Genomic DNA, 125864 nt, shown 5'->3' on the forward strand with positions numbered 1-125864 from the left:
GTTACATTCCGATCTATTCGAGGCCATGGTGAAGCAGTTTCAATATGTACAAAACACCAACGATGTCCAGTGGCAGAGTGGGGTGGGGGGGGTAGTGCCACTGGCGAATATGTACGACTATCCAACCGAGACCGACCAGTGAAAGTTTACTTTGCGACAACACGGGTGCAATAAGAACTCCCTAATTATAACCGTGAGTTTTTTTTTGTTTGTTGCGAGAGATGAAACGTAACCTACTTACTGTACTACGTAGTTTTTTTTTAGGCTTAGTTAACATGAAATACACAAATTCTACATAGACCGCCCCCCCCTCCCCTCCCACCAGCCCAACCGCCCCCCCCCGCGCGCCCTCCCCCCCCCCCCCCCCCCGCGTCCCCCCCCCCCCAAAAAAAAAGGTGCTAGCCTCGGCAAGAGCCTGCGATGTGCTTCCTTTTTTTAAAATCCTTTATTTGTTTAAAAGCGTCGCGGCGAGGGGAATCACAACCAGCTCGCGGTCGTGAAGACACCGGCCGCGTCACCGCATCGCCTCAGCTGCCCCCCCCCCTCCGCCCGCTCCTAACCCCCCCTAACCCCCCCTAACCCACCCCGCACAAAAAATACCACGACCGCCCCCCCCCCCCGACTTCGTCACCCCCCCCCCTCCGCCCCTTCCCAAAGTCGTCGTCGTCTTCTCAAATCGGCAATGATTCACATTATAACGCGGCAAAGCCTAAAACGACGTCTCTGCGAGTCTCGGTTTCAGTCTCACGATGCCCGTAACCCCTAAAAACCTGCCGCGGGAGCAAACCGATGTGCAAACGCCATGACCCACGAACGCCTCCCCCCACCCCCGCCCCCGCCCCCGCCCCCATCATCCTCATCGTCATTCCTCCTCCTTTCCCCTCCTCATCCGAGCTCCCACCAGATCTCTTCCGTCCATACCAACCCACCCACCTCGGAACAAAACGCGATCACACAACCACCTCGAGTATGATACACCGGTGTGTGTGTGTGGTGGTGGGGGGGGTCTCGTAAATGTTACGTCGCGCACACGACACACACGTCTTATCAAAAGGGGGTTCAAAATGTTACGCGAGGCGGTCATCTTCCAGCACCCCCCACCACCACCTCTCTCACGGCTCCTCTCTCGCTCTGCACCCCCCCCCCCCCGCTCGCTCTAAAAAAGCCCCCCCCCGCTTTTTTTCAAAGCGGCCCCCCACACCTCCACCACCCCCACACCACGTGACGTGTTCTCTACCCCTCCCCCCTCCTACCGTAAACAGTCTCGACACGATGCCCCCCCCCCACCACTAACACGGGACCAGAGGAACTTGGGGGGGGGGGCACTGAGGCCCGCGACGCGCGCACACAGAGAGATAGACAGACAGAAGAATACCCGACAGCTGTGGGGGGACCATAGTGTGAGTGTGTGTGGCGTGGTTTGTCGTTACATTTTCTTGTTTTTCCTCTGACGCACGCAAGAAAATGAACCCCCCTCCCTTTCCGCCTAATACCCCCCCCCCATACGTACACGCAACATTCTGTATATAAAAGTATGCAAATCGTATGCAAAAATCGGTAATACTGACAACGCGATGATCAAGGTATACCCATTGCAGACTGCGGGGGTGGTGGGACGAGGTGGGGGGGGGGGGAGTGACAGGTGGGCCTGGCTACCTTTTTCTTTTAATCACTTTTTTTTGGGGAGGGGGGCGGAGGAGGAGGAGGACACGAGAAGAGGAACAAAAAATAAACGGGGAAAAGAAGCGACCGCACATCCCTGGAAAGTCTCTCGAACCCCAGAACGCCGGCCATGGCACCGTGCCGGGAAGGAGAGGTAAAGGGGGGAGCCTTAGCGCCCCCCTCCCCCTCTCACCACTCCCCCTCCCCCTCGTCGTCGTCGTGGCTGCCGTCACCGCTGCCGTCAGCGATGCCACCGCCGCCGACGCTCTCTACTCGGCCTCGGGGGCCGCAGCTTCCGCCCCTTGGGCCGCGCTGGGGGCGGCCTCCGCCTCCTCGCTCTTCTCCTCCTCCGCTTTGCTCGGCGCCGTGGCGGCCGGCGGCGCGGCCGCCACGGCGGCTTCTCCCGTCGTCTTGGCCGGAGCGGCGGCAGCGGCGGCGGCCTCCTTGGCCTCGCTGGCATCCCCCCCCGCCGCCGCCGCCGCCGCGCCGGCCTCCGCAGCCGCCGGCTCCTCCTTGGCCTCGTCGCCAGGCTTGGCCACGGCTGCCGCCGCCGCCTCTTGTCCCTTGCCGCTCTCTGCCGCGTCGGGGGCGGCAGCAGCGGCCGCCGCCTCCTGAGCACCTCCTGCCTCCTCCTTGGCCTCCGCCGGCTTCGGCTCGGCCTCCTTGGCCGGCGTCTTCTCAGCCGCCGCCGTGGCGGCGGCCGCCCCCTCCCCCTCCTCCTTCTCCTCGCCGCTCTTCTTGCCCTCGGCCGGCGCGGCGGCGGCCTCCTCCTTGGCCCCCTCGGCCCCTTCGGCCCCTCCCTCCTTGGCGGCGGCCGCCTTGGCGTCGCCCCCCTCGGCGCTCTCCTCCTTGGGCTTCTTCTTGAAGGAGATGCCGCTCAGCTTGAAGGACTTCTTGAAGGAGAAGCGTTTCTTCTTCTTCTTGTTGGGCGTCTCGCCGGACGAGCCCGGGGTGGCCGCGTCGTCCGACTTGGGGGAGGCGACCGCCGAGGCCGGGGACGCGGCCGCTGCGGCCCCCGCGGCGCCCTCGGCCTGCGCCGGGGCGGCCGCGGCGGCGGAGGCTTCAACGGCATCGCCGTTGGAGTCCGGTGCTTTGGCGTCGTCGGTGGCCGCGGGGGCGGCGGCCGCCCCTCCGGCGCCGCCCTCCTCCTCCTTCTCCTCCACCTCCTCCTTGTCGGCGGCCGCGACCGTGGCACTGCCGTTGGCCTGCACGTCGGCCTTGGCGTCGCCGGCTCCGGGGGACGCGTCGCCGTTCACCTTGGCGTGGTCGCCGTCCTGCGTCGGCCACGCACGCACACAGACGGACGACAGACGGGTGACGCACAGAGACAAAGATCCCCCCCCCCCCGTATTGCCTTGACAGACTGTTGGGGGGGCAAGTGTTGTTGTTAGCGAGCACCTATGAAGCGCGGCATTCCTCACACGAGGGGGGGGGGTGGGTGGCCCACACCACGGTTCAGATAACCGTCATTGCGGTTGGTCGCGAGCGGGAATCAGACTCGGTCCGTTAACCGCGACACTACGCACGCAGACAGACCACTCGTGTGGCGTGTCTGCGCTTGCTTTGCTCACTGGACAACTCCGTGCGGTGAGGTGCGAGATCTCGGTACATCTTCCAAGACATCTGCTTAGCGTCGACGACCAGGCCAAACATCCCCCACCACCTCCCCATCCGCCACCGAGAGGATCCTAGAGCTCCCCCTCTAGACGGGTTCCCTTCCGCCAGTAGCGGTGCGAGTTCACAATCGCGGGGTTGCACCTCTGCCACCTTTGGTCACTTGTCAATCCGCTGCCAGATGAGAGCCCCTCCACCCCCATGCCGCGTCGGCCGTGGGCGCCGTTTGACCATACTTCACCATCCCGGGGTGGGGGGAGGGGGGTGTGCCGGGTGGTCTGTTTGCCCTGCACGTGGAGGAGGCTGCCACGTCTCTGTGGCTACGTGAGCCGACGTCGATACCCCACAAGATATAATATTGACAAACACGTGCAGTGATTTACTGATCGCGCGTACCCGGCGCTCTTGCTGTAAGACGGTTCCACGTGCTATAAAAGCGTGATCTTAATTACCCCCCCCGCCCCGCCCGCCGCCAAGAGTCACAGCGGCGGTTTCGTGCTGGGCTCGCGGGCTCTGACGTCGCTCGTGCCGTTGTCGGCCGTGGCCGGGAATCGAACGTGAGCTCGCCGTGTCTGTGTGTGTGGGGGGGGTCATCGTGCTCGGGTGGTGGAGCGCACGCGCCACTGCACCACCGCTACCCTTGCGTGGCCCTCCAGCCAAGCGACGACACGAATTGTCGCGTTTCGGTTTCGCGAACTCGATTTGAAGAATTGCTTCCCTTTAAAAAATATATATATATAATTCAGTCTGCCACGAGTTGTTTACCGGTTACGCCGCGGTGGCAAGATGTGAACTCCCTGGACTAGTACGCAGGAGGTCGTGGGTTTGATCGCGACCCTGACGCCTGCTGTATATTTGGAGTTTGTGTGCGTCTCTCCCCGGTTTTTCCCCCTCCACATTTAGAATCAACATGCATTTTTACAGAATTTGGCTGCTATAGATTTCCACATAAGCCACTTCCATTGAGCTATTATTTGTGGCCACGTTGTTTCTGAAAAAGAGCTATATAGCTCAGTGGGGCCCTATCTGGAAAAAAAAAAGTTAAGTTTTTTTAGCTTAGTACTATTGTGGGCATCATTTAGTGAAGTTTTTGTTCACTCCGCGAATCGACACGCAAAGTAAAGACGCGCAGCACCGCGTAACCCCATAGACCGTTTGTCACGCGCCATTCGATGCACCGATTGTAATCGGCGGCGTCTGCCACCCTCGCTATCTGCCAACGGCCGTCGAGGCAAGCTGCTTCATTTTCGTTCGTCCGGGCGAGAAAAATTAAACGAGAGAAGCAGGATGCGGCTTGCTTCTCTCGTTTGCAAGAGTGGGCTGGCTGACCAAAATGGCTAAAAGCTAAAGGCAAAGTAACAAAAAAAACGGCACAAAAGAACAACCTTGTCACACATTGGGTTGGCACGCATTACAATTATGGCTGTCGCCTGATAAGGCTGGTTATAACTACGAGCGATGCACCACTGTGCTGAACTGCTAACTAACTGGCACGTTTAGCTTACGTGACAAACCTGACCAATGTGGCTGTGTCGGGTGTTTGGGCGGTTTAACGACGCAATTAGACATTTACGCGATCTAACCCCCCCAAAAAACCTCTGTTAAATGGATAATATTGGTCGTGAAAGCCTTCTACGTGTTAAGCTGATCGTGGCCGTGTTCGGTCAGCACCATCGCTTAGCCACCTTTGTCTCCCCGGTGTCGACACTTATCAAAAATATCAAGTACGGTCCTCGTGTTTACGGTTGATTCTCTGTGTGATTCTCTCCACTGGTTGTTAGCCGTGGCTGGGAATCAAACTTACGTTATAGTTGGGATTGTAGCACGCTACACGGAACCACTCACTGAACATCACTGTCCCAAAGCACACACACAGAGGCACACGTGAATCAGGGCCTGACAGCAGCAGTAGCACTGCGGTGTGCATTAGTCAAGGGCGCCTTCATACAACGTACGCAAGGTGGATTCCACGTGCAGTCTAACGGAGCACGGGACGGGGGGGAGAGAAGAGCACCTTTAATAATCGTTGGGAAGAGATTTTATTTTCTTTAACGAGAGAATGTAACGTTCGAGGGAGCGAGAGGTTTCAAAACGTGGGAGCGCAGAGGGAAATAAACGTGGAAATTAGAAGACGTTTGGGGTAAACTTTAAACGAGGAGAGAATTCAGCCGACACGCGGCGCTGTGAAGAGCAAAGTCGGAGACTTGAGCGATGGCGGAGTCGACAAGAGGAGGAAGATCCAGGTGCCAAGCAACGCCCAGACGTCGGGGGCAGCTGGATCAGAGGTCCACGGGGATAGTGGACGCCAGGGTGGCTAGGAGACGCTAACTACCTCGCCCGGTATGCAGGTGGCCGCGGGTTCGATCCCGACCCCTGACCCCTGCTCTCTATTTTTTTTGCATGTTCTCCCCTTGTCTGGTAACATATAGAAACCAAAATAGTTTTTAGATGGGGGGGGGGGGAGGGGGGGGAGTCGGGGGGGGTAGCGCACCACGGGGGGAAGTGGGAAGCAGGGAGGGGAGTCCAGCGAGCAGATCGCAATCGACGGCCGTGAGGCTGCTCCCGTAGCGATGCGACATGGCAGAGCGCACGCCGCTCACTCGCTCCCTCCGTGTGAACGAACATTCGAATGTCCCCCCCCCCCCACCCTTGTTACTCCACTAAACTGTTTGAATTTTTATTTTACCAGGTAAGGCCCACTAAGCTGTATAGGTCTTTTTTCAGAAGCGACCTGGCCACAAATGACAGCTCAACGGAGTGGATTGTCGCGTGGAAATCTAGAGCGGACCGAATACTCTCTAAACGCACGTTGAGATTCTGAATGGAGGGGAAAACCGGAGGAGCCAGTGAAAAATCCACGCGACCATGTGGAGTGAAAGAGACACCGCAAAATCCCACAACTTCAACCTCCTGTACAGCGGGCGAGGTAGTTAACATCTCAACACCGTGGCGCCCCTCTGCTGGATGGTCAGGGGGGTTGACTTGATCATACTTCCTTGTGCTGGTCGGAGCAGGTTGGCGAAGTTGAGTAGGGTGGGGTGTGGGGGAGGGAACTACCAGGACCTTATTAGATGTCACTTTCCACCGATGCATTTATGTATTTTGAACTCATTTTCGCACCGTACGTAGTAAGCCAATCGTCCTTATCGCACCGCGTTAGCCGCGGCCGAGAATCGAACTCAGGCTGGCCAAGAGAAATTACACGAGTAGAAATCTACACTTCTCATTGGCTATGTAGACAACGTCACTTATCTATTTACTTCACGACGAACGGGAATCGAGGGCTCCTAACACCAGCGCGACCAACTGCGCGAAATCAATCGGAACCAGAATGTGAATTTCGACTGGAGGAATCCGATGAGCTACAGATGTCCAGCATGGGCGGGGGGTCAGCGATTTAAAACGAACGAACAGGGAGCTGCTTTGGCAGTGACGTAGCAGGGATGGTTTCCTCCTCTACAAACACCACACGCACACAGACATCATATTATATTACCAGGAAAGGCCCACTGGGCAATGTAGCTTTTTCAGAAGCGACCTGGCCACAAATGATAGCTCAACGAAGTGGTTTATCACGTGGACGTTTAAAGCAGCCAAACACTCTAAAACGCGTGGTGTTGATTCTAAATGTGGAGGGTGAAACACGGCGAGAACACGCAAACTCCAAATATACAGCACGCGTCAAGGCCGGGATCGAACCCGCGACCTCCTGTATACCAGGTGAGGGAGATAACATCTCGCACACCGCGGCGCTCTAATGCAACGGTGATCATTGTCCCCTTTTGCATATCCAGGAAAGCCTCGCCAAGTCTCAAGACTCGTCGTCAGAAGGGTCTTGCCACATTGTGATGTTTGACTGCCACACTTATGTTTGACCCATGTTTGTGGCTTCGGCCAGAAACGAACTGCAACAGCCTGGAGGGCGACGTGGGGGGGGGGGGGGGGATAACCTACGAAGAAACCTACGAGTGGAAAATTCCCCAAGCGCCACAAAGATGGATACACGAATCCATCAATTTACTGTCATCTCCTGCCACACTTCGAATGTATATGCGAATTGTATTATTATTAACATTCAATCGAATCCAAGCGCATTTATTAAAATAAATGCACTATGCAAAAAAATGTGTTTGTGTCTTGACCTGATTTAAAAATAATTCTACTTCATTCCATCAATTTCCCAAAAACCTGCGCCCCACAAGGGAGGTGGGCTGTCGATGCGCATCACTGTCCATGGTGGCTAGAAACTAAGTGGCATTGCCAGAGCCATGGAGCAGAGCGGCTCCGCACGTCACACCACGTTCACCTCAACAGCTCTGCGCGTCAGCCACAGGGCGATGGACATAATGATGGTGGTGGTGGGTAATGCGTTATTGACCCAATGGGAACGCCAGGCGTCGCAAAGCCATCATAATTGTCGCGCCGTAGGCCTAGTGCTGCGAGTTGGCCAGGACTTTGGCAGCGCAGCACTGGATTATTGAATCAATCCGTGGAGAATTTGTTAGTTCTGAAAAACGGGCGACCCGAGTTTCGATTGTTGGCCACGGCTAGCCGAGTTTTGCGAGCGACGCGCCAACCGGTCGGTCCTTGGGGGTCGCCAATGTCATGCCCTCGTCTCCACGCCCGCACTGACCGGCGTGGTGAAGTATGGTAAAATAACACCCGAGGAGCGGCACGGTGTGGGGATGGGGGAGGCCTTCGTCAAATTAGTTGCGGGAGAGTTGCGGAAAATTATTTATTGCATGGCGAGCCAATTTCACAGCTCGCGCTGGGTTTCAAATTGAATAGCAATGGCTTTGTCTTTCCACCTTATTATCAAAAGACAAAGATCCCTCCCCGTATAGCCTTAAACAAACTGTTGGGGCAAGTGCCGTTAGCGAGCACCTACGAGTGCCGGGACAGCTGTTATCGGGTCGCGAGTGGGAATCGAACTCGGGTTCTCGGACTCGTGGCGTGGCACGCTAACCACTGCACCACGGCCCTGTTTTAACGTTGACATCCGTGAAACTGCACGTTGCTGTTCAACTGTGGTGGGCATGGCACACGGAGGTAGGCGCATCATAAATAATTAGCATCCTTGCGGAGAACACAAGTAACAAACTCAGGAGCATGCGCACCCTGTAACACCGTCCACTCACAAAAATCAATCATTTGCCTTTTGCATCTCATCAGCCGCACGGCTTTCCTTCTGGGATTGCACAATTTCAACGGCATTGGATTCAACGCAAGCAAACTCTGGTTTTGGCTTTGGCATTCAGTGTCTCATCACCATCAGTCAGAGGCTCGCTTGAACCAACCAATCACTGCTGGTGAACTTGCCAGATAGGCATGGCCACTCTCAGATACGGGAGCCTGGGTTTTCCCAGTTGATATTCGTGCTAGAGTTGCACGGTGTTAAAGCTTTACCGGAGAATCATAAATTGCGTGGAGGGGACCTTCAAATAATTACAGTTTCGATTGGAAATTCGACAAAGATCGTAGAAAGTTTTCTTGTAGATAATTTTGTCAGCGGCTCGGAGGTCACGTACGGCACCAACACCTGCACGGGGGTCCTGGATTGGAACCCAGTTTCAGCCGCCCGTCGTCGATAAACAAGTCTGTCAGTAGGTTTGGCGAGTTGGTCTCAATGCCTTTCACGGAGAATCACACTCAAGGGACCACCCCCCCCCCCCCCCCGTTGACCCTTACCGGCTCTCACTAAAACTCCGGTTGTGGTTCAAATAAAGTCGTTTTAATTTCATTGTCCCATTTCCAGTTGTGAGAAAAGGTGCCACAGAAAATGTAAATGTTCATTGCCACGTGTATATCCTTGGCAGGGAATACATATACATGTATTTGTATGTCTTGAAGTTGCTCCTCCAGCCGTTGGCCGCGCTACATCAGTGCCCAGGCTGGGCCGGGCCCCACATCCGCAACCGCTCGCTGTGGCCGTTCCAAAGATTGACGACGTTTCTTTCGCCATTTTTCGAACCGCCCTTGGTGACCTGACGGCGTCCGAGAGTCGTACCACCGAAGGGAGATGGAGTGATGGATTCTGATCCTGGGGCGGGAAGGGACTGGGTTGGTTCGTTACGTCGCGGGATCGTGAAGAGATAGCGATGACTCGGTGAGGAATGCGTGGGAGGGGGGTTGCATTATCCAGCAGTGGATTGACCATGGCTGACTGTATATACAGTATATAAAATAATCACCGATGCATCCGATCGAGAGAAGACGTGGAACGTGGGAGACGGAGCGATGAAATCAAACTCGTACATGCAGGGGTTCTGGGAGGGATTGTCTCATTGTGAAGGGATGGCAACGGGTAAGGGGAGGGGAGGTGAAGGTGGCTTCGTCCAGCAGTGTATTGATCATGGACAGATGATGACGAATGATTTAGCAACGCGTGTTTTGATACGTATTTTTTTCACGTGGAAGAGCGCTCTCATCTCTCTGTTTGTGCCAGGGTCTCCTCCACGTGCTGGATGCGTGCTGCTGCTACTCCACACGTGTTGTGCTCGCGTGCTCTCGCATTAACAGTTTAAATGCCCCCCCCCCACCACCGGCCTCCCACCCTCTCTCCCTCCACTCCACCGTGTATTCCACCAGCAATGGCAAAGTAGCAGCAGCGGCAGCAGCAGCAGCAGCAGCCACAGTGCCCTAATCACGACTGCTGCACACGTTCTACCGCACAGGAAACACCCACCCACCATGCGATACCACGAAGCAAGCCGGACCCGAACACACTCACTCACTCTCGTAACAGGCTGCTGGGGAAAGTGCTGTTAGCGAAAGATGGCACGGCACACGAGGGGGTGGCGGCCAGCACTACCCCACCCCCGACCGCCTTTGTCTTCCCAGTGGCGATGTTTACACACCGCGGCAGATGTTGATTTGAGACTGAATCGACCTAAGGGAGGCCCAGGACAGGTTCAGATACTCGTCACACCGGTGTGTTGGCCCGTGAGCGGGTATCTAACTCGGGTCGCCGGGTTCGTAGCGCAGCGTAGCGCTGACCCGCTCCCATCTCGCACTCACCCCATTCACGCACTCACCCCATTCACTCGCAAATTCACACCCGGGGCCAACACCACACCGTTACGAAATCATGCTATTCACCATCATCATCAACCATGGTCATTCCACTGCTGGATAAAGGCCTCCCCTCTCCCCCCACGCCGCTTGCGTCTACCACCTACACAACACCACTGTTGCTGTATGGCTCGAGAACAATTTGGACACACACGGTTACTCCAAAACTATCAACGTATCACGTAGCAATGAACTACTGTAACTATTTGGTGATGCTGCCGCGTTTGCATTGGTGCACGTGCAACAAACTCAATACGGTCGGTGCCAACTACACTTCAAATCGCCCGATGATGCTGGTCGATGTTGTGGATTTACCCTCCAACACACCGGTGGGCTGAAGAAGTAACTAATTGGCGTTTTGTTTACGTGACAAATCCCTTACTAATTGGCTGTGTCGGGTGGTGGAGGGTTACGACGGGTTTATACTTACGGGATCTAACCCAAAAACCTTTAATATGAGTAATATTGGTCGCGAAAGCCTACTACATGTTAAACAGACGAAATACACTACGGCCTTAACAGTAAATGTATCATAACGTGGGCGACGTGTCGACCGAAATGGGCCTTTGCGATACAGGGGACTCATCTACTTACGAAAAATCGACTTATGAATTTTCAGAGATAGTCTGTAATGTCCAGTTGCCTGTTCGGATCGAGAGTCGTAAGCACAGCCACCGCGCAATAGATGGCGGTGGTGGCACCTCCATCTGCAGAACGTGAAGAGCCAGTGGCATCTACATCTGCAGAACGTGAAGAACCAGTGGCACCTACATTTGCAGAACGTGAAGAACCAGTGGCACCTACATCTGCAAAACGTGAAGAACCAGTGGCATCTACATCTGCAGAGCGTGAAGAACCAGTGGCATCTACATCTGCAGAACGTGAAGAACCAGTGGCATCTACATCTGCAGAACAAGTGGCATCTACATCTGCAGAAGGTGAAGAACCAGTGGCACCTACATCTGCAGAACGTGAAGAACCAGTGGCATCTACATCTGCAGAACGTGAAGAACCAGTGGCACCTACATCTGCAGAACTGAAGAACCAGTGGCATCTACATCTGCAGAACGTGAAGAACCAGTGGCATCTACATCTGCAGAAGGTGAAGAACCAGTGGCACCTACATCTGCAGAACGTGAAGAACCAGTGGCATCTACATCTACAGAACGTGAAGAACCAGTGGCATCTACATCTGCAGAACGTGAAGAAACAGTGGCACCTACATCTACAGGAGATTATACAACTTGTAAAGCCATTTCCCGTGTTTAGTGTACATGCCGTACAACATGTTTGGAATCGATAGGAGTATAAAGTTAGACTTTTACGAACAGTACCTTTGGAACCTAACTCGTTCGTAAGTAGTCCCTGGACTCCAATGATTGGGTTTTATTTGAAACAGTCGCGGTGGTGAGTGTAGCGGCCTCTAGTGGTTGCCAAGATTCACGTGACCGCCACGTGTAACAGTTATATTTATTCACATCTGAATTGCACAATGATCGGAATCGATACGCACTTAGATTTTACGTCGTTAACCCATCATAATAGACACACACGTCGGTAGGCTTGGTTTATCGAATAAAATAAATTGGGGGGGGGGGGGGGGAGTAGATCGCGTTCATATAAACGTGTCGTGAAACCCGCCACCACCCGACAAAGCCAATTAGTAAGGTTTAGTCACGTGAACAAAACGTGCCACTGCGTTACTAGTTCAGCACTACTGTATAGTGTAGTGTATAGTGTAGTATACTAGTACAGCAGCACAGCGGTGTTGTTGAAGAGTAAACCCACGACAAATATTTACAATTAGTGTAGTGTATAGTGTAGTATACTAGTACAGCAACACACCGGTGTGTTGGAGAATAAACCCACTACAAACATTTACAATTCCAGTGAACCGTGACGTTTCGCCGATAATTACAACCAGCCTCATCAGGTGACAGTAAGAATTGTGGAGAAATCTTACTTCTGTTTCGGTCTTAAATAGACGGGGGTGGGGATAAATGGGACGTCGTCACTTATGAACCAATTAGGGTGCGAACGACCAGAGGGGTTGCTCATGTTTTAATTTCAATATGAATGGTCAAATCGATCGATATAAATCGATCATTCTATTACGTCGGGAGGGATATGTTATAAATAATCATCATCATCATCATATAATTGAGTGATCGTCTTTAAGCAGAGAGAGAGATGGGATCAGCGGCGTGGCCCAGCGTTTTGTGCAATTCCACCACGGGGCCGCTGGAGGTCGCTGCAGACCACGCGGCATCCACCACGACCGCTTGCTCGTGGCCGGCGTGCGCGCACGAGGTGGGGGGGGGGGGTTGAGTTTGAATTTCGCGATAGACGCTGCATTTGCTCCACCCCCACCCACAGTCCTCCACCACCACCACCCCTCCCCCCCCTTAGCAGCACCACCGCCACCGCCTTTAGCGAGACATCGTTACAGTGAACAGACCCCCCCCCACACAACACAAAAGCCGAGCCTCGCTCTCCTATCCCCCCCCCCCCCCATTATCGCGAGCGGTCTTTGCCAGAATAACTCGCATCCCTTAGCAATAACCACTGCCGTCGCATTAAATGGGGGGAACAAAAAAATAGTCGCCGTTTCGGCCAACGGTTCTTCCTCATGCGCGGTCGCGCAACACTGCCCTAATAAGCGGGGGGGATATATATTTGTCGACGTTTCGCACAATATATGCCACCAAGGCCCATTGCCCGAAACGTCGCCATGTTACACGTTGCTACCGAATTCCCTTTACGAGATGGGTATTAAGTGACGAACTGTGCGCGGGAGTTGTTTCGTGAATTGCGCCACTGCCAAACGGCAGCATCGCAAATGAAAATTTCTTGAATGTGAAGACAAAATCTCTGCATTCTGTGCGAGAGATACACACGGGAGGGGGATTGTGTAGGGGGAGGCGGGGCTTTGCGTTTGGGGGGATTTTTTTAATACCCCTCCAAAAAATGTTACATGTGACAACCTCAACAGGTCCGTGGTTTGTCATCTTAAACATGGTTGAGGGGGGTGTTCTGTTGTTTTAAATATCCAGCAGCTTTATGGGCGGTTTTGTTGTGTGTATAATGTGTCCAACTGCTATGGCTTTAAGGGAAGCTCGGCGGGCTGCAAATGTTTGGCGTCGTGATTGGGGCTCCAGGTGCGCCAGCCAGGGTCTCCTCCTGACCCCCCCCCGCCCGGCCGCCCCGACAACTCCGCGCCTCCCGCAGAGAGCGCTTCTCGCAAGGCGTCGCGGCGGCAGCTTCCCGAGGAACGAAATTAACGATTCCGCTCGCGTCTCCCTTCTCCCTCTCATCCTCTCTCTCTCTCGCTCGCCACACAAAGGGGAGCGTCGGACTCGAGCTTGCGAAGGGAGCGGTAACCTCCCCCCCTCCCCCGCTCATCCTCCCCTTACCCCCCTCCCCCTCTCTCCTTTCCCAACTACCCTCCCCCTCTCTCTCTCCTCTCTACCCCGCCCCCCCTCCCGGCCACTCATCCACCCACTATCCCCCCCCACTCCCTTCCAGCTAACCTCCCCCCACCCGCCTTCCCCCCCCTCCTCCTCCCGAGATTAATCGACCACGGCTCCCGTGTTCGAGGCATCGAGACAACACAAAGACAACGCGGTTGGATACAGCCGAATACTGTGCAATGCACGCACGGATAAAAAGATCATCCGTGTAGCCTTAACAGACTGTAGGGACAAGTGCTGTTAGCGAGCACCTATGAAGGCCGGCACGGCACACGAGGGGGGTGGGTGGCCAACACCACGCCCGGCCGCCTTTGTCTCCCTAATGGCAATGGGTTTTTTTGTACATATAGCACCAGGTACTCAATTGAGGCTGAGTCAACCTAGGGGGAGGCCCAGGACCGGTTCAGATTATCGTCACTGGTGTTGTCCGTGAGCGGGAATCGAACTCGGGTCGCCGGCTTCGTAGTGCAGCGTAGCGCTAACCGCTGCGCTCGCACACACGCGCACACACACGCGCGCGTGTGCTTGCAAGTGCAATAAATAACACACACGCTTGCCAGTGCATGTCTACTCACACATTACACAGCCATCATCATCACGCAGCAGCAGCAGCACAAGCGAGCTGCCCAAAAAAAACACCCGGACGAGGCTTGAACAAGATCCCCCCCCCCACTCTCCACCTTACCCCAATCGCCCGCTCACTCAAAACGTCCAAGCGAAGCGAGAACAAAAGAATTACAGCAACACAAACATTAACCCGTACGGCACACAACGACGCGATTATCCGCGCCTCCGATTAGCGCGGTTGGCTTCGTGCGGTGCGAAAGAAGTTCGACATTCAGAACATATACAAAACACGCGTACAATTTACTCTTGCCACCCCCCATCCTTCGCCCGCCTTTATCGCTCTACCCCACGGCCCCGGCTCGTAGCGCGCGCGATTCAGAGCGAGCAAAGCGAACGAGCAGAGACACACACACACACGCGCGCCCGTAGACACACACACACGCGCGCCCGTACACACACACACACGCGCCCGTACACACACACACGCGCCCGTACACACACACACGCGCCCGTACACACACACGCGCCCGTACACACACACGCGCCCGTACACACACACACATGCGCCCGTGCACACACACACGCGCCCGTACACACACACACACATGCGCCCGTACACACACACGCGCGCGCCCGTGCACTGGGAACTGACCTGTCCGTTGAGTTTTTGGGGCGATGCCACCGCAGCGTCCCCCACGGTTTCGCGGTTGCCCGCCTTGGACAACTGTCCGCCCATGCTTGCGCTGAACAATAGGCGCGCGCTCGAGACGGCGAGAGGAGCGGAGGCGAGAGAGCGCGCGATGCGGTGCGAGAAGAGATTTGAGACAAAGGAACGAGCGAGAGAGAGAGAGAAAGGGGACCCCTCTCTTCAGACAGCCGCTGCCGACGCCGCCTGTAGCTTTGCCGGAAGAAAAAAAAATCTGTCGTCTCGGTTTTTTTAAAAATTATTATAATGCGAGTAGCTCCCTCTCTCGCTCGCAGCCACCACCCACCACCTCCTCCTCCAATCCTTATTCCACACCGCGTGGGGAGCGAGCGAAGGGAAGTCTCGGGATGAAGCGAATGAGCCGCCTCGCAGATGCAACGCGCGTCGGCCGCGGCGATTAACGAACGAACAGCAAAAAAATCGAGAAAATGATTCGCTCGAGAAAACGAGATTACAGCTCGCGGACGAGTTCGTAGGCGGGCGGTAGTCGAGGGTTTTGCTTTTTTGCGGTCGTCCTCGCCTCGTCTAAAACAAGCCGACGAATACTTAGCGCGAAGTCGAACGGCGGGGACGAGCCGAGAGCGAGCGAGGGAGCGACACGTGTCGAACAAGACGGCGTGCGAAGAAAAGAGGAGGAACAGGGGCGAGAGCAAGGAGGAGAGGGGGGGGGGTGGAGTCGCGGCGGGGGTGGTGGTGGTCGAGTTGTCGGATGGAACTCTCCGGGAACGACAACGCCGAGTGGGCGACTGCGCTACCGCTGGTTGCTCTGCCGGTGGATAGATGGGGGAGGGTGTGTGGGGAGTTAAAGGAAGAGGAGGCCAAGGGAAGTCGCTCTCGCCGCTACTGCTGCTGCGCTCCTCCGCACGCGCTCCCAGCTCCGATCTGCGCGACACGCGCGCGCTCCCTCGGCTCCCGGGGCGCGCGCTCGAGGGGTAGCGCGCCCGCGCGCGCGTCACCGGCACCCTACCCTCCTCCCGCCCCCGCCAGCCAATTAGGAGCCGTCTCGCAGTGGCGGGGAGGTGGAGGGGGGGGCGGCGTCGGCGCCGTGTGGAGGGGAAGGTGGCAGGGGGCGTGGTTTCGCATAAATCAGGCGAACAATGAGGAGGGGGTGGGGCGGAGTACGGGGGAGGGGGAAGGAGGACGTGGGGGGGGGGGAGATGGGGGAGGGGAGATGAGATTTTTTTTTCTCCAACAAATGTTTTACGAAAAGAAAAACCGAGAGACGGAGAGGATGGTAAGGGAAGAGAGAGAGAGGAGGTGATGCGGTGGGATCGTGGCTGGGTGGATGTGGCGACACGAACGCTGGAGAGAAGATGAATTGAACTCCACCTCGCTCGGTTCCGCGCGATCCGTCGCCACGCATTGGCAGAGCCCCTGGCGCGTTCGCATCGCTCCGCGCTCGTGCCAACTAACGAGAGTCGCGCGCGTGCCGTGTGCTCGATACGTTATTGGACAAAGCACCCATCCATGGCACACAGGGCCTACGTTGCGCCCACCGCTCTCACGCATTCGGCCACCCGCCATCCGATGCCCACACACAAATGCACGCGCGCGCGTGCATTTGCAGTCCTCTCTCTGCACCCACCCATCCAAAATCCCATGCCGTCCACTCATCACCCATCTTCCACACATCAACCCAACATCGTCTCACCCGACTCCCGAAAACCACGCACGCCAACTCCACCCCACGCCCTCGCTCCCCTCCCTCTCGCCATCGTCTCTCCCTCCCTGCACCCCGCCTCTCCTCCCTCACCTCGTCACCATCCCCTCCTCCTGCTCTCTCATCCCCCTCGGCGCGCCCTTCCCCCTCCTCCCCACGACCACCTCCTCCTCCCCCCGCGAACGCGCGGTCCCGTTTAAGAGCGGCGTGTTGGGTTCCTCTCGTTCCGTGCCTCTCAGTCTCTCCCAGCGCCTCCCAGTGTCTTGCTCATCCCGTCGTCTTCCGTGTCTCCGCGTCTCGCCACGTGTCTCCCTGTGTCCCTGCATCGCTCCCATCGCATCCTCATCCCGTCATTCAATGTCTCTCCCATGGTCGTCCCTCCGTATATTTACGTGTTATGGTCTCGGTTTGTATATCTCCGTTATTTGCTGTATCCACTGAATCGCACTCCCTGTTTCTCCGTATCGTTCTGTGTCTCTCCGTGCTCATCCTTGTCTCTCTCTGGGTCTATGTCTCCGTGTCTCATCACGTCTCCCCGTCTCTCCCCGTCTCATTTGTCACTACACCGATTCTCGTATTCCTGTTCCTCCCTCCCTCCCTCTCTCCCCGTCTCTGACCGTCGTCTCTCCGCGTTTCTCGTTTCCAGCGCCCGATGGAATTCGGCGTTCCGAGTCAACGCGGAGAGAGTACGGCGACTATGAGCAGAGTCTGTGAGTGAGAGCGAGCGAGCGAGAGAGAGAGTGAAGGAGGCAGAGGGAAAGAGCCATCCGAGAGAGAGGAACCCAGGGAAAGCGAGAGAGTGGGGCAGAGGGTCCTGGATTGCGTTCAAGTGGCGCCACTGTGGCGCGATGTTATCACCCTCGCCTGGTGTACAGGAGGTTGTCGGTTCGATCCCGACTCTGACGCCTGCTGTATATTTGGAGTTTAGATCTTCTCCCCGTGGATGATTTTTCTCCGGGTCCTTCAGGTTGTTCCCTTCGCATTTAGAATCAACATCGCGCGCTTAGAGTATTTGGCTGCAACAAAAAAGTGTTCACGTGATGACAAAGCCACTTCGTTGAGCTATCATTTGTGGTCATGTCGCTTCTGAAAAAAAAGAGCTACATAGCTCGGTAGGCTTTAACTGGTAAAATAGTTTTAGTTTCGAGACGCGGGGAGAAATAGTCAGGGATGGAGAGATGACAGGGCGGCAGTGAGAGAAGACGGTGGGGAGATGGGATGGGGATAGTGTGGGATCCACTAGGATGGGGAGTTGCGGAGAGATGGAGAGCAAAGGACCCTAACGAGAGGGAAGAGCCTAGGGAAAGAAGGAGAAAGGGAGATGGAGAGGGGGCGACTCGGCGAGAAGGATCCAGAGAGAGAGAGCCTGGTCAGGGAGCCGGCGAGGGAGAGGTGGATCCATGGAGAGAGAGCAAGGGGAGTCGGAACCCAGGGAGGGATTGAGACACTTAGATCCTGAGAGTGAGAGATAAGCAGGGGAAGTGAGAGGGGCACAGCGATTAATAGAGAAAGAGAGGCAGGGAGAGTGAGACTTTTTACTTTTAAACCACTTTTATTGCTGCCAGCAACAATAGCACTGGAGCTGGTTTCAGCGAGGTGAGAGCGAGGCAGGGAGAATGACAGTGGCAGTGAGAGTGAGTGAGAGGCGGGGTGAGGTGAGATAGAGAGAGAATAGCAAGGAGAACGAGAGTGACGGGCAGAGTAAGGGAGAGGCAGAGAGGGTGAGAGAGAGAGCAGGCAGGACGAGAGAAGCAGGCAGGGTGAGCCGTGAAGAGAGGGGAACACGGATCCATAACGAGAGAGACGCGGCGAGAGAGCTAAGAGAGATAGCGATACAGTCTTGGAAAATGGGAACCAGGGGAGAGTGAAACTGAAATCCAGAGACAGAGGAAATAGTTCAGAGATGGATCCATGGAGAGAGAGAAGGGGGGGTGTAGACGGGGGGGGCAAGTAGTCTCCTGGACATCTGTGAAAAAGAGCTTTATAGCTCATCGGATTCCTCCTGCAGTAAAAATAACTGCAGATTCTGTTTCTGGGCCTCGTGCCCCCCTCTGTGTCTCCCTGTTACGCACAGGTCGCCTCTCGTGCCCCCCTCTGTCTCCCTGTTGCGCGCAGGTCGCCTCTCCACGCGCCCGCTGCTCCTCTGCAGCTCTCTCTGTGCCGCGGGGCGCAGTCGAGCGAGTCGCCGCTCACCGGGAGCACCCGAGACCTCTGCTACCGATGACTTATCCCTGGACACGACCTTTGACCTAGGTCAACAACAACAAAAGCAGCAGCAGCAACAACAGCAGCAACAACTAAAACGAGCGACAGAAAAACGTTCCGCCGTGCACAATCTTAGCGGTTTGTTTGTTTTCAAGAAATTTTCGATTTTTATTCAATTTGTTTGGGGGGGGGGGGGGGGGGGGAAGCTAGGGGTTGGCAAACTCTGACTGAAAGCTAGTCCGGTATATTGTTGAAATATATTCTTTATTAATCATTCGTTTTCATTAAACATCCTATTACTAGAATCTCCCGGATTGCTTCGAATAGTCACCGGGGGAATGATGCCAATTCCGTTAGAGCAGTGGTTCTTAACCTTTACTGCAGCCTTGCACCCCTTTACATCGTAAACATATAAATATGTTAATAAACACACAGAGGGTTTGATGAAACAAAGTAGTTGCACTTACGTGCCCGTGCTTAATTTGTGTGTTGGATGATTTAGCTTACAAAAAAAATCACGAAATAACGATTGGGCATCACGTGGGTTTGGAGGAAAGGGGGGGGGGAAGACTCGATCTGCGATATTTTACGGGCATTGGTGAGTCCACTGCTGGAATGAGCCCCCCCCCCTCTTCTCCACCGCGTGAATCCTCGGGGGATTACTTGGCTCATGCCTCACCAGTGGCATGGGCCAAGCAAGAAGATTGAGGACGGCCAGAGCCGAGTCAGGCAGCACTCGCCACCGATGTCGCGCCGTGGCAGGGACTCGAACTCTCGCTGCGTCAGGACCATGGCGCAGTGCGCTAACCACGGCGCCACCGCGCATCCATTCCACTGTACAGTGCAGTAATTGTCGATAGGCAATGGCGAAGGACCTGCAATTGCCCACTCTCGCGACTGCTGGAGGAAGCGCCTCCAACTCAATGGAGCCGCTCTAGAAGGTATTGGAGTCTCTCCTCTTTCCACCCTGGGTCGGACATCTCGGAAGAGGTGGGACCCACGTGATGTGTTGGGACCCACACTTTACCCCCACCGCACGTGGCCCGCCGATAGACTTCACTGGTGTTACCCCCATGCGCAACATGTTGCTATAGGCCAGTCTGCTTGCGGGGCGAGCTTGCGGGCAACGGAGGGCAGTGCAGCAAAAACCCATAGTTGTTCGGTACTTCTATGCTCCCACGTCTGTGCTCCCCGCCCTCAGCAACCAGCGTAATGAAGTACGGTTAGGTGACCCCCCCCTCCAACTCTACGGACATGCACGGCGTGGAGCGGAGGCTCTCATCCAGCAGTGGATCGACAGCAGGGGTTGCACAGGCGCCCGTGTAACAATGCTGCAACAGCCGCGCATGTCGGCTTGCTCTAAAGCCGGGTCGGGTCAGTTCATGGTCTGTCTTCCGGGTTCACGGGGACCGCACCCGCATCTCTCCCGTGTTTACAGAGTTTCCAGTTTCTCAGTGAGATGTGACTTCATTCCGCGCCGCACCACCACCACCACCACCCCCTCCCACCGCACCCGCCCACGATCGTCCACCAAATCTCTGTCGTCGCTCCCTGCACAACAAGGTCGGGGATTTTTAAAAAAACTTCCCAACGAAAGGTTTGTGCTCTGGCTCGCTGCCTCCTTTGGCTGGGGGTTTGGGGAAGCAGTTTAAACCTCGCTTCCCCCACCTCTGTATCCAAAAGCTGACCTCGCTGTGGCCCAGCCTGCAGTGTTTACTTGCGGTGGTGGTGTTATGGACTTTCCCGAATGATGTGAGCCCAATTTTATCTTACCAGGGAAGGCCCAATGTCAGATGCGACCTGGCCACAAATGATAGCTCAACGAGGTGGCTTATCATCGCGTGGACATTCATATCAGGCAAATAATCGAAACGCGTGATGTTGATTCTGAGCGCGGAGGGGAAAACCCGGACGACCCGGAGAAAAATCAAGGAACTATGTCCGTGTGTCTTGTTGTAGCACAGCAGCAGTGGCAGCCGCTTTATCTCGCGAGCTCTGACATGCAAATGAGAATGGCACCACTGCAGTTGTGCAACCGCACGATGCTGACTCTGATAAGTCGAATAACTTTTTTTTTCGTCTGGAGCCCCAGGATAAAACGTCTCATCTACGGAGAAAGGCGGTAAAAGCGCAGCCTGTGCCATTGCGTGCTCACGCCACTGCTGTTGGATGGCCCTCAAGGAGGGGGAGCTGCGATAGACAGCCGCCCTGCCTCCCCCATCCCCGCGTGGGGGAGTACACAGCCACAGATGGTGTTTGGCCTACTCTTCTAACCCTAGCCAGATCATCTTGGAAAAAGGTGGGGGAGTACACAGCCACAATGCTGGCTGTCGCCTGATGAGGCCGGTTGCAATTACCGGCGAAACGTTTCACTCGAATTGTAAACGTTGTGGGTTTACTCTCCAACACACCGGGTGTACTGAACTAATAACTAATTGGCATGCTTTGTTTACCTGGCAAATCTTACTAATTGGCTTTGTCGGTCCGTGGCGGGTTTATCGACACATTTATATTTACGCGATCTAACCCCCCAAAAAAAAAAACCTCATGGATAATATTGGTCGCAAAAGCCTGCGAGTTTAACCGCGAGTACACACACACACACACTTTACCATTCAGACTTCGCGGCATACGGCACTACCACTGGATTTACAACGTGCGCCTATCCATCATGATAATACTAATACCGTGTTATTGTACCCTCCGAAATGGCTATAAACCGCGCGGGCAGGTTGAGGATACATTGAAGCGAGGTTGGATGGATGTGACGTACCAGAAAAATAATGATCATGACTTCCACTGGGGTCTCTGCCGCGGGTCAAGCCGAGCAACTTTGGCGTGCGGGAGACGTTCAGATGCCGCCACCACAGTGGTGCCATCGGAACTGCCAAGCGCAGCGGACTTGGGAAATCCAAGATAGTAGCTGGTTCGATTCGATTTCCCGGTGTGGCAGGCGAATGTGTTTAATCTATTCCCACCCAACCCCACACCCCACCCCGCCACTGCCCACCTGGTTGTATACAGTATATATATATAGACTGTACTGGTACACCGCAGTTAGTCAATGATCGGCGCAGGGCACTTGTGGTGGCAAACTACCCCTGGCCGCGTTCCGGAAAAGAAAAAAAATCGAGTTTGGAGTGAAGCCCGTGCATCTGTTTAATTTAATCCCGTACCTCTGATTCACGCGGTTGGCTACGTGTGGTGCGAAAGAAGTTCAACATACATCAGCACCAACAAAACCACGCACACAATCATTCTTCGCTTGGCAGCACATCCATCAATTGCACTGTGTGCCCTTAAATATATTACCGGCGACGTTTCGGTCAATGACCTTTCTTCACGGCACAATAAATAGGAAAGTGCTCGAGAGGTATGTATGAATGCTGAACTTCTTTAGCACCGTACGTAACCAAGCGTGCTAATCGGAGGAGCGGGGGGGTAGAACTATGAGGGTTGGAGCCTGCACTACCTCGCCTAGTATACAAGAGGTCGTGGGCTTGACCCCAATCCTGACACATGGATATTTTGAGTTTGTGGTGTCTCTCTCCCCGTGGTCGCGTGAATTTTTCTCCGGGTCCTCCGGTTTTCCCCTCCACATTTAACATCACCACGCGTTTATAGTAATTTGGCTGCTAGACATTTGCCCGTGAAAAGCCCCGTCGTTGAGCAATGTTGTGGCCAGGTCGTTTCTGAAAAAAAGAGCTATATAGCTCAGTGGGCCTTACCTGGTAAAATAAAAATAAATACAAATATTATTATTATTTTTATTAAATTTTCTAAAGATGTTTCAGATGGAAATTACTCGCTGGGTAATTTAACCCACTCTTATTTTTGTTTTGAAAAAGGCACCAACTTCCGTACTGTACTCAGGAATATCTCCAGGTCGCTGAAGCCCCCCCCCCTACCCTACTCACGTGGAAGTCATAAACGGGTCCGCCTGACGAGCCCCGTCCGATTGGTTTAATGATTTACCGCCTCCCTTTGTTCGTCTGCGTTCTCATCCCCCTCCTCTCTCTATCTATACAAATCGGAGACAGCAGATCTCCCCACCCCCCCCCCCCCCCTCATGTTTGTCCGTGCGTGTTTACGAGAACGATAAAGACGAAGATTCCACCCCCACCCCTCTCCGTATAGGCTGTAATAGACTATTGGCGCCAAACGCTGTTAGCGAGCACCTATGAAGGCCGGCAACGGCACACGACGGGGTGGGTGGCCAACACCACGCCCGACCGCCTTTGTCTCCCCAGTGGCGACGTCCACACACCGCCACCAGTCACTCATTCGAGGCCGAGTCGACCTAGGGGAGGGCCCCGGAACCGGTTCAGATAATCATCACTGGCGGTGGCCGCGAGCGGGAATTGATATTGGGGTCACTTGGCACTGCGCCATCACACGCACCAACACCAATTCACCATCGCCCATCCCGGCGTGGAACTGAAGAGTTCGCTGGACCGGGTACGTCCGATACCGTTAAGAGTTTGATGAGCATTGCTGCTCATTGCTCTCGATATGTTATTTACATGCTTCATTACACCACCAGAATGTGGTTCCTTGACTTGTGTGTAAAGTAAAACAAATGAAGCAAACGTGAAGTGGACTGCGTACTGAAATGAAAAACTCGTGTTCTTCAAGCGCGACAACGCGACGCGTGGAAGTCACGTGTGCCGTGCCGGTCATGCGAACCGCGACTTGCAAAATGATGTTAATCTTAACTCCAGAGCAGTGGTTCTCAACCTTCACTGCAGCCTTGCACTCCCTTGGTCCCCAATCGTAAAAAAAAAACACATGTATAATGTTAACATAAACATATAGGTTTTATGAAACACAGTAATTGTACTTACGTGCCCGTGCTTAAGTTGCGTTTCGATTATTTAACTTCTAAAAAACACAATCTGGCCATGTATCGCTACCCCCCGGACAAGGCATCTCGCACCCCCAGAGGGTGCGTGCACCCCCTGATCAAGAAGAAGACGAACCACTGCTCTCGAGAGGGACGGAGATCGAACGACACAGAAGCAATGGGAATGAGACGAAACGTGAGCGGCAGATACAATGAAAGAGGAAGCACAAAAACAGAGACGACAGAACGAAAGCTGGCGATGAAACGTCGACACGAGTGAAACCCGACGGACGGGAGAAACGAGACAGACGATGAACACCGTCGACAAATAACAAAACGAGACGGACAAACACAACACGACACGGATGACAAACAAAAACACAAAGTCAAGTTACAAACGAGACGGGGGGACGGGGGGCAAAAAAAACTGCTGAGGTCAAACATTAAGATACACACCGGGCGAACAATGCGAACGAGACCGTCAGTTGCACGCGCGACAATAGTATGAACTAAACTAACACACATTTTTTTCTACCAGGTGAAGCCCTCTGAGCTATATAGCCCCTTTTTTCAGAAGCGACCTGGCCACGGATGATAGCTCAACGAAGTGGCTTATCACGTGGAAATTTAGAGCAGCACGTGATGTTGATTCTAAATGTGGAGGGGACAAACCGGAGGACCAGGAGAAAAATCCACGCGACCACGGGGCGAGAGAGAAACACCGCAAACTCCAAATATACAGCCGGCGTCAGGGTCGGGATCGAACCCATGACCTCCTGTATACCGGGCGAGGAAGTTAACATTTCGCCACTGCGTCGCCCCAGGCGAAAAATCTCGAACCACCCCCGCCCCCGCCATCTCGTGACAATTCATCGAATCGTGATGTGATTACTTTGACACGGTGCCAAATTTCGGAAATTTAATTCGGAACTGGCTTCTGTGAGAGCTACGAGAGCGCGGGGTGGGGTGAGAGGGCGGGAGGTGGGGGGGTGGCAGTTTTGTTTCTAATTAATGGGGGCCCTTAATTATAATCTCGGTGTTGAGTTGCCACAGTCATTAGCATCTCTTTCATTGTCAACCCCCCCCAATCTCCCGCCCTTCGCAGTGATGAAGGGGCGGGGCGGGGTGGGCTTGAAATTTATTGATGACGTCCCTAAGAACAATCGCCTCGTTCACTGAGGGAGGCTCGGGGCTTGGCTCAGATGCGACGACGTGAATCCGGAAGCTGTAATTAGGACACGACAACTTGAGATGACGATATTTGGCAAATAGACGCGGGGGGGAGGGAGGTAGGGAGGTTATGGGCGAAAAGTAGCCAGTCACAGGCCACCCGCTATTCCAAACAAACCTCGCCGCACGAGGCACCACACCAGCCAATCAGATACGAGCTCTTCCCCTGATCCCAACCCTTACCACGCAGGGTGGCGAATCAGACCCCAGTCTCGAGACATTCCCAGACTCCAGTCTTCGAGCCTTTGCATGTTTACCAATCTTATCCGATCAAATAGAAGACAACTATTTACACGCCGTACGTCCCTGATGATTGTTAAACATGTCCCACGTTTAGCATGGAAAGTGCCTATTGAAAATCAGACCACTTTCTATGTCACGTGGGGCACACACGTGCAAACAGCGACAAAGATCTCTTGTATAGCCGACTGCAGTGCTCGCAAACAGCATAGCCGACAGACTGTGCTGTTTGCGAGCATAGAGGGGGTGGCCCCACACCCGGCCGCCTTTGTATCCCCAGGGTGGAAGCATACACACTGCACCAGGTACTCATTCAAGGCTGAGTTGACCTATAGGACAGGGTCCCGACAGGATCGGTTCTGATATCTAACGCAGGTGGCAGGGTTCGTAGCGCAGCGTGCTGATCGACCATTACGTCACACAAGGACAACGATCCCCTGTATAGCCTTAACAGACTGGTGGGACAGGTGCTGTAAGCGAAGACTTATGAAGAGCGGCTCGGCGCAAAGGGGGATTGCGTGACCAACACAACGCCCAACACACACGCATCCGCAAACAGAAAGAGCCTCCGCATAGTCTGAATATACTATTGGGGCAAGTGGTGTTAGTTAGTGAGCACCTATGAAGATCGACATGGTGCACGAGGGGGTGGGTGGTCAGCACCACTCCCGGCCGCCTTTATCTCCCTTGTGGCGATGTTTAGTACACACCGCACCGGTTATTCGTTTGAGGTTGAGTCGACCTAGCGGAGGCCCGGGACCGGTTCAGATAATCTTTACTGGGTGTTCATCGTGAGCGGGAATCGAACCCGGGTCGCCGGGTTCGTAGCGCAGCGCGCTGAGCGCTACACTACCGCTCCGCAAAAGACAAAGACTCAGCCGTGTAGCCTTAACAGACTGTTGGGGCAAGTGCTGTTAGCGAGCACCTGTGAAGGCCGGCACGGCACGCAAAGGGTGTGGGTGGTAAGCAACATCCGCAACGACGCACGCACGCACACTCACACACACACAAGACAATGATGCGCACGGACACACGTATACAGAGTAACTGGACCTCTCCCGACGTATTTGGTCAGTTGCCTTGACATAACCAGGTGAGGTGGCTCGGAGACAATGGGGGTCCGCCTCCACCACGAATCGCGGATCAACAGAGGGCGATGGATCGTTAATTGGGGCCAGAGGCCAGGTGGCCGCGTCCGAGACGCTGAGCCGCCACCGCTGACAAACCCCGCAGGGTTTCGAATCCGGTTTGCAGGGCCACGCCGTTGGGACGCGACAGGCCGCGGTTTCTCGAGTGTAGCGAGTTGATGACGGTGGGGGTCTCAAGTCGGGTCACCGGTGACTCACACAGAGGCGCATAGGCTGGCGTCGAGTGAGTCTACGTGTCTCAAGTGCAGTGAGTTGATGGTCTCAGCGCGATCACCAATGACTGCCAAAAACAAGTTAAATATTAGTAAAAAACGCCATCTCTGAAAGTAAAACAACAACAAAATAACCCGTGCCGATTTACCATGCGACGAACGCTCTTCCCGGAGAAATACGCACCCCCGTGTGCCCACGCGATACGGGCAAATATTTGTATCGAGAAATCAGAATCATTCGTCCCCGTGACATCGTCTGTCACACGGGAGTCCACTGCTCGCCGCGAGAGCCCCCGAGGTTGAAGTCTCCCGTCGCACGCGAGCGTGAAGCCAGCCGCGGCACACCTGGATTAGGCACCTGGGGAGGAAAAAAAACAGTTAAATAACAACAGCGATGGCAATTATTTCGCCACAAAAAAAACAGTCACAGATTCTCAAGACTCTTTCTTTATCGGCACGGTCCTGCTGCTTACGACATTGGGACGTTCGGCCAATTCGCCGGACGACGAGAATGTGCATTCATGTTGGCGGAAATCTGAGTGCCGCACAGATTGATTTAAGAATTCACTGCTGGGACTAGCATCCATGGGCCACCTCGCAGTCCGAGGCAAATGACATCTGGTGTCCCAGGCAGTCTCCCATCCAAGTGCTAACCGGGAAAACTCTGCTGAGCTTCTGAGGTCCGACGCGATGCGGAAGATTTGGCCGTATCCAGAAATGAGTAATATTTTTTTTTAAAAACTTTTTAAAAACACGCTTTCATTAAATGTACCGTACTAGTAGTGGAAGAACTCCACGACTCCAGGAAGTGGCCCCGAAGTTTGCCATAACGTAAGGGACCGTGGCCAATTACAGCCAACGTCAGTTGACCGTGGACAATTAGACCCAATCCGAAAGATAACATATAAAAAAATATTGTTTAAAAATATTTGTATTTTATTTTTTATGATAGAATATAGTATTGTCATCAGTATGACATAAGTATACCAAGTTTGCAGTCGATACCACATTGGGAAGTGGGTTAAAATTGAGTTACAAGATTTGAAGATACCACGTCAACAACAACGACAACAACAACAACAGACAGAGTGAGTTAAATAAAAGCGTGTAAAAAGACGTGAATCTGAACGTCTCATAATCTCGCCCCCCCAATCCCACCCACCCCCCCAATCCCACCCACCCCCCCAATCCCACCCACCCCTCTTCTTTTCTCTCCCCCTGTTGACCCCCCACTCCCAGCACGCACTCCCACCTCCACTCTCCCACCCTCTCTCTCCCGGTTCCCACCTCAACACTCACAGTTCCCCCCACCTCTTCCACCCCCCCCTCTTCCATCCCACCCCTCTTCCATCCCCCCTCTTCAATCCCCCCCTCTTCCATCCCCCCCACTCTCACAACCTCCACCCCCAAGCCCCTCTCCGACCCCTTTCCCCTGCCCCCCCTTTCTCCACCCCCCCGTCTCAACCCCCCCTCTCCACCCCCCCTCTCTCCACCCCCCTCTCTCCACCCCCCCTTTCTCCACCCCACCCCCTTTCTCCACCCCCCCGCCCTTTTTCCACCCCCCCCCCTTTCTCCACCCCCCCTTTCTCCACCCCCCCCTTCTCCATCCCCTCTCCCACCCCCCCTTATCCCGGCCCACACTCTCACTCTCCCAATCTCAATTCCTCCCCCCCTTCCCCCACCCCCCTCTCCTCCACCCCCTCTCCTCCCCACTCACCCGCTCACCACCCACCAATAAGGACGCAGTTGACGCACCGAGCGCACCCCACCTCTCCCCCCCCAGCCCCCAAGCCTCCAGCGCTCGCGTCCTTCAATTACCGTGAGCGCAGGTGCGTAATTGATTGAGCACCACCAGAGATGGGCGGGTAGGGGCGGTAAGATGTTCGTGGGGGGGAGGGGCTGTGGTGGGTGATGGGGGGGGGTGCAAGTGTAATTAGCCGCAATTAAAACGGCTAAAATATCCATGCGCAGGTTGTCTTCGGGACACGGCGACAGCGAGCATTTAACACGGCCAAGCGGATGGGAGGTGTTTTACAGAGTCCTGGGAGCGGCTGCGGCTGCTGCTGCTGCTGCTACCTCGCTGGAAGAGCGAGGGATCGATACACCGGACTCTCCAACACACAGCCGGTGTTGCTGTACTCGTAGCGAATTGGCACGTTCTGTTCACGTGACAACCCTGACTAATTGGCTGTGTCGGGTGGCGGCGGGCTTAACGACACATGTATATATTTGCGCTAACACAACAACAAGAATCACCTCTCATGGTTGATAATGGTCGCGACAGCCTGCTATGTGTTAAACGGGGATCGAAACGCCGGACTTGCAATCCATAAGACGTGGGTGGGTTCGTCCCCCCCCTCCCCCCCCGCGCGGCAGTCGACACAATGGTGCAAGTTTTTGCCGGACGTCTGTGATAAAGAGCTTGATAGCTCATCGGATTATCCAAATCCAGCCGACCAGATCGACGCAAGAAGAGTGTACGTGGGTCCACTGGTCTACAGGCTTATGCACAAATACAGACAAAGACAAATAATCCCCGTACAGCTGCTAACAGATTGTCGGGGCAAGGGCTCTTAGCAAGCACCTATTAAGGCCGGCATGGCACACACGAGGGGGTGGGTGGCCAGCACCACGCCCAGCCGCCTTTGTCTCCCAAGTGACGATGTTTAAACAACGTACCGGGTACTCATTTGAGGCCGAGTCTACCTAGGGGAGGCCCGGGACCGGTTCCGACAATCGTCACCCGGCGTTGGCCGTGAGTGGAAATCGAACTCGGGTCGCCGGGGTCCGTAGTACGCTGCGCTTACCGCTGCACCACCGCTCCCGACGCACAGACGCACAGGCAGGCTGACCGAGAGAGGCAATCCGTCAGAGAAGACGGTCAGGCTTGCAGATGACACAATAACAGACAGGCAGGACGAGGTGGGTCCCAGGCTGGGCGCATGAGGCAGGGTTACCCCCCCCCCCCCCCCCCGTGTGTCCGTGCCGAGCAATGCAGCAGGGAACCAGGTGAGGGTTCATTGCGGGTACGGGAGCGACCCTCTGTGATTGCCTCCGGGGGTGCGGTGGGGATTATGGTGGGAGGGGAGGGGGGGGGTCACGTGGGCTTGGTGAGAGGGTCTGGGGAGAGAGCTCGTGTTTCAAGGCGGGTCCCCAAATCTTTGTGTCTCCCCGTCCTTTGTTGCTCGGGATCTCGAACAAAAGATGCCGGAGGAGTCTCGCCTTGCACGCGTAGGGAAAGATCTGAGAGAGAGAGAGAGCAGCAGCAACAACAACAAAAGCAAACGCACGTCCATCGGAATGTACAAGATTCGTATGGAGCGGCAGCGGTGCACTGCCCTAGGTTGAGGAGGGCTTCGCAAATTCCACCTCGTGTTTTCCCAGGTGTCGGGTAAGAACGCTTTCCCGTGGTTTTGGATTCTGACGGCAGTGGCATTTTATTTAAGATAGCCATGAGACACCCCCCCCCCCCCCCCCCCAGAGTCCTGGACGGATGACAAAGAAGTTCACAGACTCGCACAGAGTCCCATAGACTCGCATCGAGGTCCATATAATCGCACAGCGGCCTAGACTCGCACAGAGACCCGTGGAGGAACGTGAAGAACCAGAGACTCACGAAGAGAGACCCACTGACTCACGCATACGTCCATAGACTCGCGAAGAGACCCCACCGACTCACGAAGAGACCCATAGACGCACATAGAGACCCGTAGACTCGCACAGACTCCCATTGAGTCACATGATCGCGATGATAGGGAACTGGTCAGGTGGGAATTCAGCAGTGGTGAAATCATCACCAGCATCATCTTCATCATCAACGCACATGACCTTTGGTGTTTCAATCGTCAAGGAGTCCACCTGCACGATGGGTTCGCATACGATGCTGGAAGAGCCGAGACGGCACCTTCTATCTGGAGCCAGAGACAGCCACTTAAAAAAAAACAGAAATGGGAATATCAAATTTCAAGTTTCATTTATTAGGTATAGCCCTGTGAGCCATGCGGCTCTTAAGTCGGGTGCAACCGCAACAAACAAAATTTGAACACATGGCCACGTCATATAACACGGTACATTTGTGGTGATAACATTGCAGCATTTACCGACAAATCGAAACCTGAATTTTGAACCTGGCCACGGTCATCCCTGAGGTCAGGGGTAGGGAATGTTCGCGGGCCGTACAAGGCCCGCGAAATCATTTAGTCTGGCAACCGCAGGCGGGACTCAAAATTCAATAAATCTAGGAGCAAACCTGGAAAAGCAGTTGCGAGTAGCAACATCATCAATACCAGCTAACATCACCACGCCTCACCAAAGAGAAGCAGTTCCAGCCATCACATTAGGGGTGAGTTAATTAAATGTTTGACCAAATATGACAGGGTAATTTTTAAGTTGATAATTTTGTATGGCCCGCGAATGATGTTATAAATATCCAAATGGCCCTTGGCACAAAAAAGGTTCCCCACCACTGCCTTAGGTGGTCGACTTGGCCAAAATAAATTCTAAATCGTCTAGTAAAATTGGTTGTTATGTAGTGATGTCATCATGGGGGAGATAAAGGAGGCCGGGTGTGAGTGCGGTTGTCCACGCCACAGTCTATGCCGGTGTTGGTCGTGCTCGCTAAGTGGGGGAGCGGTGGCGCAGTGGTTAGCGCTACGATGCGTTACGATCCCGGCGACCCGAGGTCACCAACACCCAATAACGATTATTCTGAGCCGCTCGTGGGCCTCCCCTAGGTCGACTCGGCCTCAAATGATAACCTGATGTGGTGTGTAAACATCGCCACTAGGGAGACAAAGGCGGTCGGGCGTGGTGCTGGCCACCCCTCCTCCCTCGTGTGCCGTGCCGGCCTTCAAAGGTGCTCGCTAACAGCACTTACCCCAACAGTGTGTTAACGCTATACGGGTGGATCTTTGTTGCTAACACACACGCGTCCTGTCTCACGTCAAGACAGAGACACACACACATACTTTTACACATATAATACACACACAAAAGACAAGGATCCCCCGTATATCCTTAACATACTGGTAGGGCAAGTGCTGTGAGCGAGTACCGATTAATTTACGCGTGCAAATACGTACACATCGGCACGCGCACCGATATTGTTGATTAGTGGAGATGATGATGACATTGATGATTAGGTTATGGTGAATGCTGATACGTAACTTGGTTTTGATGACATTGATGCAGTTTTATGTAATTATCCATGCCCATGATCATCATATGACGATGAGTATCGTGATTATTCGGGGACGGATGACGATAGCTGATGCTACTCCTGAAGACGGCAGATTGGTGATGATGTGAGGAGGATGTTGTTGTTACTATTTTCGGCCTAATTATTACGTTATAAATTATGTTTACGATGGTGATTGTTGCTGACGATGGTTATTCGGGTTACATGATCATGAATTATCTTGATAACGGATGATGATGATGATGGTGGTGGTGGGAATGAGGACACACTCATATCGGCCCCTCCCCCGATCCCTATGATTCACTTCAATTATTCCGCGGATGCACACGTTGAAAGGATGTATAAATAATTAATTAAATGTCTCGGAGCATAAATACTCCTCTCGGTGAATTAAAACACGCGCCCTGCAAGCGCCGTGACCGCTCAGGACGTCAACTCGCCCCCTCCCCCCATTCCTCCCGCCCTCCCTACCCCCTCCCCGCCCTCCCTACCCCCCCGCCACTCTCATCATCCTCATCAGCCATCATCAATCCACTGAGGGACGACCCAAACCTTCGCCACCTCCTCACTATTCTGCGATGTAATAATCCATCCGGCACCCACACTGGAGTTCGATTTCATCGCTCCGTCTCCATCTGTCGACGGCCTCTCTGCAGGATTGTTGTTGTTGTTTTTTTATATTTACATAGAAACAGTCAATCCACTGCTGGATGAAGGTGTCCTTCGCAAGCCGCCCCAGTGCTTGCTACCTGCTACAACAACAACCGCCGTTCACCACCAAGTGGCGGTGACGTCACCACGGTGCTTGTGCCAAGCTAGGTGCACTTTCAGGCCACGTGTAGCGTGCGAAGGCTCGCTGGCAGGATGTTACAGGTGCCATGGGTTGACTGAATGAGATGACAGCTTGCCATGGTATATCGCTCAGAAAGACGGAACAGCAGAGAACTCCAATCCCACCCCAGTCAACACGAACCGCCATCCCCAAGCAGAGAGCGCCTCTCCCATGCTCTCCGCCGCCACTGCACGAGTACACTTGTCCCAGGCACTTCTCACGGGTGGCCCCCACCTCTCTACAAGTCCTCCTCTCCCCTCCTGCTCTCCCCTTTCCCCTCTCCATCTCTCCATCTCCCATGAACTCCATCAATCCGTCCTCTGCCCTCCTCCTCACCTTTCCTCCCTCCCTTTCTCCCCATCTCCTTCTCTTCCATGAACTCCATCCCTCCCTCCTCGACTTCTCTCACCGCCTCCCTTATTCCTTCTTACATCACTGTTCCGCCCTCCTCCTCCCCCCGCCTCTGTCCCTCCATCCCTTCCCTCTCCGTAGCGTCTCTTGAGTAAGCGAGAAGACATCGTCATCGCCACCGCTGCCCTCAATCGGCTCCTCTCAAGTACCGCCGGATCCTGTTTTGCGCACAGCGTGGGGAGGGGGGAGTGTGCGAGCGAGAGGAGTGTCAGAGTGAGAGAAGTTTTAGAGTGTGGACAAGTTTGAAAGACTTTGGCTGAGAGCGCGCGCGCGCGCGCGAGAGGGAGAGAGAATGTGAGCGCGACAGAGGGAGCGCGTTTGAGTTTGGCAGACGGTGTTGAAGAGTGTGCAAGTGTGAGGGTGTGTGGGAGATTGTGTGACGGAGTGTGATAGTTTATGCGTATAAGAGAGAGGGAGAGTGTGTGGGGGTGTGTGAGTGTATAAGTGCTATGCAGTGTACGAACCCGGCGACCCGAGTTCGATTCCCGCTCACGGCCAACACCAGGGACGATTATCTGAAACGGTCCTGGGCCTCCCCTAGGTCGACTCAGCCTCAAATGAGTACCTGGTGCGGTGTGTAAACATCGCCACTGGGGAGACAAAGGCCGCCGGGCGTGGTGCTGGCCACCCACCCCCCTCGTGTGCCGTGCCGGCCTTCATAGGTGGTGCTCGCGAACAGCACTTTCTCTTTTAGTATGTTAAGGCGGCACGGGGCATTTTTGTCTTTAGGTATATGTGTAGCGAGTGGAAGAGTAGTGGTTAGGTATATGTGTAGGGAGTGGAAGGGTAGTGGTTAGCGCACTGCACTGCGAACCTGCCTGTCTGAGTTCAGAAGAACCCGCTCTGCCAACGCGGGTGACGAATATCTGAAACGGCCTCTCCTGGGTCGACTCAGCCTCAAATGAGTACCTGGTGCGGTGTGTGTGTAAACATCAGCTTTGGGGAGACAAAGGCGGCCGGGCTGTCCACAAACGTGAGCTGCGACCGACCTGAATCGGTCCTCGCTAACATCACGTACCCAGCGGTTTGGTGAAGACTTTACCAGAGATGGATGCAGTCTTTGTTTATATCTGAGGAGACTGTGAGAGAGAGAGAGAGGTTGCTAGTGGTGAAGCGTTACTCCGAGTTTTTTGGTTCCCTACAAAGACAAAGATCCCCTGTATATCCTCGGCAGACTTTTGGGGGCAAGTGCTTTTCGCGAGCCTCTATGGAGGCCGGCGCGGCACGCGAGGGGGTGGGTGGCCAGCACCACGCCCGGCCGCCTTTCTCTCCCCAGCGGCGATGTTTACACACCGCACCAGGTACTTATTTGAGGCCGAGTCGACCTAGGGGAGGCCCAGGACCGGTGCAGGTAACACTATGTAACAAAATTAGTTTTTTGTTCCTGGGTAGTAAGTGTTATTTCATAATTGCTTTTGCGTCAAAAGTATAGAAAATGGCTATTGTTTCCCCACAAACTTTGATTTTGTGACCAGGACAGTGATATTTTTAAATGTATCTATTTTCAATGAGAACACGTGGTGTGCATTTGTGTCTTTCGTTCACAAAAAGTCCTGGTCACAAGAGCAAAGCTTGTGGGGAATAACACCCATTTTCTATACTTTTTAGGCATGAGTAATAAAAAAACTGTACCCAGGAACAAAAATTGTGTTACATAGTGTGATCGTAAATGGTTTTGACCGTGAGCTGGAATCTAACTCTATAGTTAGCCGGCTTCGTAGTGGAGGAGCGCACTACCGCTCTCCACACACAAAGACAAAGAACCCCCCAATAGCCTTTACAGACTGTAGGGGCAAATGCCATTTGCAAGCACCTATGAAGGCCGGCACGGCACGCGAGGGGGTTGGTGGCCAGCGCCACGCCCGGCCGCCTTTGTCTCCCCAGCGGCGATGTTTACATATCGCACCAAGGAACTCATTTGAGGCTGAGTCTCCGCACGCACGCACATCCATCCATCCACGAATAAATATAAAGACTCTCAGGAGACTCGAGGGGTCGAAGGATTTATCATTTGTCACAAATTGGCATTTGACAATTTTATGACGGGTGAAATATGCCTCCCGAGCCAGGGAAGCGCGCGTGTTTATGTGTGTGTACGTGCGTGTACGCGTGTGTGTCTGTGTGTATGTGCGTGTACGCGTGTGTGGGGAGCGATAGTGTAGCGGTTAGCGCGCTGCGCTATGAACCTGGCGACCCGGGTTCGATTCCCGCTCACGGCCAACACCAGTGACGATTATCTGAACTGGTCCTGGGCCTCCCCTAGGTCGACTCAGCCTCAAATGAGTACCTGGTGCGGTGTGTAAACATTGCCACTAGGGAGACAAAGGCGGTCGGGCGTGGTGCTGGCCACCCACCCCCTCGTGTACCGTTCCGGCCTTCATAGGTGCTCGCTAACAGCACTTGCCCCTACAGTCTGTTAAGGCTATATGGGGGATCTTTGTCTTTGTCTTTGTCTTTGTACGCGTGTGTGGGGTGTGGTGGTGTAGTGGTTAGCGCGCTGCGCTGTGAACCTGGCGACCTGGGTTCGATTCCCGCTCACGGCCAACACCAGTGACGAGTATCTGAACCGGTCCCGGGCCTCCCCTAGGTCGACTCAGCCTAAAATGAGTACCTGGTGCGGTGTGTAAACATCACCACTGGGGAGACAATGGCGGCCGGGCGTGGTGCTGGTCACCTACTTCCTCGCTAACTCGCTAACGGAAACTGCCCCAACAGTCTATTAAGTCTCGATGTCCGTTTGTGTGTTTGTGGTGAGCGGTGGTTTCAGTGGTTACCGCTCTGCGCGACGAACCTGGCGACCCAGGTTCGTCGCGCGAGTTCGATTACAATACCAGTGGCGCATATTTGAACCACCATCTCCACCGCCTTAAGTGTCGATGTCAAACATCGACAACAAAAACGGTCGGGTGGAGTTTTGGCCCAATTCACCCCCCTCCTCCTGTGCAGTGCCCGGCAATACGGGTGCTCGCGAAAGCACTTGACCCACAACAGCCTGTCAAGGGCAATACGGGTGGTCTTTGTCTTTGTGCATGGTGTGTTTATTTACGTGGTGTGTATATTTCTAGGATCTGTGTGTGTGTGTGCGCATGTGATGCGTTGTTCATTGTGCTGTGTTTTTTAATGTGTTTTGTGTGTAATGTGTGTGGTGATGATGATGTGTGTTGATTGTGTGATTGATGTGTGTATTTACGTGCTGTGTGTCTGTGCGATGTTGCGTATTAACGTGATGCATGTGTGTTTATGTGTGCAATTTGTTAAACATGAGTAATGTGACGTTCATTATGCACGTGCGTTTTAATTGACAGTGTGTAATGTATTGTGTATGAGTTTTAATTGACAGTGTTTAATGTATTGTGCATGAGTGTGTGTATGTATGAGTGATGGGTGTCACCCGACCCCCTCGTGTGCCGTGCCGGCATTTATAGGTGCTCGCTAACAGCACTTGCCCCTACATTCTGTTAAAGCTACACGGGGATATTTGTCTTCGTGATGGGTGTCTGAACCGGTCGACTCAGCCCCAAATGAGAAGCTGGTGCGGTGAGTAAACAGGGATATGATGATGTGCGTGATGTGTTTCCATTTCATTGCGTGGCATATGTATGTTACACCTGCGGGTGTTTTGACTGCGTGGGGGTGTGTTGTGTGTTGACCGTGGGTGTGACGGGTACGACGACTATGTATGTGGAGTGAGTCACTTCTGAGACACTAATAGTAGGAGGCAACACGCGTTTATTGTACACTCTTAACACTGTTCGCACACGGGATAACTATAAACGGGTCAGAGCAGCCGGCATGCTGTCTGACCCATGACGCCGGAGACGAAGACGTCGCAAGTTGGGTTCAATTACACCGACAGACAGCCCCTATCCAGCCTCGGGACTTCCCTTTTATGCCCCCCGGCGTGGCCTGGCTCCGCCCTCGGCCACGCCCCCTTTTGGGCCACCTTCCACGTGTCCCCTGCCTGGCTCCGCCCTTGGCTACGCCCCCTTCGAGACCTTTCCCGAAGGATCTGGACCGAGCATCACGTGTCCCTCAAGCCCCCCTCGGGCCCCTCCCACTACCCTGTCCCGGTCACGTGCCCTCTCGGGTTGACCCAGACTACCATGTCCTGACTTGCCCTCTCTCAGGCCGTCACCAGGACTATGCCCCCTAGGGCCCGTTCGCATGCCGTACTCACTCTGGTCCCAGAGAGAGGTTCCAGACGCACAGTAGCACTCTTACGACAGTGCCTGGTGCTAACACCATAGTGACACCCTTCACATCACTACATATGTATAGGAGCGGTGTCACAGCGGTTAGTGCTTAGCTGCGCTACGAAACCCTTTGGCCAGAGTTCGATTCCCGCTCACGTCAACCAACACCAGTGATGATTATTTGAACACGTTATGGGCCTCCCCTAGGTCGAATCAGAATCAAATGAGTATCTGGCGCTGTGCGTAAACATCGCCACGAGGGACACAAAGGCGGCCGGGCGTGGTGATGGTTACCTACCCACTCGTGTGCCATGCCGGACTTCATAGGTACTACTCGCCAACAGCACTTGCCCCAACATCTCCACCACCACCTCGAACCAACACCACCACCATTAACACCACCACCTCCACCAACACCACCAACAACACCACCACCTCCACCGCCATCAACAACACCACCACCTCCACCAACAACACCACCACCTCCACCGCCATCAACAACACCACCACCTCCACCAACAACACCACCATCTCCACCGCCATCAACAACACCACCACCTCCAACAACACCACCAACACCACCACCTCCAACAACACCACCATCTCCACCGCCATCAACAACACCACCATCTCCACCGCCACCAACAACACGACCACCTCCACCGCCATCAACAAAACCACCACCACCTCCATCATCATCAACAACAACACATCCATCATCATCATCAACAACAACAACACATCTATCACTCGACACGCGTGCGCGCAGATTCGCGTGAACCGTGCCCAACGCAACCCCCCACGCTCACCCCCGACACAGGGGACCCGGCAAACGCGCGCCCACAAATCAGACTCGGATACGGCGCTCGCACGAAGACAGCGCGCCTCCAACAAACCGGCGAGGGTCGAAGCGGTGTGAGCGACCTCTCGTTCAGGCCGCAACGAAGGGGGGGTGGCTGGGTGGGGGACGGCGGGACAACACCACGCACGGCCGCCTTTGTCTCCCCAGTGCTTGACGTTTAACACACTACCAATTCGAGGCCGGAAATTCGAGGCGTCGTGAATAGTGGGAGAGTCCCGGTACTGGGTTCAAATGTTCGACACTGTTGTTGTTATTGTTTTCGGTCGTGTGCGGGAGAGTCCAGCACAAAGACACAGATCTCACGCAAAGCCTTTAACAGACCGCTGGACAAGTGCTGTTACCGAGCACCTGTGGTGTGGATGGCCATCACCACGCTCACGGCCACCGTCAGCGGCGATTATCTGAACCGTTCCTGGGCCTTCCCTAGGTCGACTCAGCCTTTAGGCGAGTACCTTTAGTATTTATAGTTGGTGCTCGCTCGCAGCACTGGTGGGATTTTATATCAAAGTTGAACGTGGGCGCGACCTCGTGGACCGCAACGCAGCTGTTCCAGGGCGAGACGCGGCAACCACCGCCACCTCCTCCCGCCACCATCAACACAAACGACACACAAAGACAAAGGCCTCCCCGTGTAGCCTCGACAGACTGTTGGGGCAAGTGCTGTTAGCGAGTACCCCATGAAAGGCGACACGGCACACGAGGGGGTGGGTGGACAGCACCACGTCCTGCCGCCTTTGTCTCCCTGGTGGCGATGTTTACACACCGCACCACGTACTCATTTGAGGCTGAGTCGACCTAGGGGAGGCTTAGGACCGTTTCAAATAATTGTCACCGGCGTTGGCTGTGAGCGGGTCGCCGGGTTCGTAGCACAGCGCGCTAACCACTACACTACTGCTACCCAACACCTCCACCAACACCACCACCAACAACAGCACCACCACCATCAACAACACCTCCTCCACACTGAGTTGTAAAGGACTCTTTTGTTCTCAGGAGGGTCCAGCAGCTGCTGCATTATGGTAATTATGTTTTCAGCCCCTAATTAATGATGAGTCCTGTTTATTATTCGCGTGGGAGGAAAAACCGGAGCACCCTGAGAAAATTCCGCGCCTTGCGCGAGGGGGCAACACTCGATCCCCGTACAGACGCGACACGGATTAGTCCACTTGCTGCACTGCCTTTGTCTGACGAGCCAGCGGGGCATGTAAACCTCCAAGACGCCCACGGGAAGGGAGTTTTACAACATTTGCGCAATTCGCCAACCATCGCACTCTGCAGTGGTGGATTACAGGCATGCACCGCCACTGTGGTTAGTTTGGTAGGCTTAGGGTCTGGTTGGCTTAGTGTGGGTAGGGTAAGGTTAGGGTCTGGTTGGCTTAGTGTGGGTATGGTAGGGTTAGGGTCTGGTTAGCTTAGTGTGGGTAGGGTAAGGTTAGGGTCTGGTTGGCTTAGTGTGGGTATGGTAAGGTTAGGGTCTGGTTGGCTTAGTGTGGGTATGGTAGGGTTAGGGTCTGGTTGGCTTAGTGTGGGTATGGTAGGGTTAGGGTCTGGTTGGCTTAGTGTGGGTATGGTAGGGTTAGGGTCTGGTTGGCTTAGTGTGGGTATGGTAGGGTTAGGGTCTGGTTGGCTTAGTGTGGGTATGGTAGGGTTAGGGTCTGGTTGGCTTAGTGTGGGTATGGTAGGGTTAGGGTCTGGTTGGCTTAGTGTGGGTATGGTAGGGTTAGGGTCTGGTTGGCTTAGTGTGGGTATGGTAGGGTTAGGGTCTGCTTGGCTTAGTGTGGGTAGGGGGGCGTTGCCACCTCTGAAGGTTATGTAGTGCAACTTGAGCTGATCTTCTCGCTCCATCTCCGCCCGTGAACGGACTCGCCCGGCGCGTTCCTCTCATTTGACTGCCACTCCGATATTGTTCTCGACCGACGGCCGTCATCATCCTCCTCTCACCCCCTCGATTTAGAGAGCCTGCGTAAGTTCTCTAAATCCACGTTGCTCCTCTGCCTCCCAGTGTCTGCCTCGTAAGTGTCGTGGTGTTCTCGAAAACCAACTCGACACGAGGATCACCGCCTCGCGCCTTCCACTGGACTCGCGTCACGTGTTGGTTGTTTCGTTTTAAACCGACATCTGAAAACCTCCCCAAACTCTTAGCCAGCCACACACAACACACACACAATTCACACAGCGCGAAGTTTCATGCAAGAACTGGCACCAGCGAGGGATCAACTCCCCCCCCCCCCCCCCAACTACCACTCACACTCGCGTTCTCCAAAGACACGGACAAAGTCAGGCAGTGTTACTGGATAAGATGAGGCGAGATTATGCCCCCTTCTTTGTGAGCACTGTGGGAGTAATGAAATTGCCACGGGGGCTGGAGAGCGATAGTGGAGGCGAATTCTGAAAGAAACTTAGCAAGACGTGGGGGTGGGGGGGGTAAGGATTTCTGTGCTCAATCTCAACCCGTGCCGTCGTCACGGCACTGGCAGCTGCCGCGTGCGACCTGCCAAGTTGCGCCGATGTTGTTGGCACATTGATTAGGAGCGTTCGTGTTTTTATCTGTTCCGCGACACGGATTTGGTTCAGATTTGCGCGCGCGCGCGCGTGTACTTGTGAGTGTGTGTGGGAGAGGGCGAGCGCGGGGAGCGGTGGTGGTGGTGGTGGGGGAGTGCACGTGCTGTGCTCAGGATGACAGTGTCAGTGGCAGCACCCGAGTCGCTGAGGTTCGTCGTAAAGAGGCGAGGTCGGGGCCCACTGTGACCGCAGGGAGCCAGGGACCCACGCTGTTCAGTGACGAACTTTTGCACGCCTTGAAATATTTGACCAATGCTTTAAAGGGAAAGAAAGGGGGGAAAAAACCGAGGGCACTTTTCAAATTCCTACGTGGATTTGCGAAAATTACCGGAGACCTTCTTCCAAGTATTTATTTTAGTCGAGAGTCGGGAATGTTTTTTTTTATGAGCAAAAACAAAACAATCCGGAGGAACTATCACCTGTTCCAGCACCGTCTATCCAGTTGACGTGGAAGAGTAGGCCTAGGTACTATCTGGAGCGCCAGCAGTGGCGTGAGCAAGGAATTGCAGGGCTGCACCTGTACCTATATCATCATCATCAGTCATGATCAATCCACTGCTGGATTGAGGCCTCCCCACGCCGCTACCATCTCTCACGATTCTGGCGATATCACAATCAACCTAACAATGACTTCGCGTCCGAACTGACTCCATCTCCATGCGTCCATTCGGACGCGTGCCACGGCTTGTATTAATAATGTTAAATATATAGGGTGGCCCAAAAGTCAGGACACATAGGGTTATTATATAGGGCGGCCCAAAAGTCAGGACACACGGGCTTATTTAATTTATTTTTTAACAGTGGAATTAAAACATGTTACTTGTTCATGATATACGTTAATATTGTATATCAATTGCCACTATGAATATCTATATGTGCTTCTTCTTTCTGTGGGGGTCTCCTCAAATCTGTCGTTTACTTAACTCGACCAAGGACCCCGAATGAGTGAATGAATTGAGACAACAACATATCATTTATGAATGTTCAAAGAAAGCAATGCATCATGCATTCATGTTAATGGAAGTCAGCTCGAGCATTTGTTAAAATATATATTTTTAAATACGCTAAGTGATTTGTTACAATAAACGTAATAACCCTCCTGACTTTTGGGCCACCCTGTGTTACATATATAATGTATATGCTGTTGTAAGTCAGTGGAATTGATGAATGTGGGTGAGTTGATTTTTTTGGGTCCGAGGTGGACATAGAGAAGGCGTTGGGATTGTGGCCAGATGAATCTAATCAGTTTTTTTTCCTTAGCTCCGTGTTTAAACGCGGGTAGATTAGGATTGCAATTCATCGCGCTTGAGGATTAATTTAATCCGATTGAAACGCTGCAGCGAAATAATATTGAAGGAGAGTTGGGGGGGGGGGGAAGAGGATGAGAGAGGCAAGCGGACGAACAACATAGCGACGGTAAAAGCGGTGTTAGATGCGATCAGAAGGAGGAGGATGAGGTTGGAAATCGGTGGGAACTACGTGATGGGTGGGGACCGCATATTCATGGTTCTTTCAGTAAAGTCACGTAGATAGAAAATAAAAATAATAAAACATAATAAAATTACAATAAAAGCAAAAAACCCACGACGTTTGGATCGCAACACAAGCGGCCTTCATCAGGCGGAGAGAAAAGAGGGTGGGACCACGTGTGCGGGGTGGAGAACGATCAGAAAAGCAACTTGGCGGTTCAAACGAGAACGTGATGCGACGGTGTTGTAGGTGTGATGATGATGATGATGAGGAGGTTGTGGTGGGTGGATGATGATGATGATGATGAGGTTGTGGTGGGTGGGACCACATGATGGGTGAGACCACGTGTGTGGGGAGGAGGGCAGGTGATCGAGTCGGGCATTGGAGTGTCACCCAGAGTTTCAGTTTAATTTATTTGGTATAGCCCTGTGAGCCATTCGGCTTTTCAGAGGTTGGCGATCAAGGAGGAGACTCCAGAGCCTTGAAGGCAGTGATCATGAGACGTTGGTGAGCGGTTGTTGATTGCACTTTGCGTCGGTTATCGCAGAAACTCCGAGCATTCCCCACATGCACGTGCATTCAAAGAGCAATACAATATCTTACGACAAAAAACACCCCCCCCCAAAAAAATATATATATAATATATAACTTCCTATAACATTTACAACGTAGCTCGGGAGGTTATTAATTTCGCCTACACGATTAAATCAGCTCGTGATCCACCAACCTCTGAACTCAAATGTTTGGATTCCAGGAATGCAGCACCACCACCACTAGCAACGCCGCAATCAACATCCCATACACATCAACATCCCATCCACCATCACCACCACCACGACCACCATGAACACCATCACCACCATTACCAGCATCACAACCATCACGAACACCCAACGCCAGTTCGCCACCACCACTATAAAACATTATCGCCACCCGCGCCACTACCACCAACATCATAGCAACTACAAACGTCGTCGTCAACACCACCACAATCACCAACCGTAACACCATGATCGCGAGAGGCATTTGTTGTGTTCCGCTGTGGCCACACTCGCATAGGAACGTCTCGTTTCGACGAACCCCCTCGCTCGGGGGGCTGTAGACAGCTCGACACGCGACCTCGTGGACACAGGGTGAGGTGAGGACGTGCGGGTTGAGAGGGGGGAGGGGGGACGTGGTGGGGGTAAATATTTACCCGGCGCGGCCGCGGGGTACGGGGACCCGTCTCGCGTTACGCTGGCGACGCTGCTGATGGGGAAGTGGGGTGGTGGTGGTGGTGGTGGGGGCGAGGGGGGGTTTCCGCCGCTATCTATCGACGCTCATCACAACAACAACAACAAGTTTTTGTGATACTTGCGGTGGAAGTGGTGCAGAAGCATACATTATTATTATTTTTAACAACAATTGCACGCTTTTGTCGTAAACACGTCATTGAAGGAAAAACAAAACAAAAAAAACGCCCGCCCCCACCCGAGTTTTAGTGGGGACGGTGGAGGGGGTTTATCATCGAAATGAGAATCGTAATATTTATTTATACTGGAGGAATCCGATGAGCTGTAAAGCTCTTTTTCACGCATGTCCAGTAGGAGCACGGGGGCAGAACGTTACAACAACAAACACTACGAAAACACGACAGCAGTGCAAAGTATGGGAAAGGTAAATAAATCACTAGTTACAACAACAACTACACTTTTTTTGTATTTTACCGAGTAAAGCGAATTCACTTCTTTTTCAGAAGCCACAAATGATAGCTCAACGAAAGTGACTTATCGCGTGGAAATAGTTACGCGCTGTGATGTTTCTCGCCACGAGCATACGCTCGGCTGTACGTCTGCTAAACGTGAGCGATGCAAGTCCCCGTTCACGACCATCACCGCGACAAAACTCGCATCGCTCAGTCTCACGATCGCGCGTCTGCAGCACGACAACAGAGAGCCTTCCGGTGCGCGCACGAGCGATTAACGCCCGGGAGTTGGAGCGCGCGGGAGTTAGAACGCGCAAGTGTCAAATCGTTCAGGGCGTTAGAGCTGTGGGGCTAAGGCCTCGGAGCAACTCTGCAAGCGCCGCGACTCCCCCCTGGCCCCCACCCTGAGCACGCACGCAGCGCACGCACGGAGTGTCCTTGCGGGGGATCGCCTGGCACAACGGGTTTTCATCCGAAGGGTCCCTAGGAGGAAAGTCCCACGGTTTCCCGGTGCCAGGAGATTGGCCGACCCTTGCAGGACAGGTCACATTACGGTGACCCTGAGTTGGCTTTAAATTGTATGGGCGCACAAAGGTTCACCGGGCCAGCCGAAATGAGTCATGCACGACATGGAGTGGGGCTGGGGTGGAATATTAAGCGAGCAGAGCAGACCATGAGGTCAGGGGATCGCAGCGCCACGACCTCCCCCAGCCCCAGACCGAATACACACTAACGGGGTGTGTATTCGTCACCGGACATCCTTCCAGAATACACAGGATGAGTAAGACATTAACGAGTACGGGTGGATAGACAATAGGTCGCAGAAGTTACCGTCTCAGCGCTCCATGTAAGGGAAGGAAAACGAGCCAATCGATTGGCCTCGAGGATTTTTTCTCCGGGTCCTCCGGTTTTTTCCCTCCGCACTTTGAATCAACGTTGCGTTTCGAGTATCTGACTGCTTTACATTTCCATACGCGATAATCCACTTCGTTGGGCTATCATTTGTGGCCAGGTCACTTCTGAGAAAAGACCTGCGTAGCTCAGGGTGCCTTACATGCTAAAATAAAAGTGTTTGAATAGTTGTAATCGTCTTTGTCGTAACACGAGCTCTGCTCACCTGCAACGCACGCACCTGGACCAGGTGACCCCCTGCGTGTGTGCACGAGACATTGGATACGAGGCGGTCGAGGAATTCCGGACGATTGTTGCCATCAGTTGCTCGATGTTGTTGACTCGATGTAGGGGTCCTCGTGGTTCGTATGTATACTTTACGGCGCAAACTCTCTGTCACGTATTTCTAAACTAAACTATGTTTTTAGTTGTTACCAGGTAAGGCCCACTGAGCTAGGGAGCTCAATTTTCACAAACGACAGCTCAACGAAGTGGTTTGTCACGTGGACATCTATAGCGGCCAAATACTCTAAATGCGTGATGTTGATTTTAAATGCGGAGGGGACAACCGGAGGACCCCGGAGAAAAATCCACGCGACCACGGGGAGAACGTACGGGATCGAACCCACAACCTCCTGTATACCGGGCGAGGTAGTTAAAATCTCGCCACCATGGCTCCCATTTGCCATCATCCGTGACGTCGTCAGTCACACGCACGGCGAGTAAGAGACCAAAATGAAAAAAAAAACACACAGATGCCCACCCCGTTGATGAGCTGCACATAAGCTAAGCGCGTCAAACGCGAGACGAGTGGCTGTCTCCCGTGCGAGTCGGAGACAGTGACCGAGCCTGCACCAACTGAGACGCCCGGCTTCGAATCCGGGTTTCAGCCGACCAACATGCGATGAGAGTTAATTCGCGGTTCCTCAAAGCGTAGCGATGCCGTCCATGGCCTCAGCCCGATCGAAGGCGAAGACAACGCTCCCCCGTGAGGCAAGTGCTGTTAGCGAGCACCTATATTGAAGGCCGGCACGGCACGCGAGAGGTTGGGTGGCCCAACACCACGCCCGGCCGCCTTTGACTCCCTCGTGGCAATGCTTTGCACACCGCACCGGGTACTCATTTGAGGCTGAGTCGACCTAGGGGAGGCCCAGGACCGGTTCAAATAATCGCCACCCGGCGTTGGTGGCCGTGAGCGGGAACTGAACTCGAAGTGCAGCGCCACACTGACCGCTACACCACCGTTTCTCAGCCCGATCACCACCAGTAACAAAGATAAAGATCCCCCGTGTAGCCTTAACATACTGTTGGGGCAAGTGCTGTTAGCGAGCACCTATGAAGGCCGACACGGCACACAAGGGAAGGGTGGCCAACACCACGCCCGGCCGCCGTTGTCTCCCCAGTGGCGATGTTTACACGCCCCACCAGATATCCATTTGAGGCTGAGTCGACCTAGGGGAGGCCCTGGACCGGCTCAGATAATCGTCACCGGTGTTGGCCGTGAGCGGGGATTCGAACTCGGATCGCCGCGTTCGTAGCGCAGTGCGCTAACCGCTGCACCACCGCTCTCTGTGTGTGTGTGTGTGCTACCATCAGTAACACACGCGCACACACGCAGACAGCGGCCCCATGGACCTTGACAGCGGAGGCCCCATGCACTGCAGCCTCGTGACGCAGTTGCTCCGCCTGCGCGCTCTCCATGCCGGCCACACGACTCGAGGCGAGCCCCGTGCCACGGCCGAGCGGAGACGATGCTCGGAGTGACGCGTGGGAATCCATCCACAGTTGACACACAAAAAAAAACCCCGAGCCCCCAAACCCCGTCCCCCCCCCCCCCCGGGACAATGCCCCCCAGTGTTGCCGCGCAGCCTTCCAGAATTAATGTGCGTGGCAGTGCCCGTCTAATCTTTTTTTTTATTAATAACACGTAAAAAAAAAGATCATACAATGTTTGTTTGTTGTTGTTATCTCTCAGTTCGTGTTGCCAGTTCTAGTTGCTGCCAAAACAAAGTAGGTGGGGGGGGGGAGCTTTGGTTGGTCAGGGATGTTGCAGGATCTGCAGGCGTCTCTCTAACCCCAAGGGCCGGAAATCTCCGTCTTAGCAGCGTCTGTCTGTCGGAACTAGCGAATGAAAGGGGTTCATTTTGGCGGCAGCAGCAGAAGCAGTAGCAGCAGTAGCGGCAGCAGTTGCAGCAGAAGCAGTAGCAGAAGCAGTGGCAGCAAAGCAAGAGCAGTAGCAGAAAGAGTAGCAGGAGTAACGGCAGCAGTTGTAGCAGAAGTAGTAGCAGAAACAGTAGCAGCAGTGATAGCAGAAGCAGTAGCAGCAGTGATAGCAGAAACAGTAGCAGCAGTAACTGCAGCAGTAGTAGCAGAAGCAGTGGCAGCAAGCAATAGCAGAATCAGAAACAGCATTTGCAGCAATATCAGTAGCAGCAGGAGCAAGCAGCTGCATGCAGTAGCTGCAAGCAACGGCAATAGCAGAAACAGAAGCGGCAGTGACAGCAGTAGTAGCAGATGCAGTTGCAGCAGTAGCAGCATTTGCAGCAACATCATGGGCAGCAGCAGTAGCTGCGACACTTACCTGTGGGGCTGGCTCAGCATGGATCTCCCAAGCCGACCCCAGGAGTCTTCGTGAAACACCTCCCATCTGCGCGTCCGTTCATGCGTCCCTGGACACTTCTGGTGCTCTCACGAAAACTAACCTTAACCTAACCTTACCCTAACCTTACCCTAGCCCTACCCTAACCCTACCCTCACCCTAACTTTACCCTAACCTTACCCTAACCTTACCCTAACCTTACCCTAACCCTACCCTAACCCTACCCTAGCCCTAGCCCTACCCTAACCCAACCCTCACCCTACCCTAGCCCTACCCTAACCCTACCCTCACCCTAACCTTACCCTAACCCTACCCTACCCTAACCCTACCCTAGCCCTACCCTAACCCTACCCTCACCCTAGCTCTAACTCGAACCCTAACCCTACCCTAACCCTACCCTAACCCTAGCTCTAATTCGAACCCTAACATTACCCTAACCCTACCCTACCCTAACCCTACCCAAGCCCTAGCTCTAACTCGAACCCTAACCCTACCTTAACCCTACCATAACCCTAGCTCTAATTCGAACCCTAACCTTACCCTAACCCTACCCTACCCTAACCCTACCCAAGCCCTACCCCTAACCCTACCCTCACCCTACCCTAACCCTAGCTCTAACTCGAACCCTAATCCTACCCTAACCTTGCCCTACCCTAATCCTACCCTAGCTCTACCCTAATTCTACCCTAGCCCTACCCTAACCCTACAAGCACGGCCAGTGTCTGTGCGCTGTCGTGAGGAGGTGGAGCAGCTGGGACTGAAGCGCCAAGCGAATCTATCACCGCGCTTTCTGTTTGTTAATCTATTTATGACTCTCATTAAACCATTCAACCGTTTTTAGGTGACCAGGTAAGGCCCCCTGAGCTATATAGATTTTTTTCAGAGTGATAGCTCAACGAAGCAGCTTGTCGCATGGACATCTATAGCGGCAGCCACAAGACTCTGAACGCGCGGTGTTCATTCTAAATGTGGAGGGGGGGACTGGAGAGAGGCCCCGAGAAAATTCCATGTGACCAGGGTCAGGATCGAATCCACGACCTCCTGTGTATCAGGCGAGGTAGTTAACATTTCGCCACCGTGGCGCTCTCCTCCCTCCTCCTCCCTCTCTTCGTCCCTCCTCCTCCCTCTCCTTGTCCCTCCTCCTCCCTCTCCTCGTCCCTCTCCTCCTCCCTCTCCTCGTCGCTCGGCTCCACGTCTGAGCGCGTCTCCATGGAAACCCGCGGAGACGCAGCACGCGCCGCGCTCACACGCAGGGACGGCCCCCACCCTTCAACCCCCCCCCCTCAACCTCATCTTAACCACCTCCTCATCCCCCTCCACCCCCCCTCAACCCCCCTACAACCACCCCCTCAACCACCCCCTCAACCTCATCTTTACCACCCCCTCATCCCCCTCAACCCCCCCCTCCACCCCCCCTCCACCCCCAACCAACCCCTCTCATCCCCCCACCGTAACCCCCCCTCAACCCCTACCTCGACCCCCCCCCCCACCACCCCCCCCACCACCCCCCCACCACCTCCATCCCCCCACCGCCGCCCTCCCCCCACCCCACCCCGCGCCTGCCGCCCTGACAGCGCGCGCACGGGGAGGAGAGAGAGGAGTGAGCGGGGAGAGGAGAGAGCGGGGAGAGGGCGAGGAGAGAGCGGGGAGAGGGCGAGGAGTGAGCGGGAGAGTGGGAGATTGAAGAGCGCGGGGAGAAAGAGATGGAGGGAGAGGGAATGGAGGGTGTGCGGGGGGTTGGTAGATAGAATGAAGGGGGAGAATGTAGATAGAGGGGAGGGGGTAGAGAGAGTAGGTGGTGGGAGAGTGGGTAGGAGAGGGTATGGATATTGGAGAAAGGTCGGCTGAAGAGTAAGGAGCTATGTGTGTGCCGTATGTTGAACTTATTTCGCACCGTACGCAGCCAGCCGTGCTAATCGGAGGTGCGGGAGCGAGACGCGTAAACAGTCGCGATGGTCCGTAAGACGGTACAGCCACATGGGTTGCAAGATCCAGCCAAATCAGCCGCTTCATCATCAACGACATCACTTCTCACCCTAAGCATCTCACCAGTTGACAACAGTCGACGGGTCCGCCTGCTTCGTTGTACGTTCCTCCATCCCGATCATCATCATCAAGCCGTGAGATCAATGCGCTGCACGGATGAAGGCCTACCCGCCCCCCCCCCCCAAAGTGGTGGGGGATTGCATCGCCGCTCAATTGCGTGCCCCCCACTACTACGACAAAGACAAAGATCTCCCGTATATCTTTAACAGGCTGTTGGGGCAAGTGCTGTTAGCGAGCACCTACGAAGGCCGGAACAGTACACGAGGGGGTGGGTGGTCAGCACCACGCCCGACCGCCTTTGTCTCCCCAGTGGCGATGTTTACACACACCGCACCAGGTACTCATTTGAGGCTGAGTCAACCTAGGGGAGGCCCAGGACCGTTTCAGATAATCATCAATGGTGTTGACCGCGAGCGCCAGGTTCATAGCCCAGCGCGCTAACCGCTACGCCACCGCTCCCTTTGCCCCCTTGGTTATCCCCTCGCCATGTTTACGCTGCCCTAGGATCCCCTCTGGCCACAGCATACCAGTCGGGGGCTTTACTCCTGGCAGTGACGAAAGGGGACAGGGCAGTGGTTGCTTTGTTCCGATGCCAGCGAGGGGTACAACCCGCGGCCCCCTTCGCCCTGCGCTTCTGGCACGAGAGCGACGCTTTCATTTTTCGTGAGATTCTCTTTTCGCTAATGTCATGGCGTTCACACGCGGGCTGCTGCACGCCCACGCCTGCGTATTACACAGAGAGAGAGATACAGAGAGGGACACACATAGAGAAACAGAGACTTGACTTTTAAGCAACGTTTATTGCCGCCAGCAGCAAAAGCACTGGAGGCGATTTCGATATGAAATGCACAGTCACCAGCAACACAAATGAAAATAATTGTTACAAATCCACGCGCTGTGGCGCTAAAAAGCACCGCGCACAACATGAAAGACAAAGAGAGAAAGGCAGAGAGGGACACACAGAGAGAAACAGAAAGAGACACACACACATAGAAACAGAGATATACACAGAGCGAGGGACAGAGAGAGAAAGAGAGAGAGAGAAACAGACAGGGACACACAGAGATAAACAGAGAGAGAGAGACAGACTTTAAACCACTTTTATTGCCGCCAACAGCAACAGCACTAGAGGCGATTCCGATATGAAATACACAAAGTCACCAGCAAACAAATAAATGCTATAAATCCACGCGCTGTGGCGCTCAATACCGCCGCGCACAACACGAAAGAAAAGTCACGTGGTGGTGGTGGTCATCGCGCACGCCACGGTGACGAGCGAGCGCTTCAGAAGGTGAACACGTGGGGGGTGCCGTCCACGCTGGTACAGAGAGGGGCTTGTCCGGCTCCCCAGCGTTCGAAGAAGACGCGCTGCACATCACCGGCATGTGTGTGGTACATGGCGTGCTCCAGCCGGAGCCGCGCATTAAGCAGGCCTCTGAACACTGGAAGCAGCACAGAGCAGCCGTCAGTGTCACCTTGCAGCATCTTGCTCCTCGTTCTGTACACCGCCAACTTCGCCTGAGCACAGGCGAAGTTGGCGAGGTCATGGCGCTTGTTAGCCAGGTAAGGCACCACCCCATATACGAAGCTGCTGTTGTAGAAGGGCACCCCCAGTTTCCTGAAGATGTCCCACCAAAAGGCGGAACATTGGTTTGAGCCGCTGGCAGTGTAAGTACTGGTGGGGCAGATCCTCCCTGGCACCGCAGGAGATGCACAAGTCTGTTACCCCTGGCGAGATTCGGCTGAGCCACACGGCCGATGGCAACATGCAGTGTGCCAACCTCCACTGGAGGTCACCGCAGCTTCTGGCTACGGGAGACTTGTACATATGTTTCCACTGCGGGGCGGCTGCAATGAGGGGAGAAAAATTCTCTCCATTTTGTGTCCGGTCGTTCGGCCAGGTCCCGGGAATGCAGCGCCTTGACACAGCACGTGTAGAGCGCTTTGTTCGGGGCACTCTTGAGGGGCACGTTCCTGCAGCCTCGGAGCTTCAGTAGCTTGCCGGAGTCGCTGTGGCCAGGGGGCTGCGCGCAGGAGAAGCACAACTCCGGGAAAGAGGAGGGGAGGGCCGCCACCATCCCCCGGCGCCTCCAGATTCAGGCGCAGCTCCTTCATGTCGTGGAGCGACGTCCCGCAGCAGCTTCTCCCCAGCGAGCATGGAGCGGAGTCCCGCGGTGTTGGCGATCTCAGCTGCGGTCTTCCACTTGGGCTGGTGGGCCTGGACGAGGTGGAAGACTGTCCGCAGCCCTACTGGTGTGAGGCGTTGAGCCAGGGTCCTCTCTCCTCTGATCCCCTGGAAAAGGCCGTTGCAGAACAAGGGCTCGTTCAGGAACTGCGCGAGGTCGTAGGGCGCGCGAGAGAGAGAGACAGAAAGAGACGCAGAGAGACGGAGAGACAGAGAGGCAGAGAGAGAGAGACACACACACACACACAGACACAGAGAGAGAGAGACAGAGAGACACAGAGAGAAACAGAGAGAGACAGAGAGAGAGAGACGGAGAGACAGAGAGATACAGAGAGAGAGATCCAGCATCCATCTCGTCCGAGTACCCACCCGGATCTGCAGGGGTCACGGCCTACCCCAGAGCCCAGAGGCGGCGGCTGCTTCGGGAAGGGAGGCCCTCTCATCCAGCAGTGGATTAGGCATGGCTGATGATGAAGATGACGTCCGAGATTTTGATTTTAGTTTTAAAGTTGGGGTCTACCCCTCTCTCCGACCTCCCCACCCTCTCCGCCCGCCCCCAAATAAATTAAAACGCTCACGAGCAATCACAGCCCGCGCCTGATGATTGTTAAACGCGCCCTACGCGTTGTAGACACACAAAAATGCCTCAATGATTTTTGTTGTGCCACGTGACGTCGAGATCTCGTGTTTGCGTGTTTACGTGTTTGCGTGTTTGTGTTTGCGCGCAGGCTACAATACCGGCGACCCGAGTTCGATTCCCGCTCACGGCCAAACACCAGCGGCGAATATCTAAACCGGTACCTGGACCTCCCCAAGGTCGACTCAGCCTCAAATGTGCGCCTGGTGCGACTTGTAAGAATCTCCACTGGGGAGACGAAGGTGGCCGGGCGTGGTGCTATCCACCCCACTCCCTCTCGTGCGCCGTGCCGGCCTTGATAGGTGTTCGGTAACAGCACTTGCCACAACAGTCTTTGAAGGCTATACGGGGGGTCTTTGTCTTCGTCCCGCATGATGCAGACAACGCTGATAGGGAGCATGCTATCTTGCGCGTGTATTGTGTGCACTTAATTTATTCTCATTCTACGTGACTTTACCGAAAGAACCAAAACAGTTGTGTGCACTTGTTCATTGCGTCAGTATTCATGGGTGTGTACGTCAGCATGGGTGTTTGTCACGGTTACAATGGCTGCATTTGTGTGTCAGCGTACACGTGTGTGTTAGCATGCACATGTGTGTTAGCATGCACATGTGTGTTAGCGTATACACGTGTGTTAGCATGCACGCGTGTTAGCATGCACGCGTGTTAGCATGCACGTGTGTGTTAGCATGCACGCGTGTGTAGCATGCACTGTGTGTTAGCGTGCCTTAGCATGCACGTGTGTGTTAGCGTGCACGCGTGCGTCAGCGTGCACGTGTGCGTCAGCGTGCGTGCACGTGCGCGCTGTTTAACCTGCGATTCTGTGCGTGGTTTCACAGCAGCAGCAGCAGCAACTCGGCGGCGCGTGGGGCAAGAAGACAGCAAGACGAGAGCAGGGGAAGGCGCGGAGATCGACGTCCGCGGAGCGGAGGAATCGTCGGTGTCATTGGAGGCGTGCTCCGTCCGTAGAGTGCGTGGGTGCACGTGGATCATCGCGCGCACGTGCAATGCGAATGCGTGTGTTTGTGTGCGTGTGTGTGCGTGTGTGTGTGCGTGTGTGTGTGCTCGTGGGGAGCGGCAGTGTAAAGCGGTTGGCGCGCCCCGCTGACCCGAGATCGATTCCCGCTCACGGCCACCAACACCAAGTGACGATTATCTGAACCGGCTCTGGACCTCCCCTGGGTCGACTCAGCCTCAAGTGAGTAGCTGGTGCGGTGTGTAAAAACATCGCCACTGGGGAGACAAAGGCGGTCGGGCGTGGTGTTGGCCACCCACCTCTCGTGTTCCGTGCCGGCCTTCATAGGTGTTCGCTAACAACACTTGCCCCAACAGCATGTTAAAGACTATACGGGGGATCTTTGTATTGTGTATGCTTATGTTTGCAATGACACACACACGCGTACCCTGTGTGGCGGGATTCACGCGTGCCTGCGCGTGTAATATATCTGTTTTAGAGCTACTATCCCAGCCCTGGACACGGCTAACATCAGTGTCCAATTTATGATCCGGTTCTTGTCCCTCCGCTAAGTCGACTCAACTGAAAATGAGTACCTGCAGCGGTGTGTTAAACAAACAAACAAAAACCCCATCAGAAACGGGGAGACAAAGGCGGCCGGGGGTGGGGGGGTTGTGGTGGTGCTGGCGGCCGCACCACTGCCGTTTGTTCCACCTCGACAGCTTCTCGTCAACGTCACGAGCACCACAACGCGCTTCGTCACGGAAGCGCGCGGGAGAGACCCCCCGGGTTGTCCACCACACCGATGTTGAACTTCTTTCGCACAGCACGCGGCCACGACCGTGCCAATCGGAGGCGCGGGGGAAGGGGGCAAAACACAAAAACCCTTGCGGCGTGAGACGCCTCGGACACTGAGCAGCGGTCACCTCGACTCGTTTGACCACCGAGACGAGGGTCGACGCCACGGCCGTACCGCTCGGCAGTTTGTGATGAAGTCAAACACTGAGCCCCCCCCCCCCCAAAAAAAAAAAACCGTGCCCCCCCCACCCGCCCCCCGGGAAGAGCTGCAGAGACGCGGAAACCCAGCAAAGAGCCCCGGGGCGTGCAACGCAAGCGCTGGAGAACAGGGGCACGGAGGCCTCCCGGATCGCTCGGCGGAGATTCGATTGCGTCGTTCGTCGTCACCGTTCCATCAATCGCCGCTCTACCATCAATTGTCGCCATTTCATTTGTCGCCACTCGCCTATCGCGTGCCACTGTTCTGTAAGTTGTCACTATCCTATCAGTTGTGAAGTTTTGTCATTATTGTCACGATCTGGTTCAGGCACGCTGTGCGCGACTCTCTCTCTCTCTCTCACTTCCTATGCGTCTCTCTCTCTCTCTTTATGGCTGAGTCTCGTTATTGTTTATTTGTGTCTCCGTGCCTTTAGATGTGTGTACAATAGTGTGTGTGTGGGATGTGAGTGCAGTTTAGTGTAGAGCGGTTAGCGGACTGCGCTACGAACCCGGCGTGTCGAGTTCGATTCCCGCGCACGGCCACCATCAGTGACGCATGTCGACCCCTAGGTCGACTCGACCTTAAATCAGTAGCTGGTGCGGCCCGTAAACATCGCCGCTTGGGAGACAAAGGCGGCAATCTTGGCCTTCAATAGGTGCTCTATAACGGCACTTGCCCCAAACGGTCAGTTCAGGTGAGAACAGATGTGTGTGTGTGTGTTAGTTTGTTGTAGTTCACACCGCACCTCCGATTAGCACGGCTGGCTACGTAGGGTGCGGAAGAAGTTCAACACGCTGTACATAGTTTATACGGAAGAAGTTCCTTCTTCTTTGTGTATGACAGCGTATGTAACATATCTGTGTGCGTGTGTGACTTCGTAACGTAGGGAGCGGCAGAGCAGCAGCTACGAACCCGGAGACCCGAGTTCGATTCCCGCACGGCCAACATCGGTGACGATTATCTGAACCGGTCCTGGGCATCCCTCTAGGTCGACGCAGCCTCAACTAAGTACCTGGTGCGGTGTGCAAACATCGCCACTGGGGAGACAAAGGCGGCCGAGCGTGGTGCTGTCCACCCACCCCATCGTGTGCGGTGCCGACTTGTAAAGGTGCTCGCGTAGCAGCACTTGCCCCTAAAGTCTATTAAGGCTACAACGGGGATCTTTGTCTTTGTCCTGCGTAATATTCCCATGAACCATGAGAGTATCCGCCCGTGGTAATTCTTGTCGTGCGCTAACGTATAGCCCTTGTGGCGTCGCCCTATCGAGCGTCGGAGGTGAAATCATCAGGAATGGCAAACATTGGCATCACACAGGGATCCCTACAGAAGCGTCTTTGTAAACAACGAGGCCCTTTATAACTCGAATTTGATTTATTACGAGTTTTATTTTTGGAAACGTGTCATCTCGTCGTCTCAATGTAGCCGTTCATTATTCTTGTCCATTCTTTCGTAAAGGAACCGCGTGGAGCGAGCGACACGAATAGCACTCGGGAGACGTCGGGCTTACGGGAGGAGATGCGATCTCACTGGCCGGCAGAATGCGAAAGATGTTTTTTCTTTTTTTATGCGGACGTGCTTGGAGACAAGGGAGGCCTTTGCTGTGAACGCAGAAAGGACGCAAACCATCTCGAACGTCGCCGCGTGGGCGGATCGTGGCATCTCTCCGGAGTTCCCATGCCCCCCACTCCCCGCCTGAGCGGAGCCCTGCTGAGCGAGACGCAGTGCCCAGGAAGCAGGAGGCACCGCTCGCCCCAACGGCCGATGAACATGGTCGAGGGCGCCGTGGGTATGAGAGACAGCGGGTGGTAGTTGGAGCGAGGTTGTGTTAGTTGGAGCGAGGGGGTGTTAGTTGGGGCGCGCGGGTGTTAGGGTTGGAGCGCGGGAGGTTGGAGCGAGCGGCGCTTTGACGCGAGTCCCCATGAGTTTGCGTTGCGAGTTTCCGCGCGCAGCAGCTGAGCCTCGCCGAGCGGCGAGGTCACGGAGTGGGAGGAGGAGGAGGTTCCGTTAGTGCACCCGGCACCGCCGGCTTGTTGTGCGTCTGTTCGAATCGTTCCATTTACAAGTCGCAGTCCTAACTCACTCGGCTCGTTTATCGCCTGCATGTTTCTTTCTATATCAACCTAGGGTTGCACTCATGGGTGGACTTTGTCCAGGAGTTTTCATGCCTCCGGAGGTTTATTTAGTGGAAAGTTGGAGCGGTTAGGGGGGAGGGTGTGGGTTACTATGGGACGGGTCCGGGAGTGTTTACCCCCTCCATGCCGTTCATTAGAGACAAGGCAATCGCCACGAAATACGAACCGAGACTCCGATAACGCGAGGTTACCTTCAACCACACACTCTCTGCTGCGTGTCAAGCTGAGAGTGTTTTCTCTTGAAATAAATGTAAAACATAGAGTATTTTATAAATATCTGGTTCGCCCTCGCCGTAAGTAAAATAAATAAAACTAAGCATGTTCATCTCTGCTGAATCTTAGGTGGACGAATGTTCGTATTATTGTTATCGCGTGGTATCGTGAGAGGTGGCAGCAGCTAAGAGGCCTCCATCCAGCAGTGAATTGACCAAGGCCACTGACGACCACGTGGATGATGATGATTAAAATATTTATTTGGTCCACCAGCCTATGCGCTGTCAAGAAGAATAGTTCTTTATTTCTGCATGAGGCCCATCATTCGAAACGTCATAGTCTTCATTTCATCACAATGACAGTAGCTGTAATTAAAACAAATATGTTATCATAATTAACTCGCCCGTTATTCTCCATACGACTCAACTAGTTCGTCAATAACTCTGGCCTGAAAAGGAATACTGTAATATAAGTGACGTTTCAAGAAATTACCCTTCTTGAAAGCAGGTACCGTAAAAATCGACTTTATGTATGTGCTGATGAGACCCTGAAGGTTACAACCGGGCCGGACTGTGCCTCCTTAAACCGACGCTAATGGCCAAGAGTGTGGGCTGAGTCACCAACCCAACAATATCGGTGTCACCTACTTGCATTGTCGACGCAATATTGCACGAACGTTCACACGTTTGTCGAGCAATAAAGTGAGTGGGCACGCGCGGCAGGACACACGGCCGCTCGACTCGAGGCGGTGTGGCCGATGATCGAGACGAATGACGCAGTGGCAGGAGGGGGGGGGCGGAAATGGAGCGATGGAGTCCAGTTCGTCAATGCGCAGGAGCTGGGTGGAGTGTCGCGTCGCGAGTCCACGGATTTCGGAGAGGGCTTCTTCACACGGCAGTCGATAGAGCAATGGCCGATGATTAGTAGTCGTGAATCCAACGTCAGACCCCCCCCCCCCCCGTTGTCAATCCACACTGCTGGAACGAGGCCTCTGCACACACCGCGTCGACCATGACGGTTGTTTGGCCATACTTCACCACGCCGCTCAGTGCGGGTTAGTGACCAGCACCATTTCGGATATCATTCGCCGTGGCCATTAATGTTGAGCCCTAGCCGGGAATCTGGCGTGGGCTTTAGGTGAAAACGGTGTTCAGAGAGCACTGCGCTAACCACCGCACCACCGCTCCATCACCTGTAGTAATGTGCGACACATCGCACCGGGTACTTATTTAAGGCTGAGTCGACCTAGGGGAGTTCCAGGCCCGGGTCAAATACTCGCCACTGTTACTGGGCGTATGCGGTGATCGAGTTCACGCGCAGGGTTATAACCACGACACGGTCACTACCCGCCCTTCCTTGCCGATAACAAAGACAAAGATCCCCCGCATAGCCGGAACAGACTGCTGGGGCAAGTGCTGTTAGCGAGTAGCATCCTATGAGGGCCGGCACGGCACATGAGGGGGTGAGTGGTCACCACCACGTCCGGCCCCCTCTGTCTCCCCAGTGGCGATGTTTACGCACCAGTTACTCATTTAAGGCCGTGTCGACCTAGTGGGAGGCCCAGAGCCGGTTCAGAAAACCGTCACTGATGTTGGCCGTGAGCGAGAATCGAACTCGGGGTCGCCTAGATTCGGAGAGCGGTGCGCGCTAACCGCCACACTACCGCTCCCCACACATTGCCGAGAACGCTCGCTCGCTCGCACACAAACACACAGCTAACGCCCCCCCCCCCTTCATGCCAATAAACGCCGGCTGGGCAACAGACGGGCACATCACAAGCCCGCCCCAGGGACCAATGGCCAATACGGCGATGATCAGGCAGGTGAAATGGCACGTGGTTATTTATGCCCCCTGCGGGTTGCTTATCTGAGCCAATAAACCCTCCCATTGGCCAGGGCGCGGCACGGCCGTTGGCTGAGTAAACAGATGGAGATGGTGGGGAGGGGTACAGGTACAGGTGTGTCAGGGGTACGGCTACAGGTGGACGGGGAGGGGTGTGGGTGGGGAGTTCAGGTGTGGGAGTTCAGGTGTGAGAGTGCAAGTCGGGGGAGGTGGGGGTGGCTCAGGTGTGGGGGGGGGAGTATAGGTTTGGAAGCACAGGTGTGCGTGGTTAGGTATGGCCCTGGTGGGGGGGCGGGGGGCGATGTACAGGTGTGTGGGAGTACAGGTGTGGGGGTATAGGAGTGGTGTGACCCTGGGCAGCGAGGCAGGGAGGTTAGCGGAGTGGGGAGGAGAGTAAACATGAAGCCGTGAGCGCCTGGCGGCTAAGGTCGGCAAACAGATGAACAATGACATCATCGCATCAGCGAGTGATGGTGGTGGCAGAGTTTACCGTCGTCAGCCCCGTGAGCCATGGGGGGGAGGGGGGTTAGTGGGTGACACCTGGGGTGGTACCTGCTACCAGTATCGACTGTGGGCGGTATCTCCCACGGTGAACAAAGCCTCGCGTATATACATACACACATATACTGTCTGTTGTATCGATACATTTAACATTAATTGTCATAGTCCGCAGATGTTGCATATTACATTCGTTTTACCCCCAGCAACGACAACACGATATTGCATATCAAAACACACGACCAACCCTTAATATTTACCGACAGTGTCACTCTCGATCAGCTATCCACGGTAATACGACCTTGCTATCAAAACGCGGGTTTAGGATCTAGAGATTAGCCTGCCTCTAGAATTTAATTGTTCGCATTTTACACCCTCGGTGACAACCGATAAGCCACTGTTTGGAGGGGCCAAAGGCTCAAGGACGCGAATCACTGCGAGATGCGTGGAAGGGCAATGACGAATGAGGTGCTGGAAGGATCGGTGACACTTACCCACTTCCCCACGTCCACATTTTCATTCAGCGAATGTTTTTTTTTTCACGCGTGACTTTTACGCAGTTTTAGTAGAGCACAACTTACAAGATACAAAGTCACTGTGCGATGGTTTAGGGGGTTCAGGTCGTCGCCACGCATGCGTTGGCTTCCCAGACCGATATTCTTCCTGCAGCAATTGTTTTTAGAAAAGCAAATTCTGCACCGGGATTTTCGTCTTCCTGAGTCTCATCAGAAGAGTCAACCTTTGTTTAAAAAAAAAAACACCCTACTGTTACTGAAACCTAATCAAATAGACACATTTACCCATGTGACCAACTTTATTTGATTGGCTCTGTCCGTTGGTGGAGGGTTATAGTTACAACATTTACATCATACCTACACGGGGAAATAACCCAAAAAAGATGTTAACTACTTCGCCTGGTATGAAGGAGGTTGTGGGTTCGATCGCGACCATGACGATTACTGTATATTTGGAGTTTGCATGTCTCTCTGTCCGTGGTCGCGTGGATTTTTCTCCGGGTCTGCCGATTTTCCCCCTCCACGTTTAGAATCAACATCACGCGTTTAGAGCATTTGGCTGCTAAAAATGTCCACACGATAAGCCAATTCGTTGAGCTACCATTTGCGGTCAGGTCGCTTCTGCAAAAGAGCATTAGAGCTCAATGGGCATCGCCTGGTCAATTTAAATAGTTTAATCTGTCGCTTAATTGAAACCCATTCGGAATCACAAATTCTGCCGGTGCTGTGTTGCCAGTTTTGCTTTTATTGGCAGGGTCACTCCGTCTGTCCTGATGTCGTCTTGGTGTGCAAAGCATGCCGAGATTCACGTTGTCGTTATTGTTTGCACTTTTATTATAATTATGTTTAAACTTGAAATCCGCTCGCTTAATTTCAGCTCATATTTTATGTTATTCGTCTGGGATGCTGTAGCGGCGGCGGCGGCGTTGCAGTGGTGAGTATTGTGAAGCCAGATTGCCCGTGTTCGATTCGCGGCGTCGGCTCTCATCAGTGGCGAGAGATACCTGAAGCGGTCTTGCGCCTCCTCCCTTGCCAATCCTCACCGACCCGCGTGGTGAAGTATGGTAAAAAAAATCAACCACCATGACCGATACGGCATGGGGAAGCCGTCATCCAGCAGTGGAGTGGCAAAGGGCCGTACGTGTGCTTCAATGATTCGTTATTCTTTGTTTAATTCCTGAGTTGCTGTGCATGGCGACATGTACTTTGATATGGTGCTTTGCACTTTTCGCACCTCCGATAAGCACGGTTGGCTACGTACGGCGCGAAAGAAGTTCAACATACATTCAACCACATACATGGTGGTGAATGGCATCGACCGAAGATGCTGAGCAGGTTGAGCCTGGCTAATGCTTGGGTCGGAGACTGCCTGCGAATAACCAGGCGAGGTGGCGAGGCGACAGCAGTGCAGCAAAGTCGTATTTGCATCCATCCGTGCGGAGCGTTGGGCATTACCACGTCGTGTGCCCGACGAACGCCACCGGTTTCCTCCCACACGAAGCCCAAATTTCGCGAACGGAATTGGCCAAACGTCCCAACGTAGCAGGAGGACCGTCTTGGGGAAAAGAAGAAGAAGAAGCGCCGTGCGAGTCTGTGAGGCCTTTCTGGGCAAGTGAAGGGGCACGACTCGTGCAACACCGGGCACTCGCCTGCAACATCTGCCAGGGCATACAAAAACGCCGGCGGCTTACACCTGTGTCACACGCACGTACACACACGCACACGTGCGCGCGCAAACGAAAAACGACAAAGATCCCCTGAATAACCTTAACAGACTTTTGGGGCAAGTGCTGTTAGCGAGCACCTATGCAGGCCGGCACGGCACACAAGGGGGTGGGTGGCCAGCACCATCCCGACCAACTTTGTCTCCCCAGTGGCGATGTTTACACGCCGCACTAGGTACTCAGTTGAGGCTGAGTCGACCTAGGGGAAGACCCCGGACCGGTTCATATAATCGTCACTGCTGTTGGTGGCCGTGAGCGGGAGTCGAACTCGGGTCGCCGGGTTTGTAGTGCAGCGCGCTAACCGCTACCTTACCGCTCTCCACGCGGCACACACACACACACACGCGGAAAAGACAAATGTCCCCCGTGTAGCCTTAATAGGCTGTTGGGGCAAGTGCTGTTAACGAGCACCTAAGAAGGCCAGCACGACACAACGAGGGGGTGGGTGGCCAGCACCACGCCCGGCCGCAAGCGGCACGTGCACCACACCGACACGGATATATAAAGGCAAGAAGGCCCACCCCTGTTGGATTCACAGCCTCTTGAGACAAGTGCTGTTGGCGAGCACCTGTGAACGCCACCGCGGCACGCGACGAACCTGGCGTGGCCGCGAGCAGCATCCTTGATCCGGGACCAGTTCACATTTTCGCCACTCTTCCTGCATGGCCGCGAGAGGGAATGAACAAAATAATCGGCTCGCCGGGTTGGCAGCGCAGTGCCAATCACCTCTACGCCAGTGGTTCTTGAGTTGTACTGCAGTCTTGCACCCCTTTGGGTCTCAGTCGTTCAAAACAATATGTTGAATTTTAATAAATACAGAGGCGTGATGGAACGAAGACGTTGTACTTACGTGCCCGTGCTCATTTTCATTTTCGATTATTTGCCTTCTAAAAAAAAAAATCTGGCCATGTCTCGCACCCCCAGAAAGGGCATCTCGCACCCAATGTTAAGAACTGCTGCTCCAGACAATCGCTCCACACGCCCACAGCCAAAGCCAGTCGTTCAAAACAATATGTTGAATTTTTATACATACAGAGGTGTGATAGAACGAAGACGTTGTACTTACGTGCCCGTGCTTATTTTCATTTTTGATTATTTGCCTTCTAAAAAACAAATCTGGCCATGTCTCGCACCCCCAGAAAGGGCGTCACGCACCCAATGTTAAGAACTGCTGCTCCAGACAATCGGTCCACACGCCCACAGCCAAAGCCAAATACAAAGACCCCCCCCGTATTGCCTTTAATAGACTGTTGGGGCCGTGTGCTGTTAGCGATCACCTATTACGGGCGTGCACACACACAGAGATGATGATCCCCCGTATATCCTTGAACAGATTGTTGGCCAACGTGCTGTTTGCAAGCCGCCGATTAAGGTCGGCACAGGCCACGTTGGTGGTCGCGTGACTCGCATAGCCTTAACAGATTATAGGAGCTGCTAACGAGCACGTCTGATGGCCGGAGCAACACACGAGGGAGTTGGTGGGCCAGCACCACGCCCGGCCGGCTGTGTATCCAAAGTGCTGTTATTTGACAACACCGCACCACGTACTCGGTTGAGGCTGAGTTGACCTAGGGGAGGCCCAGGACGGGTTCCGATAATCGTCGCTGGTGTCGACCGTGGAGCTGGAACCGAACCCGGATAGCCGAGTTCGTAGCGCAGCGAGCTGACGACTGCACCACCGCTCCCCCCTCACACACATTCACACACACACACTCAGAATCAAGTTACATGATCTCCACCAACCGCTTAAGGGGAGGAAGGAGCTGGGAAAGCGACAGGTGTGCACATACACACTCCCACACGTACACACACACACACACACGCCGGCTCACACACACACACAAAGATCTCCGTTCAGCCTCGGAGACAATAGGGGTGAGTGTTGTGTGACAGAGTCAGTGACAGAGTGAGCGAGAGAGTGGCGGTGCAGTGGTTCGCGCCCTTGTGCTTCGAACCCGGCGACCTAAAGATCGATTCCCGATGACAACCAACATGGGTGGCGAACATCTGGACCGTCAAATGGGCCTCCCTTGGTGTTGATTCCGACTTTAAATGAGTATCTGGTGCGGTCATTGGGGGAGGCAAAGGCGGTCGGTCGGCCGGTCGGTCGAGCGTGATGCTGGCTAAACCACGCATCGGTTGCACTTTGCAGGACCTTAATAGGAACGCGCTAACAGCATTGGCCCCCGACAGTCTGTTCATGGCCTGTATGTTATTTACACAAATACAGCCATTTGCAGCATGCATACGCAGTGACGAAGCCAAGACAGAGATCCCGCGTATAGCCTTTAAAGTCTTTTCGGCAAGAGCTGTTAGCGAGCACCTATGAAGACCGGAATAGCAAACGTTAGGGGTGGGTGGCCAGCACCACGCCCGGCCGCCTTTGTCTCCCCAATTAACGCTTTCTCACACGCATATATATCACTCAGAAATAGTATCTAACACGCACACATACTTGTAGAGATGGTCGGTGGGTGGTTGTGCGTGTGTGTGTGGTCACCACCTCGTGTGCGGTGTCGGCCTTGTATATATGTATGTTGAACTTCTTTCGCACCGTACGTAGCCAACCGTGATTGTCGGAGGTGCTGGTGAAGAACAACACACTAAACACAAAAAATAGTTCTCAAGAAATTAGTTTTCAATCTAAAATCGATGCCAGTCTACGGGTCTGTGTCTGTTTGATTAGTCTATGGGTCTCTGTGTGATGAGTCTATGGCTCTCCATGTATGTATGTATGTTGCACCTCTTTCGCACCGTACGTTTGTTGAACTTCTTTAGCACCGCACGCAGCCAACCGTGCTCACCAGGTGCGTTCTAGCAGCACCTGCCCCAGAAGTCAGTTGAGGCTATGCGGGTGATGTTTGTCTTTGCAGTCAGCGACAGAACACACTCACACACTCACTCACTCTCCATGCAGACGCACGTGAATGCGGATTTGGAGAGTGTATCGAGATGACTCATAGCATCTCGAGTGTAAGCGGCGCAACGCCTATGGCGCGTTTTTTTTGCAAAGCTCAGACAAGTCCGCAGAGTCAGCAAACGGGGTTTAAAAGTGACGAAGGGACACCCACGTTGGGTGAGTGGAGGAAGACGAAGGAGAGAGGGGGGGGGAAGGAATTGAGAGGGTTTGCGGTGAGTTTGTTAAATAAACATCTGAACACATCATAAACTCCTCTCTCGATCAGTCAGCCTTACGGATGTGTCGTGGTTTTTTTTCTGTTAACACAGTACTGTATATGTAACCTTGTAAACGCATCCGTCAATACCACTCTGTGTGGCCTTATAATAATATATATGTGATCGGCGACGTTTCGGCTAACGGTCCTTCTTCATGACACACCAATAGAGCGAACTATAGGTGTTGGAGACTGCACCTGGACACTATGCACGGGACCTCATGATAATTAAATGTTAACATCCGTGCCAACGCATGTTTGTGGGTGGTGGGGGTGAACGAAAGTGGATTTAGAGAAATCTCACTACGAACAACACGGGAAGACGGGAAGACACACATCCCCCGCAGAGTCTGATGCAAAGGCAACGATACCCCCCCCCCCCCCCCCAATAACCTTACTACACGTTTTGGGGCAAGTGTTGTTCGCGAGGAGCGCCTGCCATGGCCGGTACGGCGCACGAGGGGATGGGGTGGTGAGACCCACACCCGACCGCCTTTGTTTCCCCAGTGCTGATGCTTTACACATCGCACCAGGTATAGGATTAGCTCAGATATCGCTCGCCACTGATATTGGCCGTGAGCGGGAATCGAACCCAGATGGCCAGGTTCGTAGTGCATCGCTTGAGCCATAAACACACACAAAGACAAACATCTCCCGTCGTAGCCTTCATAGACTGTTGGGGCAAGTGCTGTTAGCGAGCAGCACCTATGAAGGCCAGGGGTGGGTTGAGCAGCATAATGCCCGACCACCTTCGTCTCAATCGTGGCGATGTTTACACACCGCACCACGTGTTAATTTTAGGCCGAGTCGGCCAAGGGGATGCCCAGGACCGGTTCAGATGATTATAATCGCCACTGGCGGTGTTGGCCGTGAGCGGAAATCGAACTCGGGTGGACGGTGTCGCAGCGCAGGGCGCTCACCTCTGCGCCCACCGCTCCACACAATCCGCGCGCGCACGCGTGAACCCGTTTGACCCGGCAACTGGAGCCGTCTCACGAACGAGTGGCACTTGAGGATGATTTTTGTTTCTCTCATTGCCACTTCCACGTGTCTATCTATCGGGCTGTCGAGCCAGAAGGCGGATGTTGACTTTCCCCGTTACTATGGCCGGGTGATACGAATCTACCGGCTTTGTGTGTGTCGTCTCGTGTTCACCTTCTCGATTGCATTGTTTCTCGTGAGAGATTGAGACGCGCGGCTTGGAAGGGCCTTCGTCCAGCAGTGGACAGGCCATTATTGGTGCCACATTGTTGTTGAATAAGTAATAATGTTTACCCTTTCTGGCAATAAAACAGGAGGTGTTAAGGTGTTCAAACACCAAAGAGGAACCTTTGGCAAGGGATGAAGTCTGCATTAAGCACACACAGTACTCGTGGTGAACATGCAAACACAAATGCTCTGATGACAATGGCTGCACGCATTGTGTTTGAAAGTGATTGGCCGACATCAGAGGCAGCCTTCTCGATGGCCCAGTTTCACCGGTGTCAGAGCAGAGAACGTAAAATGGCGAACAGTCCAAACACAATGCACATATCAGAGCGTTTGTAGCTCGGGATGATCTTTTTTGCCAGTATCAGAGTACTGTCAGTATCAAAGTAGTACTTTGGTAGTAGTAGTAGTATGTTGATACTGGAAGGGAAAACAAGTCCCATGATCAAATTGTTGTTATTGACGAATGTGTTGACCTGCTGTTGTTGTTGTTAACTGTGCGTGTGCGCCACTGCCAACTCAGCAGCAGCAGCAGCATCACCAGGGAAGTTTTGGACAAAACGCGTGCCTCCAGACGGCCGGTAGTGGGCGGGGCACCATCAACTCGTCACGATGGGCGTGGTTGTAAGGGGGGGTGGGTGGAGCTGGGGGTTTCCCGCCTTCGCGAGGAAGGAAATAAGTCGTAGCGGTCGGAATTGATTGCGACCGAACGTCAAGCCGTCGATCACAATTTGCCGTCGATATATCGACCTATATTATACTGAAAGGTCGAAGCTCTAACGTCGCGCGGCCAGATAAGAGCCGCGTGTTGCTGCCTTTTTTGTTCAACGGTTTTACTTAACTTGATTCCTATGTTTGTCGTGGTCAAATCTTGTAATCCAAAGTTAGTCTACTTACTGTTGTCCAATCAATTCCAAATTTTGCACACGTACACAGATCCGGTGACAATGCATGCCTGTATCAAAAATCGGCATCAATTAATTCGCTACTTTAAAGCAATTTACATTGTGTATGGACGCATTATTTATATATTTGTGTAGGTCAAAAACGCCGCGGTCCCCAAACTGTGGAATCGCCTGCTCCGTGTGAACGAGTTCCGCAAGCAATCATTAAATTCAAGCAAGCGTTGATGTGGGGGGAGCGGGCGACGCGTCATTGACGTACTTCTTGACCACCGTGAGTTAAACGAAGTTGTTAATAAAGCCGTTGTTTAAAAAAAAAATCTACTTATTTGAAGGCGTTTATTTTGTATTCAATCCTCGTAAGGCGTGAGCCGGGCCACGTGGCGTCGTGGGAATCGGCCCCACCTGTTGCGCTCACTGCGCGGCATTCACTGCGGTGGGCAGGGTTGGGTGACTGGGCTTGTGGGAGGGGAGCAGGGGAGCAGTGTTTTCGGGGGATGGCGAGGGTTGTAGGAGGGATGAGACGTGCGCCGTGGGGAGAGGAGAATGTGGGAGGTAGTGTAGCGGTTAGAGCGCTACGAACCCGGCCGGCCGAGTTCGATTCCCGATCACGGCCGACACCATTGAGCACCTGGTGCGGTGTGCAAACATCGCCACTCGAGAGACAAAGGCGGTCGGGCACGGTGCTGGTCAACCCCACCCTGCAGTGTGCTTTTCCGGCCTTGCCATAGGTGCTCGCTAACACCACTTGCCCCAAAAGTCTGCTGAGGCTACACGGGCGATCTTTGTCTTTATTGAGCCGTGGGAGGGGCGCGGAGGGGATGGTGGGTGGTCGGAGGGGAGGCGTTGGAGTGGGAGGAGAGCGAATCTGTACGGGATTGAGAAGGTGAGGAGCGGGACTCCCGTAGGTCGACTCAGCCTAAAGTCGGAGCCTGTTTTGTCGTGTAAAACATTCGCACTTCGGAAACGTAGGCGTTTCGGGGGATGGTACCGGTTGGTCACAGCACTCCCCTCGTGCGCCATGCAACCCTTAATAGGTGCTCGCTAACAGCACTTGCCCCAACCGCCCGTGAAAGCTACACGGGGGAAACTTCGTCTTTTTGGCGTCTCGGTTCTCCGTTTCACTGCCTCCCACCTCTCTCTCGTCTCTCTCTCGAGCTCACCACCCACGTCACATGAAAAGCATTGGCCAAGTGCCAAACACAAATAATGTTTTTAAAAAAATCCCCCCCCCCCGCCCCCAAAACACACGAGAAACACAAAAGCGGCGCTGTAATTAAACCCCAATTCTAACCCCCCCCACCCCCGCCCGCCCCTAGCCAGCCAGCTCCCTCCCCCCCCAGCTACCACCGGGCTCGCCTTCTCTGCTCGGGCTCCACACACAATAGGAAAAGGGCGCACGCACTCAGCTCCGTGCACGCTGCGAGTCCCCGCGGCTCCAGCGGCTGCGAGGCTTCGTGCGTGGAGGCGGCGGCGGCGGTGGTGCAGCGGTGAGCGCTGCGGACCCGGCGGTATCCGGGTTCGATGCCCCTACCCACTGCCCACACCGCTGGCGGTTATCTGAGACCGGGTCACTGGGGCACCTTCCCATAGGTCGACCCCGGCCTCAAATGAGTACGTGGTGCGGTGCGTAAAATAACAGCGCTTTGGATACAAAGGCGGCCGGGCGAGGTGCCGGCCCACCCACCCCCTCGTGTGCCGCTCCAGGCCACCAAAGGAGCTCGCTAACAGCACTTGCCCCAACAGTCTGCTAAGGCTACACGGGGGATATTTGTCTTTTGGGGAGCGGTAGTGTAGCGCTCAGCGTTCTGCGCTACACTACCATCTCTCCCCCCTTAAAGACGACCACACACGCATAATTATTATTCACAACATATTCCTCCAGACGTTATCGATTTATCGATTTAAATCGATTGTTTAATCCATACCAAAAATAGATATATCCCTTGTGATTTACATGAATACATTAACAAACCCCCCCCACCCTCTGGTCCTCCCACCAAATTGGCTCACGAGTGACGACATCACATCAACCCCCGTCTATTTTTAGACCGAGACGAGAGAAGGACTTCTCCACAACTGCGGCTGTCCGCCTGATGATGCTGGTTCTAATCAAACACAGGGGGTAAATGTGACGGTACTCGAATTATTTTCTTGGTTCTTTCGGTAAAGTCACGTAGAAGGGAAACAATAAAATAATAAAAAATATAAAACAATACAATTCTCACGACGTTTCGACTGCAACACAAGCAATCATCATCAGGTGTGAAAACCACAACAAGAAAATTTGAAAAAAGTGGCAGTTTTTTTAACGTTAGCACCACGGAGAGAGATTTGACAGTTTGTTCAGATGGACGAGTCCATCTATGTTCGGAAAAGAGGAGGGGGGAGACGAAAATTAATGGATGCGGTCTGAAAGCCACCTTAAGCGTGATCAATCAATTAAGACCCGAAATGGTTGATCAAATCCTTCCAATGATTGCTATGCCAGAATCCATCTTCTCGGTTGACATTGTCTCTGTGTTTGTATATGTGAATAGCCTCATGAACGAATCTCTCATGGTAGCCAGATGGCTTGCAAATAACCTCTGTCTTGGAGAAGTCAATGTCATGTGAACCTACTGAATTATAACAGTGATCTGCCACGAATTGCAAATGTTGCAGTGGGTTGACTCTACAGCACACCGCTGTGCTGCACGAGTGACGAATTGGCACGTTCTGTTCACGTGACCAAACTTGATAATTGGCTGCGTCGGGGTGGTGGCGGGTTTACCGACACATTTATATATTTACGCGATCTAACCCAAAAGCTTACATAACGATACACGTGTGTTGAACTTCCTTCGCCACCGTACGTAGCCAACCGTGCTAATCTAAGTTGCGGGGAGGCGGAAGGACAACACAAACTAAACACGAAGAATATTGAGCTTTGATGCCGCGGTGCGCATATAACGTACACAGCCACGAGACAGTGGTGGGAATTCGACCTTCCTACGGCAGGGGCGAATCACCCCCCCCCCCCCTCTCTCTGCGTGTCTCCATAGAAGACAGCTTCCCCACAACGAACCGCTCATTATTTATCGACCCCAGAGAAAGGGATGAGGATGATGATGGGCCGAGTCAACCCGCTCACCCCCCCCCCCCCCGCCCAAAGCAGGATTTGAACTAGCAACGAGCATCTCGCGGCCTGTGCGGGTTCGCCAAACTGGCTGGGGTCACCAACCCCAGCCCATGCGGGGGGTGGGGGGTGGGGAGACCGGCGACCGGTTTAGAACTTAGGTGCTCAGCGGTGTCCGGCTCCCGGGAGATGTTGCAGCCAACGAGACTTTTTAAAACGCTGTGTCGTCAGCTCCCTCTAACAACGTCCCCACAATGTTGCGAAAATACCTCCCCCCCTCCCCCCCCCCCATTTCCTTCCACTCCTTCTTTTCCTTTATTTAGTCATCGCTACTCACTATCACTCATTCTCACTCGCTCACTCTCGCTCACCACCCTGCCTCCCTCCCTCCCTCCGCCCCTCTTAGCCGCCCTCCACTCCTCCACCACCACCACGTCCGCCTGTCGCGGGGAATCAAACCGGGACCCTGCAGCTGCCCGGGCAGCAGCCGCCTCGCCGCGCTGCGTCGGAAATCCGCGTGGCGCCCCCTTAATTCCCCCCCCCCCCCGGGGATTTGTGTGGGGGGGGGGTGTTGGGGCTGGAAGTGGCGGTTGAGGGGGGGGGAAGCGACAATTTTTTTGTATCACGGATACTGAACACAAGGCCCAAGGGGCCCCAAAACGCCAAACGGCCGGCAACAAACGGCACCGATTTACAGTCGTTATGGAGACAGATTGGTGGCCGCGTTGGCTTAGAAGCGGTTGGGGTGGGCTCATAATGGCAGTGTCAGAGACTAAACGGAACTATACACTATTCTTTTTTATTATACCATGTAAGGCCAACAGAGCTATATCGCTCTTTTTTCGGCAGAGACCTGGCCACAAATGATAGCTCAACGAAAGTGGCTTATCACGTAGAAATGTATAGCAGCCAAATTATCTAAACGCACGTTCATTCTCAACGTGGATGGGAAAAACCGGAGGGCCCGGAGGAAAAATTCACGCGACCACAAAGAGAGAGACACCGCAAACTCCAAATATACAGCAGGCGTCAGGGTCGGGATCGAACCCATGACCTCCTGTATATCAAGCGAGCGAGTTAACACGTAGCCACCGGATCACTCCGAACCGACACTCCTGAGCGCCTGAGTTCCAATCCGAGTTTGGGCCACTCAGCCGTGATTACAGGGGCTTTGCAAGTGCAGTGAGTTTATGGCCTCAGCCCGATCGCCAGTGACTTCCACAGAGACTCATGCATAGACTCACACGGATATCAGTAGAACTCACACAGCGCTGTTATTTAATAAAACCGGATTCCCAGTTGTAGTAAAAGTTTTCAGGATTTTTTGGTGTTTCTTTTTTACCAGGTGAAATATCACGAGACCAGGATGAGTTTGATGTGCTAACCCGCCCCTATTAGACATCTGTGAGAAAGAACGAAATTAAAAGCTGAGACCATAAAGAAGTTGATGGTCTCAGCTCATTCGCCGGTGATTAGCCGAGAGCCCACGGACTCACACGCAGAGGCCCCACTCACTCACATAGAGACGCAGTGACTCACATAGAGACCCACGGACTCACATAGAGACCCACGGACTCACACAGAGAGGCCCCACTCACTCACGTAGAGACGCAGTGACTCACATAGAGACCCACGGACTCACATAGAGACCCACGGACTCACACACAGAGGCCCCACTCACGTAGAGACGCAGTGACTCCCATAGAGAACCACGGACTCACATATAGACTCACGGACTCACGCAGAGGCCCCACTCACTTACGTAGAGACGCAGTGACTCACATAGAGACCCACGGACTCACATAGAGACCCACGGACTCACACGCAGAGGCCCCACTCACTCACGTAGAGACGCAGTGACTCACATAGAGATCCACGGACTCACATAGAGACCCACGGACTCACACACAAAGGCCCCACTCACTCACGTAGAGACGCAGTGACTCCCATAGAGACCCACGGACTCACATAGAGACCCACGGACTCACGCAAGAGGCCCCACTCACTTACGTAGAGACGCAGTGACTCACATAGAGACCCACGGACTCATATAGAGACCCACGGACTCGCACAGAGAGGCCCCACTCACTCACGTAGAGACGCAGTGACTCACATAGAGACCCACGAACTCACAGAGAGGCCCCACTCACTCACTGGTTTTCAAGCGAAGGTGCGTTTAGGGGATCTTATGCCTGAGTCCGGTCACCAATGACGGCACATTAAAAGTAAATCCAACACTTTAAAAAGCGCCGTGCCAGCTACATAGGTGCTCGCGGTACCAGAACTTTCCCCCACCACCAACAGCACGTATGTTTACCCGGGGCATCTTTGCATTTGCCTTTGGTGGCATAATCTCTACCCTCGTTTGCATGTGAAGGGGAGCAGAGTGAGTCACGGGGGAGCCCAGCCAGGATGAGAGGTGGGGAGGGTGGGGGGGGCGCAGATGTTCATCCGACCCCGCCCTCCTCTCCCTCCAGTCTACCACCACCTCCCATGCTCCCTCAATCTCCCCCCTCCCCCGCATCTGCCATCAACTCACAATCCCCCGCACCCCAACCCCGTCTTCCCCCATTATCTATCTTTCAGTCTCCCCCATCCTCTAGAAGTTTCCCTGCAAACACCTCGATTCTTCCTTCTCCTTCCCTCCGTCCTACACCCCCCCCCGCTTCCCCGATTGCCAATCCTCGGCCATCCTTCCCCCGCTAGGGAGCGTTCGGCTTCGCGTCTCAAGCGCGCGAGGGGGGGGGCGTGAGATCTTCTTCTCTTCTTTTCGTACGGCTGATGCGGATGGCAGAGAGCAACGGCCACGATTTCACATTCAGGCGGGCCTAAGGCGGTCAACCGCGCTGGCAACGAACCGAGTTCATCGCCGCGATGTTCTCCCTCGTGTCGGTGGATCGCCAGCGGCTGTCGCGTCGTTGCACGTGGCGCGGTGTCTTCTGGGTGACCGCGGTCGCGCACCGCACCGGGAAGAGTTTTTTTTTGTTAATTTGCCATTTGCGCATCGGGTATCCGCATCTCGCCACGGTTTGTGCAGCGGATGCGATTTAGTGCGGTGGACCGTGAGCTTTTTCGCAAGATGAAAACCCAGGGGATCTTCCCTCTTTGGCGAGGGGATAACACCGTCGGCACTGCCATCTCCTGGGCGCACCTCTATTCCCCTCGCATAACGACAACATCCTGGCAAGCGCGCGTTGATGACGGTGGTCCAATCATCCAAGTCGAGGGTCGCTTGAGAAAAAAAAACGTGAACACTTTCTGAGAATTTGCAGAAATACCACGAGAAATGTGCTGCTGCTCCCGGGCTTTTGGAGACCACCTGGAGAAAATTCCCGGCAATGTGCTGACAATGATGGCGAACAAGTGGAGACTTGACATTTTTTAAACTATGAACATTTACATTTGTTATCATGTTTACAGGGCATCATCCGTTCTTTTTTCCGTTAAAAACGATGGTCCCAAGTGAGTGTTAACAATTTGTTGAAGCACCCTGCAACGGTACTAGCCAGGCTCCCAGGCTAATCGGGGCGCATTCACGCTGCGTTTGGCCGTGCGCTCGCGATGGATGTTTGCGTAAATTTGGGGAAAATTTGTGTGACGAATATAAAATGAGAAACGATTATATGACTCAGGCCTCGAGGATATCACAATGGGGCGCAGTGCCCTGTCCTCAAGGAAGTTGGGCAATCACGGAATGTAACTCGATTGCACAATCCCCTTGCACACTATACCGACAAAGGTCGCCCCGTGTAGCCTTTAACAGACTGTTGGAGCAAGTGCCCTCAGCAAAGCACCTACGAAGTCCGGCACGGCACGCGAGGTGGCCAGTACCACGCCCGGCCGCCTGTGTGGTCTCTCCAGTGCTGATGTGGTTTTTTGGTTGTTGTTGTTGTTACCGAGCGCCTATGAAGGGCGGCCGTGCACGACACACGAGGGGGGGGGGGGGTTCGCGCGCAGCACCACGAGCTTCTCGCACAACACAGCCAGCGCCACTCCCTAAGAGCAAACGCGACCTCTCGTCGCCACGAACCACGGTTCGGGTCCGGGTTAACGGCCGCGAGACGAGTGAGCGCCGGGCGCCGCAAAGAGGACGATTTTAAGAGACCGCGTGGCGAATTTGTGTTTATAGTGGAGGAGTTCGATGAGCTGTGAAGGCGATTTTTTTTGTTTTGTTTTGTTGCACGGATGTCCAGCAGCAAGTCACAATGGCACCACCTCCTCCATCACCACCACCTTCTCCTCCATCACCACCACCACCTCCTCCATCACCACCACCTTCTCCTCCATCACCACCACCTCCTCCATCACCACCACCTCCATCACCACCACTCCTCCATCACCTCCACCACCTCCATCACCACCACCACCTCCTCCATCACCACCACCTCCTCCATCACCACCACCTCCTCCATCACCACCACTCCTCCATCACCACCACCTCCTCCATCACCACCTCCTCCGTCACCACCACCTCCTCCGTCACCACCTCCTCAATCACCATTACTCCTCCATCACCACCACCTCCTCCATCACCACCACCTCCTCCATCACCACCTCCTCCATCACCACCACCTCCATCACCGCCACCTCCTCCATCACCACCAACACCTCCTCCATCACCGCCACCTCCATCACCGCCACTTCCTCCATCACCGCCACCTCCTCCATCACCACCACCACCTCCTCCATCACTACCACCTCCTCCATCAGCACCACCTCCTCCATCACCACCACCTCCATCACCGCCACCTCCTCCATCACCACCAACACCTCCTCCATCACCACCACCTCCATCACCGCCACCTCCTCCATCACCACCAACACCTCCTCCATCACCACCACCTCCTCCATCACCCCCACCACCTCCTCCATCACCACCACCTCCTATATCACCGCCATCACCGCCACCTCCTCCATCACCACCACCTCCTCCATCACTACCACCTCCTCCATCACCACAACCTCCTCCATCACCACCACCTCCTCCATCACCGCCACCTCCTCCATCACAGCCACCTCCTCCATCACCACCACCACCTCCTCCATCACCACCACCACCTCCTCCATCACCACCATCTCTTCCATCACCACCACTCCTCCATCACGACAACCTCCTCAATCACCACCACCTCCTCCATCACCACCACCTCCTCCATCACCGCCACCTCCTCCATCATCACCACCACCTCCTCCATCACCGCCACCACTACCTCCTCCATCACCGCCACCTCCTCCATCACCACCACCACCGCCATCACCGCCATTACCGCCACCTCCTCCATCACCACCACCTCCTCCATCACCACCACCTCCTCCATCACCACCACCTCCATCACTGCCACCTCCTCCATCACCACCAACACCTCCTCCATCACCACCACCTCCTCCATCACCCCAACCACCTCCTCCATCACCACCACCTCCTTCATCACCACTACCTGCTCCATCACCACCACCTCCTCCATCACCACCACCTCCTCCATCACCATCATCTCCTCCATCACCACCACCATCTCCTCCATCACCACCACCACCACCTCCTCCATCACCACCACCTCCTCCATCACCACCACCTCCATCACCGCCACCTCCTCCATCACCACCACCTCCTCCATCACCACCACTCCTCCATCACCACCACCTCCTCCATCACCACCACTCCTCCATCACCACCACCTCCTCCATCACCACCTCCTCCATCACCACCTCCTCCATCACCACCACCTCCTCCATCACCACCACCACCTCCTCCTCCATCACTGCCACCTCCTCCATCACCGCCACCTCCTCCATCACCACCACCTCCTCCATCACCACCACCTCCTCCTCCATCACCATCATCTCCTCCATCACCACCACCTCTTCCATCACCACCACTCCTCCATCACCACAACATCCTCCATCACCACCACCTCCTCCATCACCACCTCCTCCATCACCGCCACCTCCTCCATCACCGCCACCTCCTCCATCACCACCACCATCTCCTCCATCACCACCACCATCTCCTCCATCACCACCATCTCTTCTATCACCACTACTCCTCCATCACCACCACCTCCTCCATCACCGCCACCTCCTCCATCATCACCGCCACCTCCTCCATCATCACCACCACCTCCTCCATCACCGCCACCACCACCTCCTCCATCACTGCCACCTCCTCCATCACCACCACCACCACCACCACCGCCATCACCGCCATCACCGCCACCTCCTCCATTACCACCACCTCCTCCATCACCACCACCTCCTCCATCACCACCACCTCCTCCATCACCACAACCTCCTCCATCACCACCACCTCCTCCATCACCACCTCCTCCATCACCACCTCCTCCATCACCGCCACCTCCTCCATCACCACCATCTCCTCCATCACCACCACCATCTCCTCCATCACCACCATCTCTTCCATCACCACCACTCCTCCATCAGCACAACCTCCTCCATCACCACCACCTCCTCCATCACCACCACCTCCTCCATCACCGCCACCTCCTCCATCATCACCACCACCTCCTCCATCACCGCCACCACCACCTCCTCCATCACCGCCACCTCCTTCATCACCACCATCACCGCCATCACCGCCATCACCGCCACCTCCTCCATCACCACCACCTCCTCCATCACCACCACCTCCTCCATCACCACCACCCCCACCACCACCATCTTGTTGTCCTTGCCCCCTCACCTCCGATTAGCAACGGTTGTCTATGTACGGTGCGAAAGAAGTTCAACGTACAACACTATCTCGGAAAGCTAAGCAATATTGAGACTGGCGAGTACCCGGATGCGCGACCACATTCATCGCAGGTGTTATCGGCTGCGGGAAATAAACGTCTGATTGTGATGAGTGTGAGCAGGGAAGCGTGTCCTTTGCACCGTGTGTCTATGCTGCTAAAATTCACCCACATTTGTTGTTTTGTAACTGCAAGCGATGATGGCCAGTGGCCGAGACGAACAACCGAGTGCCGCGTGACGTAGCACAAGCGCCCGAGAGGAGATGGAGCGTTGAAATCAGCTCGTGTGCAGGATCCTGCATTGCTGGATCGCTGCATCTCAAGACCGGGGAGAATTTGGCGACGATCCGTGGGAGGCCTTCCTCCAGCAGTGGATATAGCATTTGCTGCCGATGATAATGATATTTAAAAAGAGACTCGATTGTTTTTTTTGTTTAATTCAGCTTGAATCGCGACAATTAATAGAATCGATGATTGAGTGGCGGGGAGGGTGACGACCCATTTCTCGTTCTTTATCACTCTCGGCTGTGCGTTGGCGCATTCGATCGGGTTTTTTTTTTTCCGTCGACCTAGGACGCATTTCCAAGTGGATGCTCGCCTCTCACGATCTGTCAAGTTCTCCTGCACTGTGTTCCATACAAGGCCTGACTGCTGAAGAGGTACGGAACGTCAAAACTGTTCCGGAGAGTGCTTGCGTTGTTCAAGAGAGAGGGGAGACCAGGATAACAGTTTCATTTCTTGGAGAAGAGATCCCGGGGAATTAGTTTGTTGTAGAATACCAATTTAGGACAGTATTTTTGTGGTATACAAGCTACCCTTCGTATAGCACAATTCGACTCTGGCTGTCGCCTGATGAGGCTGTTTGTAATTACCGACGATACATCGGACTCGAGTTATACATGCTGTGGGTTTACTCTCCAGCACACCGGTGTGCTAAACTAGTAACGAATTAGCATGTTTCCTTTACGTGACACACATTTCTAGTTGGCTGTGTCGGGTGGTGGTGGGTTTAGCGACGCATTTATATTTACGCGATCTAACCCAAACAAAAAAACCTCTAAGGCCTACGGTCCGCGTACTGCATGTATTTCATGACTTCATTAGGTGAGCTGTCACAGGTGAGATTGACACACATACAACCTACCCCCTGATCCAATGGAACATTCCAATAGTGAATTAAGTGCCCCCCACGCCCCCTGCCTAAATGGAATGAAACATTCCACTCAGTCACCTCGCGTCGCAAGGTGAAGGCTTTAGGAACGGAATAAGGCATTCCTACGGAGCAGACTCGACCCCGCCATAGAAACACGGAGTGTCACACACGCCTAAGATTATATGCACGCGCAGAGAACTGCAGAAGCACGCAAATACACACGGATCGCTCGCGATAAGCGTGGCAATTTGTGTGGTTACAGGCACTGTTAGCGAGCGCCTATTAGGTCTGGCAGGGTGCACGAAAGGGGTGAGTGGTTTCGACTACACGACGCCAAAAGTATCAAATGCTACGGGCCCCACACCTTCAAGAACCCCGCGCTAAATGTCTTCAAGCTATCAATTCCGGTTCAGTGATTTTGCACTTGCACTATTAATACAGTACTATACCGCCTGCAACTTTTATGAACGACTGGGTGTTTAAGGTTAGCGATTTGTCGTATTATTGGCTGTATAGCAAATGAAAAAATACAATTACTTTACTATGCAAGTTAAAAATACGTGTTTTTATTATTATTTTAGGACCCCTTCATAACATATGCTACAGGCCCCGCACTAGCTTAATCCGGCACTGCACGACGCCCGGAAACCTTTGGCTCACCAGTTTTGATATTAAAACACCGGCTCCAGGTACTCAAATAACGCCGAGTAGACCTAGGGGAGGCCCAGGACCGGTTAGGATATTATTCGCCACTAAATCTGGTTCGTAGCACAATGCACTAACCACTGCGCCACCGCTCACACATCCACGCAAACAAAACAAAGATCCCCCTTTGAGTCTAGACACAAAAAAGACAGAGATCCCCCGTATAGCCTTAACAGACTGTAGGGGCAAGTGCTGTTAGCGATCACCTATAAAGGCCGGAACGGTACACGAGGGGGTGCGTGGGCTAGCACCACGCCCGACCGCCTTTGTCTCCCCAGTGGCGATGTTTACACACCGCACCGGGTACTCATTTGAGGCTAAGTCGACCTAGCGGAGGCCCAGGACCGGTTCAGATAATCGTCACTGGTGTCTGCCGTGAGCATGGATCGAACTCGGGTCGCGGGGTTCGTAGGGCAGCGCGCTAACCGCGACACTACCGCTCCCCGTACACACAAAGATCCCCCATATAGCCTACACAGACTGTAGGGGCAAGTGCTGTTAGCGAGCACCTATGAAGGCCGGAACGGTACACGAGGGGGTGGGTGGCCAGCACCACGCCCGACCGCCTTTGTCTCCCTAGTGGCGATATTTACACACCGCACCAGGTACTCATTTGAGGCTGAGTCGACCTAGGGGAGGCCCGGGACCGGTTCAGATAATCGTCACTGGTGTTGGCCGTGAGCGCGAATCGAACCCGGGTCGCCAGGTTCATAGCGCAGCGCGCTAACCGCTACACTATCGCTCCCCACACACACACGTACACACACACACGTACAAACACGAATACACACACACTACACTACACACTACCACCACAGCCGCCACCGCAGCCCTTGTGCCAAGCTAGGTGCACTTTGAGGCCGACATTCACACGTCCACGCATCGGCAAGAGCGAACCCACCACGTTCTTGTGCACACAAATTCAGTCCCGGGCTTCAGCCTGCTGGGTCTGGGTGCGCGCGCACCGCGCTACGAATCCGGACACCCGACGATTCTGATTCCCGCTCGCGACCAATATGACAGCGGCGAATACGTCCACCGCTGATGGTCATCTGAACCGGGTCCTGGGCCTCCCCTAGGGTCGACTCAGCCTCAAACGAGTAACCTGGTGCGTTGTGCAAAACAACAGCATCGGGAGGAAGACAAAGACGGTCACGCGTGGTGTTTTGCCCGCCTGCTCGCTTCGTGTGCCGTGCCGGCTTTCACAGGGTGCTCGCTAACAGCACGTGTCCCAACAGTCTGTTAAAGCCTATCTATCTGTATATGTCTCTATATATACGAAGGGGTGGGGGGGGGGTCTGTACGATTGTACTCTTTGGTTCTATTGGGTAAAGTCACGTAGGTGAAAATAAAATAACAAAAAATCACGACGTTTCGGCCACAACACAAGCGGCCTTCATCAGGTGAAGGGACGAGACTGTCTGGAGGACAGCGCTGTCCTGTCCTCCAGCGCTGTCCTGTCCTCCAGACAGTCTCGTCCCTTCACCTGATGAAGGCCGCTTGTGTTGTGGCCGAAACGTCGTGATTTTTTGTTATTTTATTTTCACCTACGTGACTTTACCCAATAGAACCAAAGAGTATGGATCCTAGCAGTCACGAAAGCTTTAAATCTAGAACTGTACGATTGTCTTTGTGTGTGTGTGTCTGCGGGTACTTGGGAATACCTGCACGCGCCGTGCCCTGTGATGTCACAAGCTCACTCGCTCATTGCCTCGCTCGCTATTTGAGTTGAGTCACCTCGGCCACGAGTAAGAGTCTCCTTTAGGTATAGCCTCGAGACGAAACAACGCCACTGAGACAGATCAAACAACATCGCCGCTTTTATGAGAGCGCGCGCCCTGTTGCAAATCTTTGTCTCATCGACCGCCTAATCGTTTTTGTGTGTGTGTGCCTGTCTGTCTGTCTGTGTGCCTGTCTGTCTGTCTGTGTGTCTGTGTTTGTGTGCCTGTCTGTGTGTCTGTGTGCCTGTCTGTCTGTCTGTGTGCCTGTCTGTGTGTCTGTCTGTCTGTGTGTCTGTGTTTGTGTGCCTGTCTGTGTGTCTGTCTGTGTGTGTGTGTCTGTCTGTCTGCTTGTCTGTGTTTGTGTGCCTGTCTGTGTGCATGTCTGTGTGTCTGTCTGTCTGTCTGTGTGCCTGTCTGTCTGTCTGTGTGCCTGTCTGTGTGTCTGTCTGTCTGTCTGTGTGTCTGTGTTTGTGTGTCTGTCTGTCTGTCTGCTTGTCTGTGTTTGTGTGCCTGTCTGTAGTGCCTGTCTGTGTGTCTGTCTGTGTGTCTGTGTGCCTGTCTGTTTGTCTGTGTGTCTGCCTGTCTGCTTCTCTGTGTTTGTGTGCCTGTCTGTGTGTCTGTGTGCCTGTCTGTCTGTCTGTATGCCTGTTTGTGTGTCTGTCTGTCTGCTTGCCTGTGTTTGTGTGCCTGTCTGTGTGTCTGTGTGCCTGTCTGTGTGTCTGTCTGTGTGCCTGCCTGTGTGTCTGTGTGCCTGTCTGTGTTTCTGTCTGTCTGCTTGTCTGTGTTTGTGTGCCTGTCTGTGTGTCTGTGTGCCTGTCTGTCTGTCTGTGTGCCTGTCTGTGTGTCTGTCTGTCTGTCTGCTTGTCTGTTTCTTGGTCCGTCTGTCTGTCTTCAGGCTGTTGGGTCTGTTTGAGTGTCTGCCTGTCCGTCTGTCTGTCTGTCTGCTTGTCAGTCTATATATTGGTCTGTCTGCCTGCTTGTCTGTCGGTCTGTCTGCTTGTCAGTCTATATATTGGTCTGTCTGTCTGCTTGTCTGTCTATATATTGGTCTGTCTGCCTGCTTGTCTGTGGGTCTGTCTATCTCTTGGTCTGTCTGCAGGCTGTCGGGTCTGTTTCAGTGTTCGCAGTCTGCCTGTCCGTCTGTCCGCTTGGCTGTCGGTCGGTCTGCAGTACTCACGTCCGTCTCTCTGTCCACTTGTCTCTCTGCTTACTTTGGTATGTGCATCTCCGCATGCATGTCTACCTGTCTTTGTATATTTGTGTGGTTACTTTGGGAGGTCATGTGGGAGGGAGCCGGGGGGGGGGGAATCATGTGGGATTCTTAATGGAGGAAGGGACATAGAGAGGGGATCATGGGGGGAGGGAGCGAGGTGGATACATGGGGGTAGGGGGAGAGGAGTAAGAAGGGGGAAGGAGAGAGTTCATCGAGGAGGGAGAGACGGAAGTGGGTGGGGGGGGGTTCACGGGGAAGGGAGAGAAGGATGAGAGGTAGGGAGTTGATAGAGAGAGGAAGGGAAAACGAGGGAGGAGGGAGAGTGGTAGTGACGGGGATCAGGAGGGATGGAGTAGAAGGAGGAGGGAGGGAGGAAGTGGTTTATGTGGGAAGAAGAGCGGGAGGGATTCATGGAGGAGAGAGGGAGGGGGTCCCTGCCGAGCTCTCGTCAGTGTTGAGCCACAGGTGCGGCCGAGACGCGGCGCGGAGCCACGAGAGGCAGCTGGGATGGGGGAAGGGGCCAGGGTGGAAGGAGGAGGGAAGGGAGGGGCGGGTGGCGTAGTGGGGGGGGGGGGATCAGGGGGAATGGTGAAGATGGGAGAGCAGAGTTGGTGGGGTAGAGAATGGAGCTAGATGTGGGGGGGGGGGGGGTGCAGAAGCGAGCCAGGGATGGGGTTGAAGACGAGGAAGGAGCCGTGTGGGGGGCAGGGTGGGATCTAGGGGGGGGGGCTGTGATATGGTAGGGGAGGGGGGAATCGGAGGGGGCTGGTGTGGGGGAGACAGAAGTGGAGGCGGGGGGGTCAAAGGAGGGAGCCGGGCGCAGGGATTGACGGCGGGGTCAGGGGATGGGGAGGATTGAAAACGCTTCTCTTCAGTAACTGCTTTGTGTGTTTAGTCTGTTGTCCTTCCCCCGCACCTCCGATTAGCACGGTCGGCCACGTGCGGTGCGAAAGAAATTAAACATGAATAGAACATACATGGGAAGCGGAGAGGAAGAGGGTACATGGGGGAGGCAGGGAGGGGTCATGGGGAGGGAGGGAGGGAGGGGTCATGGGTGCGTGTGCTGATGCGGGGAGTTCATGGGGAGGGATGTGGGAAGGGAGGCTGTGCGATGGTGCCAAGGGTAGGGGGCTGGGTGGGATCTCAGGAGGGAGTCGACCTTTAGGGTGGGATCCAGGGCCGGGGGAGGGAAACGGTGGGGGGGGGGGGCGCAAGTTTTGAAGCTGGGGGTAGGGGCAACAGAGGAGCGAGTCGCGTAATGGGGAGCAACAATTGAGTTAAGCCGATGAAACGTGGGGGGTAGAGGAGGGGGTAGAGGGTGTGCGTGGGTGGGAGACAGACGGAGTGGAGGGATGATGTGTGTGTGTCAGGGGGAGGGTTGGGGACTGTGTGGGAGTGCGTGGGTGGGTGGGTGGGTGGCGGGCAAAGGGAGTCGAGGGAGGGTCAGTGTGCTGGGGAGACAGAGTGGGGAGCGGTAGCGCACATGATAGCGGTGAGCGCGCTGCACTACGAACCCGGCGATCCGAGTGACGATTATCTGAACCGGTCTTGGGCCTCCCTAGGTCACTCGGCCTCAAATGAATGCGGTGTGTAAAAAAAATCATAGCCACTGGTGAGACAAAGGCGGCCAGGCTTAGTGCTGTCCACCAAACCCCCCTCTTGTCCCGAGGCCGGCCATCACAGGGTGCTGCTCGCTAACAGCACTGGCCCCAACAGTCTGTTAAAGGCTCTACGGAGGGTTCTTTGTCTTTGTGGGGGAGACAGGGGAGTGAGCGGGGCTTTGCAAGGTCGCGGCTGCTGCTGCCGCAGTGAAGGACGCGTCGCGCATTCCGATGGCCTTGCCGTAGAAGGAAGAGGAGGAAGAGGCGGAGGAGGCGGAGGGAGGCGACCTGATCAGTTTCGTCTCGTTTCCCGTCCCCCGCATTCGCTCGGGAGTTTGTATGTGTGTGTTTTAAATCGGTGACGCAACTGCAGCGACCTTAAGAACACGAGTTATCTCCAAACGAGACACTCTCCTCTCTAATAGCCCCCCCCCCCTCTCAGCCCCCCCCACCCCCGCCATGGTGGCTTCCTCCAGAGATGTCGGGTTCAGTTATTTTGACCCCCCGCATGGCCCCGTTCCCACGACCACGTGTGTAAGTGTTGCCGGCTTCGCGTTTTCGGTGTCAGTCGTAGTAACGGGCACCTCCGATGATGAGCACGGTGTGGGTGCGTGCGACGCTAAAGAAGGTCAACGTACGCACGCGCGTGCATGCACCAGCGGTGACAGTGGGAGCAGCAGTGGTTGGTAGCAGCGGCAGCGGGCGTTAACGTCACTCGGCTATACGAGGTGGTCGGGAGATGGCAGTTGCAGCGAGTGGGTTCGCGACTGAATACGTGCATCGGAGGAGTTGACGTCGCGAACCTCTCGTGTGCGTGGTGGTCTCCCCCCCCCCCCCACGTGTATACCCCACCCGGCGCATGGAAGCAAAACACTCGCAGAAATATTGTCGAAGAGACCGGCGACACGTCCCAACGTGGCGGCGCCTTTCTCAAAATGAATCTTGAGACTCGGTGAACCTTTCTCCTGGAATTGTCGATTCCCCCCCCCCCGGGCCGACGCCGCCCCCACCCTCAACCCCCCCGCCCCTACAACTTCACAACCCCACCCCCAAACTCTCCCAAAAGCGGAGAGAGAGAAAGTGAATCGATGTCGGCAGAGGGCGAAGCGGTGAGGAGCGCAAAGATGAGCAACTCTGTCATCAGCGGACACGAGCTGTCCCTCCATCTCAACCACTCAACTTCCGTGCACTCCCCATCCCCTCTACCCCCCCTTCTCACCCCCCCCCCCCGTTTCCCTCGTTCATCCCTGGCCTGCTACGGTCGTTATTGAGGGAGTTCACGGAGGAGGAAGTGTCGGGGTTGGTGGAAGGGATGTGAGGTGGGAGTGGTGGGGTGGAATGAAGATGGGTGGTGGTGGTGGGGGATCTGAGTTCGATTCCCAGCAACAACGGATAACAGCAAAGGTTCAAGAAAGCCTGACTGCTGATGAGACACTGAATGTTGAACCCGACCCAGAGTTGAACCGATGCTCATGAAATAGAGCCTAACAACAGCCTGCTGGGGCCACTTCGTGATGAAATAAGTACAAATCTTGATTTGAAGCTTTCGTGACTGCAGGAATCCATACTTTTTGGTTCTTTCGCTAAGTCACGTAGGTAGAAATAAAACAAACTAAATCAAGACGTTTCGATAGCAACACAAACCATTCGAGAGCAACACAGAAGACGATGGCTTGTGTTGCTATCGAAACGTCGTGATTTATTCTGTTTTATTTCTACCTACGTGACTTACCGAAAGAACCAAAGAGTATGCATACAAATCTGCCTGCCAGTCTGTGATGGGAATGACAGTCAACAGAGCGACAAGTCACCAGGAGGACGACCCCCGCGAAATTTATATTTGGAGCGATTAAAAATCGATGCAACACTGGGCCGTCTTCTCCTCTCTCGCACGGCCGATGGTGTCGAAGCTGAGCTACGGCTCCAGTCTCACATTCGGGTGGCCAGGAGAAGGGGAGGAGCGCATCGCTTGCGATGTCTCCTGGCGTGTCTGTGGATCGGGCCGTTGCGTCGCTTTGCGGCTGTACGGTCCTGCTCTGGATAACCAGAGTGGCACACCGCTGGAGAGTTTGGAATTTCCAGTCGTGCTTCGAGTGTCCGCATCTGATGCCACGGTTTGTGCAGTCAATGCGGTTTAGGGTGGACCGCGAGGTACGGCCACGGCGTTGGGAGGGCTCCATCCAGCAGTGGATAGACAATGCTGGAATAAGATGATGATGATAAGAAGTTGACAAACTTTGCGTTCATACTAGTTGTGTGCGTGTATGTGTGCTTGCCTGGGAGCCGTCGGCCTTCATAGGTCCTCGCTAACAGCACTTGCCCCAACAGTCTGTTAATGCTACACGGGGGATCTTTGTCTCTGGTGGGGGAGCGGTGGCGCAACAGTTAGCGCGCTGTGGTACGAACCCGGCGTCTCCGAGTTCGATTCCCGCTCACGGCCAACACCGGTGACGATGATCTGAACCGCTCCTGGGCCTCCCCTCGGTCGACTCAGCCTTCAAAATGAGGACCCGGTGCGGCGTCTTTGTCTCCCTCGATACGAGGGAGACAAAGACGGTCGAGCGTGGTGCTATCCACCCTCCCCTTCCGTGTTACTGTGTCGGCCTTCATGGGTGGTTGCTAACAGCACTTGCACCCAAGAAGCCTGTCGAGGCTATAACAGTCACTGCGTTAGAGCGTTAGACTTGAGCAGCCAGTTGAATAAGTTTAACGCGTCGGCTTTCGCGACCAATATTATTCACGATAAGTATAAATGCGGCGTCACCCTCCACCACCCGACACGGTCAGTAAGGTTTGTCACGTTAACAACGCGCCAATTAGTTTACTACTACAGCCCACCGGTGTGTTGGAGAGTGAATCCGCGACATTTACATCATCGTTTAATCACTGCCGGGCGGCTTGAACCGGTTTCGAACTCGCGGGGCGGTGTGTGTGTTGCTTAATTCCCCGGCAGCTTTTGTCCAAACATTTATCTGTTGGCTCAAGCGCGAATTGTGGAGGGGTCGGGTAATGGTTAACCCTGACGCTATCTTCATCCGCCCCGCTGGGCGAGGGCACAAGGGAATGGGAAGAATGAAAGGGATGGGCCGTTGCCCGAACCGTCAACTGTTTTGCGCGCGTTTCCATCTCGGGCAGTGTGATTGGTGGCGAATGTGTTGAGCCTGCTGTTGTTGACTGTGCCATTTTACCACCGCCAACGCAGTCTAATCACCAAAGAATTGCAATGGTGTGTGACTCACCGGTGACCGGACGACATCATAGGTAACAGCAGTCCGCCAGTCGCCACTCAGCGGCGGTGACGGCACCCTGGCGCCGTGTGCTTATTCGGTGCCAGGCTAGGTGCATGTACGTTGAGGCCACGTGATGTGTCGAAGGCTCGCTGGCAGGAGGTCACAGGACATAGACCCCCCCCCCCCAGCGTGCTATGGTGGGTGATGAGTTGCAACTTCATGAGTGATGGACGTGCCAGTGACGTTCTCGTAGGGTGAGAGCTGAAATTTGGTACGAATAATTAGAACCCGCCACTGCTCAACGCGGTGAAATATGGTGACAAAAAAGTACGGTGAAAAAAACCCCCATAGCGTTGGCAGGGAGGCCTTCGTCCATGAATAGAACCTGCACCACCCCGAATGTCAACTCAGGATTAAAATGAACACGTGGTGTGGTGTGTGTAAATATTAGCAATGGAGAGACAAAGATGGCCAGACGGCCTTCAATGGCGTTCGCTAACAGCACTTGCCCCAGCTGCCTGTGAAGGTAAACTGTGGGATTTGCGTGTGGAGCGGTGGCGCAGCGGTTAGCGCGCTGCGCTGTGCTACGAACCCAGCGACCAGAGTTCGTCCCTGCAGACGGCCAACACAAGTGGCACTTATCTGAACCGGTCCAGGGCCTCCCCTAAGTCCATTCAGCCTAAAAAAAGTACCCGGTGTGATGTGTAAACATCGCCATTGGGGAGACAAAGGCGGCCGGGGGGTGGTGCTGGCCACACACCTCCTAGTATGCCGCGTACCAGCGAACGGCACTTGCCAAAAATAAATATGTGAAGGCCGTACGGGGGATCTTTGTCATTGTTGCGAGAAAAGAGCGCGGAGACGCACAGAGACAGACACGCGAGAGAGAGAGAGCAAACAGCACACTTTATGGCGCTCGTAAAGATAATTTCCTAGACATTGAGTGAAACACACTCCATCAGCATCGCGTCGTGGGCGTGGGCCCCGTGTCAAAGGTAAAAGTGCAGGACTGCAACTGCCCCGCTGTGACATGGGCCTCCCTCCACTCGAGAAACCCTCGTGGAGGCGACCGACGCACTCACAGGGCGGCTTGAACCACCCTTCCGCGCCGGCCAAGCGTCTTGGGAGAGGTCGGAGTATCTTCGTCTTCCTCCTCCTCCTCTTCCGCTTCTTCTTCCGCATGGCATGTAAGCAACCATTTGTGTAGATGATGTCAACGTTGAATGCCAAGGCCCTTCGACCAACCCAAGGCGCCAGTAGATGCTGAACGGATTGCAACGATGCCGCCAGGGTCTCGTCGGTGATGTGTACCCTCCTCACTTCGTGGAAATGCGAATATGTATTTCGACTGGAGGAATCCGATGAGCTATAAAGCTATTGTCCAGTAGGTTCACAGATGTCTGGTGGAATTAAATGGCGGGGGGGGGGCGACTGGGTGGGTGGGGGGCTTCCAATACACCGCCCCATGCGTTAAGCGTAAAAGGTTCCATAAAATAAAGAAAACGCGTTATAGCGAAAACGCGTAGTGTGAACGCGCGTTAAACGAGGATTTACTGGATTCGACCCTCCGTATTCGTCGGCTCCCGTGCAGTTGTACAGCCTGCGCACTCTCGACAGCTACGCTTAAATCGTGCACTTCGATGGCCAATGGTGAAAGACAGATCAAGAAGAGTTGATGCACGTGGTATAGTGGCGGCGTGGGGAGGTTGTGGTGGCGTTCATAATGGCCGTGTTAAGAGACTCTGAGCCCTGCAACGCTGAGAAACCTGAGTTCGAATCCGGGTGTTGTGGTTAAAGCGCGCGCTCCATGCGCAGCGAGGTGATGGTCTCAGCCCGAGCACCTTCGTCGTCATCGGCCACAGCTGGATGAATGACGTTGAATAATGATGTTTCTCGAGAACAAGTAAGCAGACGTCACGAGCCTCTCCGTATCCTCCCATATCTGTCCGTCCGCACAGACAAAATTCAAGTATTATTTGTGATGCATCCCCGACGAGTCTCCCAGCACGTACGTATTGTTTGAAGGCGTCCCAGCTCTCCCCCCCGACCACCTCCTCCTCAACCCTCCCACCCCTTCATCCCCCTCCACAACAACGAGCTCTGGCGGTTGGAAAAGCTGGGAACCGTGGAGAAGACAATAGCATTCCTTTGAGATGATGTAATGGCTTTACAAACGGGAGGGGGTGATGGGGGTGAGATGGGGGATGGGGAAGGGAGAGGGAGCCTGGTGGCTAAGGGGCAAGGCTGAAGTCTTTTGTGGATTTTTTTTTGGCGTACGCTTCTTCACAGTTCACACTCTCCATCAGCCCTCCCCCCCTGCTCCCACCACCACCCCCACTCCCACCACCCCCCAATCCCTACCATCCTTCCAGCCTCCAACCCCTCCTCCCCTCCAACGCACTCTCCATCGCCATCTCCCTCGCCATCTCCCTCGATCACACAAAGCAGTGAATTGACAAAGGGCTGTAAATCATTAGCATTATTAAGTGTACGTTACACACACGACATACCACATACACCACACACCACGCACACAACAGACCGCATACACCATACACTATACACCGCACACTATACACCACACACTATACACCACACACTATACACCATACACTATACACCACACACTATACGCCACACACTATACATCACATATGCCACACACTCGCGCTAAGTATACCCTGAATAAGTTGGGAAACATTCTGCGAGCGATCAAATATGAAGGCCGGTGCTGCGCGCCATGGGGTGGTGTGGGTATGCACCAGGCTGGACCGCCTTTGTCTCCCAAGTGCGATTTAAAACCTATTCTCTACTGGTCGGTTATACATATATATGTGTCATATCTGTAGCCTGGAATCAAATTCGGAGGTGAATGGGGTCCGGTTCGTATCGCATTGCGCTGCCCACCACGTTATAGCCTTAGCAGACTGTTTGGGCAAGTGCTGTTCGCGGCGAGCACCTACGAGGGCCGGCACGGCACACGGGGGGGTGGGTGGCCAGCACCACGCCCGCCCGTCTTTATCTCCTCAGTGGCGATTCTTTTACACACCGCACCATATACTAATTTGATGCTGAGTCGACCCAGGGGAGGCCCAGGACGGATTCAGATAATCTCCCCTGTCACTGGCCATGAGCGGGTGTCGAAGTCGGGTCGCCGAGCCCACCGCACATCCTCCACTGTGCACACGACAGACAAAGATCCCCCATATAGCCTTAACAGACTGACAGACACGCCCAGACACACACACACATGATCCACACCACGTGTCTCCATGGACAGAATGACCGGCAGCTGCCTTCGGTCCGTAACACGACGCGTGAACAGACGGCGCTAATGCCGTGGCCTGACACTTAACAATTAAGTCCATCATCATCAGCAGCAGCAGCCATGATCAATCCGCTGCTATGTTGAAGTCTTCGACAAAGCCGTCGCCCTCTGAAAATACAAATGTCTGTTGTGCAGTCATTTGCACGTTCTCCCCGTGGTTTCTCCCTCCACATTTCGATTCCAAATGCGTTCAAATGATTTGGCTGCTGTAAATGTCCACACGATAAGCCACTTCGCTGAGCTATCATTTGTGGCCATGTCGCTTCTGAAAAACGAGCTTTGTAGCTCAGTGGGCCTTACCTAGTAAAAAAATTTAAAAAAATCGTGGCCGGGCTGAGACGATGAACTCGCCGTACGCTTGAAACCTCGGTTTAGGCGGGGAGGGGAGGTGAGGTGCTGAGACCTGTATTCGAACTCAGGCGATCAGCGGTGCCGGCTCAGCCTCCCTGCCACAGCGAGCGTCTATTATGGCCGACAGGACGCACGAATTGGGTGACTGTGGCCAGCACCTTGCCCGGCCACCTTTGTCTCCCCCAACGATGATTCTTCGCCGGATTGCGTTGCCCGCCCGGCTGTTGACACGTTCCGTGAGCTGCGTTAGTGACAACGATGACGATCCCCCGTTTAGCCTACACGGGTTGTGTGGGCAAGTGCTGTTAGCGAGCACCTATAGAAGCCGTCCGCCTGCCTTTGTCTCCACAATGCTGATTTGTTTTTTGTGTTTTTACACCGCACTCGGTGTTCAATTAAGGCTGAGTCGACCGTGGGGGCGGAGGCCCAGGACAGGTTCACGTATTTTCAAGCGGTTGTCGGCCGTGTCAGGGAATCGAACTCAGGTGGCCGGGGTTAGTGGTGCAGCGCGCAAACCACAACGCACGCACACAGACGCGGCACCGCCATAACGACACGGGCTGATACCACGTCCTCCGCTTTTGCGACGGTTCGCTCTCACGCGTCTCCTCCCTCCCTCCCTTCTTCGCACTGCGCTACGAATCCAACCCCACGCTAAGTTCGACTCCCGGCCGCGGCCAACGCCAGCGGGAAACATCTGAACTGTTCCTGGACCTCGCCTAGGTCAACTCAGCCTTAAATGTTTGTGATCAGTGACCAGTGTTTACCCGTCTCAGAACTGGCGACCGCGGGCCGTCAGCCATGTGTTCGATAACAGCGCTTGCCCTAACGTAATGTATGGCTTACACGAGGAATCCTTTGTCTTTCTCATTGTTGTGTGTGCGTGTGTTGGGGGTAACTCGTGAAGCACGCTCCTGGGCGGTTGGAGGCAATCTCTTCCGGCAACAACGGAGGGCGGAGGGAGCGACGCTCACAACAACGAGCTGAGCGACGGGCGATAAAAACACAGCGAGGTGACACAGTAAGGGGTACAGAGACGGTGCTTCTGTCAGTCATCTCGGTCATCATTTGCCGCAACAGCTTGATAAATGCTATAAGGTGGGGGGGGGGGGGTGTCTTTGTCTTGGTTTTGTATGTGTTTGTGGTGTCTTTGTGATTGTGTTTGGGATTGTGTGGGTGTGAGTCAATGTGTCTTTGTGTTTTTTTATACAGACGAGAGCACAGGTAGCGCATCTTGCCAGTCATCTCAGTCAGCCAACCCATAAACACACACATCCGTCTTGCGACCTGCCATGCGCACCTAGTCTGGCACAAGCGCCGCGGTGACGTCACCCGCATTTTGTGAAGAATTGGGGCTGTTGCGGTTGTTGAGGGGTGTGTTGGTTTTTTTTCGCGTGTTCTTGTGCACGTGGTTGGTGGCGTTGTTGCTGTTGTCTTTGTCTTTGCTATTCAACATCGGCCATGCTCATTCCACTGCTCGATGAAGACCGCCGTAAGCTGTCGCCATCTGTCACGGTTTATGCGATGTTGCAATCAACATATCTCCTGCACGCGAGCTAATTTACTTTCTTTTAGTCATCCCAGTGAACATGCAACGTTGGTCCAACGTTGACCCGACGTTGGAACCGTTGAACCAACGTCGGCCCAACGTTAACCCGACGTTGGAACCGTTGGACCAACGTCGGCCCAACGTTCACCCGACGTTCCACGTTCACTGGGATATCAACAACCCGCTAACATCGTCTCTGGTACACGAGTTGCTCCTATCGTCCTCTCGGTGTAATCATTCCGATGAGGTGCCACCGACGCGTGCTTCTTTTGAGCACCCTTCACCTTTCCTTCCATTGCCTGTGGTCGGTGGTCACGGCGTATCCCATCCACGCCACCGCAGGTGACGTGCATTGAATGACAACAACAACAACAAAACAGAAATAAACCCCGCCTCCGAGCACATCGCTCTCCGTCGCATTCCGCGTCGGCGTGGTTTGGCGGCGCGCAAGCAGCGGGTTACCACAGTGACGAGGACGACACGGTTTGAGACCTTTGTGCGTGCGCGGAGTTCGTGTTTCCTCCGATTTTTTCTTCGGTTTTGCCATCTGATGAGAGCCGGCTCGCTTGGGGTGAGCGAGGGCATCGCGCGCGCGCGCGCGTGAGCACGTGGCCCCAGCTGCGCCGCGCGTGGTCAATTTGGTTTCCTTAATTTCGGAGTCATGACCCCGCGGGTCGCGTTAATCCATATTAATGTTTGCGGAGGGAGTCACGAAAGGCTACTCACTGCTGAGGTCGGGAAATGTCCAACGCGTGTTTCCGTGTGTCCATCCGCGATGTCCGCCCGTGTGTTCATCCGTGACAACTTCTCGTATGTTCACTCAAACCAAAGAAGCCCCTAAACCAATGGTGAAGCGACGTGATACACAACTCGTCAACACCATTGCTAAACTCACCACACCGCTCACCAACACCGCGATCAAACTCACCACACGGCGCACCAACACTCATGCCCAGAGCTGCCGATGGCTTTTTGGGAAATATTTGCCACTAAATACTTCACAAATCTTTACCACAAATTTTAAAGAGGCCACTCATTATTCTGCTCCCACAGTCTGAATCTCCTTCCCCACAACTCCCTGTTCATCTCCAGGCTCACACTTTGCATTTTCCTCCGCCTATGACCTACCACAGCGTCGTTTTATTGACACTCACACAGACCCATGGGCAAACATAGAGACCCATGTACGGTACTCACATAGAGACATAAATATACGCACATGCAGAGATCTATATAAAATTAATATACCCACTGTCTCTGCCCAGCGTCCTAAGATGCTATATACTACATGAATCTACACTGTTATATTGGATTATTGGATATCACTTTGCAGAGCGTATCTCTTGCACACGCACGCGCACATGTTGTTGTGTGTGGGTAGAGATGACAGATTACTCTCCGTGTTTTAATAGATTGTATCTGCCACGAAGAGAGAGAGAGTGTCTAGTGATGGATTGAAGGCTTGGCTCTCATTATATGGGTCGCTCAATAAATCGCTCAATGGGTATTTAAAGAGGCCCTTACATATACACACACGGGGGTGTTTTGTTCATGTTATCCAGACACACGCAGACATATACACACATACATAGACAAAGATCCCCCCCCCCCCTTATAGCCTTAACAAACTGTTGGGGAAGGAAAGAAACCCTTTGAAGGCCTTTCTTGTTGTCGTAACGTTCTTACACGCCCCAACTGAACATCTGTGAAGAAAAGAGCTTTATAGCTCATCGGATTCCTCCAGGATCAATCAATATTCCGGTTCTGAAATATTCTGATATAATCATAACGCCCCCCCCCTCACTCCCCCAGCCCCTCCCCCACTGCCGGATGACATCACTCGAAAATTTACATTTCGATCGTGGACGGAGGCTGGGCGAGTGAATGGCAGAGGAGGTGGGGGAGGAGTTGTGGGGGGAGGAGTTGTGGGGGGAGGGGCTGTGGGTAACGCGGGGGAGGGGCTGTGGGGGAGGGGAGGGGGGCTGTGGTGGGGGGGGTCAAAGAGTGCTTCCGCCTTTCCCGCCCTCCCTTTCTTCCTCTTCGCTGTGTGGAGTCGGTGAGTGTGGGCAGCCGCCGTTCTCACTCGCGACTGCTCGTCTGTGTCTCTCCTCGTCTTTCGCCTCCTTCACCTCTGTTACTTCTCGTCCTCTCTTCCTCCTCCTCGTTACGAGACTCGCGCGGAGGTGGCGGCGGCGGTGGCGGCGTTGTGTGGCGTGTGGCGAGGGCCGCGCAGAGGCACGGGCTAGGCCCGAGGCCTATGGCGGCCTCCGCCTCGCGTGCCGCCACGTGGGGCTAGCGGCCGAGACGAGGGGGGGAGGGAGATTCGCGTCTTTAACGTCGACCTAGCGTGGCCTTTAAAGACGTTGCGGGTTTCGACAAAGTAAAGAAGTCGGGTTGTAATAAAAGCGCCCGGCGTGCGTTTTGAGCGGCGTTCCGTTTCGAACAAAACGGAAAAGTAGCCAGGCGTGCGCTTTTGAGCCGCCTTGAAAATGCGCACGCGATTCCAGCAGGGTGGACTTTTAAGGAGAGAGCTTTTGAGCGAAGCGCACTTGCGCGGTTTTGTTATTGAAGAGTGTGTTTGGGGTAACTTGCGGACCGCGCACAAATTGCGATCTTTGACGTCGCTCTTTGCGACTGAGTCCACGAACCGGCGCGCTTTGGCGAAGCGCTGGTTTTTCTTTCTGGCGCGCGGCCGTCGATTTGGTCACGTGAAGTGGTTTTGAAGGCGCGTGGAGAGAGGATGGAGCCGAAGTTGGTATAAGAGGAAAGGGTTTAACGTGACTTGAGTTTAAACGCAGCGGGGTTGAATGAGAAGTATGAAAACAATACGAATGTGTTGCCCCCTTTTTCTGGCAATAAAGCAGGTGTATGTTCAAACACCCAAAATAAACCTTTATCAAGGAATCAATTCTGCATTAAAAACACCGTTTTTGTAGTGAACATACAAACAAACATGCTCTGTCTTTGGTTCTTTCGGTAAAGTCACGTAGAATGAGAATAAAATAAATTGATAAAATAAAATAACACAATTCTCACGACGTTTCGGCCACAACACAAGCGGCCTTCATCAGGTGAAGGGACGAGACTGAAACGTCGTGAGAATTTTATTGTGTTATTTTATCAATTTATTATTTTCTCATTCTACGTGACTTTACCGAGCGAACCAAAGAAGATGAGTCCTTGCAGTCACGAAAGCTTTAAATCGAAACATGCTCTGATAAATAATGTGTGCATTGTGTTTGAAACTGAGTGGCCTATACCAGTCTCACCAGTGTCAGACCAGAGAACGCCAAAAGGCGAACTACAAAGACGATGTACTCTCGGAGCATGTTTAGCTCGGGGTGAGCTCACCCAAGTGTAACAGACACATGAAATATGTAGAGCCTTTAACGTCTCGGTCACATGTGGCTTTAACAATGAAAAGGAGTCACACGGGTTTAGGTTAACCTCGTTTATAAAAGTAATAACGTTAATTCTCGCCTGAAACGCACGTTCCCACATCATTGATGTAGACAATTGTCAGATTTATGAGAGCTCAACGAGACCAGTACAAGTACAGTAGTCTCAAGAGAGACCTGGAAAAGTACATCATTCACTTGACAAAAATGCAAATGAAATGCAAAACTCAACTGTAATTAAAGTGTTTGGTGATTATTGCGTTGACATTGGTGCACAATCACATAAAAACCGAACGCCTCAAAACACTGCCTTAAAAGGGAAAACATTCTAGCCGACGTTTCGTGCAATGGCCCTTAGAAAAAAATAAGCGGGACCTATTAAATGTTTCCGTTGAAGGCAGTGGTTTTCACGAATATGTTGAATTGTTTTTAACTAAACTCATGATCGTGTACAATACATTCCCGTTATCAGTCCAGTGCTGAATAAAGGCTACATGACGAACAAATACGTAAACCCAAGAGCAGATTGCGAATGTAAACAGGACGCGAAGACAAACGGGGGAAAAAATATATATCCTGCAAACATGCCAATGGAATATTGCCGCTACCCATTGAAGCGTAACGCATCGAAACCGTGCATTTAGTCAAAGCACGCCCCATTATCAGCATCCCTCCGGGGTCGATAAAATATATACCAACTTCGTGGGAAGAAACCGGGGACCGTCCCACCTTCATTGGAATGTAACAATTCCACAATTGGACTCGGACCTATAAACAGCAGAGATGGGCTACACACACAAGGTTTAAGACGGAAGTACTTAAAAGTGTGAAATAAACTGCAACCATTTTCAAATTACGTGTGAACTCGTGTAAGTGACCACGATTCTCACGGATACGTCGTTTCCCTGAGAATCGACACCTTGACATGAATACTAATATGGTCAGATTACATTGCGACATGGACTCACATTGTAAAAAAGAATACAAAGTGAGTTGGTAAAAAGATAAATACATTTTATTGGAATATTTTATATATTTGCGATCCTGAATCAAACACAGTTAATTGGAGTGGAGGAATTTACAAGCTTCATTTTCAGGATTATTAAATAAAACATCAGTACTTGATTGCGAAATCCGGAGTTTACAAGTTCAAACCCCAGCCAGGGTTTTATGGCTGAACTCATCAACGTTTAGAGTTAAAAAATCTATTTACATTTAATACTGTTTTGTGGAATATATTAGTCTTCCCATCCGTAGATATACTTAACACCTCCCTTCGGTGGGCAATGATGACCAGATTCCCCGTTTAAAAACAATGAGGCAATTTAAATCTTATTCTGGAAAATCATTGCTCGAGACGTTTTAATGCTTGGCAATAATTTGCAAGAATTGGCTTTAAAATCCGTTACAATAGATCCTTCGTTTAAGCATTTTCCCAACACTGGGATGTGGTTTTCAGAATTAAGTGATGATTCTTTCATTAGCTCGATGGGGCCATCCATTTAGTACGTACGCATGGAGGGGGGAGTGGGGGTTAACCCAAATGCGTACGCTTACTGACAATGTGCGTACGCATAGGAAACGGGGGGGGGGGGTGAAGCCTCGATAATAATTTGTCTACATTGTCCTTCAAATGAGTTAGTCCAGCTGGGGACTGTTTGCTTAAACACGTTAATAGTATTAATCCTTGATCGTTTCTGCGTGGATTAAATATCGGCTGTTCTATAGGATGCGAGGGGGGGAGGGGTGTGTAAAAAGTACGCATGCGTACAGGGAGGGGGGGCAAGTTTTGACGGATTTCTGCGTACGTACTAAATGGATGGCCCCTATCAAGATGCCATCTCAATTCCTATCTCGAGTGCTTCTCGGGCACGCTTGAAGGTGAACGTAAATTCAATTACGCCCATCGTGGGAGATCGTGAGTAATGACCAGATAATGAACAGACAGGAACATTTTTTTTTGTCTGGTCCAATCAGCCTCTGAGCATTATTGAGCAGTGTTCCGTAAGCAGCGTTCATTTAAGCGATGATTCTTCGCTGCTTTGGGAATCTCGGGGCCTGCCTTTAGCGGAAGTCGGGCTTCTGGGTGAGATGGCGTGAATGTCTTAACCCACCTCCACCCGACGCAGCCAATTATTAGTGTTTGTCGCGTGAACAAAACATGCCAATTAGTTGCTACTTCAGCACACCGGTGTGTAGGAAAGTAAACCCACGACATTTCCAATTTTGAGTATGACGTTTCGCTGGTGATTACAACCAGATTCATCAGGCGATTTGGCAGAATTCTCTCTGAAGTTGTAACGAGGTCACGCACGTTCTGTTCACGTGATAAACCTTACTAATTGGTCGTGCCAGGTAGTGGTGGGTTAATGACACTTATATTTACGCATTCTTAACCCAAAACAATCTTTATTATGAATAATATTGGTCGCGAAAAGCTTGCGTGTGTCACGAGCACTCTCATCTACATCACTGGGGCTCTGCTGACAGCTCAAACGGCAGCACTATGGGCCTATATTGGATGATCATGGGTGGAAAATATGAAATGAACTTCACCGGAAGTCCTTGGTGTAAATATTTATTTTTATTATATTTAAAGCTTAGGAATAGCCCAAAACGAACAAAAGTGTTCCTATCAATCAAATGAGAGCTGAGAGGGTGCTCGTCTGTTGGCGTGGATTGAATTCTATATTTCTATGGCATGGGCCAGCCTCATTCATTCACTCTAGTCTTTGTTAAGCAGAGATAAAGCTTGGTCTCATTCTTGTATGAGATGGACCCTATGAAGGATGTAAGTCGAAGAATTTGTGATCACCTCATCTTCCATATTGTGACTGCAGTGTAATCGCTGATTTGGGGAAATATTTCTCTGAATGCCAAGATTTTGGTATGAAGTTTACGTGGGTTGATGTGCATCTGTTTGTCACAGGATCTGACACATCAACAACAACAACATGCAGAACGACACCGGCGAGTTCGTCGACCTGTACGTCCCGCGGAAATGGTGCGTATCCGCACGCGCGGGCACGTGTAGCTGTGTTGTGGGAAGCAGTGGCGCAACGGTTCGCGCCCGAGCACCGGTGACGAGTTCGATTCCGGACCACGGCTGACGTCGGTGGCGAGTTGTGTGTGAACCGTTCGCGAGGCTTGCTGAGGTCAACTCTGTCTTAAAATGAGTACCTGGTGCAGTGTGCAATGGGGAGACGAAGATGCCTGAATAGGTGCTCGTTTAACACCATTTCCTACAGTCTTGTGTGTGCTTACACAGGCAACCCTTGTATTTCTCTCCCCTCGAAAATGCACTCCGATCTCTTGATATGTTACACACTTATTGGCCGTGGTTGAACAACTTTTCCATTTGTCTATTTAAAGGCAAAAGTGTGAGGGGGGTGCATGGCTCCGAGGCCTGATGCCGTGTTAAAGACACTGTGTCAGAGCCGCTGAGAAGCCTCGGTTCGATGCCAGGTTTCCTCCACCCTGTGATTAAACTGGGTTCTCAAGTCTTACTGTAATAGCACGTGATATACAAATGTGTTTTCGTTAGGCTAATCGCACGTAACAAGACGGGACGTGCGGAAATTATTTACAAACGCGCCGGTACCAATTATGTAGTTAATTGTTGAAATGAAGTGATGCCATATTGTGGCAATTAATCGAATTGCGCGCAGTGGCGTGGGTTAATCTACATGGCATTCAACAGTTTCCATTTGTTCAAGTTTATGGTTTGAAATCTCTGTTAATTGTTTTGTGTTGTGGTTCTGCGCAGCTCAGCCAGCAACCGCATCATCGCTGCCAAAGACCACGCTTCTGTACAGATGAACATCGCGGAGGTCAGAGCCGGAGAGATGTGCGGTTGTGCTGAGATTTGCGTCTCTTGCAAGGAGATGTCGGAATTTATTATCAGAATCAGAAGTGTTTCCCGGGTAAAGCCCATTGAAGCTGAGGAAGCTCTTTCTCAATAGCGACTCAGCCGGTAGACGTCACAGAATTCCACAATTTCGTATTTCAAAAACAAACAAAACTTAATCATTGCAATTAAATGGCATTCACACTTTTTAGTGATTTTAAACGAGGATAAACATGGCAGAATAGAGATGCCAAGGGACGAAACGACATGGTGACAAAACTTTATGCCAGCAAGTGCATTGTCTATTGGCCCACACGATAAAACGAGCATGTGCCAACGGGGGTCACATGGATTTATGTATGTGGAACGTCTTTCGTGACCGTACATAGCCAACCGTGCTCATCGGGGGGCGGGGGGGGTGCATTACATCATATGCCACGCGGTCAGGTGCCCCGCGACATCACGTGGTGCGACGGCTGTGTATAATCTGTACCTCTTGTCCTCCAGGTCTCCCATCGTATCTCTTGATTGAGCAGATTTGTTTATATTTGTCTCTTTCATTTGTACCTGCAGGTCGACCCTAGCACCGGCCGTTTTAATGGCCAGTACAAGACCTACGCCATCTGCGGACCCATCCGGAGGATGGTAAAAAGATCCCGTCCTTTGATGGGTTTTTATTGTGATTGCTGAGCACAGGCACACAAGGCCAACAAATAGCACCGTATGAATGTGTAACAGAGTTTTCAAACGTTTCTTGAGCGGAGCAAGGTTGTAGAGGACATGGGGAAAATATTAATTTAAAAGACGATGGGAGGGAATTCCAAAGTGGAGCAGTGCAAGGCAACAGCAGAATGAGAAGTGAAACTAAACTTTTAACTATTTTTATTTTACCAGGTAAGGCTCACTGAGCTATACATCTCTTTTTTCAGACGTGAATTGGCCGCAAATGAGAGCTCAAATAAATTTATATCAGCCAAATACTCTCATGTGGAGGCAAAAACTGGAGGACCCGGAGAAGCATCCACGTGACCACAGGGAGAACATGCAAACTCGAAATATTCAGGCGTCAGGGTCGGGATCGAACCCACGCACTCCTGTATACGAGGCGAGGTCGTTAACGTCTCGTGACCGTGGCGCCCCAGTGCTGTGACCTGCAGGTGTGGTGGCTCAACATAAACGTGGATGAGATGAAACCGTCAGTCTGGAATATCGAGTTATCAGCGTGGGTGGAGTTAATCAAGGAAGTGAAATTCATGGTAGCTATAGCAGTGTAGTGTCCGTATTTTGCAGAATTCTGTTCATACAGCAGCAGTAGAAACTGCGCTCACACACGCAGAGATGCAGGTTCATGTGTGTTGTTTTTTTATTGGTAATGCTTTCCAATAACGGTTGGCTCTCCATCTGTAACAGAGAAAGCATGATAACTCTCATAACGGTGATCTGTTACGAACAAAATTCGAGTTCCTTTGTATTACAATTTGGAACTTGCCGCGTAGAAAACCGGCCACATTGATCACAGGTGGTTTCCCAAAACTTAAGCGATATAAAAACCACTGCTAAGAGGATTCACACTGTCAGCCCTAGAGGGAAGCACGCACCCCACTCCCGCTGACCCCCCCCCCCCGATGACGTCACTGTGATGTCATGTGTCAATAAGCGTTGCGGAATCCTTGTGTGATTTGAAATCGGAATCTTTATCCTGAAGAAATCCGATGAGCTACGAAGCTCTTTTAACGATAAAACGACAAACAATAAAAAAAGATATGGAGGGCAAAAACAAAATGTCTTTTTGTTCCCCCATTGCAGGGCGAGTCTGACGATTGCATCCTGCGGCTGGCAAAGGACGACTCCATCGTCTCAAAGTACGACCCACAGCTCCCGCCAGCACCGCCACAGTCTCACACGGCAACGCACGCATGCACGCACGCGTCCCGACGGCTTGCAATGGTTCTCGAGAGTGACGGAACCTCCAGTGCAAAACGGGGACCCCCTCTTGTAGACCTGGGTGGGGTTATTCTGCAGTTCAAATACTGAGCTTTACACTGCGCACGTAAATTACATATATACAAACTCGCAACATTCGCACCTTCGATTTCCACGGGTTGGTACGTATGATGGGATATAAGTTCAACATAAGCACCACATGCTACACTTGCATACAAACATATAGGTGTGATATAACATACATTAAAATGCTTGTACAGACTGTACACACTGACATGAAACACATTTACACTATACTTTGATGCGCTATACACATGTGCACTGTATACACGCTTAAATGGCGACAAATACAAGGCTCACAGTACAGGGTTTAAAGCATCGGGCCTTGCGACCCACCACCTTCCAACCACCACCCCACTACCAAACCACCACCATCCACGTTTACCAGTTATCGCCATTCAAATACAAGTTATGTTCCATGCTGCACATTCCTGATGATTGTGGAACATCCCCACGTGATCTGGACAGTGCAGGGTGTTCATGGCTGTAAGAGCTGCTGGTTTTGTAGGGCTTGCCTCTATGTACGTATGTTTGTTGAACTTCTCACACTGTACATAGCCAACCGTGCTAAGCCCACAGGAAGCAATGAATTATCCGTCATTTTCAGCGTTAATCTCTTGTTTTTTCCGCTTTCCAGGACCTTTTGAGACGAAGACGTCGGGCTGAGAAAATGTGTCGCAAAATAAAACGAACGTTTTAGAAGTGAAAAGCATTGTCCGGTGTTTTTGTTCAACTTTTCATAACAATATTAATCATTGATGAAAGCTAGCCTGACTGCTGACAAGACACTGAATGTGGAAACCATTCCACCGTTTTCTTGTATTTAACCAATGCTGCTGAATATTGCGCTCCCAGAAGGCTGTGTGGCCGATGGGTTCCACCACATCCAGTCTGTCGCAATCGAACGGGAACCGCCACTTCCTCCTAGAGCAGTGTTCATCGCAAGGCCCCGTGGGTCACTGACGGCCCCTGGTGGCCTTTAGTGCGGCCCTTGAACGTGTGTGGCCCCCGATAACACGAAATGTGAAAACGCCGCCCTCATCGTGCTGTCACCCGATAGTTTGAAATGTGTGGCAGCCCTCTCACTTGATAATGCCGAAAGTGGTCCCCCTCTGAAAATTAGTGAAGAACAACACAGCACGAGAGAAAACCGATCACGCTGGCAGATCCAGGGAGAATTCCGCCATCGGCGGATTCATCGTGAACATCCCATCACTGACACCCGTGTAACGGAGAGGAGGTGCGACGATAGATGGCTTAATTCGTCACCATTGATTCCGCCGCTCGCCACACACGTGTCCAGATGGTGTGTTGAAGTTATTTGGTGGTTGTGTTCGCTGCAACGTCGCCTTGAATCGCTCGCTTGTCCAGCCGACGCACGATTGAGTCGATGGTAAATCATCAAATTGCTAGGGGGTTGTGTGAATTGTGCCCGATCCCATATCCACAGCACTTCTAAAAAGCACTCGCGGTTAAATGTACACATTTACACGTGGACCATGGGCGCTGTTGTGAGTTGGCCACGGCTTAACATAGAAGACGAATACCTTGCACCGGCCCTGGGCCTGCAATGCGTCGACGAGCACCTGGTGTGGGTCGGTGGAGAAGACCGACCGGGTGTGGCGCTGGCCGTAACCAACCCCCTTCGTGGTCGTTGCCATTCGGTTGGTGCTCGCCAACGGCAGTTGCTCCACCAGCGTTAGGATATAGGAGTCGGGGGCGGGGGGCGGGGAGAATCTTTGTCTCCCGTCGCGGAGGGTTAGAACAGGGTCCGTGCACTTTGCACCGCGCCAGCGTTTAAACAATGCACAGGAACGGGAAACGACGACTTCCCATGTCGCTCTTGACAGATCGACGGCCGTGCGGAACATCCTGCCGGAACGCGGCCACCTCGCTCGCCAGACGGAATGAATGAATCGCCTGAATTCGGCACGTAGGTTTTTGTCGCAGCCATTCGTAGTGGTGTAGCGTGGTCAATGTCTTCTCTCGGGAGCTTTTGCTGCGCACCGCTGCGGCCGTCTTTTGAGTTGACGCGAGCTTTCTCACCGACGGTGCTTTTATTTCAGCCCGAACTGTGTGGAACTCTGCTGCTGAATTTGCTTTTGCACGCCACATCCATCTCGAATGATTTTGTCCTCATCGTGTACACTAGATTGCTATAAACCTGCCAGAAATTAAGGGCCCCGGATGCTTATGAATAGGCGTAGCTTGTATTCTAGTTGTAGTGCCTTATGCCGATAATCCCCGCTCTAGGTCGTTCTCTTTTCTGTCATAGCCGTGTCAGTTCCTATCACCTTGGTTCTCGTGGAAATTTATTATCGGTCGTCCAGGGCTTGATATCTCGGTATTTTCGGGAACGCTGCAAGGCTGGCTTTGAAGCACGGCTAATCGGCGTAAGGCACTACCACGAGAGTACATGGCACGCATCATGTTGCTGCAAGAGGGATTTTGGTCTTCGTGAATCCGCCCCACCCCCTCCTAATGTCCCCGCCCACCACCACCTTTCACAGCCCAGCCCAACCCCGTGTCCAGGGGGCGTGGGGCCTACAGAGAAAGAGGCGGGGCCTCAAGAAGAAGGGGCGTGTCCTAAAAAGGAAAGGCGCAGAGCTGAATTTCAGAAGTTGGGGGGGGGGGCGAATCAGGAAGGGGTGAGGCCCAAAGGTCAAAGGACCGGGCTCATAGAGGTTGAACTTACCCAGCGATTTAAGGTAATCGCATAGAATCACGTACGTGCAGAAAGCAGCAGCGTAGCTTTAATGCCGCAGATGTGGCCACGGGCCAACTAGTAATCGTATATAATCGTGCCCCGTATATATGAGGTTTAATCTTTTTTGTTTAAGTATGAAGCCAAAGTAAAGCGAGATGGGCTATGACCGGGTGCCAAAATAATCCCCGGAACAGCAGGGTTGGCTACTCACGGTGCGAAAGAAGTTCAACGTACATAAAGGTAACCATGGTACAAGCGATAGCCGAGCAATAAGGAGATGACTGACCGCCCCGGTGAACGAACTGAGTGAGTTTTGGCTCGTCAAACTCCCCCCGACTGCTCTGCGAACTACCCTGGGAACCGAGTCCACCTACGACCCGTGCAATGGTCGTCGCGGTGAGAAATTCATTCCCTTGGATCGCGTCCAATTCGCGTGCCTTCGTAAAACAACGGCGATTGTGCGCACATCGATCGGCGTGAGCGATGATTTCTCCGAGCGAGGAGCGGCAAGCACGACCGCCGTCTCGCCTGGACGTGTTTATTTGAAGATCGTTTAATTTCCTCCACGCGCTCCCACCACAGAGAGAGGGAGGGGGAGAGGGGGGAGACTGGGAGATGAGAGGGAGGGAGATGGGTAAGGAGGGATGGAGGTAGGGGAGAGTGGGAGATGTTGGGGGGGGGAGACTGCGAGAGAGGAGAGGGAGGGAGATGGGTAGGGAGGAAGGAAGGAGAGAGTGCGAGATGGGGGGGGGGGGAGAGTGCGAGATGGGGAGGAGAGTGGGAGATGGGGAGGAGAGTGGGAGATAGGGAGAGGGAGACGGCGAGAGAGGAGTGGGAGGGAGATGGGTAGGGAGGAAGGAAGGAGAGAGTGCGAGATGGGGGGGAGAGTGGGAGATGGGGAGGAGAGTGGGAGATGGGGAGAGGGAGACGGCGAGAGAGGAGTGGGAGGGAGATGGGTAAGGAGGGAGGGAGGGGAAGACTGGGAGATGGGAAGAGAGGGAGCGCAATGGGTAAGGGTGGAGGAAGGGCGATTGGCATCAGCAGCACTCTTTATAGACACGATTGTTTTATTGCACGTGCCCCATCATATGTGTCAATCCACTGCTGGATTATGTGTTTGTCTGCAGTCTGCCTGCCGGGACGTCTGTCTGCCGATGTTTCTGGCTGGCTGCCTGTCTCCATATCTCCCTGTCTCTCTGTGAATGTCTTCGCGTTTGTCCGCCCGCCCGCCTGTCTGTCGGACTGCATGTCTGCATTTGTATGCCTGCCGTTACGTCTTGTCTGAAGGTATCCCTCTCAAACAAAAAAATGCATAATTTACTGCTGCTTTGCAAACCCCCTACGGGATGAGGTTGGGGGGGGGGTGTCGTTTGACCATTTTCAGCAGTCTGGTGCGGGATGGTTGGGCGGAGATGAAGCTCGTGCGGGGCCTGTAGCATATGTTGTTAAATAAATATTAAAACATTTTTTATGAGAATACGTTTTTCCCCTATTATCTGGCAACAAAATGGTGTTGTTAAAACACCAAACTGAAACCTTTTACACTGAATCATGTCTGCATTAACCACAATACTTGTAGTCAAAATGCAAACAAAAAAATACTCTGATAATATATACATTGTCTTTGAAACTGATTGGTCCACACCAGAGACAGCTTTCTTTTGAGCCTCGTCTCAAACGGTGTTAGACCAGAGGACGCCAAAAGGCGTACAAATAAAACTGGAAAAACGTATTCTCATATTTTGGTACTGGCAAAGGAGGTGCCACAATTGTTTTACTTGCATAGTAAAGTCATTGTTTTTTTCATTTGCTACACAGCCAGATAATACGACAAATCGCTAACCTTAAACACCCAGGCGTTCATAAAGATTGAAGGCAGTATAGTACTATAATAGTGCAAGTGCAAAATCACTGAACCGGAATTGATAGTTTGTAAGCATTTAGCGCGGGGCCCTTGAAAGTGCGGGGCCCGTAGCTACTTGTGTAGCTACTACATATGTAGTAGCTACACTTGTGCTACTGGGATAATCCGGCACTGGGTGGGGGGACATCCAGAACAGGTTCTGGCACTCCTCGCCACTGATGTTCGCCGTGGGCATTGAAATACTGAACCCAAGCACGCCCGGCTTGCATAGCGCAAGCGACATCTGTGTGTAAGTTTATGCACGGGCGCTGGGCCAGCGACAGATGGAACCCTTTCACCCAACCCGCATTGACCAGCGTGGCACCTCCCCTGGTGAAGGATCTCAACGCAGAAGATCCACCTGGGCTTTGATCTTCTGCGAAGCTCGCGGTCCACCCTAAACCGCATCCACTGCACTCACCATGGCAGTAGATGCGGATACGCCGATGCACGACTGGACAATTTAAAGCTCTCCAGCAGCAGTGGTGCGACTGTGGTCATCCAGGACAGAATCGTACAGCGCGTAACGACGCAATGCCCCGATCCACAAATGCGCAGGAGACATCACAGCGATGCACGATTCCGCCGGCTCCTGACGCGGTGGTGTGGCTTGGCCACCTGAATGTGAGATTGCAGTCGTTGTTGCTCTGTCATCTACATCGGCCGTACGAAAGTAGAAGTAGACTACAGCGTGCCGAAGTATGCCCTAAACATCGCCACCAGGGAGACAAATGTGTCTAGGCGTGGTTGTTGCCACACCCCGTGTGCCGTGCGGGCTCTTCTTGTTCTTTTTTTGGGGTTTTGCCGACCCCCTGTTGAATGTCCTCGCTGCCCGGGGTGGAGGAGGAGATCTGCCGATATCCCCGAATCGGTGCCGCGTGGTGGGTTGGTGTTGTCGCATAACCCCGTCGCGTCGCGTCACTCCCAAGCCGTCTGACTAATCAATGCGAGGCACACGTTGCGCTGTCCTTTCTGCGACCTAGAACTATTTTTGTTTTACCTTGACTCCACTATGTTGTATTCCGTATCCAATTGAATGTTCTTGTGTTTAATTCAACCCTACGACCAGACCACATCTCTGGGAAGAGAAGCGGCAGATTACAAAGACGGGAAGACGGACGGACAGAGTGGTTCTCCTGTGGATGGACTTGCCCCCCCTCCCACACCGCCCCCCATATGACCGTGGAATTTCCAGCACGGGCGCAGGGCTGTGAACATGTATAGAGCACCAGAATGCATGAACAGTCCCGCGCTGAGCAGTTCGCCCTCCGCATAAACCTCTCTCGAACGTCGAACGAAGAGACGTTGTCACCTTGTGCGAGACCCGTTGTCATTCCGGGTGGGTTTTGGTCATAGGCCGATCTCATAAGACATCAGACACTAAGCGGGGGTTGAGCCTGGCTTAGCGCTTGGATGGACGACCACCACGCGCAGACAGAGTTGTCAAGATGCTGCTGCTGCTGATGGGCTACGTTTATCGGCGGCAGTGATACGTGCAGCGCAACGTCCAATGTTGTGTAGTGACTGACTCAGAGACACTAAGAGTAGGATGCACTCTGGTTTATTAACACGACTTGACAGTAACACTTAGTAACTAAAGTTCCCAGTCAGGACAGCTGGTCGACTGCCTGACTGACAACGCCGAGACGACGGTGAAGACTCCAGCAGCAGCATGACGGTGACCCCACTCCAAACGACAGCCCCGAGGTCCCCTCACGGGGCCCCTCTTATACCGCCAGTGTGGCCTGGCTCCGCCCCCAGGGCCACGCCCCCCTTCTGGAACCTTCTAGCGGGTTCTCGATGTGCCCCTTCCGTAACCTTTCCCCCTACATCTCTCTCTGGTCTATCACGTGCCCTGCTGTCAGTCAGTGCTGCTGCAAGCTGCAGATCCCCTTCCCTGCCAGCAGCCAGCGCTGTGCTGCTACGTGAAATATTCTATGTCACTACAGTTGCACTGCAACTCCAAGCTGACACCTCCACACCTCTTCACTCACAGGCAATGAATGACCTGCGTGGGTGAGGTATGATCAAATGGCACCCTACCACCAGCACGGCTTGGGGAGGCCCTCGTCCAGCAGTGGATCGACTAAAGGGCAGCCGCGCATCTGTACGTGCACGGGTACCGTATCAGTGTCGCCGTATTTCACAGAACGCACCTCTGATTCGCACGGATGGCTACGTACGGTGCGAAAGAAGTCCAACATACCACACATACAGCCCGTCAGCCACACGGCCATCTGGTGCTGAATCATTTCAGCGGCGTTGTTTCAAGAGAGGCAAACTCCAGACTGGTTTCGAAACGCGGTATCTCATCAGCAGTCACGCTTGCTTGAATCGATGCTTATATACAATGTCATAATTGCTGCAAAGCGCCTCGATATTCGGCGCTGTGTAATAAATTTATATACGGTAAACATGCCCGCGAACTGCCGACCTTATTCTATAGATAAGGACGCTCCCCTTTGCGGCGTGGCGTGTGAACGTGGACGTTGTACGCATGTACATTGATTGAATTTCTTTCGTACTGAGCTGCGCGGGGAAAGGTCAATAAACTAAACACACAAAAACAACAACAACAACAAAACTACACTACCGAAATGACTCCTCCATCTCGATGTAAAAGTGCACAGCTCCGGTGGCTTCCTCATGTCGGAAGGAAGAGCGTTCCAGACGGCCCGCAGGAGCGCGTCGATGCGGTGGCCGCCTTTGCCCCCCCCCCTCCCTCGCGCCAAGGCGGGGAGATTTTCCCCGGGGTGCTCCGCGCTCCTCCGACGCGAACTAGAAACCCGGCGTCGTCCTTGATTGGGGCTGAAAACATCATTGCGATTGGGGGGGGGGGGGGAACAACCGATGCAGCAGCTGCAGGACCCTGCTGAATAAAGTGTAGTCAATACGACTCAGCGTGGCTTTGCCGGATACGTAACGAGTCCTGGGCCTCGCCTAGGTCTGCTCAGCCTTAAACGAGTAACCCGGTACGGTGTGTAAATATCGGCGCCGGGGAGACAAAGGCAGCCGGGCGTGGTGCTGGCCCAAAGCACGCGACCTCGTGCCGAGATTCAATAGATGCTCTCGAACAGCACTTGCAGTATTCTGCAGGATGCTACACAGGCGGTTGGGGGGGGGGTGTTTGCGTTTATGCCTCAAGGTGAGTTTAGCCTGGCACAAGTGCCGTGGATGATATCGCTTTCTGTAGTTGCGCACGTGTGCATGGAGCGGGAGTGCAACGGTTCGCGCACTGCACTACGAACCCGGCATCCCGAGTTCGATTTCCGCTTATGGACAGGGCTTCCCCCAGGTCGACTCAGCCTCAAATGAGTACCTGATGCGGTGTGTTAAAAAAAAAACATCGCCACTTTGGAGACAAAGGCGGTCGAGTGTTGTGCTGGCGACACCCCGTCGTGTGCCGTGCCGACCTTCATAGGTGCTACACGCTAACAGCACTTGCCCCAACAGTCTGGTCAAGGCGAAACGGGGATCTTTGTGTGTGTCTGTAAGCGTGTGTGTCTGTTTACGGTATTGAATTAACATTTTCCCCCTCCATTGTCCAAGCTGTCCCCCCCGCCCCGTTACCCTACCCCTACATCCCCCCCTCCCCCCCCCCTTCATACAAACTAATCGGTAGCAACCAGGACAGAAGGCACAGGTGCCCCATACTTCACCACCGCTGGTAAGTGCGAGTTGCTGAAGCGGATGCCCAGGCACGTTTCAGGAATCACTCCCCTCCCTCCCCCTCTTTATCCCAAGGTCTCCACCCCCCACAACTCCACAGCCCCCAGCCCACCCTCCCCCAATCGCGTTTCCCCCTGGCATCGTTTCCACGTCGCGAGTGTCGCCTTACGCCGCGACCAGATGGGGCTCAGACACAGAGAGAGGACAGATGGACAAGGCGGTGCCCAGGGCGGGGGTTGGGAGGGGGAAGAGGCGTGATGGGGGCAGAGGGGGAGGGGTGGTGTAGGCGGTAGCGGTGGAAGGGGTGGGGAGAGGTGATTTGAGGGCGGGTGAATGGTGGATTGGAGTGGAGGTGGTTTTTGGAACGAGCGCACGCACGCGCGTGTGGGAGCGGTAGTGCAGTGGTTAGCGCTCAGGGCCACCAACACCATCCGAACCGCTCCTGGGCCTCCGCTAGGTCGACTCAGCCTCAAATGAGTATCTAGTACGATGCGTAAACGTCGCCACTCGGGAGACAAAGGCGGCCAGGCGTGGTGTTGGCCACCCACCCCCTCGTGTGCCGTGCCGGCCTCCGTATGAGTTCGCTTACGGCACTTTCCTCAAACAGTCTGTGAAAGACTATACAGGGGATCTTTGGCTTTGTGTGTGCAAATAGCTAAACGCTCAGCCACAGCAAGCAGGGGAACCAGTGATTGCTTGGGGGTGGCTGAGTGAATGAGTGAGTAAAGCAGAGACGTCTGATTTCACGGCCCGACCTCCGCTGGTTATTACAGTTATTTATGAGTCTCTCTCTCTCTGCGGTTGAAACCCGATGGTCAATTAATTATAATTTTGAGATAGCTGCGCTACGAGACCCATTCATGCAGGGTTTGCCAAAACCACGCCACGTCTCTCCGCGTTTGCCACTTTACTCCTCCAAATTAAAATGCACGCTGCACGCGTCCGATGATTGTTAAACACGCCCCACGTGGCGCCCTAAGCACTTGGCGCTGTTAGCGTCACGTTCAACGCGTGCGCACGCACACGCGGGCCACGTGTACACACACACGAGCGGAATCACGTGGACACACATGCACAGAACACGTGTACACGCACACTAGCGGAGGCACGTGTACACACATGCACGGAACACGTGTACACGCACACGAGCGGAATCACGTGGACACACATGCACAGAACACGTGTACACGCACACTAGCGGAGCCACGTGTACACACATGCACGGAACACATGTACACGCACACTAGCGGAACCACGTGGACACACATGCACGGACCACGTGTACACGCACACTAGCGGAGGCACGTGTACACACATGCACGGAACACGTGTACAAGCACTAGCGGAACCACGTGTACACACATGCACGGAACACGTGTACACACGCACTAGTGTAGCCACGTGTACACACGTCTATGGAACACGTGTACACGCACGCACGCTGAGATCTCAATCTTAATTTCAATCGTTTTTTTTTATTTTACGCAGGCAACGTCAATTAAACGTAGCATGAAATTCAGTTTGAGAAACCTTTCCTTCATTGTTAACTCGGCGTGGTGCATTATTATGATTAGAACTGTCATTGCCTAGAGGTCTCCCCAGAGATCGGTCTTGCCGATCCGTGTTTTATTAAAAACTCATTCAGCTTCGCTGTGGAGTGTTGCGCGCAAAGAATGGTGACAAGCGTGAGCTCGGTTCTGCCTCCGCGTCTCGATAATGAATTCGAGTCTATTCAACTCCTGTGCGTGACAGGCAGTGATGTTCACAAGCTGAATGCCAACCAATGTCGATGGTCTACCAGCCAACGGCGAGAGAAGAAGATTTCGCGTAGTTTTGGAGGGCAGGCAATCTTTTACTTATGTTGGTACTATTTTATTTACCGGGTTAAGCCCGCTGCGCTGTGAGCTCTTTTCAGAGGCGACCTGACCTTTGGTTAGCGCAATGCAGTACGAACCCAGCAACACGAGTTTGATTCCCTACTCAGAGACGGATATCTGAACCGGTCCAGGGCCTCCCCTTCGCCTTGAATCAGTGTCTGCTACGATGCGTAAACGTCGCCAAAATGGATCCAAAGGCGGGTCGGGCGTGGTGTTGGCCACCCCAGCACCACCCCTCTCGTTGTGCGTCCCCGCCTTTCAAGGTGCTACTCGCTAAGAGCAGTTGCCCCAAAAGCCTGCCAAGGAAGAGGGGGGTCATTATCTTTGTGTGAATGTTCAACCTCAGCGCTCAGTCTGCTCAGTTGAGCTGTAATTGCAGCGGGGAATTCGTGAATGAGAGCAGGCGCCGTGCCACGTGTTTCATGTATGTTGAACTTCTTTCGAATCGTACGTAGCTAACCCTGCTAATCGGAGGTGCGGGGGAAAGACAACAATCTATGGGTCTCTGTGTGAGTCTATGGGTCTCTGTGTGAGTCTATGTATATAGAACTTGTTTCGCACCGCAAGTAGCCAACCGTGCTAATCGGAAGTGTGGGGGATGACAATAAACTCTGGGTCTCATGCGAGTCTATAGGTCTCTGTGTGAGTCTATGTATATATGTTGATCTTATTTCGCACCGTACGTAGCTAACCGTGCTTATTGACAGTAACAATCGCGATGTTTTTTTTCATACGAACCAGCATTTTGGTCTTCATGCGCGAGGATTGGTCGTACGAAGACAAAGATCCCCCGTATAGACTCTTGGGGCAAGTGCTGTTTGCGAGTAGCACCAATGAAGGCCGGCTCGGCACACGAGGGGAGTGGGTGGCCAGCACCACGCCCGGCCGCCTTTGCCTCCACAGGGGTGATATTTTACGCATCGCACCTAGTACTCATTTGAGGCTGAGTCGACCTAGGGGATGCCCAGGACCGGTTCTGATAATCGTCATTGGGTGTTGGCCGCGAGCGGGAATCGAACCAGGGTCGACAGGTTCTTAGCACAGCGCGATAACCAGGACAGCACCACAACCCACAATGCCCCCACACACACATCTCAGTGGTCTGAGTTATTTGAGTCATCTCGGTCAGTGAACCCATAACACCCGGAGGGGGTCCTGTCCCGTCAGCGAACCTTCCGCGCTTCACGTGATAGCCTCAAAGTGCACCTAACTTGGCACAAGCTTTGTATTGACGTCACCACTCCTCAGTAATATATGGCGTCTGCTGCTGCTGTTGTTGCTGCTGCGCTCCACTGCCATGAGACGAGGGTCCTGTATGGGATGAGACGAGGGTTCTGTATGGGATGAGACGAGGGTTCTGTATGGGATGAGACGAGGGTTCTGTATGGGATGAGACGAGGGTTCTGTATGGGATGAGACGAGGGTTCTGTACGGGATGAGACGAGGGTTCTGTATGGGATGAGACGAGGGTTCTGTATGGGATGAGACGAGGATTCTGTATGGGATGAGACGAGGATTCTGTATCGGATGAGACGAGGGTTCTATATGGGATGAGACGAGGATTCTGTATCGGATGAGACGAGGGTTCTGTGTCGGATGAGACGAGGGTTCTGTCTGTGGAACCCTCAGAATTATCCCCTTTGTGAGATTAGGAGGTGTTTGGGGGGAGGGGTTGGGTTGAGTCTGGGTGGAAGGGGTAAGGGCGGCGGGGGATCAGAGGGGGTCCAGTGACATCAGGGGTCCCGCGCAGCTGGCACGATGCTCGCTCGCCCTTTAATAATGGAGCCGCAGTAATGCGTGCTACATTATTCATGAGCAGCCTGCTCAGCCCGCGCGCGTGTGCGCGTGATTGTGTGTGGGGAGCGGTAGTGTAGCGGTTAGCGCGCTGCGCTCCGAACCTGGCTACCGGGTTCGATTCCCGCTCACGGCCCACACCCAGTGACGATTATTCGAACCGGTCCTAGGCCTCCCCCTAGGTTAACTCAAATGAGTACCTGGTGCGGTGTGTAAAAATCATCGCCACTGGGGAGACAAAGGCGGCTGGGCGTGGTGCTGGCCACCCACTCGCATGCCGTGCCGGCCTTTATAGGTGCTCGCTGACAACACTTGCCCCTAGTCTCTTACAGGCTATCCGCTGGATCTTTGTCTTTGTGTGTGTGTAATATGGTGGTCGACTCATCCTCAAATGAATACCTGGTGCGGTGTGTAAACATTCCCACTGGGGAGACAAAGGCGGCCGGGCGTAGTGATGATCACCCACCTCCTTCTCGCGCCGTGCCGGCCTTGATAGGTGCTCGCTAACAGCACTTAACCCCAATAGTCTGTTAAGTTTATACGGGGGGAATCTTTGTTTAGTTGTGGGGATTGTGGGGAGCGGTGGTGCAGCGATGAGCGCGTTGCGCTACGAACCCGGCGACCCAAATTCGATTTTATTTTTTGTTGCTCGCGGCCAACATCAGTGACGATTATATTAATCGGTCCTGGACCTCCCCTGAGTTGGCTCAGCCTGAAATGAGTATCTGGAGTGGTGTGTAAAGATCATGCACTGTCGGGCGTTGTGCTCGCTGTCCCCTCGTGCGTCTTGTCGGCCATGAGAGGTGCTCACTAACGGCAATTGCCCCAACAGCCTCTTAAGGCTGCACGGGGGATCTTTGTCTTTTTGTTGGCAATCTAATTCACGCGGGTAACTATTTACTCTATCGATTCCGAGGGCGCCATTCGATTAGATAATCGCTGATTGAATATCGCGTTTAGTGTCTCGATTACGGAAGTTTCAGTCGCTGATTTATGACCCTTCCGTGACTCCTATATCATTGCTGAGGAAGGCCATCGAGTGGGTCAACACGTCCATATCTGCATGTCCTCTTCAGCGGCAGTTAAACAAAACCCCCATCTTTTGATTTAAAGCTTTCGTGACTGCAGGGATTCATATTCTTAGTTATTTCGGTAAAGTCACGTAGAAGGGAAACAATAAAATAATAAAAAATATATAAAACTATAAAATTCTCACGACGTTTCGACTGCAACACAAGCAATCATTATCAGGTGTGAAAACCACAACAAGAAAATTTGTAAAAAGTGGCGGCTATTTTTAATGCATGTCCTCTTCAGCGGCAGTTAAACAAAACCCCCATCTTTTTATTTAAAGCTTTCGTGACTGCAGGGATTCATATTCTTAGTTATTTCGGTAAAGTCACGTAGAAGGGAAACAATAAAATAATAAAAAAATATAAAACTATAAAATTCTCACGACGTTTCGACTGCAACACAAGCAATCATTATCAGGGGTGAAAACCACAACAAGAACATTTGTAAAAAGTGGCGGCTATTTTCAATGTTAGCACCACGGAGAGCGATTTGACAGTTTGTTCAGATGGACGAGTCCATCTATGTTCGGAAAAGAGGCGGGGGGAGACGAAAAATAATGGATGCGGTCTGAAAGCCACCTTAAGCGTGAACAATCAATTAAGACCAGAAATGCTTGATCAAATCCTTCCAATGATTGCTAAGCCATAATCCATCTTCTCGGTTGAAATTGTCTCTGTGTTTGTATATGTTTAGATGTAGTTTCCTTATTCACCAAAATTCCTGTATCTGACACCATCGCAATCATTGAAGACTTGGTTCATCAAGGACTAAACACTGAGATACCCCCCCCTGGTGAGACACTGCTTAACCAATGCATACTTTACTTGGAATGGAACTTTCTACAAACAAACTGAGGGCACCCAAATGGGCTCCCCCCTTTCTCCGGTTAAAGCCAACATTTTCATGGAGACATTTGAGACTGACGCCATCCAGACTGCCACTCTGCGCCCAACCTTATGGAAGAGGCACGTGGATGACACCTTTGTCATCTGGCCACATGGCCGGCCTGCTCTAGACCAATTCTTCGACCACATCAATTCCATACACCCAGCCATCAGATTTACCATGGAAGTCGAAAAAGATGGCAAGCTACCGTTTATGGATGTCCTAATAAAAAAGAGACCTGATCGTTCAATGAGCCACTCTGTCTACAGGAAAGCTACCCATATGGATGCTTACCTGAAACCGGATTCCCACCACCATCCAACCCAGAAGAATTCCCTCATCAAGACTCTGCACCATAGAGCCCAATGCATATCCGACCAGGAACATATAGCCAGTGAACTCAAGCACGTACACCAAGCTCTTAAGGCTAATGGTTATTCCAACTACACAATCCGCAAAGCTATCACTTCAACCATGAAGAAGGACCCTTTCGATTTAAAGCTTTCGTGACTGCAAGGATCAATCTTCTTTGGTTCTTTCGGTAAAGTCACATAAAGGTCGCGATCTGAGCGTGGCTTTTTCACTCCAGCGCTGTCCTCCAGACAGTCTCGTCCCTTTACCTGATGAAGGCCGCTTGTGTTGTGGCCGAAACGTCGTGAGAATATTATTGTGTTATTTTATTTTATCAATTTATTATTTTATTCTCATTCTACGTGACTTTACCGAAAGAACCAAAGAAGAATCTTCTTTCGGTAAAGTCACGTAGAATGATAATAAAATAATAAATTGATAAAATAAAATAACACAATAATATTCTCACGACGTTTCGGCCACAACACAAGCGGCCTTCATCAGGTGAAGGGGGCGAGACTGTCTGGTAGGACCAAAGAAGAAGAACGACCCTCTTGAGGAGCCTTTCAAAACCATCACTTTACCCTACAATACGGGGATCACAAAAAGATCTCCAAAATCTTGAATGAACACAAGATACAGGTCCGATTCAACACATTACATAAAATCCGTGATCTGGTTCCGTCTGTAAAAGATGTGATTCCGGACATACAGTACCCTGGTGTCTACAAACTAAGTTGCCTCTGTGGTAGTAGTTACATTGGAGAAACCAAACGGACCGCATTCGTGAACAAAAAGCAGACCTGAAACACGGTAGGACCAACACCTCGGCCGTGGCAGATCACTGTTATAATTCAGTAGGCTCACATGATATTGACTTCTCCAAGACAGAGGTTCTTTGCAAGCCATCTGGCTACCATGAGAGATTCGTTCATGAGGCTATCCACATATACAAACACGGAGACAATTTCAACTGAGAAGTTGGATTCTGGCTTGGCAATCATTGTAAGGATTTGATCAACCATTTCGGGTCTTAATTGATTGATCACGCTTAAGGTGGCTTTCAGACCACATCCATTATTTTTCGTCTCCCCCCTCCCCTTTTCCGAACATAGATGGACTCGTCCATCTGAACAAACTGTCAAATCGCTCTCCGTGGTGCTAACGTTAAAAATAAACGCCACTTTTTTCAAATTTTCTTGTTGTGGTTTTCACACCTGATGATGATTGCTTGTGTTGCAGTCGAAACGTCGTGAGAATTTTATTGTTTAATATTTTTTTATTGTTTCCCTTCTACGTGACTTTACCGAAAGAACCAAGAATAAAAAAAACCCATCGTTATTATTAATGATCACCCCAGGGAAAGCTTCACTCTGAGTCGAACCATTATCACAATTAGCGCCACTGCTGGCTTTCAAGAGTCCAACCAACCGCGCGGGCAAGAAGGATTTAAGAAAGGTTTTCCCCCCACCATCGAGCGCATACGTGTCTAGTGACGCCCACACGCGTCCTCGCTTATGCCCAAGAGCCTGTATCGTGGACACCAACGCTATCCCCGAGGCCTGTCTTCTCTTCAAAGCGTCCCCTCACCGTGTGTGCTCTTCCCCTTTTATATCCCTCGAGCCCCCCCCCCCTCCCTTTCTGGAAGGTTCGATCATCCTCATTCCCCTCGGCCAATCCGCGTCCCCCTTCTCTAACGGTTGTTAACCGTTTGCCCCTCCCCCCCCTTACAGTTGAAACCCTCATTGCCCGCCTGTTTAAGATTGAATTTCTCCCCCAATCATTTCATTGCTCCGTCCTAAGCCAATCGTCTTTGAGGCCTCCCTGCACCAATAAGAGGCCTTGGACACGCTTCCCGACTGTGGGTTTGCACGTGCACCATGGCGGGTTTGGTGGGCTGTTGTTTCGGTCATCACACACGCACACACACGGACGTTCTGTCAATCAGACAGAACGTCCGTGTTTTACACTTGAAGTTTCAAGACCAATATCATCCAAAATAAAGGGGGGGGGGGGTGTGGTTTGGGTTAGATCGCGTGAATGTAAATGTGTCGTTTAACCCGCCACCACCCGACACCGGTGTGCTGTACTAGTTACTAGGTTTGGGTTTTTACGTTAGGGGCCGTCCATAAATGACGTCACGCACCTAGGGGGGGGGGGGGGGTCAGACATTTGTGACGATGTGTGACGAGGCGGGTTGGGTTTGAGAAATGTGACGTCACATCAAAATTCGCAACTTTAAATAAATATAGACGACACGTTCTACTTAATTAAATAGACTTTTTGATGTTTTCTCTTACAACATCAGGGTGTAGCGTCACATTAAATATGCACTACAATGACAATAGTTTAAAGCGATTTGAAGCATGTTTTATATTTTGGGGGGGGGGGGCAGAGCTTTGTGACGTCATATTTGAGGGGGGGTCTGACTTTTTGTGACGCCGTGTGACGATTGGGGGGGGGGGGGGTCAAAAATCGTCCAAAATCGCGTGACGTCATTTATGGACGGCCCCTTCCTAGGACAGCACACCGGTGTGTTTTGCTGTGCTGTACTAGTAACTAATTGGCATGTTCTGTTTACGTGAAAAACCTTACTGATTCGCTGTGTCGGGTGGTGGCGGGTTTAACAACACATATTTACGTGATCGAACTAAAACAAAATATATTATGGATATAATTACAAATGCCATTGTGCCTGGCTTCTGTAGACTATTAAAATTTATATTTATGGAGAGCGCCTACGCTCAGCGAGCTTGACACAGCTTACAAAACGACGATGGCAATTTAATGACGTCGATGGCAGGGGCGTGCGACGAAGCTGTTGAGGAATGAGCGACAGCGACGGAGGGGGTGCAAAGGGATCACGCAAGGGTAGGGGAGGGACGGGGAAGGAGTGGAGGGGCGAGGGGAGGGAAGAGGATGGGCAGTGGATAAGAAGTGAGGCTTAAAGAGAGGAACGGAAGGATGTTCAGGAAGGGAGACTGCTTCATGTACAGGGGGGTAGTGTTGAGTCTAAGGGGCAGTGTTCAGTCTATGGTGCAGTGTTGAGTCTATGGGTAGTGTTGAGTCTGTTGTGCAGTGTTGGGTCTATGGTGCAGTGTTGAGTCTGTTGTGCAGTGTTGAGTCTATGGTGCAGTATCACTGGTAGGAACGAAGTTGTAAACTGAGTGTACCAGCCTGCAATAGATTAATGTGTCCGTCCGTCCGTCCCCTTTCAATACTTTAACGAAGTGAAAAATTCCAATGTTCCTACCAGCCCACCCTGCAGGGACCTGTATAGTCTATGGTCAGTGTTGAGTCTATGGGTAGTGTTGAGTCTATGGTGCAGTATTGGGTCTATGGGTAGTGTTGAGTCTGTTGTGCAGTGTTGAGTCTATGGGCAGTATTGAGTCTATGGGCAGTGTTGAGTCTATGGGCAGTGTAGAGTATATGGTGCAGTGTTGAGTCTAAGGTGCAGTGTTGAGTCTATGGGCAGTGTTGAGTCTATGGTGTAGTGTTGAGTCTATGGTGTAGTGTTGAGTCTATGGTGCAGTGTTGAGTCTATGGTGCAGTGTTGAGTCTATGGTGCAGTGTTGAGTCTATGGTGCAGTGTTGAGTCTATGGGCAGTGTTGAGACCGGGCAGTGTTGAGTCTATGGTGTAGTGTTGAGTCTATGGTGTAGTGTTGAGTCTATGGTGCAGTGTTGAGTCTATGTGCAGTGTTGAGTCTATGGTGCAGTGTTGAGTCTATGTGCAGTGTTGAGACTGGGCAGTGTTGAGTCTATGGTGCAGTGTTGAGTCTATGGTGCAGTGTTGAGTCTATGGTGTAGTTTTGAGTCTATGGTGTAGTGTTGAGTCTATGGTGCAGTGTTGAATCTATGGTGTAGTGTTAAGTCTATGGTGTAGTGTTGAGTCTATGGTGTAGTGTTGAGTCTATGGGCAGTGTTGAGTCTATGGTGTAGTGTTGAGTCTATGGTGCAGTGTTGAGTCTATGGTGCAGTGTTGAGTCTATGGTGCAGTGTTGAGTCTATGGTGCAGTGTTGTGTCTATGGTGCAGTGTTGTGTCTATGGTGCAGTGTTGAGTCTATGGGCAGTGTTGAGACTGGGCAGTGCTGTTCAATGTACAGGGAGAGTTGATTCCAGTGGATGGGTGCAAGGAGAGAGGACTGAAAGCGTGATTGGGCACAGGGAGAAGGAGGAACAGAGAGAGAAGATTGGGACGAAGAGGACGAGCGGAGGGGACATGGAATCAGCTGACTATGGAAATTTAAAAAAGTCTTCCGAGCCTCTCTCAGATAAATGTCTGTATATAGTAAAAACAAAAAAGACCCTCACTTTTAATAAGCCTGTCATTTCATTTGCGTCAGTTTGACACACACACACACACATTTAATTAATACATTGTAAATATTAGATTATCGTCGGGCGCCTGATTATACGTACGTAGGCCGTGAGCGCAACAATCGCATTTAATAGATGCATTAAATTAATTGACCGATGGCCAAGAATAACCGAGCGGCAGCCGAGCGACGGAGAAAGGGATCCGCGAGCCGTCGTCCCCCATGGAGACGGAGCGATGGGATCAGTCCATGTGCAGACGCCGGTTGTGGATTATTACACTGGCATGGACCGTGACAGAGGTGGCGGCGTCTCGGCGGAGACATTCACCCAGCAGTGGATCGAACACGGCTGATGACGAAATGTATTGTTACGTGCCTAGGAATTATGGCTCCTTTTTAATGGAGTCGGTGCCTTTGTTAGAGGCGCGCGTGCACCCCCCCCCCACCTCGTCCGCGCGCACGTCTCCCTCCCCCATCCCCCACACCCATCATCACGACCCCGCCCCCTCTCATCCTCCATCCCTGCTACTCGCCCCCCACCCTTCATCCTCCTCGTCCCCCCTCAATCCTTCCCCCCTCTGCCACGCCCACCGACCCCACCCTGCACCCCCCGCTCCGTTACCCCCACCACACCCCCCATCAATGACTCCCATCCACCCCCTCCCTCAATCGCCCCTCCTCCGCCCGCCGTCCTCAAACCCACATCACCCCCTCCCCCATAACCCCCCCCCCCCCGTCAAATCAACTCCTCCTCCTCCTCCTCCACCCTCCCCATTCAACCCCCCACCCCCCCACCTCATCATCCACCCCCACCCTCTTCTCAATCCTCCACAACGACTCAACCCACCTCGGTTGCCCCCCCCGCCACTCAGCCCCCCCCCCTTCCCACTCTCTACGCTCACGTGACTCGCCGCGCGTTTCCCCGGTAACTATCAGTTGCCATGACGACGGACCCGAGCAGACGAGACAGATTATGCAGCGCATATGAAGCGAGCGTATTTGTAGAACCACACACACACATATATACAAAGACACACACATATATAAGCTTTACGGTATTCGTAAATACCTATATACAAACAACCACATATGTGGCCATCTCATCATTACACGTAGTAGTAGTATCATTATTATAATTATTCATTTCCTCCGTGGTCAATCCACTGCTAGATGAAGGTCGCTGCCGCCTTCTCTCAATGCTGCGTTGTTACCAAAACAACAACTTGGCACCTGCCACCCGAGATGATGCCACACGTCTCGCTGACATTCATAACAGCCTCGAATAAAAAATTAAAATTGGGGATTGATATGTGCGTGTTAAATATCCACTGCTGGATGAAAGGCCTTCCTCTCGCCGTGTCGATTGTGTGTGTTGGGGGTGGGAGATGAGGGGGGAGAGGGGGGTCGCGCGTTTGCCACTGACGTTCACCGTGGCCGAGAATTGAAATCAGAGGTCTCTGGATTCATCGCGGTGACCCAGGAGCCCCCTGAAACCCACATCGCCACCCGCACCCTGGGCTCCATGGATCACGAAGATCAAGAGTCTTTATCATAATCTTTGTCCGTACTCGAGGAATCCGATGAGCTATGAAGCTCTTTTTTTTCCCCCACAGATGTCCAGGCAAAAACTCGTATTAAAATTTAAATGAGATCGTAGTGATGATAATAGTGGCTCTGGGCCACTTATAGATTGACTCGGCATGTGTGACACGTGCATTCGCAACGATGCCTTTTTCATCGATTGTTATGCCCGTTGGGGGCATTATGAGAAGTGCTGTTCGCGAGCAACTATTAAGGCTTGCACCGGGCGCAAGACGGGGTGGAGTTGCCATAACACCACCGACACGTTGCCCGGCCGCCTTTGTCTTCCTAGCACTGGCGAAATCCCTCATCAACGTCTCCCCCCCCCCCCCCTCGAAATATACCGCGGAAAAAAACATCATCTCCTCCCCGCCCCCCCCCCCCCACGAGATTCGAATTAGCATTTGAAAGACCACGCCTTTTATTTAATCTCTTTCAGCTTTTATTTCTTTTTAAATGTCTCCTCATTTGCAACAGCGCACACGGGGGAAGGGAGAAGGGGAGGGTGGATTCTCCCGGGTTAATCTTTTGAAATGTATTGAAGGCCACGCGGAGCCCTCTGATTGGCTGGGAGACCCGGCCCGACCGTTGTATGTACGGGGATTCCCTGAAAGGCCCCTGCGAGTGTCGGCCAATCAAGAGACGATATAATAAGTTTCACATGCAACTGGTCGTTATTATGTTTCGCTGTTATTATTATTATCATGAAGTAATGTATGTTTACAAAAAAATGCATTCGTCAATAGCATTGTCTTAAAATGTAAAAATATATATATAATTGGCGACGTTTCGGGCAATAGCCCTTCTTCATTTCATATGAATGATCTGCGTGCTATGAAGGGCATTTGCGTTGTTAGACTACTGTGTTATTACAAATGTGTTGAGTTTTTGTCTGTTTGTTAACAATGCAACAACAACAGCAGCATCACTAAAGCAAGTGTATAAATAATTCTGGGAAAAAAATCATAATATAAAAGTGGCCTTAAGTGGCAGTATAGCAAGTAATTTGTAGCAGCAATAGGCTTAGAGTGTAATGATTTATTTATTTATGGATTCGCATCGATGTTTACGCTCACGAACACAACTATCGATTATTATATTTTTGCGAATCGTGCGCTAATTACACAATAATGATAATATATTTGGGTTCATAATATACGTTTTTTGGGGTTAGATCGCCAAGTAAGGTTTGTCAAAAAGCAAAACATTCCAATTTGTTACTAGTACAGCAAACCGGTGTTATGGAGAGTAAACCCACAAAATGTACAATTCGAGTACGACGTTTCGCCAAAAAAATCACGACTAGCATCATCAGGCAACAGCTAGAGTTGTGGAGAAATTTCTGCTGTATAAGGGTGAATGGTATAAGTGACAGACTGAATTATCCAATCACGATCAGTCACAATCAGTACGTTACCGTGAAATAAGCTACATGTGACTGATTCTATCCAATCACAGTTACAATGTGGACACCGTTGGAAAGACGCCACTCGTGGCAGCTACAAGGAAACAATTCTGCTTGAGAAAACGATAAAAACTATTTTCAAACTATTCGAATCAATAACATTCGAAAAATCTGGATTACTATTCCTGTGCCGATAGGAAACCCTGCACCAGACTACCGTAGTCAGATTTTTGTGAATTGGCAAAAACATCCCAAACAACAAACATCACTCGGTAAAGACACCAACGTTGGGCGCACGTTGGCATGCGGTTGTAACCGTTGGATGAACGTTGGCCCAACGTTGTACCCAAAACGTTCCAATTTGGATCTTGCATTACATCTTGGGACATCGATGATTATTTCCCACTTAAATAAAGGGCAACCTACGAGAGTGATAGACGGTGCAAAATCACGCGGTGCGATTCCGTACTGCGACGCATGCTGTTCTCGAAGCTTCAATCTCGTGTTCGGCAGCCCGGGAAACACACACAGTCCATTCCTTGCTGAGTAGCTACAAGAGAAGAGATATCTGGTCATTGCGTTGTGGTATTATTGGCATCATCATCCGCAAGCAACAACAGCAATAGCAGAACCGGCATCTGCACCGGCATGCAACGCAGCAACATCAAAATTACAACAAGGAGTACCAGAACCGTCATCAGCAGCCATCACCATCGTAGTCATCATCATCGTAAGCTTCAACAATTCTAATCATCATTATGTACACAATCATCATCAGTCTGTCTCTCTGTCTGTCGCCGTATGTCTGTAGATTTGTGCAAAGGCAAAAGGCGCGCGCGTACGTGTGTGTACGCGCGTGTGTTGGAGCCGGGTTGTTTATATATACATTTATATATTTTTTTCCCAATCCGCTTTCCACAAATTTCCGCGGGGAATTTCCAGCGAAACACGAATTCGACGTGAAGAGAAGAAATAGGTCAAATCTGCAATCTCGCCAGATAATGCCACCGTGGTCACGTGACTCCCCGTGCCGCCTGCCCCCCCCCCACCACTCCACCCCCGCCCTCCCCTCCCCCTGCCGTTCTCGACAATTGCCTGCTGGGGGGGACGATTATATCGATTATTATCGTTATCGATTAACCGCCTCCCCCACCGTGACCACGTGACTCCCCGTGCCGCCTGCCCCCCCCCACCACTCCACCCCCGCCCTCCCCTCCCCCTGCCGTTCTCGACAATTGCCTGCTGGGGGGGATGATTATATCGATTATTATCGTTATCGATTAACCGCCCCCCCCCCTCCACTCCCGCCCCTAATGTGCATGTGACAGCCCCCATATGTCAGTCCACTGCTGGACGAGGGCCTCCCCGTACGCCACGGACGTATTTTGACCGTACCACACCAGCCTGGTCACTTTCAGGTTGCTGACGCACGGGGAGCGTCGACTTTGGAGAGGAGGACGGTACAACAACGCATTTTATACTGCAAGGCAAATCCACAACACAGTCCGTGTTTATTTGAAGATGGGCCATTGCCCGAAACGTCATCTTTTTACATCGCTTTTAGACGTATTTTAGGCAGATTCATGTTGTTCTATATTTGGGGCGATGCCTCTTCTGCGTAGCCGAGAGAGGGTTCGGGAATCTGCCGCGAACAAGGGCAACGTTTTCTTAGCTCTTTCGGTAAAGTCACGTTGAAGGGAAACAATAAAATAATAATATATATAGAACAATAAAAAATTCTCACGACGTTTCGACCATAACACAAACGGTCGTCATCAGGTGTGTCGGTTTGCATAAATTTATTTATTTTTAAACGGTGTATTTATTTATTTAAAAAACGTCAGCGCCACGCGCAGCGATTTGGCAGTTTATTTAGAAGGACTAGTCCATCTATGTTCTGAAAAGAGGAGGGGGGAGACGAAAAATTAATGTATGCTGTCTAAAAGCCACTGTAAGCGTAAACATGTTCACACTGTAAGCGTGAACATAAACAATTTCAGGTCTTAATTGATTGTTGCAGTCACGAAAGCTTACTGCAGTCACGAAAGCTTTAAATCAAAATTTAAGGGCAACGTTGCCCAGGAACGTCGTACGTAGAGCGTTGAACAGAATTTGCTTTACGCCGTTGCAATATTGTTATTGAGCAACGTTGTTTTTTGAGTCATCGAAATCGCCGCACTCGTGCTGTGAATAACGAAGCGTCCCCCTCCCCCCGAGAGCAGGAGCTAAACATCGCGCCGCGCGCGCTGAGTCTTCGAGCCCGTGGACACGCCGAGTGGATTTTATTTTTTAATATTTCAAGGGGCTGCCTTGGCAGTGGCGGGGAGGGCGGTGGTGGGGGATGCGGACTTCATGCAGAACTGGCCTCGTTAAATATCGACGCTGGGTGTCTGCGCGCGTGACGCTTGTTTGTTTGTAAGCATGGGAAACGCCCAAGACTCGCGAACCTGGCGACCCGAGTTCGATTCCCGCGAGCCAGCGACGATTATCAAGAACCGGTCGTGGGCCTCCCCTGGATGGGCTCAGCCTTAAATTATTACCTGCCGCGACGAGTGTAAACATCGCCACTTAGGGGACAAAGGCGGCCGGGCGTGGTGCTGCTCACCCACCACCTCGTGTGCCGTTCCGGCCTTCATAGTCGCTCACTTTTCCCCAACAGCTTGTTAAAGGCTACATGGGGTATCTCTGTATTTGTCTTCTGTGTGTAAAGACGTATGTGTCTGTCTGTCGGTTCCTTCATCTGTCTGTGTGTCTGTCTGATGATGATGATGGTGGTGACGAAGATGAATTTGCTTTAGCGACTGATGATGATTATGATTCTGTCAATATTGATGCTTCTGCTGCTCAATGACGCTGTTTACGAAGATGATGATGATGAGGGTGCCACTGACACAGTTGCTACTGCTGAGACCTTTGCTGCTCTTGTTGATAATGCTACTACTACTACCACCACCACAGTTTAATATTATTATTGCTGATATTGCTGCTGCTCATGGTGATTTTAATATTTCTTCTGCTGCTGCTGTTGCCGCTACTGCTGATAATTAAGATGCTGCTGCTACCACTGCCGTTGCTAATGATTGTTACGCTCCTGCTACTGCTGCTTCTGATCACAATCGTACTGCCGCTGCTGCTGCTATGAATTGATAAAGCGGATTCGCGACGTCAAGCATACGGAGCGGCTCTTATCGTGTAGCCACAGACGCCTTGGCTGCGTGTCACTGGCCGCCCAACGCCGGCCTGAATCTCCGTCAAAGAGAACAGAGACCGCGGTGCCGGTAAACTGCGCTCTTCGGCGATGAGGTCACCCACCGCACCCCCCTGACCTCTCATCCGTCACGGATCCGGGATGAATCCCGCCCCCCCCCCCCTTAGTCCCTCTTTAGATCACGTGACGTCGCTTCATCTCCCCACCGCGCACCCGGCCACCCCCATCCCTCGCAACACTTCAGGACACTCGCGGTTTCAGATCTCTCCGTGTGCGGCTCCTGCTTGCGTCCCGCCCCCCCCCCGCCACTCATACCCCTCCTTCTCCTCTCCCCACTATCATGAGCATCAACACTATCACCATCATAATCACGAGCATCACCATTATAATCACCAATGTCACAGTGAACACCAACATCACTATCAATGTGTATGTTTGTTGAACTTCTTTCGCACCGTACGTTGCCTACCGTGCTAGTCGGAGGTCCGGGAGAAGGATGACAAACTAAACACAAAAAGCAGTTGTAAGAGAAATTCGTTTTCAATATGAGAAATTAGTTTTCAATATTACCACCACCATCAGTTTAACACGTAGGTTTTCGCGACCAATATCATCCATAATACAGTTTTTTTTTTACTGAGTACGACGTTTCGCCAGTAATTACAACTAGCTTCATCAGGCGACATTAGACAATCGTCGTACGCTATACCACTAGAAAAACGACCACCATCATGAGCAAATCTATCACCAACTTCACATCCACTGCGA

The 125864-nt window shown here is 52.9% G+C and overlaps 2 protein-coding genes and 3 long non-coding RNA genes across 6 annotated transcripts in view; 2 read left to right on the forward strand and 3 right to left on the reverse strand.

Annotated features, from left to right (window-relative positions):
* Nucleotides 1-423: 423 nt before the first annotated feature.
* On the reverse strand, nucleotides 424-16072 carry MARCKSL1 (MARCKS like 1). Its single transcript, XM_032972898.2, has 2 exons — nucleotides 15037-16072; nucleotides 424-2936 (listed from the first exon to the last, which is right to left on the reverse strand). The coding sequence occupies exons 1-2, from the start codon at nucleotides 15118-15120 to the stop codon at nucleotides 1932-1934; spliced, it is 1089 nt and encodes a 362-aa protein (XP_032828789.1). The 5' UTR covers nucleotides 15121-16072; the 3' UTR covers nucleotides 424-1931.
* Nucleotides 16073-32758: 16686 nt separating this feature from the next.
* LOC142930635 (uncharacterized) lies at nucleotides 32759-58471 on the forward strand. Its single transcript, XR_012946586.1, has 3 exons — nucleotides 32759-33242; nucleotides 52289-53395; nucleotides 54215-58471. It is a non-coding gene; the product is annotated as an uncharacterized LOC142930635 (long non-coding RNA).
* LOC142930640 (uncharacterized) lies at nucleotides 50462-52292 on the reverse strand. The gene is made up of 2 exons (XR_012946596.1): nucleotides 51930-52292; nucleotides 50462-51668 (listed from the first exon to the last, which is right to left on the reverse strand). It is a non-coding gene; the product is annotated as an uncharacterized LOC142930640 (long non-coding RNA).
* Nucleotides 58472-86877: 28406 nt separating the features above from the next.
* Nucleotides 86878-101033, forward strand: RPS21 (ribosomal protein S21). 2 transcript variants are annotated; one of them, XM_032972914.1, is made up of 7 exons: nucleotides 86878-87034; nucleotides 90434-90539; nucleotides 97403-97477; nucleotides 98240-98303; nucleotides 98894-98965; nucleotides 100127-100182; nucleotides 100962-101033. In XM_032972914.1, exons 3-7 carry the CDS (start codon nucleotides 97428-97430, stop codon nucleotides 100969-100971), a joined length of 252 nt encoding a protein of 83 aa, XP_032828805.1. In that variant the 5' UTR covers nucleotides 86878-87034; nucleotides 90434-90539; nucleotides 97403-97427; the 3' UTR covers nucleotides 100972-101033. The 2 variants fall into 2 exon arrangements, with proteins under 2 accessions (XP_032828805.1, XP_032828804.1); XM_032972913.2 differs by lacking the exons at nucleotides 86878-87034; nucleotides 90434-90539 and adding an exon at nucleotides 93047-93131.
* A 19858-nt stretch (nucleotides 101034-120891) lies between these two features.
* LOC116958552 (uncharacterized) overlaps nucleotides 120892-125864 on the reverse strand; it is an 8262-nt gene continuing 3289 nt past the window's right edge. Inside the window, exons 2-3 of the long non-coding RNA XR_004405426.2 lie at nucleotides 125566-125600; nucleotides 120892-122438 (exon numbers count right to left, since the gene is read on the reverse strand). This is a non-coding gene — a long non-coding RNA (uncharacterized LOC116958552). The remainder of the gene's footprint in view (nucleotides 122439-125565; nucleotides 125601-125864) is intronic.

Source organism: Petromyzon marinus, chromosome 3 (genome assembly GCF_048934315.1).
Source record: "Petromyzon marinus isolate PM22_M1 ecotype Great Lakes invasive population chromosome 3, UKy_Petmar_22M1.pri1.0, whole genome shotgun sequence".
Lineage (NCBI taxonomy): Eukaryota > Metazoa > Chordata > Hyperoartia > Petromyzontiformes > Petromyzontidae > Petromyzon > Petromyzon marinus.

Bases quoted from the DNA above. Each gene is read 5' to 3' on its own strand.
- RPS21 (XM_032972914.1), top strand. From the start codon at position 97,428: ATGCAGAACGACACCGGCGAGTTCGTCGACCTGTACGTCCCGCGGAAA. The intron at 97,478-98,239 runs GTGCGTATCCGC...GGTTCTGCGCAG, and splicing joins CTGTACGTCCCGCGGAAATG to CTCAGCCAGCAACCGCATCA. The intron at 98,304-98,893 runs GTCAGAGCCGGA...TTGTACCTGCAG, and splicing joins TACAGATGAACATCGCGGAG to GTCGACCCTAGCACCGGCCG.
- MARCKSL1 (XM_032972898.2), bottom strand. From the start codon at position 15,120: ATGGGCGGACAGTTGTCCAAGGCGGGCAACCGCGAAACCGTGGGGGAC. The intron at 2,937-15,036 runs GTCAGTTCCCAG...TGGCCGACGCAG, and splicing joins CCCAAAAACTCAACGGACAG to GACGGCGACCACGCCAAGGT.